This window comes from Corapipo altera, unplaced genomic scaffold, assembly GCF_003945725.1.
Source record: "Corapipo altera isolate COAL_440 unplaced genomic scaffold, ASM394572v1 61411, whole genome shotgun sequence".
NCBI lineage: Eukaryota > Metazoa > Chordata > Aves > Passeriformes > Pipridae > Corapipo > Corapipo altera.
The window spans coordinates 29,772,821-29,894,882 of record NW_020884875.1 but is presented as its reverse complement, the minus strand read 5'-3'; the positions used below and the strand labels follow the sequence as shown (position 1 = coordinate 29,894,882).

Sequence of the window (122,062 nt, the reverse complement as noted above, 5' to 3'; positions counted from 1 at the left end):
TCCTTTTGATATCCCAATAGCAACCTTCCAACATCCCAGAACACTACTGTTTATCATGGAATTTTTAGTGATCCTCTGGTAATTTTCTCTTCGTGATTTTCCCAACTGAACTGAATTATATTTTTCAGGACAAATCTTAAGAGCTATTGTATGAAATGCTTCACTAAAGTCTTTACATACAATCATATGATACACTTCTTTGCATTATTGAATTCTGTACTTGCTAATGCACACCTTTCCTGTGTTTTTTTTTCATGCCAATTGTCCATCTGTGACTAATTATCCACTACAAACTAGAGATTAAAAAACCCGCTGTCCTGATAAATTTCAAAAATGGCCTCAAAAGGACAACATAAGTCAAATGAAAGTAGGTAATTTCCTTTTCTTAAAGACTGAACACATGAAATAATTCTCATTTAATGTCACATAGCTATCTTTCTGTGCAACCACCTAGTTATACACTGGACCTCAGGCTCACCCATACTGTGACCACAGATGAGGTTACATTAAAAAGTGAAAGAAGACAGGGTTAGATGGGATATTGGAAAGGAATTCTTGGCTGTGAGGGTGGTGAGGCCCTGGTACAGGTTGTCCAGAGAAGCTGTGGCTGCCTCATCTCTGGAAGTGTCTAAGGACAGATTGGATGGAGCTTGGAGCTTGCAGGGATAGTGGTAGGTGTCCCTGTCCATCGAAGGGGGGTGGAATGGGATGATGATCTTTAAGGTGTTGTTTTAAGAGACCGCAGAGAAAAAAAAGACTCCCGGTTAATTTAGTGTAGAGATAAGATAAAGAGAGTAGGTCCTTTAATCTCAGGCCTGACGCCTGGGGAATACACGTGACCCTCATGCCCATGTCCAGGAGGTTCCACAATTTAAGGTATTATCCCAACCAATCCCAGATCTATCCACCCCCCAGATCCTCCCCCTGCCACATCCCTCTGGAAATTGAGTTAGGGGCTCTGGGACCCCCTCCTCCCCATCTTCGTCTTTGTCACAGCACATCCAGTCCTTGATGCTCCTCCAAAGTTCTGGGTTTTGAAGGATGCTTTGACTCTGATGTATCTTGCTGTTCAAGCCAGGTTGCAAATGTTCTTAAACAGAAAGAAGGCCTACCTTGAGGGAAGTCTGAACAAGATAAGGAATTTAGAGGGATTGATAAGGAATGGGGTAACTACTATGTTAAGGGTAAGGGATATAATACAGCTACATTAAAATCTACGTTCACTACATAACTACTTCTAAAATCTACAAAAGTTAAAAGCCAAAAAGCTCTTAGGCATCAGTGTCTCTTCCAAACCAAACCTGGTTATATAGCTACCTCTGGAAAACAGCTCCTTCTCTGCTGCAGGTTTTTCACCGAGTCTGGCATTAATAACCACCATTAGATTTCATAAACAAATCAGAAATATCCATACAATTATTGATGGCTTCCTGCATGCTGAGTAAGGTGAAATATAACCTTTCAAAGGAAATAATAACTGGTATCTTCAAGAATGGGCTGGCCAGGGCATAGTAGGGAACAGATCTGCCAAAAGATATAAATGGACTGAAGGTCACAACAAATATGACTTGTATTTTAAACCTATAATTCTTCAGGTTTCTTCTCAACATGTAGGTGACTGTCTTTATCCATGTCTCTGAGTAGAAACAAAGAAGAAATCCTTATTATTATTTTACTGATTTTTTTCTCCAAGCATTTCCAAAGAGCATTTCATTGAATGTACTGAGCATCAATACAACAGAAAGTGACCAACGTTTTCTGGATTGCCATGTTCAGTTTTGAGCTCTTTGGCTCCCTGGAGGTAATTAATCACTAGCAGTGTCTCACTGTGATGTGCCTGAAATTCATGAGGATTCATCACCAAGGTGATATTGCCACTGTGAAAACACCCTGGGAGATACTGCATAAATTCATTTTTTAAATTCCAAAGGGAATAAATGTGGCTTCTAGCCACACAGTTCAGGTGGCTAGATGTTTAAAAGCTATTATTTTCCATCATTAGTAATCCCCAGGGCTAGAGCATTCAGCTGTGAAGACTCTTTTGTACTTGCAGTGACACAAGGTCATCATAAAGAGATTATTTCCTGTGGTGCTTAGCTGGAATATCTTTCACCAGATGACCTCCATGGTTACAGTTCCCCATGTCTTTATCACCAGGAAAACAAACATAAAACAAACAAAATAATCCAGGCCCAAAGTCCCGTGTCTTCACAGAACACTGAATGTCAAGAGTTTAAACTTCTCCAAAAGTTTCTGAATTTGCATTCTTCAAAAGCCGCTTGCAGATATTCAGTATAATGTATTTATCAACCCACGTGAACTACTTCAGCAGATATAAAGAAATTGCCAATTATGTACCAACTTACAAGTTCATTTCACATTAGTCTGTGATTTATACCATGTAGCTTCCGTGGGATGGCAGAATAGAAGGAAAAAAATTATGAGATTCAAGCTTTAAAATGTATTATGAAAGGGACCAAAATAATAGTAGTTAAAAGACGACTTTAAAAATATCTTCCAGTCCCTATGAAAAGAAAAATTGAGAGATAAAAAGAAGTATAACTGTAGTCTTTTATTTTAAAGTTGATTGCCCCTTGTTTACATTCTCCTCCAAAACCCAACATATTCACTCTTTATTCTCATGACAGCTAACAGTAAAAGGACAGGAAAGTTGATATTATTATTGCTTATTGTTCAGATAATTGCAATGTCTTGACAATTCAGAGTTTTCAGAATTTCAGGGTTTTTTTCTGTAAGAATACAATAGTTGTGAAAAGCAATGCTTTTGTTATCCTGGTGAAATCTGAAAATGCACAGCTGTAAAGCATAAAGAGAATACTGTTAATAACACCAATTATTAACTTGCCCATGTCAATGTGACCAACAATGTTGTTCTTTTGAAATCTCACATTTCCCATATATCTTGTCCTTCACAAACTTGTTTACCATAGAAAGTTGCCAGGAACACAATCCATTACTCCCCTCATTTATTCCAGATTTTGCCATTTTTGTATACGTTTTTGTTTTATCTCCCACACAAGCAGCAATTACACTATATCATATTAAATTCTGTTAAACTGTTAACATCAACTGTGGCAAAAAAAAAAAACCAAACAACACATTAGCAGAGGCCACTGGTAAAATCTTAGAGGCTATAAAATGTGTATGCGTATATGAAAAAGTGAATGTATTGTGGAATATTTCTACTGGAATATTTGTCTTGCTGTATTTGGGATCTGATAAAACACTAGAACAAATCCCCTATCTTTGTTAATAAGGACTTTTAAACATTAGTAGATATTTTCTGCTACTACATTCCTTCTCCCTGAGCTTCTATGTTATCTGTTTATCTTTGGCCAGACATTTAAAATTTTCAGGCTAAAGGGATATAATACATAATTTTAAATGTCTATGACCAAACCAGTGGATACGGATTTCAGTCTGTTTTCCACTGCAACACAAAAAGAAACACAAGATACCATTATTTATAAGCACTTCAAATAGGGTATGTATTCACAACATACATCCTCTGCAAGCAAATTTCTGAGCTGACAAATGCCTCAGTCTTTTGGTGGTCAACAACACAGGAATAAATTCCACTCAACTCTTGCGCATAGGAGAATATCCTTAATTTTCCAATGCTCTTTGGAGCACTCAAGATCCTTAGGAAGAAAACCTACCCCTTATAAATATATTTAATTTTTTTTCCTCAAGGAGGAATATGAAGGAAAAGATCCTTTTCACTTACATGGTGTCATTAAATAAAAATATACATGACTTATCTTCTACAAATTACTATATGCAAAACATGCAATAGCAATTTCGAATTATTAAGATTAAGATTAAGATTAATTACTAGGACTTGATAACAAAATAGGAAACATGACCTTAAAAAGTTGCCTGTAGGCATTAGTATTTTCCATTTTCCAGCAAATCATAACAATAAAAATATTAATTACATCTTAATTTTTTTTTAAATAAACAAATACCAGAATGGACAGCAGGGAGGTTGGAACATGTTCTTTAAGGCCCCTCCCAACCCAAACCATTCTGTGATTCTATGATTCTGTAAGAAACAAAGTTGCTGGGACTTTGCCAAGTAATTCCATTCTTCTATAGAAATAAAAGGAATAATTTTGCATTATGGGGCGTTTCCCACAAGTTCAGGAATCACTCTGTTACTGCTGGTTGGTAACTAGTGTGGTTTTGAAGCTCAGTTACCTCAGCAGATCCAAGTGTCTTCACAGAATGTGTACCTTTCACAGAGGTGCATCTTAGAGAAGTTGTGCAGAAAATTCTGTAAGTCCAGCTTGGGGGGGTAAAGTTTGAATTAAACATAATTATACCCCTCTAGGCACAGAGGTATCAGCTACAACTTCCTGAGGCAATAATTAACATTAAATTAATGCATAATAAAAGTTCATTTTTATTAATGAATAGCACATTAAGCAGGCATTAATATTACATTAATTTTAGATTTTAAAAATCAGATAATATAAAACTTAAGAATGTGACCTCTCCTTTATTTCTTTACAGAGGTCTGTGCGACCTTAAAAAAAAAAGCATTTGAGGAAGAGGAATTATTATGTTCCAAGGAGATTATAACTGACCATTCCAAGATAAAAGCCAAGAATCACGGATAGACACTGAAAGAATAGTAGTGTAGTTAATGATAAAAAGCATTTTTTCTAGTAATTTTTGGTAAAATTTGTTTTCTGAAAATCATGGAAAATCAAGGTGATTTGAGAAACCTCCAAAACCACTAAGGAGTTTGCTATATGGTAATGGGCAATAGTACAATAAAAATTCAGCCCAGTAGTTTAATGGATTAATGATAGAGCTCAGCAATCACTTTTAGAAAAAAATTGTGGATTTATCCTCTGGAAGAATAAAATGTGGCTTAATGCAGTTGCGTGTCTTGGCTCATCAATAGCAGTACAGGGGAGCAGAGGATCCAACTGACTGACCAATAAGGACCATGGAAAGAAGGACAAAGAAAACTATAAATGCACTCAGCATCCTCAGCAATGTTTATGAAAGAAAAAATATTAAAAAAGGAAAAAAAAGATAGAAAAGTAAAAAGATAACAAAAGATATCAAAAAAAGCAACAGCAACTGTGAAGTAGCAAATAATATATCAATGAATTTGGATCACCTGGTGGTTCACACAGTGTGCCTTATGTCTCATCCAAAGGCAAGAAATGTCTTCAGGAACAACGTGACCTTGCAGCAAACCTGTGGGTCCTGTTACCTGTAGAGCACAGCCATTATTCTGGAAGCCCAGAGGGGCAAACAGTGCCTAGCCTGATGAATAAGCAAGGAAAACAAAAATTGTGTGAGAAGGAAAAAATTTTTTTAGCTCCGTGTGTGACTATGTGTTCGAATCAGCCTTGCTGCAAAAACATATGATTGGGAAAATGATTGAATAGTCTGGAAACGATTGAGATAATTGCAACATGGAAAGCACAGTTTGAATGGGCTTGCTGCTAAATGGTGTTTAAATGAAGGCTTAAAAGAGGCTTGATGATAGTTCGAATTTAAAAAAGTGAAAAGTATATTTTTGAAAGAGAAGGACCCAGAAGCCTACTCTAAAAGAGTATTCCATTGGTGAAAAAAGGAAAATAGACAAATACAAGAAGGAGAAAGGGGCAATGATGAATTTATAGTATTTAAGTACTTGGAAATATGGAAATGTTGAAAATATAGAAATGTTACCATTCTTTCACAAATATACCTATTCAGAATATTTCTGCAGATTTCTGAAATGCTGATTGCAGTGTAAATAATAAATGTGCGTAATTAAGATAGTCCAACCTGCTCTTAGCTCTGCAAAGACACACATGAGCCATTTGGCAAGGCAATACCACAATATGAACTGGAATAAGGGTTTCAAATGTGGGGTTTGTTATGTAGCTTTTGAAAAAACAAGCCACAATTGTAAGCCCATATAAAGCTGCTGTTGGAAGTTTTTCATAGCCATGAAATGGGTTAGAAGTTCCTCTGACCTTCTTGAGATTTGATCTTGGAAATACACATAATTTTAAAATCAGGACATGGGACTTCTACTCTCTGATAAGTTATTCCAAAGTACTCTACTTAAGCTCTGTTTTACAGTTGCCAAACACCAAATCTATTTGAGTCAGACGAAATTTGCCCTGTATGACTTCTGTACTGAAGTTGAGGAGATTCTTACAGAAAGGTTTTTAGTGCAGTCAACCAAAAAGAAACATAATTGGTTTGTAAATAACCACTTTTTTTATGAACTATAGCGTGACATGACCAGGTTGCACCCCCATCACATGCAGAAGAATTTGAAATACACAATGCTGTAGCATCTCACAGTTCACCTCATTTACTAGATTTTTGAAGTGCAATTTTATGTTCCTTTATTATAGCTGGTAAACATAGTTCTTTACAAAAAAAAAAAAGAAAGAAAAAAAGAAAAATAGAATAGAAAAATAAAAAAACATATATGAGCTATATGAATGCTGGCATCACTCAGCATCCACTGAAGTCAATAACATTTCCAGTGGGAGTAGCCTAAGGCCAGTACTTAGTGCTTTCAAAAACTTTCTTCTCAACTACATGTCTTTTCCTATTTTTTTTTAATTAACCATATTTAACCATGTCCTATGCAAGTTGGTTTCTTTTTCCTCTGAAAAGTCAACACAATAAAGGTACAGAGAAAATTGCACTGCATTCTAAAACATATTTTGTACTGTTTACCTTAGTATGACAGCTGAGATTTTTAGGCTTAGCCAAAAAAAGAAAAAGCATGAAAGCAGGAGCTCTTTTTCTTACAACTATCAATTGTATGGAATATGTAAACTCTACAAAAATACCTTCTAAGCTACTAGAAAATAACCTCAATATAACTTCTCCTACAAGAGACCACTTGTTTAAATTCGATGTTTTGATATATTTTATGCAAATAAAATATGGTGGCGTAATTTTCTTTATTTGTAATCAAACCTCATGCTCACAACAGCCACATAAGTAATCAGGAAAAAATTACAGGCAATTTTTTGAGGGGTATGAATGCAATAATGTGTTCCTTTATCACACAGAAATATCCTTCTTCCCACCACCAATTCCCAAACCCAAAAAAACACTTCAAAACTCTCAATACATAAACAAAGCAGCTAAAATAATGTTAATTGAACTAGCAATCATAAAATTAACTACTGGGGGAGACAGACTGTGTGGATTCCACTTCCATATTCCAGTATGCCCAGTACATTTAAAAGCAGGACTTATATGAGTATTTAAGAAGCTAAAAAGTAAGAATGAATAAATCAACACTTTTTATTAAGTTTAAGTACCAGGACAGACAAGGAAGCAACTACTACTGAGATGTTTCACTAAAAATTTTTCTCCTGGGAACTAAGACAATATCTTCATCAAACCAAAATTTAAATAATTTTGAGGGGTTTCTCTTGGTGAATGAGAGAAAGAATATACACAAAAAAAAGAAAAATTATTGTGGGACATGCATGCAACCCCGACAAGGATTTCTAGGAGTTGAGAGTTTTCCTTGAAGTTAAGCCATAAAACATGAAATCAATAAAGAATTGTTAAGTACTGATCGTGTACTGAATTCACCAACTGGACAAAAGCTTCATTGCATCACAGAATACATGTGGGACCTTAGCTAAGACCAGGTACACTATAATGTTTCCATTACCTTAGGACTATTTGGTTACAGGAAAAGATAATAGCACAGTACACCTGAGGTTGGAGAGAGTAGAAACTGAAAAGCAGCAAAACTACACCAGTGAAAGTGATGTTGGCCGCCCATGGGGACGACTACAGGATCCCACCGATGGAAACAGTTTCAGAAATTATTTACTTGAAAAAAATTAGTTTTCAGTTATCTTTCTGATAATACCTTTTCAATTTTATAAGAAATAACATATTGTTATCAAAATATGTATATATTTATCCATATGTATTTAGTTATCCACCCTTGGTTACAGGCACCAAACAGTAATATAATTGAAGCCATTTTAAGCTATTTCTGAGCTTTAAATGGTTGAAATATGCTGAGTTTAGATGAATAACAAACTGATTTTCTAATGGTTGCAGCCCATGTGTTACTAAAACCACAGTAAATTCTGTATTTTATTTAGAAGGCTGTGTTGTGAGGTATTCTTCCAACGTCTCCAGGGAGTTGGTCAATCACACTGTGGGAATATGAGGACACTCAGGTGCCAATTCATCACTCCTTCATGCTCCCAGAAAACGTTCCAGTTCTGAGCTACTTGATATCGAACCATTTAGTCCTGCCCCTGCCCCCTCCCTACTGCTGGTTTCCAGCAGTAGAATCCCAATCTGACACAGGTAACTTCATAACAGGTGAGCATGTCCTTGCAGTTCTGCCCTTCATAGTTAAGAAAATGTTATAACTTGAATCAAAATACACTTTTGTGGATGTGGTGCAGTCTCCGGAGGCTGATGAGTTGGGAAGAGTCATGGAAACACTCATGGAGACATCATTTACAGTGGTCCATGTGCAGTGCCTCACACCTGGAGGACTCCAGAAGTCAGAAGGCATTTTAAGAGGCAACATTATTAAGGTATTTTATTGTTGTACTGTAGCAGGAACACCTTGCCAAGACGTACTTTCCCCAAAGCTCTCTTACATGCCAAAATCCTCAGCTGTCAAAATCTAAAGGTTTTCATTTGAAACCTGGTGCAATTTTATTATTTATGTGTTATTGACACAAACTTCTGCACCATCTCACTCTCATACCTGGGAGCCCTAAGTGGACTCAGTTTAGCTTAAAAATAAATTTATAAAATGAGTTAATAATAAAAGATTGCTACAAAACAAAATCACATCATAAGTCATGTGGTAATAGTATAGTAGTCAAAAAAAGTAGTCCATTTTCCAGCTGCACCTGATCCCATGGAATCCAGTCATCCAAATATCTTTCATGCCTAATCCTCTGTGGTCTTAATCATGACCTCTGAAGCATTTTTAAACTCAATTCAACCTCAGACTCAAACCATGTAATAGTGCCATGTAGTGGCACCCACTGGCACTCAGACACCAATTTCAAGTTTGCCACAGTGTGGTTAACACCTATTTTCTCCTACTGTTTAGGGTCTTCCTCTTCCCCCTCTGTACTCTTCCCCTCCCTCCTTTTTCTCTCTTCTGTCCAAAAATGAAAAGGGGAGGGGAAGAGGTAGAAGGTGGAACTGTTTCATTTAATCATCACCATGTCAGGGGAAAAGAAGCAGCATCTCCTTCCTACGAAAAATATAGAGTTATTCTTTGATTACAGACTGAAATCTCATAACTTTTTTGCCGTGAGGCATGAAACTTATTCTGTCAAAAGAATAGAAACTTTAGTTACTAAATATTTATTTCAGTGGCAATGTTCTGTGAAGCTTCGGCAGCTCAGATTGAGTGCTGCTCCCAGGCCTTTTCCTCTTTATTGATCACATTAACACTTTTAACACTCTGCCTCTGTAAATGGTCACCAGGGACCATCTATTCAATGCCTTTGCATTGAGCAGCATTATGTTTGCACATGTATAAATCAGATGAACTGTCTTTATTCAGCTGGGCTCACAGACCCTTGAATGAACTCTCCAGGCAAAAGTGGTTTTTTTCTGCCTTTCCCAGAGCAATTTTAAAATCTCCCTAGGACCTGTTGAATATCTTGTTTCAGGCCTATCAAGAAATTAAAAGAAAGGATGTAGATCACATCTCCTGGGGGGAAAAAAGTTGTGCTCAACACAGTTGCTTACCAGGAAATATGTCCTTCTTTTAAAAGGAGGTAGATGAAATACTTTCAACAGAAGGAAATTTTATGGAGCAAAGTCATTTCACACACATATCAGTAAGGACGAAAAAGTTTAAGGAAGATGGGAAAGACAGATTTCCTTAGTCTGCCTTAAGGTGTGAGTTTCTCATGGTCAGATTTAGCATGAACTGTGAGCAAAATTGTTGCATGAACCACAGCAAAGCCTCAACCCTGGCTTTCCTGTGTATACGACCTGTGTCCTAACCACCAGTGTGTAAAGACTCAGAATAATTTTGAACAAATGCCACCAGAAATGTACTTGTCCATCAAAAATGGACTTTTGAGACAAGTTGGACCTGATTGGATTTTTTAATAAGAAAGTTGGCAAAGTTTACACATGGTTGTCTTGGATCACCTCAGGGCCCACAGGATGGCACTGTGCCACAGAAGATGCAATCACTCTGAAGATGCTAAAATTAATGTTGGATAGTACAATTTAGTCACTTCTCTTTATAAAGGGAATAATTGCCATTTTACATATCAAAGAGAAAGAATTGTTTTCTTGAGTGATAATGCTTTTACCTTCCTTTTAGTGCTCATGCATTGGGTTGAATGTAATAACTTTTTGTCACCTAATGCGATAAAAAATGTTGTTCAATATGATAGACCACTTTCTATTCATTGTTCTTGGCAAGGAATATTTAAAATAAAACAATAGGGACTTAAAGCTGTGAGAGAAATACATACACAAAATAAATTTTAAAAAGTGTCACAAGGCTGGGCAATAGTTTGAAACTCTAGTAAATTAAGTGGTTTGTACAGAAGTCAGGATTTTGTGCTCAAAAGGCTGGCCTACAAATTGTACGGGTTAAAGACATGTTATAAAAACACTTATTCCTATAATAGCCAACAGCCAACTCAACCCATTTCTTTATTTCCCTATAAATGCGATTTCCAAGATCTGGTTTTTGTCACAAAGCAGAGCAAAACAAAACTATCTAGAACCTGTTCAGATAAATTAAACATCATGATAAGAGGGAGTTCTGAACCTTCCTTGAGAAAGTCCTCATGAATTTAATATGCCCATATAATCTCTGCACAAATGTGCTGCTGCTTTCATGAAGACTAAATACCTCAGGAAATGCTTGGGATGCTGCTCTCCAATATGTGTTATCATGACTGGCCCCTATCAAGATTATTCTCCTTGAAACTTTCAAAGCAGCTTCTTCATCATTTTACAGACCACGCATATGGGCGTATTTGGAACATCAAATGCAATTCAAGTCACTTCCAGTCAAAAAAAAGGTCAGCTTCAGTTGGGCCTGTATAGAACAGGACTACCAGAAGGATAACAGGAATGTACAAATATCCTTGTGGGAATAACGAAAGTACATTTGAAACCCAAAACCTAAAGGAAATATGATTAATCACTTACAGAAAGTGGATATAAACTGAGAATGATTGCTTTCCTTATCAATCTGTCTTTATCTTAACCCAAAAGTTTTCTCACTTTTAACATTGCAATTCTCTCCCCCATCCCAGCACGGGGGAGTGAGGGAGTGACTGAGTTACCTTCTAGTGTTAAATCACAACAAACAGAAAAGTGACACAGAAATTTAGGTACAGATTTTAGAAAGGGCAAGAAACCTACACTTCAAGAAAATGGTTTGATAAATTCATGTGCAGAAGTGACAGTAGTAAATACATTCTGCACCTTTAAACGTAACCATAATATTACTTGTAAGGTATTCACCATTAAATTTTCACATTATAGGTTCCTGATAACTGTCTTTAGGATCATGGAACAATTTTCTCTTTTCAATGACAAATTCTAAGAATTTTTCACTAGCAAGACCATACCTAGACTTTGGTTGTATCTTTGGATGTGCTACTGCAATTCCCCAGTTTGAGAAGCTTTCTCCTGTTTCACTCCCGTGCCTCATTTATGCACTGAGAATTATTCTGTTCAACAACTTTTGGGATCAGGAAGAAATTCCCAATATTAGAATACACCATTTTGGACATTTCTGTCTTGCTCTGCAGTTTGTTTCCTCTCCCTCTCCTAGTATTGCCTTGTATTTTTAAGGCCTTCAGACTTTATCATTTGCTATTTTTACATAGTGTATGGTTTGAGGATGTTTGTGGCAGAAAGAATGTTCTTTAAAAGCATTGCAATTTTATTTTTGACTTTATTACCAATAAATTAATGCCTGCAGTAATGAGGAATGTGAGTTGGTGCCTTTACATTACATTCCTCTTTGGAAAAAGCCATAACTTACTTTAACTTTTCTGTAACACTGTTCCTCACAAGACCCCTGAGATTCCTCAGGTACAACCTCTGTGGGCTAAGCAGGCCAATTTACTCACGTGTATGCTTTCCATTCCTTCCTTTAAATCCAATCAGGCTTTTTCCTCACCCAGTTTTATGTTTATTTCCCAGGTGCTCCCTCTTGTTATTAATGCCAGGGAGGAGTCCCAGCCATGAACTATCATTACAGAGCTCAGAGCTAATCAAACACCAAACAAAAAAGGCATCCTGAAAAGCAGAAATTACTGTAACTTTCTATCTAGAGTTTTATCACAAACTTCTGTTCATCTGTGAACATCAGCAAAAATTTGAGAAAAAAACAAGTGTTCATTTGCTACCACTTGGCCATAAATCTCTACCACCTGTAGGAGAGCATTCCCCTTCAAAATTCATAAGACACAACAAATTCACCTTTAAAAACCAACTCTGCATTCCACTTTGGTGTAGAGTTTTCTAAAAATCTTGGAAAAAGGAAGTTTCCATAGACAGAAATGCAAAAGTCCAGATCATGTCTATGTGGAGAGTCCTCAGGTCACTCTTAGACACTTCATATCTTTTATAAAGACCTTTCTTTATGCAGCAGGAACAATGATCTCTCTCCTATTAACCTGAAACCCAAAGTTAGTGGTGCCTAATGAGGCCATAATTAATTAATCTAGTGAATATTTATGAACCAGGAGGCTAAATAAGAAAGTTACAAGCAAAAAGCAAACTGCTGCAAAACAACAAGTAGCTGAATTTCTTAACTACAGGGGAGTTGTTCAGCTTCTTCCACCTCCATCTGTTATCCTCCCTTCACGACCTCCAAGAGATCTCCTCTTTTTTCCCCTTTTCTTTTATTCTATTAAGCAAAAATTGTTAACAAGACTCCATACTCCATACCATGAAAAACAAACACATCTTTTTCTTTTTTTTTTTTTTTGCTGATGAGTCTGCAGGGTGGGTTCCTCTATTTTTTCCATGGTATTTTAATCTTCATTTCCCACCTTGTTTGTTCTCTGCTTTTCTCTCCATTGAGCTTGTTGCCCCAAATTTTAAAGCTGTGAGCATCTGATTATATTTTACTGGGTTTGTCATGGGGAAATCCAAGAAAAATGGGTTTGTGTGGATACTTTAACTTCTTTCCCAAAAGCAATTTGCATCTGGAGGGCCTTGCCTTTGCCACAGTAGGAACCACACTCTTGTTTTACATCATCTCATAGCTATTCACTCCTGACCTCCCATCCACAGTAGCCAAGGTTGAATGGAAGCTCCCTCTCTTTGTGCTGCTGATTAACTGGGAGGGGTAAGAAAACAGAGATCTATCCATTTGCATAAAATGGAGGTGATAAATACAAGACAATAAAATTTAGGTTATTCTCAGAACTCCATCACATGGAGTAGGATTTAATTCCCTTTTCAGTGAAAACAGCCCAATTGCTATGTGAGAATCTAATCAGGATTATATCCCTAATTACAGATCTAGCTGGGACAAGTTACATTCAAAATTTTGTAATGGCAAAAAAAAAAAAAAAGTAATTCAGTTAAAAAATCAAGAGTAAAATCAAGAGTTTGTTGTTAGGATCATAATAGCCTAATCAAAGACCTGTTATTTGTCCAGATCTAATTATTATAGATAAGAAATGGGATAAAAAAGTAAAAAAAAAAATAAATAGTAATTAAAAAAAAAACAATAATAACCCTCAATAAAAACAATACAGTTAAAATTTTATACACGTTTCTAGATTCCACCTCTTTTCCCAGCTGTTTGCTCATATTTTCACCACTTCCCGGAGTCCTGAAATGAGATCTTCAGTCTGGCAAGGAGCACAGCAAATTGTCAGCATCCCAGTCCTTCACTTGGAGCAGATTCAAGATGGTGAGACTTTCTTTTTCCTTACTCTAGGATCTGGTTTGGGGTTATTTTATATTTGTATATGTGCTTTGGTCTTTCTTCATTAGTATGTAAGTCACATTACATCCAGATTTACAATACACATGGGGACTTTCTCAAAATAAATAGTTGTTCTTTGTTCACTTGTTACCCCAAAAAAGCTGACTTTACCTGGTCTGCACTTGTTTAACTGATGACTGATGAATTGTTTAAACCCATAAGCTCTCCAGTGTGCCTGTGCCCATGACTGCTCCTCTGCTTCACATCCCCATTTCTCAAGAGCTCTACAATCATATCAGGGCTGTATTTCTCTAAACCACATCACCATTCAGTCAAAAGTATTTCATTCTACAGAGAATAATGGCCTGTTACAGTTACCTACATAAACACTCTGGTTGTATTACACAAAGACTTTACAAAACTAAAATAAATTAGGTATAGCCATTTATAGAAAAATTACTGATGCAGCCAAACCATGAAAAAACAAAGCTCCAGGCAGTCCAGGAAAGGTTCAGGCAAGATTAGCCTAAGAAGCCTCAGTCTTGAGGCCTTGCAATAGATAGACCACTTCATTTTTCAAGGCTACCAGTCTTGTACTGCCTCCAGCACTGCATCAATTTCTCTGCAAAATGCATATACTGTTGTGAAGCTGGTGAATGTGTAGATAATGACAGCTTATCTCATAAATTCTACTATTTGTAAGGAAAACATATCATGAGAAGTCTAACCTTTATTTTGAAAAAGTGTTTAGTTAATTGCATTGCAAAGAATCACCTCTGCATTTTGACTGAAAGTGGAGAACAAGGGGTAAGACACAGTCACAACCAGGAACTAATGAATCAGACTGCCAGAGCTCAGGGAAAATTTGGACAATGCTCTCAGGCACATGATGGGATAGCTGGAGTGGCCTGTGCAGGGCCAGGAGTTGGACTCAATGATCCTTGTAGGTCCCTTCCAACTACAGATATTCTGTGATTCTATGGGACACAAATATGCTGCAACCGGGAGTCTTTGTGAATTTGAGGTTCCCTTGCAAAGCAAGAATCTTTCGGCAAATATGGTTGCAGCTCTTGCTTTTTGTTTTACCTGACCTTGACAAAGCAGTAGATACTTTTGCACTAAAGGTAAAAGAAAATCCCACTTGTTCCAAGAATGAAAGATTAAACACACAGTGTAATGTGTGTTTAATGAAAGATTCTCCTTGCCGTGAGCAAGATTAAAGAAATGACATAAAGTGAATTTTTTTTCAGAATTTAAGATCTAAAACCAAAATCCTGAAGACACAGCTCATCTCTAATTATCTCAAAGAAACCTAATGTTGGCCAGATTGGAAATCATTAAAATGCAATAAACACACAGCCTTAATTAGGCTGCAGATCTTGAGCATCTTCTTCAGTCTCACCTGTCACTCGGGGCAATGTGTCCTCCCAGGTGACGTAGAAGAAAACCCTAATAATGAAGAGGACTTTCCAAGTGAAACTGAGATGAATTTTGCTATCAGACTTGTCTGGAAGAGAGTATCATAATGATGAAATAAAATAGTGGATTTTGAGCTTCCCAAAATTTTGCAGTCAACATTTTTATAAATGCCACCATTTATGACTTTTCATTTTGAAACCCTTGTTTTTTACTGAAAGCTGAACAAAGTGGTGAATAAAAGATTGTATAACCCAAAAAGAAAACTACATACCTCTTTCTATTCAAGAAAATATTAATATTTCAGGTTGAACTAATTTATTAATTTTTGTTACTTAATTCACCAAAAAGCTGGAAAAAGACTGTTTTATTTTTCTGGTATTAAAATTGTATCAAGTTTTAAACCCATTCACAAAATCTAAAAAGCTTATTATTGCTTTTTGATGTTTTCTCAAGTAACAAACCACATGTTCTACTTGCTGTTTCCCCTTGTTCCCATGTTTCATCTATATTTTTTTTTCTCTGCAGTGATGTGATTACAAATAAATCTGATGTGCTAGCGAAGTTAATTGCCTAAAGTCTTACAAGCTCAGATGATTCCATGTATATTCACCAATCTGTGCATTAAGAGTAGCATTTACATGGTATTAATGCATCGTCTACTGATGATAGAGTGATAACACAGTATGGGCAACACCATATTTTGGAAATATGCCTCTGTATCAGCAGCTAATGTTACATCAGACCGATTTACATTAGCAGAAGGCTAGCAAATTCAAATAGTAATCAAATTAACTATCAAGCCCATGGGTCATGGGCAAAACCGTTGTGGTGTGTTTACACTTAGTAGAGGCCTTGGTGAGTGAAGTAGTTCATTAAAGACAGACTCCATCCTAAGTGGGAGGCTCCAACATGGAGAGATGATGCCAGATGGATGTGGCTCATTACAGGAACTTGGTCCTATCTCTAACAAGCTTGAATCCATCCTGTCATCTCTTGGGCACACAAGTAGAGTGGAGGCAGGAATCCTAGCCAAGTACGGCTGGCTAATAAGGTATGTAATTGCCTTGTTTCTTTGCGTTTGCTTTCCAAAATCTAGCAACTATGTTGTTTACTTTGCCTTTTAGTAGTTTAAAATTAATTTTGCTTCTCATCAGAACCTCGTGTTGTGTTCAGAGTGATTTAACTGAAGGCAAAGCATAGACCCTTGGCTAGCGGTGCCTCTCACATGTTCTGGTACCCAGTGTCTAGGCATCACTCTACTAAGCTGCAAGGGCCTGATACAAGGTGCTGCCCATCAGTCTTCAACAGTACAGAGGAGAGGAAACCCCCTTTATGAAATACTGTAGCCTGCAACAGACAAGGAAGCTAAGCTTATCAGTTTGGCCTGGCTCTCCTGCCAAGTCCAAGTTGTCTCCTCCCCACTCCCGCTCTCCCCAAGCGAGGAAAAAAAAACAAATCACAGGAAAAAAGCTGAAAGAAGTTTGAATGAAACAGGATTATACCAAATATATATATATATTACATATATTTACAATTATATATACAATTTGTATATATTATACACAACGGGGAGTCCCCGAGGGGGAAAAAGGTTAAAGAGGGGGGAAGAAGGGATAAAAGAACTAAAAGCAAATATCCTCCTAATATACCCATTACTATAGAGCTGTGGACGGCAGGAGTTCAGAAACAAACACAGATGATCAGTATGATCAGTGATGTCCAATTTATTATTTAAATGAATTAACTTTTATACAGTTTAGTTTGTTCCGGGTAAATGCTTACAAGAAGGTGATTGGATAGCTCAGTCTGTGCACACGTATCATGCTTTCAGTTTATTGGATCTGAAGCTCTGTCCACGTGGCCTAAGATCATACTTTGCATGCAAAGTCCCTTCTATTGATCTGCCCTTAGGGATTTTCCAAGATCTTGCAGGTGTACCTTTATCTCCGGCTTCTCAAGGCTTTCTTACTATAAACATACTATTTTCTCAAACCTTATAACTAAACACACAGCTAACGAATATAAACATTGCACAGTTTCACACAGCCTGTAAGTATAAACATCACAGCTTGCAGCTTCTAAAGTAATGTCAAGCAAGGCCTACAAAATGCAGGAAAAATTGTTCAGTCTTGCTCTCCCAACACAGAGCTAGTGAATAAATACAAAAACCAAATTAAATACTTCCCTGAACAGGACAGTAGAACTGTGTGAGGCAGCAGCCAATTCCCCCATGCCTCCCAGAGAGACTGGAGATAACAGCAGGTCTGAGCAGCAGGCCCTGGCCTATACAAGCAAAGACCATCTGCGGAGAGTCGTCTTCAGCCACCAGAAGAGAGAAGAGACCGAACTCTCTTATCTGCGCCTTTTGATATGTTGTCTTATGGAAAGGAATGATATGGAATACTTCCTTAGATCTCTGACCCCATTGCTAAGGAAGGCCTAAAAAAATCCAAAAAAACAACCCACTGCACTAAGTTTTCATGTTCAAATATCAGTTTATGGCAATCACCCTGTCATATTCCTGTGTTCTGAGAGTCACCTGTTCCATAGAATCACAGAATGGTTTGGGTAGACAGGGATTTGGGAACGGGGACAGCCGACCCCAACTGACCACAGGGATACTCCATATGGCTCCATGCTCAGCACATAGAGCTTGGGAGGAAGGAGGAAGGGATGCTTGTCTTCCCAAGTCATTGTTCCATGTGACAGAGACCAACTTTTCTGGGACGGCTGAACACCTATCTGACCATGGAAAGTGGGGAAGGGATTCTTTGCTTTTCTTGCTTGTACAAACAGCTTTTGTTCTACCTATCAAGCTGTCCTTATCTCAACCCATAAGTTTTATCACTTTTACCTTTTTCTCCTCCATCTCACTGTGGGGAGTGAGCAAGAGGCTGCAGGGAGCTTGGCTGCCTTCTGGGGTTAAACCACAACATAGTTCCAACCTCCCTGCCATGGGTAGGGATGTTTCTTCTGAAGCACATCTGGTTAAGAAGAGGATGTGGTGGCGCATTCCCTTTCCCGCTCTTGATCTGCACCATGATTTCAGAACTGCTCGTTAGGCTCAGCTTTGCGAAACAGCATCTGGGCTGAGCTCCTCTCGAGCTTATTCAAAACACTGTTCCCAGGAACTTGATGCCTTAAGCCCCCATTAGTTTTCATTTTTTTAATTTTTGTAAGCTTTATAAGTTTTAAAAGTAGATTTTAAAAGCAGCAGCCCTCACTCCCTTTCCCTGTAGTACAAGTAGTTTAAACATTCCTTAACCCTCTTACCCCATTCTATGCTTTCCATATCAAATCTATCCCCAAATTCAGTGGCAACGTATAGTCTCTTGTCAAGGCAAGGCCTATACTGTTTAGAGAACACTCATATTTAGGCCTGAATAACAGAACAGAGTCAAGAACTAGGTGACTGTGTACCCTTTGTGCTCTGAAGTTGATGAGAATGATGAAGAGGTGGTCCCGAAATACACCCCAGACTCAGTTCTAAGGGGGTGGACCCGGGGTGGACCAGAGCAAAGGCTACAGGGTGGACACACTTGGGATTGGACAGATACCATTACAAAATGTAACGTCTCAGGCACAGCTGCGCATGTGTCTTGTAACATCTATTGCCTTGGCACAATTAAACCCTTTCCTTATCTCACCCCTAATTAACTGCTCCTGAGGGTTTTTTTCTTTAGCACCAGCTGAGCAGGCATCAAACTGGGGCTGTTTAATGAGCTCCTGTTTTTTAACGAACATCCTTGGAAAGTTATTTTTCTTGCCTGAATAACAACCCAAGTGGAATAACAGTTTTTGTTATTGAACTTTCAAAGACAGTCACTGACCTGAATTGAGGCCAGGATGGAAAATTCTTATGATTAAAGCCCACTCTTGTGACCCTATAAACAGGGGTCAGAAATGAGACCTTTGAGTTCTCCTGGAGGACCTGGCAACAACAGTGACACCTCAAGGCTTAACTCTTCACCTGCTGAGAAGGTCCAAAGGCACCAGTGAGTCCTTCACTGAATTCAAGAGCAATTTTTCAGAGGTATATACCTTGTATACACCTTTAGGTCTGTGAGACTGCAAGTGTGATTATGCCATAGCAAATGTACAATGAATGTCACTCTCCTGGATTCTTAAGTACTTCAGATTTGTTAAGTCAGACCTGCAAGTAAGTCACCATTGTGCTGTAGTAAATTTTGTATGAATCCCTTGTGAAATTGTTTAACTTAAGCTATTGATTAAGTGCTCTTAAGTACTGTCAAACCTTTAGGCTACACTGTTGTACAAATCCTAGGCTCAGTTTAGCAAGGAGGGTCTACTCTGAACCTTGTGATTCAACAGGAGTGTCATATTCCTTTTTATCCTCGCTCTTTCTGCCCTTACCCTTTTCTCCCTCCCAGCCTCCACATAGATAATTTTTGTTTGATTTTGTGTTTAGATTGATTGATTTTAGGTTTCTGCTTGCTGTTTCTCTGTGTGCTTTAACCGCCTAGTAAGTAACAGAATGAACCTTGTCAGTGAACTTAGTCATGCTCTCACTTTTATATTAAACCCACTTTTGCCAATATGTTTGATTCTTTAGCTGACCTTAAAAGACCCTTATTTGCAACAACTTCTCTGCTCAGTACTGAAGGAGAGGACTCAGTCACTTGGGATTTCCCTCTAGGCAGAATCATAGACTAGTAGAATAGTTTAGGTTAAAAGGGACCTTAAAGATCATCTAATTCCCACTATACGTTGGAAGAAGCCACCTAAAAATTATATGTGGTAACACTCGGCAACTGAATCCTTTTTTGGAACATTTTTTTTGTAATTTAACATACAATATCTACCCTTCTCAGAAGCAGAGAGGTAAAGGGTGGGCACTGCTAGGAATTAAATTTTAATGTTTTTGGGGGGAAGCAAAAGGACACCAAATATCACTACTTTGCCAGAAAGTAGAAGGGTAGCAGAGCACACATGCACATCCAAGCTGGTTAAATGTTTTTCTCAATTAACAATAACTTTTTAAGTACCAATTATGTATCAGACTACATAGCTGCAACAAAAAACTGAGAGAAATCCTTCTGCCTTCAAGCTTTACTCTGACTCTACAGTAATTGTTCTTCTTTGCACTTTTCATTGTACCAACTACCATTTGCTAAACACACTCCAGCCACTCCACTAAAATCAGGACCTTGTTAACTGAGGACAGTAGATTCACTCTAGTGTTGAAATGGTTAATATGACAAGAAAAAGCAAAAAAAAAAAAAAATCTGATTTGGCTGAGAGCTGTGAAGCAAAGCAAGCAGAATTATTGTCATTTAAATTTTATATCCCATTGGAACAACTATTTAGTGCAGAATCTGCTTCAGACATAGGGATCATTAGAGTCTAGTTAAAAATAATTATGGGAAGAACTGAGAGCAAAACTAATTCCTGGAGACAGAGTATATATTATTGTAGCCAATGCACTGATAAATATGAATCTGATAATCTTATGATTAAAATGTGCTCAAGCGGACTCTGGTAAAATAAACTGCAACAGATTTAAAGAAAATTTAGATGTAGAAAAATGTAAAAGTGAAAAAGGCTTTTCACAAATAAATGCCCCAATAGAAGACCAAATGAATGCATCGGCACTAGGAGCTTACATGAAATCACTTTGGCCGCTGTGTCCTGATTTCTACAAGTGCTGTGATTCTCCACATTTTTTCCTTACTTTCTTTATAGTTTTTTCCTTTTTTTCTTTTTTTCTTTTTTTTTCCTCTGAGGAAAAAGAGAAACTCTGACACAACTTTAGCTAAGCTATTTCGGAGTAATATTAAAGATCTGACTTAGGCTGACAAATGACCTCCCTGTAGGGATCTCTTTCTCTGCACAAAATTTACCATTGAAAAATATTGTAATCAGACACGGTGGTGATTCTATTGGAATAAGCTTATTCATTCCTGTTGGCTGTCAAGCAAGTTTCTGCATGAACCATTTATCAAAAAATCAATAGGAGGCTTTTGAACATCATTTTTCCTGAAAATGTACAGAAATACCTAAGCTTCATAAATGTATTGATGTGTGTCCCTGTGTGTTGGGGTGAGTGAAATGAAACTGTGGCTGGACAATGAAAAATGATAAGAAGCTCTAAAGTTCCCTTAGATGAGATCCCTGTGTAGCAAGGAAATCCTAGGAAAAACTTTCCATTAAGGAGAGACAGGTCTGTGGAGATTTCCCAAAGCAAAGAAACAAATAAATGAGCAAAATTACTTCCTGAAATGTGAAATATAAGATAACTGTGGTGACAAAAAATGAATAAAAAATACTCCAGGAGTTTCTAAAACTCAGATTCATCCAGAGAAAAGAGGACTCCTCATCATGTCCTAGTCTTACTGGATTCTCTGTTTGAGCAGCTGCTAAAGACCAGGGTCAAGACAAGGGATATGTAAGAGACTTTTGTTCTAATGTGTTAGACTTATTAAATGTTTTATGTATAAGACAATAAAGGAGAATTTGTGTAATTTAAATATATGTTAACAAAGTCTAGTTGTGTAGACAGAAATAAGCAAAAAAAAAAAATTAGCATTCATAGTATATATATGTAGATACATTTGCTCCATGAGACTCTGAGATATTCAAAAAGGCACCTGGAATCAAAAGTTCCTATCATTTTCTTTAAGCTGCCACCACTCTTCAGCTGCCCAGAGCTGACATTTCAAAGATCACAGGAATCTGTGCTGATTCCTACAGCTTGGTTCTGCAACCATGACAGGTTTTTTAACCCCAGCCCACAGAAGGACTTTGGCAACAGGGCTGTTTTGACAATACTGATTGTTAATTATTGTTTAGGTTTACCAAAAAATCTCTTTGATAAAAGCAGATGGGAGTACATCAAATAAATACCCTTAAATGGGCAGTGGTGCCATCTATGCATTAAAAAATGGTGATTTAACACAAACATGCAAACTAGGTGTGCAAAGAAAGAAAGGAGATCTCATCACATTCCTTTCTAATGGTGTGTAGGGAAAGGCTCTCCATTTCCAGGCACTTGGTAGTGGGACAAAGTTTCACAGGAGACCTCACCTTGGGCAAATTATGCATTTTGCCTGAATTTGAGGTTCTGTCAGAGTTTCAAAGAAAGCAGTGGAGAGATATGCATCCCACTATTCTCACCTTGTATGCTGAGTTCTTTTCCATCCGTGGATGATAAATGATCACAGACATTTCATTCGGTTTGCTGGTTGAGAACTGTGAAATGTGGTGTGTCAATAAGAGAGAGAACATTTCTGAAATGACACAGATTCAGATCTGCTTAAGTATTTGGAGAACTTAAAAAGTTCTCTGATATCAGCAACTTTATTATTTTCTAAGTTCTAACTATTACATATGAATGTGGATTGGATGGACAGATGGAGAAAAAGACAGCTGTCATCCCTATATAAGATTATAAGAGATAAAGGTAGGTCAAAATAAAGTTATGATGTTGCAAGGAGGAGTGCTGAAACAAAAAAGGAGTAGCATGATCTATCTGTACTAGATGGCAGAATAAAGCCATTTGTTTCAGCATGACTGATAAAAAGACAAGGAATCACACAGATGAAAACTAAAAAGCAAGTTAATGGAGGTTCAGGAAACATTTTTCAGGCAAGGAATCTTAGTACTCCAGCTTGCATTCAGGAGCAAATTGTGAGACAAGAAGATATGTAGTAATTCAAGAAAGAGATATGTCATGCTGTTATGCTGATTACTGGCTAGATTTACGATATAAACTTCACAAATTAGAGTATATAGAGTGGAGAGGCGGAATAAATATTCTTTCTAAAACTTAATCACTTTCTAACACGGAAAAGCTACAAGGTGATTCTACAGAGACCAAAAAAGTAATCTGCAAAAGCATTACTTTTTTTTTTTTAACTTTATTTATTTGAAGAATAAGCTTAATAAGAGGAAATTGCGGTATTCAAATCCATTTGAGACCACAAAACATAGTATTAGCAGAATAAATTACTCTCCTATTCAAGCTGCCAAAAGCAATTTAGTCTGTATGTAGAAACAAAATCACAAGATTAAATCAATATGTTTTCCTCATGTTTGTGGAGAAAAGATAATTTATTAGAATAGCAGGTCCCATCTGTACTAATGTACCATTCAGTATCTGACATCATCTCTTCATCTCTGAAATGAACACCAGCTCATAATATTCACTTACACACCTTTTAATTACTTCACTTTGTAGCCAGAGAATGGAAGGCTAACTCATTAACCTTCTTTGTCTTTCAAGAAGGTGGGGTTTTTTCTCTTAATGTTTATGCCTATTTGCAGTTATTCACACAGGCTGCAGAGGTATCTATTAGCAAACCTGGTCAGCTGCAAGTTCTCTTTCAATGATTAATATATTCAGCAATCTGTTCATCCTGATTCAGATCCATACTCTGGTTTTATCAGTAAATATAATTTCTACAGATTATTTTTTCCTGTTTCTAGGTGTGAAGCAGTTTTTGCAAATGCTAAAACTGTTCTACAGGTTGCTTTGTTGATGGCAGAAGATTAAGAAAGGACCTGATAAACAACAATACAAAACAATTATTTAAAACTGAGACATTCCACTTGTATCAAGCATTTTTCTTGACTTATGAGCAATGACTCCTTTTTAATGCTTTGTTAGTGCCTTCCTAGGGCAGAAGCATCAATGTGCCAAGAAGAAAAGAGAAACAGATTTTCTGGATCATTGTGCAATTTTTCAAAGTCAGCATTACAGGACTAGATAAAGATAAAGAAACCTGAATTAGAGAAGAATCATCAGAAAGCAATATTCTATTATGCTCAGGAAGTTTAGTTTATTTTCCTTTAAGAAGACATAGAAAAAGAAGAGAACCTTAAGGTATAAATTTCTCTAGAAATTTAAGACATCTTTGCAGGTTGAAGATGCACTAAGTTTAGTTGTATCTTGGATGTGAAAAAAAAAGAGAGAATCAGAATTTTTGTCATACTCCCCCACCCCCAAAAAGAAAAGTCCACGGTCATTGAGAGGCAGCCACAGAGGACTGTGACTGCATCCAGTTTTGGCAAGTAGCCGAGATAAGTACAAGAGAACAATTCTGCACCTCAAAGGAAGCTTTAAGTGATAACAGGTTAAAACCTTCTCTATCTAATCAGTTATTTAGATACTACTAATTACCCGGGTTATTGCCTAGCTCAACACCTATAATCTGAAGGTTCGAAATTTTATAAAGTACAAAGGGTCATTTCATACTCAGATCAGTGATTTTTATGTGCTTGCAGGTTGCACAAATAGACTCCAAGGAAAGCTTGCAAGTTTACAACTTCTAAACCTTAAAAAGGGGCTACACAATAAATATCTAAATTGCATGTTTATGAAATCACAGTTTCATATTTTAAGAAAGCTTCAAGCAGAGGAAAACAGCCTGAAGCCAGGAATGTGGCAATTAAAGTGTGTGGTAGAAATGTTAATTGGAAGTTCTTATGCAGGAGGGCAGAAGGAAACTACCTAAGTGAACTGCCATAAGGCCAAACCAGTAATTCTGCATTAGTCTTTCCACCTGCCTCTTTGACACCCATCTGCACCTTGTGTATGGTCCCATCTGCTGTACCTCTACATCTGCTCATGCACCTGAGCAAGTCTGGCATATGGGATCTCCTTGCTCTGAAAAAAACAGTCCTTTTCTTATTTATCCCAAAATAAACTTTGCTGACTGCTAATTCCATGGCCTAGCTTGCCACATGATGGTACAAGAAGTTGGACAGGTGTAGAAATTAAAGACCTTGGAAAAAAAAGAAGAAATTGTTTATGTTGATTCTCATATTACTTCTGCAAAACAGAGCCTAAGAAATGAGGAAGCCGAACTCTCATTGGGAGAGAATAAATACTTTTGTCATTTCATTCCAGTGTGGAGAAACAGCTGGAGACTGAGAGCACCAGTATCAACAATGACATTTAATAAAAGCAGTGGAAAGATTTGGGTTGGGAACTGGTGGTGTAAGAGAGCCCTGGGGCTGTTTGCAGGAACTTATCAGCCACCCTCACAAGACAGGTGAGGTTGTGGACCAAGGTAAGACAGAAAGGTAAGACTAATAGTGGTCTCTGTTGTTTTAATATCAGCAACATTCTTCCATTTTTTATCAAAGGTTTTTCACAGAAAATTCAGGGAGGTAAAGACTGGCGTTTTCTGGAAGCAGTAAAAGTTTAAGGGACGATCCACCAGTGATGACAAAGACTCAAGAATAAAAAGGTAACAAAAGCTTCCAGGATAAGATTTGAACACAAACTCCTAAATATCTGGAGATCTTAATGTTCCCAGGTGATTGTGTTATCATCACACAGGCTTAGGGTAGTGTAACCCCAGGGACTCTTGAAAGGATGCAGGAGTGAATCAGCCTTAAAGCCTGAGCCTCTCAAAAAGGATGGGCCTAATACCCTGCACTTTAGGCTCTGTATTTTATTGTTGCTATGAGGAAATTTACCATTTTCCATCATCCCAGTACCATATGCAATCAAATATTAATGATTAAAATTGGTGTTCTGTATTATTCACAGCAGGCAGCAATACCTATCACAATGCCAGTAGCAGTAAAAACGAACCACAAGGAAAACTAAATCTCTTATAATATTTTCAGGGTAAAAGTAAAATTCAGACCATGTAAGATAGCAGAAAGTCCAGGAAAATCCAATGGGGTGTTACCAAGCCATAGAGAGCTCAAGAGAAAGCCGACAAGGATGCAACTCGTTAACTTGATGCCCTTCGAGAACCAGGAAAAAAATTCTGTTCCACAACCAGCTCAGAAATAAAAACTAATCCCCAAATTAATGCTAAGGACAATGGAGAAAGAATCAACCAGGACAGCACAGTGGCATATTCCAGGAGGTGGGAATGTTAACAAATACAGCAGGACCCAGTCCAAGTTGGTTTTACTAGACTGTCAGACTCTTATTCCAACTGTGGCCATGTAGTATGTGGAGATCACAGAGGCTTATGATGTAACTCATTTCAAACTTTTGGCTGATGAACTTTGATTTAATTGGCTGCAAGTTATACCAAAGGACCTTTCTGCAGTAGCCTGTAGTGAGATTCCACTCACTGCAATAACTGCTGTGACCTTATCCCTAGTCACAAAGGAAATTCATATTCTGTAATGCCTCTTTGAATCAAAGTGTCAGGATTTAAAAGTTTTGCATCCTGTAGGGAGGGTTAAAAAGGTAGAACTAAGTAATGACACTCCACTAGTATTTGTTTATAAAGGTTGTACCATGTATCATTCCCTTGATTATTTCTAGATTCAAAAGCTTTGCTCAAAACCCTTGACACAGGGCTTCTTTTCCTTGGGGATATCACAGATATTCTCTACTTGTGTTTAATTTTTTTTTTTTCCTATATCCAAATGGGAATCTCATCTCTCCTTTCACAGGTGCACATGCTTCTACCTGTGTTCTGGCTCTGCTTTCCACATTATCATTCACCAAGGAATAATTTAGTAATCTAGAAAAACAGCTAAAAACTTTCTTCTTGAATGTGAATGTGATTTCTTCATCAGTCTGATTATGATGGGGAATTTTCCCTGCTCCTCCCATTTTTGGTTTATTTATTTATTTGTTACTTATTCATCATCATCACTAGGCTTCACAAATGAAGATTTGGGAAGGGCTCTACCCACGTTTGTTACAAGCACACTGGAGTCTAAAAGGGTCAATATGAGATAGACAGGTCCTGTTGCAAAAGGCACAGCAGAAGGACTACTTAGGTGGTATATTCTGCAAGACACGGTTCTTTCTGTGTTGTCTTTTCTCCTCAAGGGTGATCCTGTGTGCATTCTCAAAGGAAGCAGCAGCGTTATAGATAGTGTGTCTCCAGGTCTCCTGACTGGAGGCCAGAGTAAACCAGTTATGTTGATCAATATGGCCAAGGCTGAGTTGTCGTTTCAGGGAGTCCTTGTATCTCCTCTTCGGGGCTCCTTTCTTGTGGCAGCTGGTGGCAAGTTCGCCATAGAGCACAATCTTAAGGAGGTAGTGGTCCTTCATGCTTGAGACGTGCCCTGCCCAATGCAGCTCTGATCTCAGCAACATGGCCTCAATACTCGTAACTGCTGCCTGTTCAAGAACAGATGTATTGGTCACATAATCTGACCAGTGGATGTTTAGGATTGTACAGAGACAGCGTTGATGGAAGCGTTCTAGGAGTCACAGGTGGTGGAGGTAAATGACCCAGGATTTGGATCCATATAAAAGAGTAGACAGTACAATGGCTCTGTAAACACTGATCTTTGTACTTTTCTTCAAGTGTTTATTTTGCCAAACTCTTCTATGGAGTTTTCTGAAGGCACTATATGCCTTTGCTAACCTGTTGTCTATCTCTCCATCAATCTTACCATCCGAGGAGATGAGGCTACCTAGGTAATTAAACTGCTGGACTGATTTGAGCCCTGATTGGTCAATGGTGATATGGGGATGATGGAAGACTTCCTGAGGTACAGGTTGATAGAGAACTTCTGTCTTCTTCAAACTGACTTCCAGCCCAAAAAGCGCAGCAATCTCTGCAAAGCAGGATGTTAAATGCTGCAGAGCTGCTTCTGTGTGGGCGACGAGAGCATCGTCATCAGCATAAAGCAGCTCACGGACAAGATGATTTAAGGTCTTAGTGTGGGCCTTCAGTTGCCTTAGGTTGAATAGGTTTCCGTCACTACAATATCGAATGTAGATACCATCTTGACCAGCGAGGTCTGACGTGGCCCTTTGGAGCATCATGCTGAAAAAGATTGTGAATAGAGCTGGTGCAAGAACGGAGCCTTGTTTCACACCATTGGTTATTAGAAAGGGTTCAGAAAGTGCATCACCATATCTGACTTGGCCATGCTGATCCTCATGGAGTGAGATGATCATTTTAAGGAACCTAGGGGGACATCCTAAACGTTCCAAAATCTGCCATAGACCTTTTCTGCTCACAGTATCGAAAGCCTTGGTGAGATCAACAAGCTAAAGCATGTTAATAGGTGAAAGTGCTCTCAAAGACAGAGTCAGAATTCAAAATTGCATCCACAAAGAAGTTCTTCAAAATCCAGGAAGGAATTCAGCCTGGCAGAGGACCCTGAATTCACAAACCAAATGGGGGTTATGCAACCACCATGAGTCAAAGCGGTAAAAAAAGTCCTGGGGGTTGGCAGAGCACCAATTTAAAATTACGTTATATATTAACACTGCATTGATTTACAGAAGATACAGAAAACAATTACTCTGCTCTACAGTCATTAGCAAGCTTTCAGAGGGAATGTCGGCTGTTGTATCATGCATTAAAGGTAATGCCTTAAGGTCCATCTGTTTTTTTGATTTTTCTAATTTTTATAAGCTCTACAAGAAGTTATACAGTAGAAGTAGATTTAGAAGCAGCAGCATTTCATTCCCTTTCCCTTAGCACAGAAATTCTCCAACTCTATTACCCCATCCTATGCTCTTCATATCAATTCTGCCCCCTGAATTCCAGTAGAAATGTTGTCTCTCTTTAAGATAGGCCTATTCTGTTTAGGGAACACTTGTACCTTGGCCTAAACCACAGAGTACAGTCAAACTTTGGGTAACTATGTGCTCCCTGTACCATGAAGAAGATGAAGACTGATGAAGAGAGGGTCTCGAAAAGCCCCCAGCCCCAATTCCCAGGGGGCGGGTGCAACAGACAGATAACATACAAATGCCAAAATTATGTTTTGGCATTGTTTCTGCCTGTCAAAAACTTCCTACCAAAAATTCTGTGTCAGTTTTCCACCAGAAGTTCTCACCAAGATTTTCCCACTGGAGTTTTCCAGCCAAAGGATCCTGGTATTGTTCATGGTTATCATATCTCTGCGAACATCTGAATAGAGCTACGTGCCAAGAAACCATACACAACCTCCTTTGAATACTATAAAAGATGAAGAGAAATTTGGGAAGAGCAGGGGAAAGAGGAGTTGGAGAGAGAGTTGGCTATAGCAGCTAAGGATCTTTCCCTCACCTCGCCCTCACCTTTTCTTCTGCCACCGTAAGCTGCCTGCCGTCACCAGAGACTGGACTTCTGCGTCTTGAAGTGGACTGAGACCCACCGTGCTACCCACGTGAGTTTCTCCACCCTGACCATATTTCTGAGGGTCGAGAAGTGTAGACCTAGACCTCCGCACAGCCTGGGGCTGCCCGGCATGAGCGAGGTCCACAGCCTGGCTGGATTCCAGAGAACTAAGACCCCCTGCAGCTAAAGAGATAACATCTAAGGCAGTAGAGAATGGAGGAAAAAAAGGTAGAAAACTGTTTCTCTCTCTCTCCCCCCACCCCCCACCCTACAGACCAGCTCGGATGAAAAGGTAGTTTTTGGTGGTATCTTTTTCTCTGCTTCTAAAAGTAATCTTAGCATTTTCCAACCTTTTCTTATTTTTTTTCCTCTTTCTCTTTGCATCTCTTAGCAATTAATAAAAACAGTTTTGGTATCAACAGATAACTTGTATGAGTTTTAATTTTGCTCAAGGGGATGTTTGAATCTAAAAGTTCTTTCTGTAATATTTAAGCAGATCTTAACAGCGGGATGGGGGTGGATCAAGGCAAAAGCCACAGGGAGGGAAAACCTCGGATTGGACAGACAATATTATAAATTGTAACATCTGTACAGGGGGAGGCGCACACGTCTTGTAATCTTATGCCTAGGCACAAATTAAAACACTTTCCTTATCTCACCTTCAAAACTAATTTGCCTTGGAGTTTTTTCTCCCTGAATTTTCTTTTAGGCATCAAAGGAGAGGCAGACACATCTCAGAACATGAACCACTACACTGTGGCGGGGAAATACCTGTCTGAGGAGGCTTAAATAACTTTAGCTAATCTCAGTGCATGGGAATAGGCTGTATGCCTCCTTGAACTCCTTCTCAGCCCTTTATAGACTTGAAATTACACACTGTAAATTTAAAAAGACTAAAGGCGGAAAGAAATGTCCTTACAAAACAGTGTTTTAGCCATGGTTCCACTGCTTCAGAATCAAGCCTTGGCAGCTGCATCTTGTGGTGTTGGGTTTTAACCTTTAAACCCTATGTGGTTCCAGAGGTGGCAAACTAAGGGACTGCCTCCTTCTCCCTCACGCTCCACATCTATAATTCATATCAGTGGAGATACTTCAAAGAAAATTAAAAGTATCTACAGACTGTCTTCAACTCTAGTCAGAGAGCGCTCATGCCTTAATGCTTTAGGTAAGATGCCAGTTTCTTCTGTTTCACCATTCGCTGGGGTGGGGTAGGTTCAAGGTTCGAGTGAATTTATTTTTCTTGCCTTCAGTGGGGACTCTGTGAGTTTTCTGACTGCTATGAAGAGGCTTTTTATGACTACAGTGGCTGAAGCATGTATTTATTTGGTGTTGGGAGAATTCCTTTTGCCAGGTATGTATAGCTGAGTTCTAGAGGAGCACAGTTTATCACATAAAATCTGAATAAACACACACTAAAAGTGTTTTGGTGTTCTGCACTAACTGAATTTTGCTGCATGTTCTTTAAGGAGACCCCTGACACTGAAGTATGTTTGGTCAGCCTTGGAGAACAGTATGAGAACAAATCCATTACTGATTAAGAGCTATACATATAGTCTTTGATAATGAAGGTCATACAGGTTTTTTAAAAAAAGAGAAAGCTCAAACCATGGGGGGAAATTGACCTCACCTTAGAAAAATAATTTTAAAAAGGCCTAAATCAGGCTCAAACAGTTATTTCAGAAACGTCATTTTTACCAATTTATTTCCTTTTTACTTAAGCTGAAATAAGAGCCTGGTTATTTAAATATCAACAAGAATGAGTGTTATTCCAGGCCATAATTCTCATCTTGATGCAGAAGACTTAATCATTCAATCATAATGATAAGTGCCCATTAGCTGCTGCAAAAATCACACCACACACCAGAAAAGTGTGTGACCTTCATATGCAGTTTGAATGAATTTATTCTGATCAGCTTTAATCAACTATCAAATTAATTCATAATGTTTAGAGTAGTATTACTGAGCTCCTGGAAACAAAGTTCACTGGACAATGTCACATAGTCACTGACTTCTGAAACATAATGAAAACTAAAGTACTAGGAAATACAGTTATAACAGGGATGGAAGTTGACAGTTTCCTCAGCAAAAAAAAAAAAAAAAAAAAAAAAAAAACAAAAATAAAAAAATCCCCTTTTTTTTTGGAAGCAAAATTTTTGCTTAAAAAAAAAAAAAAAAAAAAAAAAAAAAGGCACAAACATACAAATCTCCTCTTTATTATCTGGAGCAAGATTTTGGCTTGAAATTCAATGCCAGAGGCTGTCTGTTTTTTGCTTTATGTTCCTCTCAGCCTGCAGGGTGCACCATGGAGAAGCTTCATGTTTACATTCCCAGAGCAGGTAACACAGCTGAGTTTATCAGACAGCAGAGGTTAGTGAAGGAGGATGCTTAGTCCTGATACAATTCATCACAACCAGGGCAAGAAATGTCTAAGAAAGGTATGAAGAGCCCCCTTATGTAAGAGGTGATGCAAAACTCCTTTTCCATGTAACTTGGTCTGCTGAACTGTAGGTTCATTTAAATCTGCAAGCTTAATCGTTCCATGTAGGAAGAGGAGTGGTGACACATCAGGAAATCTTTCAGAAATAATGTGTCAAAGGACGTCCTTGGGATAATGTTACCTTCTTACATTTTCTGAATGCTGCTATTCAAGAAACTGCTCGAGTATCTTGCCTATTTGTTCCAGGAAAGCAAAAATGAATACTGTTTCATTGGATCACACTCATTTTCTGGGTTTAGCCAGAATTCTTTTTTTGCCTTTTTTTTTTTTTCCTTTTTGGTGCAGCACAATATTTTAGCCCTAATCCAGCCCATCACCTCACAGAGCTGATTTTTCCAAGGTTACCTTTGAGGTTCCTCAGTGGCTGAGTGGATTGTTAAAGTAGGACTGCCATGCTGTGCATCACAGGGTAGGAAGTTTTATCTATAGCGCAACATGGTCAGCAAGCTCCAGCTTTTCCCATAGACTGGAAACTCAGGAACACTGTCAAGATATGACATTTTTTGTCACATTTACCTTTGCAATGTCAGTTCACGCCCAGATTTGAGCACAGGCAAAAGAATGGGTTTTTGTTGGAGTTTTTCCTCATTTTTCCTCTGCTTGATGTGAAGGTACAGATTCATATACACAGCTACATGCCATTTGGAGATGAAATATTTTTCATCAACCCGAAAAGCAGGAAGTTTCTGGAAAGTGTCATAATTTTTCAAATCTGTCAATAGAGAGCACAGTACATCTGATATAAGACCTCACCTTGTGCGTTTGTCACGATGAAAACAGCAACAGGTCCTCAGGGGACCTTCTTGGTATGTTCAGGTCCCCGTTGCCCAGGGATGAATTAGTGCATTTAAAGGAGAGAACAGAGGCTGCTTTCTGAGGTTTAGGCCTTACTTTGTTCTTGGCCACAGCTCAGCTCACAGAAAGCATCATTCACATGCACAGACACTCACAGGCACAGGTTTATGATTAATCCCACAGTAGTGTGCTCATACCTCTGCAACCAAAATGGCCCCTTTGTGGAACCTGATGAATTCAAACAAGGCAACAGTATATTCAGGGCAGGGGTTTTTTTGACTACTGGGTAAAAAGTTCAAATCCAGCTCCAAACTGAAGGATGACTCAAGTTTCATGTTTGGACTTTCTGAAAATTTTCTCTAAAGTGTGAGAGAGTACAGTGTACAGGAAAAAGTGATTACTGGAGATGAGAAGGTAAAGAAGGAGCACATCCAAGAATTCTTAATGCATTTGTACTTCTTTTCATAATAGCACATGAAATGTCACTTGAGCTCAGCATGTAATTGTTCTTTACCTCCCCTATGTCTTGTGGTAACATTCCCTTTAGCACTTCACTTTTGTTATTTCTAAGCTTAAAATGTACCACCACCAGTAATTGCCTAAAATTTGGTGCAGATATCATATGGCACTATACAGATTTATTATGGTGAAATGACAAATTGGAATTAAAAGCTCTAGGGTAGCCCTAAATCAAGGCTGCAGTATTTCTTCTCTGAGCACCAGGCACAGAGCGCGGAGGAACTTCCCAGCCACTGTCAGTGCTGATCTGCACGAGGTTGCTTTTCCCACCCCTGGCCTGGGCCTGACCACAGTGCATTTAAGCTGTTGGTAAATTTCCTGGCCCCACCCCAAACCTCTTCTTTCCCTCCTTCTGGATGGGAGTTGTTCTGCCCTGGATACAACAGGACTACTCCCTGGACATCCTAAATCCCTGCTCTGTGGAGCAAGGTTTGTTACTTCTCATCCTGCAACCCTGGACAATCAGCTCAAAGATATCTGAGACTCAGAGACATCACAGTGGAACTCACTGATGGAGGAACTAAGAGTAAGACAACTGTGATAGTTTTACTGTGTGAAGCTTGTTATTGATGAGTTCAGCATCCAAACCCTGTAGAGTTTGGAAATGTTTAGTGTTTGTTCTTGACAGCTGAAAACAGTTACTGTAGTGTGGTTGCCATGATTTGCACTCCTCCTACAAACAACCGTGGATTTATACACCATTATACATCTTTAATTACGACGCTGAAGGGAAATGGATTATACAAGTATTTCAATGAATATACACATCTTCACCAATCATTTTCATATTGTGAACTCTGCTAAGATAATTATTGTTGTGATTAATAAGCTGCTAACTTAAGACCAGAGGTGTCAGTTCTTGAAAGAAAAAGAACAAAACAATGACAGTGACAATTCACACTTTGCATACATTTATGAATATATTAATTGACTCAGAAAGTATAAATCAGAAAAGAAGTGGAGAAGTAGAAAGAAGGCTAGACAATGATGGCCCCGGATGGTGTATGAAATACACTAAGAATCATGAAACATTATTCTTCAGTGTTGCAAAGGAATGACTAAATGCATAAATAGTTCTTTTAGTGTCAGTAGAAAGTTTGTAATTTAGGTGAAGCTGCAGCAGTTGCTGAAAGAGATTTTTGAATTAGGGCATAAGGATCTTTAGTCACAGAAAAAGTTATTGCTGAACATCAGTAACAAAGGCTTGTTCTGAGCCTCAATTTCTATCTCCTCTAAAAATAGCAGGTTGAATTTTATTTAGTTTCCCACAGAGCTTCTATACATTCAGGGCAATGCCATAGAGTGACATCAGTTTATTAATATCTGAGCACAAAGCAGTTCTGTCAGTTCAGCCTGTGCTTTCTGAGACAGGTAGACATTGACTTGTAATAGGCTGGCAGAAGAGTCAGATTCACTTCTCAGCAATCCCATTTCGTAACCAACTATGACAGCTCCAGTTTAGGGAGAAGACTGTAAGGATCACAGCCACGTTTTGCTGTTCTTTTTCACAGACAAGTTCTATTGAATTCAGGGGAAAGTTAGTACCTGGAAAGACTGTAGATCTCAATTCTCTTTGATTAATCTCTCACAAGCCAAACTAATCTCTGCTATAACAAGTGTATCCTTGTTCCCGTGTGGATATCCCACTGATTTTGCAGGATGCCTGTGTGTGAAAAGCTAGAATGTCTTAGCCTAAAATAACTGTGAACAACTTTACTTCTCACACTTTTTATTCTGGGACTCTCTGAAGGAAAAACCGTGTGCTTCTCTTAGGTGGTGATTCTGCACTGGTGGTGGTGGATTGGATTCCATGAGCTTCTGTGTCACTTCTCTCCAGGTTCAGCTGAGATGAAATGACAACAAAAAAGCTGGGATGTTGCTGTGTCTTTTTGATACTACCATACTGAGCTGGTGCTTGTGTGCTACTCATAGCAGGCAGGATGAAGCACTGGCCTTGTGGCCATCAGGGACATTGTTTTACACCTACAACCAGAGCTGACACTTGGCAATTCTAGAATCAGACCAGAAGAGGAAAGAGGGAAAAAAATCATCATATGAGGATTTTTTTCACAATATTTGTTAAATGCAGGTTAGCTTTCTGTCTGGTATAAAATCTGTAAAGTTATATTTACACTATAAATGTTTTATTAAAAGCACTCAGGATACTCCACTGATTTTAGTAATTTCTGGAGGACCATTATCCATAATTATCTGGATTCCTAAAAACACCAAGAGGCACACGAGAGGGTCTACAAAAGCTACATGCTGTTTAGCTACCTTTAAAGGACTTCCAGTAGGCACTAAGATAAAACTTCAGAAGCCTGAAGACCTTCGTGAGGGAGGTCACAACCTTAAAGTGATGCTGAAGCTTAATCTCCCCAGAAGCAGCAGGTGAAGATCAGAGGAGATCAAAGGTTGTAACTAAGTGACCAAGCATCTCAAGTTATTTACCTGAATTGTTTGTGATTTCTCGACTCTTTCACTCTGCAAAGAGACTTTTATTCTTTATCTGTTGAAGTTCTGGGTACTTGGGCTTTGTCGCAATTAAAGATCAATTCCTGTAGTTTCATTGATTTATTATTTTCAGCAATTTTCTTTATTTCAACTAGCAGATGTTGCAAACAACATTCCACTATTATACACATTGACTTGATTGACAATATCTTTTCCCTACCTATCAAAATACATTAAGGAAACATAAAAGAAAAAACATCACCTCTTTATCTCTGTGCATCTGCAGAAAGTTGAAAGAAAATGATGAATGGTAAAATGTGAGAGCAAAGGTTCCCAAAATGAAGGAAGTGGCATGAATATGTTCTGTATTTTAAATCAGAAATAACTACTCTGAATACATAAGTAATCAGACATCCATTTATATCCTGGTTAGGATCTGAAGCTTTATTAATTGCAGTGGAATCACACACAAAATGAAGACTTCCTCCAAAAAGCCAGTCTCATTCAAAGAAGAACTTGATGACAGTATTTTCCATATTAAAGTCCTGGCTACGGCTAAATCATCATGGATAAACATACATATATTTAAACAGAGAAAGGATACACTCTTTTAGTCTAAAAACTGAGCCACAGAAAAACCACCAGGCTGAATACTGATTATTCATATGAATCATTAGTCAAACAGAGGTGAGAATGAAAAAAATGTGAGTCACTATTTCTATTTATAATGTTCAGGTTTACGTGGCATTTCTAAAGGCCTTTTTGTCACACCCAATTGCTTCATGTTGGTAGAAATAGAGATGAAAACTAGATCAAAAGACAGTCTGTGTTGCTACTACTCACCTAGTAAACATCCAGTCCCCTTTTCCTTTCAGTCATTTTTTTTTTTTTTAAGCTAAGTAAATCTGTGCTGATTCCTGTGTTTTTACCATTTAGGTCATTACATGATTTCCACTGGAGGATGCACCAAAATGAAGACAAATACAAGATGGATATTCAGCAAATCTGGATGAAGCACTGAATGTCCCCTAATTCACTGAAAAAAAAAAAAAGAGTTCTACATTTTATCACATCATGAGACCACCTATAATTTATATGCTCTATAATATACATTTCATGAGACTATTTCATATTCAAGAGAAACATGTACTTCTTATGACGAGTTATACAGTGTGATCATTGCAGCAGTTAAGCTGTAGGAAAAGTGGATTAAAAATAACAGGCATGCTGCTAAGCCATATTAGCAATGAATATGGTTTTTAACTTGAATCTTAGAGAGGTGCAGTATTTCTTCCTTGTAATCCTGCCTGAAATTTGCAGAGGATGATTCATTCTCCACTCACCCATTTTTGCCATAGTCACTTTTTTTTTTTCCAATTACAAATCCCACATAGCTTATGCAGGAACTTGGGAGAATCTAGAAAACAAATCTGCACTATGAGGAAGACAGAAATAGTAGAAAAGTTGAGCTCACAATAACAACAAAACACTCATTAAGTGACAAGCCAGACCTCGACTGCATCTTCATTCACCCCTCTGACAGTGTGGATGTCTTTTAAAACAAAAAAGTGTGCATCACTGATGTCCTCAGCTGCAGCAAAAATTTTTCTATTTAACAAAACTCCTTTGAGTTTATGCTCAGTATCTGCCCTTAACAAAAGCAGTCTCAAAATGACCCTTCCACAGTTCTCATCTTGATAATTTTATTGTTTGCTACCCTCTGCTGGCTTTTTTTTCTTTGTCACATTAAACAGAAGCTGCTGATTTTCACTGTGTTAGCTGTTTGTGAGGTGACTAAAAAGGTTCATCAAATTATTTCAACTCCACCGGCATGGACAGGGATTTTCATCTAGATCATCAGTTTTTGGTGAAATTTCTAAAAGCCAAGAACTCTTGGGAATATATCTATTAAATTTGCTCAGCTCTCCTCTGCAGTGCATATTCATTGAGTCTGGTGCTTAAATACAGCAACTATGCCCATTTTTCTGATTTCTTGACTAAAACCACAAACCCCTCCACATATTTCCCCACCATTTCAATGAGAGCCCCAGGTGCCCTTGATCTCCACATTACTCTGAAATGTTTTTCTCATTCATAATTTGTATGGATCTTGGAGGGGGGGCAGGAAGGGGAAGTGGACATCTTATAGACAATAGTGGACATCTGCTAGAAAATCTTACAGCAAACAGACCTTTCAATGCAAAACTGCAAGGGGAAAATACAGTTTTTTTTGGAGGTGAGAATTATGAGAATTGAAAAGAGAGCTCGAATTCAACATTCCTCTGGAAGAAGAAAATGCCTTATAAGCGGAGGAGTACTTTTATGGACTCTTTAAGAATATGTGATTCAAGTTTTATGTTGTGTTTCATATTTTACTGTATAATTCCCCATATTCTGCGCTTTAAGTTCTTGTACTTTCCTTTATCCCTCATGGCCATGAACCCTGTTTTCCCATTGGTTAGTTTTTACTGCATTGCAGTGGTTTTCCCTTTATGGTTTCACCACACCCTTGTTCTGCATACTCTGCCCTTGCTCCTCCCCTGTTCCACCCTCATTCCAGCATGCTCTGCTCCTACCCTATAGAAGGCAGAAGCAATTTTCAATAAAGATTCTTTGGGCATTCTTCTCACCATCACCCTGAAGTGTGTAGACCCTCATTTTTCCCACCTCTGGCAAGTTTGCAGTTGCAAATACATCACACTTGAAATCACAGGTAAAATCATTTCTCTGCAGTATGTGGCTGTTCTCAGAAAATTGTGTTCAGTCCTGATGCTCTCATTGTCAAGAAGAGTTGTAAATTTGAGAGAGGTCAGAGCAAAGCCACTGATATGACTAAAGTGGGCTAGAGGCACTGATTTATGAAGGAAGATGAAAAGATTTAAATAAACATGGTCTGGCTGTGGAATGCTTTAAAGGCATCAAGATAACCATTAGCAAATAGCTGAAGGATATGAAAACTAAGCAGAGAAAAGAGATATCACAGGTAGCACAAAGGAGAACAGCGAAAAGGAATAAGATGAAAATTAAGAAAGGAAAAATCTAAGCCGCATGTCTGGATAAATTCCTGGAAGTAGAATGCATCACTCCATGGAGCACTCCCTTGGGTGTAATGGAAATCCTATGGGCTGAGACAAACAAAGTTGGAGAGATAAAACTGGAGTGTCTGTACAATGAGTTTAACCCTGTCTTTACAGAGAGGGAGGCCAAAATGTACAAACAGGTCTTTACCAACTCTAATATATCTGAATTACCACTGAGATAACTCAGCTGTTAATGCCATTCCATTGTGAATGAATCCTGCTTCTGACTTGCAGAAAAAGTGTGGAGTCTGTGAGCAGTGTGGCTTCAGACTGCAGAAGTTCATGGCAGATGGACCTGCCATGGGACAGACACACAGTCCTGGCTTGTTTAGATCTTTGAAGATCCCAGAGATTATCAGTCTTCACACAACCCGACTGACTTTTTAGGGCCAACAGTCATGGAGCAACTGTGGACAAACCGATGAAGACTTTAAATCTTCATGAGTAAAATCTTCAGGAGCAAAAGAGGATGTGCCTGGAACAAATCTCATGTAAGATAACTCCTCCTGTGGCCATTGAGAAAACCCGAGCTGGAAAGTTTCTACTGCTTCTTCTTCCATTTAATCCCAGTAAGGAGAGAAATGTAATCAGAGCATTTTCTGTTTGAGGGGCAGTCATAATTTTATGAAGGCTAAGCAGGAAAAAACCTTTCAGTTTTTGTCTTTTCAGCTGCAGTCACTGACATCTCTGGCTGCAACAGTTTTTATCCTTTTGGGAGGTTTCATGTGCTCCAAGGATGCAACTATAACCTGACGTGATAGATAGGCTGATGGTGCTGGGATTCCCGTGTCTGTGGAAGGGTAGGCAGTCCTCACAGCACCAAGATAAAGATTATTGTATAAACTGATGCCTGCTCATTCAAACAGGCCAAATCTCAGACCTTAATTTTATTTTTAAATTGTTCCACATTAAAAGAATAAGAGACTAATGAGAAAGACTTTTAAGGAGAGTTAATGTGTCTGATAAATAAAATTTCTGATTGATATTAATTATAATAAACTTTCTCAATTTGCATTTTTTTCTGAGACTGTTTCCCCAATTATATTACATGTGTATAACATCAGTTTTGGCAAATCCACTACAAAAACTTTCTTGTCTGAAACCCTTGTACCTGAAATTTCAGATAGAGAATACTTTTTGTTCCAAAATTCAACACTTTCTATTCCGTTTACTTTGGTTCACTTTAGCCCTTATCAATCCCCCTTTCTGTAACAAATCAAAGCTAATCTCTCCCTCAAACGCAGAGCTGTTGGAATAATATAGGCAGGATTAGAGACGAAGATGTATACAGTCATAGAATCACAGAAAGTTTTGGATTGAAGGGATCCTTAAAAATCATCTAGTCCAATACTCCCTGCTGTGAGCAGGAACACCTTCCACTAGTCCAGGTTGCTCCAAGCCCCATCCAACTGGCCTTGGACACTTCCAGGGATGGGGCAGCCATTTCCTGTGTGTCACCATCATCATCATTATAAAATTCATTCCTTATGTCCAACCCATATCTCCCCTATTTCAGTTTAAAACCATTACTCCTTGTCCTGTCACTATAAGCCCTGCTAAAATGTCTATTTCCATCTCTCTTATAAGCCCTTTTAGACACTGGAAGGGGCTCTAAAGTTACCTCAAAGCCTTCTCTTCTCCAGGCTGAACAATCCCAACTCTCCCAGCCTTTCCTCAAGCAGAGTTACTCCATCCCTCTGATCATCTTGGTGCCTCCTCTGGACTTACTCCAGCAGCTCCATGTCCTTGCTGTGCTAGGCCCCCAGACCTGGAGGCAGCTCTGCAGGTGAGGTCTCACCTGAGGAGGTAGAGAGGTAGAATTCCCCCCTCCCTTGATCTTTTGCCCTCACTGCTGGGGATGAGCCCAGGTTGGTTTTCTGGGCTGCAAGTGAGTGCTAATGGCTCATGCCCAAGTTTTCATTTGCCAGTGTCCCCAGTCCTCCTTGCCAAGGCTGTTTTCCATTCTTCCCCCAGCTTGTACTGGCTTTGGGGATTGCCCTGACCCAGGGGCAGGACCTTGCACTCAGAGTTTAAAGGTACAGGAAGATGAAGTCCTATTGGTCACTTCAATGGAAACAACGCACAAACCATTTGTGATTTTGGGGTCATGGGACTCAAACACTCAGATCTACGCAGAAGCATAACTCCATGTTTCCAGTTGTGGTATGTCCTTAGAAAAGCCTGACATCCATGAACTGCCTAAGTTCAGGTGTGCAGCCTGTTTCAGTGTGAGAATTTGAGAATTAATCTCCCAAATCCCAACTCCCTGATGGAGCCACTGGGTTTCCCTGTCTTCATAATGAAAGACTGTCTTGATGTGAGTCCCAAAATGTTCCTTTTTATGCATTATGACTGTCAAATTAAATTTTTATATCAATTATGTGAGATGAATCACAGTCTCCTGGGTACAGTGACCATTTGTGCTATGATCAGCTCAATGCCTACTCACTTTTTGACAGAGTATCTGTTTTGAAAGCAACACATTTCAAATGCAGAATCACAGAACCAAAGGGGAGAGGGGAAGATGGCAATCTGCCAATTGGATTTAAAGAAAAAAAAAATGAAAACCAACCCTTATCTGTTATGTACTGAAGTCATTATCTGTTTTACAGCTATAAAAAGTACATTAAAATGCTTCAGCGTGCTTATAGCAGGGTCAAGATTTGTTGGTGTCTGAGAGGCCAGCACAGAGCAGTCTAAGAGGTGTTTAGGTCAGGGTGAAATACGACACCCATGTTCCCATTCAGGAGCTGGTACCAGCTCTGGATGATTTGCCAAATGTGGATCTATTTGCAAGGTTTCGGTTTGACAGATAAATGGCTCATCCAAGATTTTTGAGTGCTAGGGCATCTAAGAGATTGCGCCATTTATGGTGCTTTCTGCAACCTAGAGGCATGTGCCATCTTTGCTGGCATTTTAACAAACTGAGTTTGCCTTGGGTTTCATCCAAGGCACACATCCATGGTACACATCTTCAAAGCAGAAACCAAGAAGAGAAAAGAAAAGAGAAAATGCAGAATACCACAAATTTCCCAGAAGTTATGAACAATGAAACTCTCCCAGAGTAAAAGGCAGAATAAAAAGATAATGAGATCATGCAAAAACCAACAAATTAATTAAAATTTTATATGTTCAGTATAGTTTAAGTTTTAAACTTTTAGTCTTGGTGCATATAAGTTCACAAAATCTACTCCCCCACAGACTGGTCAGATTCCCAGTCATTTAAGCCACCTGCCTCCTAAATCTAACACCATGATGCAAGGTGGGAAGCTTTGAAAAACATGAAGAACCATTTAGATTAGAAAGTACAATTCAACACTTAGTGGAAACCTACAACAAAGTATTTGAATATGCATATAGAGTATATGTTGCTATAGTGCAACGTGTGCATGAAATGAAGATTTCTTTATATTCCTAAAAGGAACTGGCTTGGTAATAAGAAAAAGATGACATTTGTAATGACACACGGTCATTTGCCATCATGTTGGGGCATCGATCTCTTGCTGAAAGAGCAAATTATCAACTTCAAAGGACAGCTTTGTTTTGATATTTTTTTAATTAAAAATTTCAAAGTAGTAATGAGGATTAGGCTTACTTCCTAAACTTTCTGTCAAGAACAACCCAGTGAGGGCTTTTTTTAATCTCTGCTTTCATTTGGAGTTACTGGTAGATGACCGGTAAATAAACTCAAGCATCAGCTCCCAGGAAAAATTACATCGAGTCCAGTGTATTAAATACCTCAGTTACACAAACAGAGTTAGGAAAAAAAGGGAGAAAAAAACTTCTCAGTCATGATCTTGGGTTTTATTTTAGGGGCTTATGACCCCTGTTCAGTGCCATACGAACCACCAAAGCCCTCTGAGTCCTATCATCCAATCAGAATTTTTATCTGTCTCATTGTCCCTCCACCCAGACCATCACGGTCCAGCTTGGATGTGAGAACAGCGACAGTGCAAGGCCCTTTTCCCAGCCCAGGCACAGGACACCCACTGCTCTCTGCCCCTCCTCAGCCCAGTTATTTCTTCCCAGAAGGCCCTCAGGTGGGTCAGGTTTGATTTACCCTCTATAAATCCACACTGACAGCTCCAAGTGACCCTTTTCCATATGCCCAGAGATATGTTCCACAGCTTTCCCGTGGACTGAGACAAGGCTGATCAGCACAGTTTCACACATCATCCTTACTGCTCTTTTGGAAGACAGAGGCAATATGTGCTTCTCTTTGGTTGCTGGGGACATCCTTGGATCTCCATGACTTCCCAGAGGCTCCTCATATCTCTCCCTGCACAGACACTGGTCTACTCCCAGCGCCCTTGGATGCAGCCCATCACATCCCACTGGCCCAGGGTGAGGTTGTCTCAGCCACCCTACCTCAATGCTCACCCAGTGCTGGTTATTTCTCTCCTTGACCCACCTCTCCAAGCGCAGAGGCTTGGTTGGGGAGAACTGAGGCAAAGGCAGGGTCTGACACTGTCTTTGTGGATGGCCAGGTGCATCAAATCCATGTCTCTCCAGTTTGGAGACAGGTTGCCCAGGGAGGTTGTTGATACCCCAACCCTGCCACTGTTCTAACCCAAGCTGGGTAAGGCCTTGAGCAACCTGGTCTAGTGGGAGGTGCCCCTGCCCATGGCAGGTGTAACTGGGACTAGATGATCTTTAAGGTCCCTTCTAACCCCTTAAAATTCTATGATTCTATTAATCTGGGATTTAATACCTCTGCCTTCTGTGCATGTTGTCATATTAAATCAATTAACATCTTAATCACAGCATCAATAACCAAGCTACAGAACAAATGAGACTGCAGCATGTTTATTTCTCCCACAGAAACAGAAGTTAATAATAATTAAATATTTTTTAATTAAGGAAACTGATTTGGGGATGGAGGTGTGTTAGTCTCATTATTGGAAATAGAGTAACAGTACAAAGATACCCACTAAAACCACTAAATGGAGACTATATAGATCTGAATAAATTCTGAACAATTCTTATCTTCAGTTTACTGTATCTTGCGTCATTTGGGATGTTATTCCTTAACTAGTGCCCTTGTATATTTGTCACATGCTCACTGAGCTGCAAGTGTGGAGCAAAGCTGCCTGAGCCTGACAGGAACTATGGAATTGGTGAGCACCAAAGGCACTGCTTCATGTACGCCTGAAATAATTCTATTAACCTCTCATTTCAGAACAGCTGATACTTGGCCTGGCTGAGTGAGCCAAGACTATTTCTGAACTGAGTTCAGTGATATTCTTATAAAGCAACAGCTGGGTTGCTGTAAGACAAGCTGAGCAATCAGCCAGTTCTGACCAAAATTTAAAGCCATGCTCATCAGTACATCTGGAGCAAGAATCTCTGATATGCTGGAGTTGGAAACTTTCAAAGTTTAGAGAATATTGGCCTTTCTATTCAGGTCGTGATTGAATAATGAGCAGGGGAGTCTTGAAAAGAAGATTCCATTGTTACTAATACCACCACCACAACTAACTACTACTACTACTACAACTAAAACTACTACTGCTAGTATTCATTACTTGTTACTTAGATTTCCTGGATCAAGAGCAAGCTTTAGGTTTCCGCTCAAGTGAGGTGATATAATATCACCTTTTTCTAGTCACTGGCATTTTGGGACAGTTCATCTACTTTGTATGTTACTTTTTTTTTCATTGATTCAATTTTAATTTTTTTTTTTTTTTTACTTTGAAATAGTCCTGAAGTTGCCTTTCCACTCTCATTTCTTTTCCTCCACTGTAACACTTAAACCCTACTTATTTGCAATGTCCCCGTTATAAATTTAAAACAACACTTTTTCATGGAGAATAAGCCTTCATATCTGTAGAAGCTTAATTACTTCATTTTATGTCACTTGACTGACTTTTTTGAATATATTTTTTTTATGCTGTAAACAAATTCAAACTTGGGGCTAGCAGTACTCTTAATGTCATCCTGGCATGACAAATTCAAAGTTATTGAATTTGTTGCAACTGACAGCATGATACCACATTTGCCATGATGTGTCAGCACTACCTTATCTGCCTAATAGAGCTTCTGATCTTCAGATTACAGCAGTAGCTTCTTGCTATTTATACAACTGCCTTCCATGCACAGCCTACCATGTACAATCCAATAAACATTTATAAATACTAATTCCACTTTTCCTTTGTTAAGGGCACAAAACTGCTTGCTCAAAACACAGAAAGGCACAAATAACTTGTCTCAAGATGATTGCTTGATGCTGATTTCTATAGTCATTTTGAAACATCAGAGGAACATTTTGCGGCCCGCACTTGCCATTTGTTCTGTAAACTGGTGTGTTCTTGTCCCTCCCTGACCTCCTCTCTCCCCCTAGATCTTTATCTGTTATCTTCATTAGGATCTCTTTGGTTTCTAACAGCACTGGCAAGAAAAGATACACTGCTGCTGCTCTATGAGGTCTTTAAGGAGTATCAAGTACATTGTCAAGGCAGAAAGACAAACTGGGAAGTCTTCCATGTGTTTTCACTTGGGAAACCGAGGACAACGAGGGACTCCAGGGGCACACCAGCCAGTCACTGAAAACCACCAGACTGGGACAAACAGCAGATGTAAACGTCTTCTCCCCTTCTACTCCTCGAAGGTATGTGCAGGGAAAGGAATCTGTGTGAGATGAAGTGTTCCAGAACTATAAACAGCACTGGATGTCTGGCCTTTGGTTCCTCCTGCAGTGAAGATGGAGCAAGTCCAAAACTACAACCAGCTGAGGTTGACCAGTTTCCAAGGGGTGTGCAGTTTCCATCTCTAATCCTTGGCAGTATCTACTGGGTTGGCACAGGTGCACAAATTTCAGGGAGAGAACAAAGTTCTCCCTGGCCGAATGAAAAATGCTCATGATTTTAGGTAGTCATCCCCACCATAATGGGATGCTCCCAAATGATAAGAAGGAAAAAGTTCACACTTTTCCTCTCTGTATTGATCACCGATGACTTACAAATTTAGCTTTTGTCCTCAATATGTAAGGACACAATTCTGCTACACGTGTTCTCTGTGAAATTATTGCTCAGAAAGAATCCCAGACTGAAATATTTAGTGCCTTTAATGACTAATTCTTGATAATATGGGTAGGACTAGATCATCTTAAAGGCCTTTTCCAACCTGAACGATTCTATGACTCTGTCCTGTGAATTTTCCAAAGAATTAACTGTGTATAGAAACATATCTCTAAGTGTGATGCAGAAAGTCTGAGCACAGAATAGTCTTTGCTCAAATCAGTCCATCAAGTTCCTTGCCAATATTCCTGGTAACCTGCTAACAATAAAACATATATTAAGTAATAGACTAAGAAATATAATAAGTTATAGACTAAGAAATAGCCCCACAACAAGCACTCAGTAATAGGTACCATGGCAAACTAATGCACCATACACCTAAATACTGAAAGACTCAGCCTTGTTATGGCTGAGGATGGATAATCCTCACAAGTATTCTGAAAAGCAGTATAAATATTTCTCATTATCTCTAGGTTTGACATCACTTTTTAACAGTGCAACAGCCTTACTAAGCTGAATCTCCCTTGGTTTTTTTCTGAGACACCCACCATTACAAAAACAGCAGGAGGGAACTGTGTTTCCTGTAAGTCTAAACCCTGTGTACAGAGTTAACAGGAAACAAGAGACAGCAAAGAGATTTAGTATAAAGGGAGATGGTTCTTTCCTTTTCATGTGGACCACAGTGTTGTCAGCCAAACATCAGATCATCCTGATTTCCCTGCTCCAGAGTATATTAAGACATTTACCAAGAAAAATCTCTTCTTTTATTTTAGGCACCTATCAGCTGCTTCAGTTTGCATTAATGTATTTCCTGTGTGCTTTATAAAAGCTTCTTATCAAATTATCTTTCTTCTTGGGGAAAAAAAAAAGAAAAAGAGAAGACTAGCCCGTGAGCAGACACCATGTTGGAGAACTCCAGGGTGTTTGTCATCTTTTCATGTCACTGAGTATCCTTCGGTTCTCCTGCAAGAGAAGGACAGAGTCTGAGCTCTCTGCATTGCTCCATCTTTTGAGGTTTTTACGCTATGGCCACAATTGCTCTACACATTCAATAACGCAATTTTTTTTCCTTTGTTTCAAGCTTTCTTAATAAGAAAAATTCTCTGACATCTCAAATAATGTGGTTTGTGCTTGAATCTTTATTTAAGACAGGATGACTTTAATATATAGATTTTCTTTCTTTCACTTTTATTTATGATAGGGCTATGAGAGTTAATACTTGTTCAAGCTTTAAGTACTATTTTTATGTAGTGAAAACAGAGGTATAAATAAAAATAAAACCAGCTGTCATTTCTCACCTTAAAACCACAAAAAAAAAGGGTAGTCATCAAATACCAGGCTTCTGTACCTATAAAATACCTGTATTCCCAGACATTCTGGAATTCCTGAAGCATTAAGCACAGGAATAAAGACAATGCATCTATACATGTAACAGTAACAGTATTGTTACTGTTTTCAGTATTGTTCCATGCAGTTTTCCTAATATAACCCACTGCCTTCTTTGCTTCTTTGACCACCACTGCACATTGAGCAGATGTTCTCATTGAGCTTTCTCCAGTGAGGCTCAGGTCTTCCTCCAGAGTCATTATAGCTAATTTATAACCCATCAAGGTATATGAAAAATTCAGATGGTTCCTCCCAGTGTTAAGAGGTCTTCCAGAAGCAATGCCTTTGGAATTCATCTGAGAACAGAACTGACATTATCTGATATTTCAGTGCCACATTGCCAGCAGCTGTTTAATATTTTCATATATGCCATTTGCCCTCACTAGAACATTAGGCTTACACTTTTCTGGTCTAATTACATAGGCTTATGTTTTGATCTTTTAATATTTCAAGGTAGTCATTCTCCCATAGGATCTGTTCTATTACTAAACTGATGTCACTTCAGTACCTTCCTACAGAGAGAAACTAAAACTGAGACATTTAAAGTGCTGTAAAAAATTCTGAAGTACTTTCAAAGAAAGAAACCAAAGTACTTAGTTTCTGGCAAATCACAGATACACTGAAGTCTAGCTATCAAGAAAAATATTGGAAACTATAGCACGAGCCACATGAGGTCATGTAGGGTTCTTCTAAATTAATGAAGGCAAAAGGGGTATTTGTGAAGTAAACAGTCATCTCCATGAGAATAATTGTCTCAGTTTAACAAGACAGAAGGGTTTGCTAAGGATGGCGGGATATGAGGAAAACGAAACTCCTCCCTCTAAGCAATTGTAACTCTGAAATTAAGAGGCTCCAGTGGAAAAGGTGTGGAAAAGAAAAATAACAGCTCTCTACAAAAGAATCTATGTGTATAGGTAACACAGCAAAAGAAAACAACAGTCCCGCTCCCAGACTCCCACCGAAACCGCTTCCGTCCTTTTCGCCTTCCGGCGCAGTTTCTGACCGCGGCCAGCAGGGGGCGCTGCTGGGCCCTGGCCCCGCGCCGGTGGGGCCCGGCGGGGGCGGCGGTCGGGCGGGCCCCACGGAGGGGGGAAGGGGAAGGGACAAGGGGGAGGGCGATTCCTCCTAGGCACTCACTCTCTTAAAGCTCTGGCTGGAACTCCCCTTCCTAGTCAACGGGTGTAAACTGCCACTGGCACGGAGAAGGAGGAGTTGGGGGGAAGAACAGCCCTTCCCCTCAAAAGTTCCTCTGCAGATTGGTACCGGCTTTGCCGATGAAATCCGAGGCAGGTCCGGGCCGTGGGCAGAACAGGGCGTGAGGGAACAGAGGCGAGCCGGGGCCAAAAGCAGCTAGGTGAGTTGGCCAAAAGCAGGATGACCCGCAGAGCTCTTGCTCTTCACACACACCCTCCCTGAGTCCGGCACAAAAGTGAAGTCCCCTCCCCAGAGGAAGGAAAAAAAATAAGAAATAAAAAATAAAAACAAAAGCTCACCTCCCCCTACAGTTTACTGAAGCCATCAGCTTGGAATGTGGGCCTTTTGTGTGTGTGCTCGCTCTAGCCATCTCCTCCCGCCGGCAGCCTCTCCAGCAGCCCCTCTGCTCTCATCTTTCTTTCACAGTGGTAAAGGGGAAAAAAAAATTCCAAGCAGCGTTTTGTTTTTTTTTTCTTTAAAACAAGAAAACCTATGGCAATGATGAAAGAAGGATTCCCAGGAATGGTTTTGGGAGAGCTGATGAGCTTGCGTAACAAAAAATCCAGAGTCTGGGAGATGGGAGATGACAGGCAGGCTCCTAGCAGAGCTCAGCAGGTTGGAAGAGGATTTCTGGGCTGAATTTGTCATATTTTGTGTAATGGGGAAAGAGGTCAAGGTTGGTGCTCAGTGAAAGCTGAAGAAGTGCATAGTGTCCAGTTAAAAAATATGGCCTCAATTCACTGGGTTTCCACTCCCCATAACCACTCAACGTTAGTCTAGTGGCTGATGCTTTCAGGTTTAAAACAACTCATTTTCCTTCTGTGACTGTGAGAGAAAAACCACTGGAGCTCTGTCCTTCTTGTCGTATCCATTCCATGGATAATAATTAAACATAAATGATTAAACATCCGCCAGAAAAACACCAGCATTCAGATGTTTCACCCAAATACTGGGTGAGTCAGGCAAGTTTTCTATCTTTTAGTGACAACCACTAAAACTGGAAAATGGAGTCAGATTCACACCTGGCTCTGTGCTGTGTGCATGGGTGCAACTGGTTTTATCAATGCACTGTGATTGTTCTGACACTGTAATGCTCCTCTTTTCCATGAAATACTTTAGCAGTTGGTGAGAACAGACATGTGACTTGTGTCTGCTGTGGTGAGAACACTTGTCTGAGAGGTGTGAAAGCTTAATTATTTATTCAAAGCAGTAGGGCTTCATGGGAGACCTGAGAAGATTTTTCTCCCTCCTCTCCCCTTTCTCTCCAAAGCACATTACAGATATTCATCAGGGAAATACAGATTCACATCCTTCAGAGAATAAGAGAACTCCATCTGAACAGTTCCTGTAACCCAGCAGCACTCAGATTATAAATGACACCTCCACCTGATGACTTTAACCCACATTTCCTTCTTATTTTTGTAAGAAATATTTGCACTCCATAAGGTTGTTTTGAGAATACGGAGCTTTTTTCTCCAAGAAAAAAATGTGACAGATTATGTCTTCATTTACCATGACTTGTTTTTTGCTCTCATACCCATATAAGAAGTCAAGTTTAACCCTACCACTACTCATTCTCCTTCTACCCTCTCCTGTTAAACTAGCAGAACTGTCTGCAGTTTTATTAATCACAATTAAAATCTGCTAAAATATATAGAATTTACAATCAAAAATAATTTTTAAGGATAGAAAAAAAGACACTTTGTAAACTCCATGTTATCTACATGAAGCAGATGAACAACAGGGAGCAAGCAGTGGTTGTTCTGAATTCAACTGTGAAAGTATGGGGGGGGGAAGTGGACCCAGAGTTTTTGCAATCCAAGTAACTGCAAAGAATAATTTTAGGATCTGCAGAAAAAGTCATGGAGGATGCCTGTGAAAAGCCTTAACCTATGCAAACATTAAACACCATTTTTAATGGCAATATGCAATACATACTCCTTCTATTCAATTTGTACACAAAATGTTAGTAAAGTGGCAGCATGTGCAGAGGGAGAAGGGAAAAGGGGGGTAACTTCAGCACTGTATCAATTATTTGGTAACCTCTAAAGGGAACAAAAGAGAGAAGAGGAAATGGTAGAAAAATCTCTCTGACTGATAGTGAAGTGCATCATGTTTGTTGCTCATTAGTTTTTCTCATCATGCCCTCCAGGCTGAACCTAAGACAGCACCCAAACTTGGAAAAGCCTCAAACATTATTGTCTAAAATTTGCTATCTGACATAAAGCGGGAGCTTAACTGCAGCTTTGAATTTCTAGGAGTATTTCAGGCACTTGTTGTTAGAGGGAGATGATGTCCACCCACACAGATACCCATGCCAGTGATGGACATGTAGCACTGTCTCAGAACACTCTTCTTCAGATGTTGGAAGAAGTTTAATTACAGAGTTCCCTCCTAACCATTATTACCTCCATAACTGCACAGAGAGCTTTTTGCTGGTTAACATGATCAGCTCAACTAACAATGAGTCCTCAGAAGGTGCAGCTGAATGAGCTTCCCACCACACTGCAGGGTGGCTGCATCTTCACATCCATCCACGAGCTCACAAAAGCAGCACTTAATTTCGCTTACTTCAAACTCTTGCTTCCCCTCGAATTTTTCACAATGCATCAGTTCCCTCAGAGTTCACTTTGCCGATGCCCCTCCAAAGAAGGCCATGGGACTGAAGTGGAACAGACAATTCTACTTAAGATTAAGCATTTCTCACCATTCACCAGGTAAAGTCACCTTCAAACAGCTTATCTCTTAAGAAAATAGCACACCTGTTAGGAAGTGTATGTTGGCTTTCAGCTGTAGCACCCAGCCCTCTTTTGATCTTTCCTTTTTTAAATCAAGTCGTTCTTAATTTCTTACCTATAGACCACAAATTTCTCATAATACATAGTCCAGACCAGATAATTTCAGTAGGACAGGCATTTTCTGATATATAGAGGTATTAGATATTGTGTTTTCTTAGCTAAGGTGTCAATTTGGTAGATTTTTTAAAGTGCATTTAAGGCCATGCTTTGGAACTTTTATTCAGACTGAGTTTCTCATTCTGTGAAAGCACTAAGTTCATTTTCTTGTGAAATAATTTTTTCAGAATGTGAACCTGTGTACCCAGCAAAAAGGGTAGATTTCATTAAAAAAAAAAAAAGGAATACCCATCTAATCTTAGCAACGCTATACCAATTGCTGGTTTTGCCTTGAAAGAGTGGAAAACAAATTTACAACATTTTATTTCCTTGGATACTTAAAAATGACAACAGCAGTTTGCCCAATACCTTAAAAAAAACCCATCATATGAAGAGGGGACATTTTATTCAAGATTAGATGGTAAAGGCAAGTTCCAAATCAATACTGTAGGTCCACAAATAAAACACAGGTTAAAAGTAGGCAGCTAAATTCAAGACCAGATGCTCTAGGCGCCAGATTCTACCTTCTCATATCACCCTTCTCAAGCCAACACCCTCATTATGACTTTCTACTGCCTAATTTAAGTAGCCTGAGGGATCCCCTTTTGGATCACTTCGTAGAACTTACCATTAAATCTATAAAGGGTGCATTTTACTCGTTGTGTATTCTCAGGTTTCTGCCTGGCAGAAGAAACAGCTGCCTCTCTCTTTACTGTGAATCAGCATCAAATTGTGCACACATAGGTGCACTTTCCTGTATATTCAGTGTTATAACTTTCTAAGCACACTGTACAAGAAGTTAAGTGGTTTCAGAAATACAAACTTGTTTTTAATGAAGAAATAATTAGATAAATCTGCAGAACACTCAAACATTTTAGATTACCAGGTTTTTTCACTGCTTGGGATCTGATCTGCCCATAAAATTCAATAATCCTGCTGCACACAGTACCTCATAAACACCTCTTTTTTAAACAGCATAATTTTCTGGTTCTCTTAAAATGGAAATTAATAAAGGACTTCATTAGTAACCTAGGATTTTTTTCTTTTTTTCATTTTTTCCTTTGTAGTTCTTAATATTGGAAAGCTGCCACCAAGATCAGCAAGTATTCTGCCTAAGGGAGGCAGGAGAACTTTATTTTATTTTATTTTATTTTTATATTAAAGGAATGTGTAGCATATAAAATTCAATATCCAGAAACCTCTTTCTTTCAAACTGAGTTTCTATCCAGTGAATTGCACAGATGCCTTAATCTACATGGCTCAAAGTTTGCTGACATGAAAAAATAAGTAATATTTAAAGTATTCACAAAATACTTAGAATAGTAAGAGTTTACTGTGACTATGAAATTTTTTCACTGCTGGAAAGAATTCACAAATTGCTTCAGTGATGTTTTCTTGTTGTAAAGGCACCCACAGAAAATGTTGAAAGGACTGAAAAACCAACTGTTTAATCTCTGTTGGTATTATCCAATAATATCAAGCACAAAGAATTGGACAAAAATATACATATGATAGAATATTAGATTCCTGAAAAATAGTATATGACACAGCAAAGAGCTAAAAAAGTTTCTTTTAAAGACTATGACATGTTTCACAGAACATTGGTGAGGACAGAAATACTGTCAGATTTAAAAAAACACACGCACGTAGCAATTATTTTTAAAAGTACAAATGAAACAAAAATAAAAAATGCCTTTTAAGGTATTTGAGGAAGGTATTTAGGTAGGAAAACATCACTTTGATTATTCACTGCACTTCCTGACATAAGGCAGTAAAAGACCAACTTTTTTTGTTTGTTTGTTTTGGTAGGGTTTTTTTAAAATCTAAGCAGTTATTACAGCTTATTCTGACTGGTCAGCTAAGCCAGTTATTTGGCTGCTGCTTTTGGTGAATGGTTAGTGGTGAAGCTTGAAAGGAGCAAAGGCTCTGAAGATAGGAAACCCTTTCCAAATACCTCTTTATAGATCAGAGGAAGGGTCTGTGTCTGGAGTTGTGAAGGGATATATTCTGAACTTCTATTTTAGTTTGAATCCTCCACAAATGACAGAACCCCCTCTATTCATTCTGTCTTTTGGCCAGCAAGTCTTCATCGCATTTTTTTTATTATTTTACCATTTTTCATGTGTTTACTGCTGCTTCCCTTCTTCTAGATTTTCTACAGAGCAGTAATGGATCCTTTAAATCAGATAAATCCTCATCTTGCTAAGAATATATTTGCATTTGTTGCAAAAGTATGAGGAAAGCTGGGCTAAACCGAAAGGCTTTTACTGTGCAGGGCTCAACTTTAGGTAATGTAGCACAGCTCTCTACTATAAAACTTCAGCATTCCAAAAACATTTGGTTCCCCTCATATGAATGGTTTCATAGATTATAACTCAGAATTTATGCAGGTCAAGTTAATTTCAACCCCAGTGAATAGGATTTTTTCTCCCATCCAAATTGTTTTTCTTAAATAACCATCCTCATTTAAAAAAGGAAAAATTCTTTGAATCTGGTCTCTTTAAGATTCTGTTTCTAACTACATTCAGAAGACATATTTCCATATGAAAAGGTAATCGTTTTCTTATTATATTGATTTTCTACTTACAGTAACTGCAAAGATTTTCAGTCTTCCTAAAAAGAAGGATCAAAGTCAACATATTTTTTATAACCTGATTAATATTTTCCACACTGAATCATTCAAGAAATGAAAAATAACACTCTATAACATTTAAAATCATAGTGAGAATACACTCCAATGTACAAGTGCTGCACTTCAAAATATTTAAAATTATTGAGTTCTTGGCAGCCGTAGCTTACATGTGTATATGTTTAATGTATTTACACTGACAGAGATTCCACTTCAAAATACTCTACCAGATAGGAATCAAAAGATGGTATCATAAATTATTTGCTGCATCTTGGCAAAAGTTAGACAAGCTTTTGTTCCCTGTGGCAATTTTTCCAAAGAATAAGTAAACAGGAAATGAGAATAACTACATCCAGATTTCTGTCTTGCATTGGTAGGTACAGCTGTGCTGATGAAGCTCTGCAAAGAGGACTGGCAAAATTATCTGTGTGGGCATATACATCCTGAAATAATAAGTATTAATTCTACCACTTTTAGAAAATACTATGAAAGCCACACATACAGGTAAAAAAAATACTGCCATCAAAAAAGGAGCATTCTATTACAACAGAACAGAAGGACAGAAACCTTCCTGCAGAAGACGATTTAATAGACTCAAAAGACAAAGTGACTCCTTTCTTTTTAGAGAACCATGCAATCCATAACTTTCCAACAGCAGCACAAATAAGTTCCACAAGCTGCTGTGCATGACAGCAGACATGGAATTACCAGAAAGGCTCAACAAGTCACTGCTACAGCACTACCCCCAAAATGCCCCAATCAGTTCTTTAAAACAGATATGTGGCTCTCACATTCTTCTCTTTCACCAGCTCATGACAATCCATCAGACTGTTTGGAGAAAATATTCCTTTGTATCTAGGACACAAAAACATTAGTAGACGTCAAGACAATTGTCAAAAGAAGAGCCCTTTAAATGATGCAAATGGCAAAACCTCTCAAATTCGTTTATCTCTCATAAAATACTTTTGAAATAATAACACCTCTTATTTTAGCCATTTAAGCAGTGCTTAAATAAGGAAGTGATATCAGTGCTTTGCATGGTTATTAAAAGATACCCTAGCTATAATTGAAGCCAGAGAACTACAATCAAGATGATACTTATTAAAATAAACAAATGAGATTTGATAGAATATTAATTTAAGCCTAAATACCAACAATGTCATGCTGTCAGCAAATGAAACATATTAACTGAAAACTGTTGCATTTGATTTAAGGCCCTATCATGCAAAATGAGAAAAGAGGTCACCCTGGACCTTCAGGGAATCTGTTCTTACAGAAATTTTAATTTCGTTCACAACCCCTGTGAAGGGAAGATAATGAACTACCTTGCTCGGAGATGTGAGAGGTGTACCAGTCACACAGCGACAGCATTACAGTTCATATTAGCTCATCTACCTATGGAAAATATTAAGCTAAAAGTGCAGTGATGATTGGGACTAAATAGTATGTTCCTTTACTCATACTGGAAATCCTATTTCAGTGGAAATGCTCATCTGAGCAAGTATTAATAATTTTCCTTTTCCCTGAATAAGTGCTATACCATACCATTCTCCTGTTTCAGTCAGATGCAGAAGGAATGGGTTTTGTGTATTTTAAGTGTAATAAAATAGCTCCTTACAGAGCATGAAAGCTGTAAAATAAGGTAGGGTGAGCCATACACTCTTTAAAAGACTCTCTGGATCAGTTGCTGACAGCAACTTGTAAGTGGAGAGCCTTTTGGATGCAGTTTGGATACCAAAAATATTCACCCATCCAAACCTTGTACTGCATCTGAAAACCCAGGCCATGACGTGCAAACAAAAAGTGTGTGACACAGTTTCAGTCACACACATTTCTAGGCCAGTTGGCCTCAGAGCGTGACCAAGAAGCCTGAAGGCTCTGCCTCTGGACATCAGCTGGTCTTTTACCCTGGTGTCCACCATCTGCTTGACAGCCAAGTTGCTCTGGCTACTGGCTCCTGTATGGACTCTGTGATCCAAACTCCTCCAAAGCTAAAATTCTTGGAGCCACTACTATTTTAATTCAACTTCCCGCTATGTTCCCACATAATTCAGAACAGGTCCCAGCACAAGTCAGGGCTAACCATCAGTTACCCAAGGTCACTGGAATGGTCTCTACCTCCAAAACATATACTTTGAAATGTGCCATTGTGAAGCTGGGCTGCCTCTTTTTTATATTGGTACAATTAGCTGATTGGAAGTTGCACGGAGGTTGCACAGAGGACATTTTGAAGACTAGCCAAAATCTTTTCTTCAGCCCTTCGATGCTGCTTGGGAGGACTAATAGGCAAGCAAAGAAACCTATTGCTAGTGGCTTAGATGGCCTGGTGGTAATAAAAAGTGTCTTCTCCTGTATGAATAGTTTGAGAGATGACAGCACAGTCAGGAATTGTGCCTCAGTTTAGCAATGTTTTGTTGGTAACGGTTCAACACTCAATAAAATCTGCCTTAGGTTTCCATGTGAGAAGGCCACTTCTCAGGCTCACTTTTTCTGGTTTTGAGAACTCCACAATGGCCTGAAATCATCTCTTTCATGAAAATACCAAAGATCAGTCATGTTCCTACTTACCGAAAAGTGTTATCTAGTTTGTGTGGAAGAGTACCTGACGTGAGAGATTCATCACACAGAGAGAAATCACTGACTTTCCAACAGCCACAGTGGACATTCATTGACTATTTCTGAGGATCAATTGACACTGGAGTCATATGTATTATTTTAACAAATGAGAGCAGTAAAAGCAAATCAAGTCATATATAGGAAATGATGATTTTTCCTTTCGGCTTAATGGCCATCTGAAAAAAATCAGCATTTAAGATGACTAAGTTGGTAGTTTGGCTTTAAAAGTATCTTATCCACTGCTGAACTTGCAGTTCAAAGATTACCTTCAGTATTTTCCTTATAATTTCCTAAGGCATATTTCAAGGGTTGGGTTGGGGTGTTTTTCTATCTAATGGAGTAAAACTGCTTATTTCTGGGGTGTGCAGTGCAGGAACACTTGTGGCACCAGTGAGATCTGCAGAAGGCATAGTGTAAGTGCAAAGTATTTTGATAACTTGCACGCTGGCGGCAGAAAGTTTCCTGCTTCTGCTTATTAATGACACTACGAAGTCTTATTTCTTGTCTTCCTACTTTTCTTCCTGTCAGAGACTAAAATGGTTAATGATTTATGCATTCTAGGAGACTTTTGCAGGCTTTTGACTTGCATTATACCTCTGATGAGCAATCGAGTCCCTCCCTCCCTACCTCCAGTGCTGAAGGTGTGAAGCCCTGAAAAGGCAAGAGGCCGAGTTCCAGGCTTGGACTGTTGATACCTCTGATAAGCCATCGGGCCCCTCCCTCCCTTCAGTGCTGCAGGTGTGAAGCCCTGAAAAGGCAAGAAGAAAACAACTCCCCGCCTCAGGGAAGGTGTAAAAGCATGCTGAGGGTATATAAACTGACTAGTGACTTTGGGATTTAGGGGTTTTTCCTTCTCCCCCACTACCTGCACATCAAGGCATGGCCCGTGACACTGACCATGAAAATAATAACTCATAACTTCTTGGAGTGTGGGGGCTTCCCTCCTTCACCCCCGCCAGATCAAGGCCACCACTTCAACTGACAGACATGGAAGCTGCAACTACTAAGTTTCATTGCTGGACCCCGTGGGCGGTGACTATATACATCTGTCCACTCTCAGCTTTTCTTTCCCTTACTCTCTCTTACTCTTATCCTGCCTTTCTCTCCCCTATGCATTTTCTTCGCCCCCCCCAAAGGTTGTCTCTATGTCACATTGTTATATGACAGCACCCAAAATTCTAGCATACCTATTGATGCAAAATTGTCCCCTATGCATTTTCTCCCCCCACCAAAGGTTATCTCTATGCCACATTGTTATATGACAACACCCAAACTGCTAGCATGCCTGTTGATACAGAATTGTTAAAATAAACCTTGCCAGTATATGTTTTCAGACACCAATTATTCATTGTCGTTTCATTCTAATCCACCCCAAGGGAATTATTGATAAAAACCTGGGTTACTCCCCTCCCTTTTTCTGGGGCGGGTCATAATACTTCCCTCTTTGCTTCTTTATCCCACTCTACTTCTGTCCCACCAGCTCATTTTCAGAGTCTATATGGAAAACAGAAACATAATTAAGAACAAAACTTACAGAGCTTACAGAAGATGAGAAAAGAAAAAACAACCCACTTTTGTTCTGGTATGTGGAAGAGGCACAACTACTTGTGAGATACAGTATTAACAGCAAAAGGATTCTCAGAGAACCTTGGACATGGCCCAGTAAGTCAAATCAAATTTCAAGGCAAGGATAACGTAGTTCAGAAGAAAAAAATCAATTAATATTCTGGAGAGAAATGTGTAAAGATTGTGTGATGAAGTGCTAAGTCAAAAGTGCATTTATATGAAAATTATTCTCCTGATACAATCAGTCAAAATGAAGACCATCCAAATTTTGCAGAGCCGATACATCCACCTCCAGAGAAAGTGGTGCTTTTTTTTTTTTTTTTGGTGTTCCATTTCTTAAGTGGTAGAAATGAGAATGTTGTAAAAAGGAAAAGGTTATGTAGCCAGGAGTATTAAACAGCTATGACTGCCTCACTGAAACCTGACAACTAGTCTGAATAAAACAGCTTCGTAGTGTAAAAAGCCCAACTTGTAAAAAGAAAGAGAAAACACTGTAGACTGAGAATCTATAAATAATCTCAAATGGAAAGCTGGCATTCAGCTGGCATAAAATAATTTCCTTTATTTTCAGTCAGCTTGGAAAAGTAGTGAGGGGGTTATTATGTATATTTTTAGTGGATGTTCCTTGATTTTTCACTGTATTTGTATTTATCTTCAGTGGATTTGGGGTTTTTTGCAGTAAAAAATTTGCATGAGTGTGTAGGCATTGTTTGGTTTGCTTGGTTAGTTTTGGGGTTTTGTTGGTTTTTTTTGTTTGTTGGTTTGGTTTTGGGGTTTTTTGGGGGTTTTTTGTTTGTTTGTTTGTTTTTTTTAAGAGTATGTTCTGCTGGTTTTTTCCTGTAGATTTCTGTAGCTTGGTACCAGTGAGTCATCAGCATCCATCCTACTGAATTTTTCCAAGTGGAGGAAGTACACAATGCACATTTTTCATCTTATTATTAGCTTTCACCTTACGTCTTCTTCCTCACTGGGATCAGGTGTGCTTCATTTCTGCTGCCAAGCTGAGTCCTTCTCTTTTTCTAGATTCAGAGTGAGCAACTCCCTGCTAATAAAAGTCATGGTGAGCAGCCACAAACAGAACTGAGGCATTGTCTGAGGTGCCTTTGGGACCAGTGTCACTTAGCAGATCCATTACTGATCTGGAAGATACATGTAAGAAGAATGATAGCGAAATTTGAAGAAGACTGGAAATAAAAGAGCACTAAGAACCAAAAAGTTGTACAAGAAGAATGGACTATGCATTTCTCATAGGCCAGTAATCTTCTTGCAGAAAGATGTCTGTGGCACTGTTTCCTAACACCTGATTTTTTGGCAAATCCTAAATGGACTACATTGCAACAGTGAGGAACCCTAAATTTTATATGTTATGTATGTTTGTTGTTTTAAACCCTTCTCTCCCTCCAAAAAAACCCCAGACAGGCACCAACTACTGAGATTTGAAAATTTCTAAGAAGGATTTCAGGATGGCATGACTTTTACGAACTTTAAAAGAAAGAACGGAACAACCCGAAATCCAGCAAGTGATAAACCTGTTAAAAACAAAACCCTGAAACTATTCCTCTCTTGCTTTTTAGGTTTATCAGGAAGACTGTGTTTTAGCTGCTGTTTTCCCAGTATCCTTATCCTCAAATCCTGGAAAATAGCCAATTTTAAGTGGCACCAGTGGGAATTTTCAAATTCCTTTCTACAGCAGACCAATGCAACATGAATCACTACTTTCACTTTTGCAGAAAATGCCATCTTTGCATCCATGTTAAAAACTGAAAATTCAAAATCTTTCATACAATGATACTGAATGTTCTTTTTTTTTTTTTTTTGGGTTGTTGCCATGGTTTGAGGTGCCAGGATTATAATCAGCAGGCCTATGAAGTTGCTCATCATGACAGTGTTCCCAGGTAAAAGCAAAACCTAATATCCATTCATCTTGTCTGACCTGGGTTTAAGCAAACAGCTTTCATTCTGCAGTGTTTCATGGTCAGATACCAGGAGGGGAAAAATATTAAAGTCTAAACTGTGCTTGGAAGAAAGGCAATAAACATGCTTGATCACTATTATATATAATGGTTACTGAGTGCTTCCCAGGGATGATTGATGTGCATGGAGCAGTGGTCTGCATGTGGAGCAGCTCTTCAGCTGGAGTTAAACTGCGCATCTCTCTAAAACCCTCCACAGGATTGATACAGAAACACCGCTATCAAGATATGCAGATTAGGCCCCCAAATCTGACAGAACCATATGAAATCACTTTTTTTTTTTTAACCTTTGTTGAAGGCCAATCAGGCAAGTTGCAGTGCACTAGCTCATACTGTGCTGTGCAGAGGTTCTGATTTTAACCCAAAATTCCTGCAGAATCGTGTCTGTCTCATCAAACAAAACTCACAATTAGCATTATGCTTGTTTCAAACCTACATCTTTGCTCAACAGAATGACAACATTTCACTATGACTTAATACATGGAAACACACTTAGTACCCCAAAACAATGTTCATCTTGCTCAGCATCTTGCTCAGCAATATTCAGTCTTGGGAGCCTGAAGGATGACTATGGAAAAAGCTTCCATTCATATATCCTCTTGGTATCCAGGAACCAGCAGCTCAACACTTTCCAGTAACTAGTCTTCAAACCACGATAAGGTTCCAGAATTAATTTTAAGATACACCAGAAGGCTTTATGATAAGATTCTTATGATGTTTCATCCTCTTAGTTTACCTGCACCTGACATATAACTGGAAAAGAAAAAAAAAATGAAACCCCCGAACTGTAAAAAATTTATGAGAACCCAAAACTGTGGAAAAAAGTACAATAAGAACCCACACAGGTTCACTTTGTGGGACATTTTTGTTGTTTCTTTGGGTTTACTATGTCTAATAAACCAAAAATAGGGCCCCTAAACCAAAGATAGGGCTCCTAAAAGACTCCAACCCCACAGCACAGGGCGTTTGTGTAGAAGAGCTGGGAGTCTCTCAGCTCAAACCCGCTACACATAAAACAAATAAACAACCTGAAGGAAAGAGGGATGGGGAAATAAACACCAAAAAAAAAACGACGGCAGGTGGAAAAACTCGGCGAAATGCCCGTTTCGGGTCACTTTCGCACCGCTGCCGGTGCGGGGGGCGGGTCCAGCTTTTCCCAGCGGCATCCCCGGGTATACCACCATGACTGAGAGGGATAGAGGAGGGAGAAGGGCCCAGAATAGGGGAACAGATGGGGCCACCGGTCTCCTCTATATCCCCAGTGTCCTCTCAACGCTGTGCTGAGGTGCTGAGGTACCGCGCCCCGCATCCCTCCCGCGTCCCCCCCCCCCCGCCTCATCCTCCCCGCCCGCGGGGCCCCGCCGGCTCCTCCTGACGCCGGGGGTGTGTTTTTTCTCGCCGTGCCCCATCAAAGCCCCCTCTGTTATTGAAATATGAGGCCATTTCCTTCCCGGCGGGGAGGGAGCGAACCGACGGGGTGGGCCGGGCACCGCCGCCCCGAAGAAACGTCCCTTTGTGAGGGGCGGGAGGGGCCGGTGCCGCCCCACCCGGAGGCTCAGGTGCACCCCCCGAGCTCTGGCGCCGGCTCCGAGGGGTGTGGGCAACTCTCCACCGACCGCCGGAGTACCCCAGCACGGAAGGATGCAATCCGGGAATGGGCACCCAGCCCAAAAATCCTCTCCGTGACCACCTGTACTTCGCTGTTTTACACTGGGGAAATGCATTGCACGTCTTTTTCTTTTTCTTTTTTTTTTTTTTTTTACTTTTATTGATAGCCACAAACTCTGATATTTCTTTCTCTCAGGCACTCAGTATTCTCTACTCCCCATTCTCCTGTTTTTTTTCACAATTTTGTGTGATTCACACAAGTGCATTACAGAAGGAAATAATAGGTTAAACTTAAATGAAAGTGCTTGGTTTAATATGGAATATATCAACAGAGATGATATTTTTGGGACTGTCCTGTGCAGGGTCATGATCCCTGTGGGTCCGTTCCAGCTCAGGATATTCCACGATTCCAGGCAGAGGCCTGTTTATTTGCTTGGGGCTTGTTTTGTTTGTGTTTTATTTTTCCTTCCAGTGGGATGTGCTGTGAAGTAGCCGCTGAGACACAGCAGTGGTGACCCCTGCTCAGTGACACCGCCGAAACTGACGTCCCTTCAAATGTGCTTTTGCACCAAGATGTGTCAGGCTCTGGCATTTCCTGATCGAGGAGGACTGATGGGCTGCAGCCTCTTTTTGATGGTGCAGGCTGAGAGTTTGACACCCACAATGATAAAAGCTTAGCAGGGTCCAGACTAAAAAATTATGCTGGAGAGTTGCAGTGGGTGTGACACAGTTACATTCTTCTGTTTGGGGGGGGGGGAGGATAAAATTAATCCACAAGACTAAATTGCCTGGGCTACCTGTGTTTTTTAATCTAGCAGATTTAAGAGGTTAAGAATTCCACATACATTTCCTACTGTTTGGAAATGAGGCATCGAGAACCCTATTTTTTTCAAGTGAAGGAAAGTGACATGTGCTTTAAATAAAAACATTATTTGAGCCCAAATTTGCCAACCTGTAGTACATCATTAAGGTCTGGCCTTTTTTTCCCCCTTTTCCTTTCAACTATTGTTGTTTGATTTGGGATTTGGTTTTTGGTCAGTTGCTTTTTTTAAATAAGACACATTTATAGGTACAACAGTGTCAGCACCTTTTGCCTACAGTTGTAAGAGGGGAGACTCAATCCTCATGCTTTTCATTCCATGGCATTTAGGGAGCTAAAGCCACATAATGCATGGGGTTTAGCAGACTTTTTTGGGGTTGTGTGTCTCATGATGTGAAATGGACACCAATCCAGAAATTTTTGATGCTGGAGCAACACTTTGTCCTTAGGTGGTGCTCAGAAATTGCATAAAGACTCAGAGCCAACAGTTGCCCGACATTAGGAAGTCATGTCAGTACCCTGAGCAAGGTGTGGTCTGTATTTGGGGTGTAACAAGAGAAGCTGGTTTTGTTTCCTGGATTAATAATTCAATTGGAAATTGGGGATAAAAGAAAAACAGACTGGGATCCTGTTGGGTCCAGCTGTTTCCTCCCCTCTGCACACTCCCTTCATACATCACTTTCTCCCTATCTGAAACCAAGTTTCCACCTTCAAAGTTAATGCGGGGTGGAGAGGGTGTGAATAAGGAGCGGGGGCAGGGAATGAGCAGAGGCAAGTGGTCAGAAGTATCATGTTTCTCATGGTGTCACACACCCTAAATCCCTAAATTCAATGGTCCCTTCATGAGGAACACTACCAACTTCCTTTTTTTTTCTTCCTTTTTAATTCCTTCCTCCTCCCCACCCTTTTTTTATGTGTGGGGTTTTTTTGGGGTTTTTTTGTTGTTGTTGTTGTTGGTTTTTTTTTTTTTTAGCCCCATGTAGTTTTTAACTCGGGAATTGTGTGCATACTGAGAAGCTTTTTTAGGTGTGGATCTAGGAGGGCTGGACCTAAGGGGTGAGGACAGGGATCTGGAGGGAGAGGGCAGCGTGGTGGGGCGGGGGTGGCTGAGTGTGGGTTTGTGAAAGAGAGGGAAACGGCATGTGTGGGTTTATTTTTTCCTCCCATTCCTGGGTTCTGAAGGAAGCACATTGAGCTGTAATTAAGAGATCTTGGAGGCGTACTTAACTCATGACGTGTTGCTTTTCTTTTCCTCTCGGTGAGAAAGTGGCTCTCTCTTCCCTGAATCAGATCCTCTGCCACCCAGAGCCACAAAGAGACACTCGGGACATAGACACACACACGCATACACTGACTTAAGGTGAGCTCCAAAAACTTTCTCCGCACTTCGCTGCCCTCCGTCCCAAACTGCTGGAGAGTTCTGAGAGCATCTCAAGTCGGGAGCTCTGCGCAAGGTAAAAAAAATCAACAAACTAACCAAACTTTTGGAAAAGTTTGTTACTCCTTTGCTTCTCTAAGTCGGATGGGGATCCAGTGAGCAGAGCCCGTGGCTTCAACTGCAGGGCTGCACTGGAGGGATTTTTGAACGATCTGATTTGGCAGCTGAGGCGGGGGGGCGATGGTGAAAGACGGATTGAAACTGGGTACCTTCAGTGTCTTTGACTTTAAGCGCTCTGCATTACCAAAGGAGAGATCAAATTGCAACTGCAGGTTCCGGCTGAAAGACAAAAGCTGTGTACCTTTTTTTTTTTTTTTCTTACGTATTTCTCCATCCATTCAGGTGCTTTTAGAAGTTTTCAGGATGTAGGAAAAAGAGGATGGTAGACTGAACAAACATTTCACAGCCTGGAAGCAGGTCTGCACAAAGTACTGCCCATCCCGTTCGAATAAGAAGATTTTGATAAGATGTGATATGTTGCATGCTGATGTCATGTTTGGCTATTTACTGTCAGAGAAAGCCTGAATAACATTTGGCACAGGTTTCTGTACTATCTCCACTTACCAAGAAAGTTTGATGCTGCAGCATTTAACATGTAGCTGCGCATTAGCTGATCCATGGCTGTGGGAATTGTATCATTTTACTGTTTGTTTGGGTTTGGGGGTCAAACACATATAAAGTTGTCATTCTAAATGTTTGTCATGGCAAAAATACTCGCGTGGCAGGTATATATAGAAAGGGCGGGAAAGCATTTGTGTGTTTGAATCAAGGAGATTTATTGCTATTTGTATGTAATTAGTGAGGGTTTAATTACTGCTGGGATCTTCCAGGGCAGAAAGTGCTGCCATGTAAATGGCTGTGTGATGTCATGTAAATGATATAACATCTCCAGGAGGCTCTGGGAACCTAGCAATGTGTCCAAGAGAATCATGTGGGTAATTAACAGCAATGAGTTCATATTAATGGCTACCAAGGCTGTTTTAGTGCCTAAATGTGGAAAGCAGCAATCTGGGAAGGGTCCTGTTTTGTTAGGGAAATATTGCTAGAAATATTTATGATGTGGTAGCTGAGAACACAGATGCAGTGAGACTGTGTAACTATGATACACACCCTCTTCATAACACAGTATCTAGAGGCAGGTTATTTTCAGCACATGGAGAAATTTATCATAAGCAGGAAAATTATCCCCAGCTCCTGTGAAGAGGGAACCAGGAGTCTGTAGCCTCGTGTTGAGGTATGTCATACAGGATGCTAAATCTTTGTGCTGCGCAGAGACAGCTCATGCTTCCTTGGATTTTCATATCCAGTGAAGCCTATAAAGCATAGCTAAGTCAAGTTTCTCTGGGTGTGTTATCTGAGAATCTAACCCTTGTATATTTAGGGGTATTACATTTGGTGTCAAGGTAAAGGGAAGAACACATAATGTAGAAAGGAACAGAAAGAAAGTGGGGGGAAAATATCAATTTGTGATACTTTTCAATGCAGCGGTTAGAGCAAAGTAGGGACAGAAGTGTAGAGAACAGCTTTTTCAAGTTAAACAAAAATAAAAGTCAGTGTAATAATCAAGACATTGCCAGTCTGCACTGAAATTGTGCCAAAAGGCCTGTCTTCCTAATGAGAATCCTGAATGTATAGGCAGATTCCACTAAGAAAGACCAAAAAAGCCCTGTGTCATTATGAAGAAAAGTATTATCCACAGAAATGTCCTCTTCAGAGAATTACACTGACAGTGTAAATCACAGCAAAGCATCCTTTCACTATAAACATAGCAGGTTCAGTTTCCCCTCAGCTTCAGTGAGCATGGTTAAAACAACCTACTAAAAAAAATCAACCAATCAACCAAAAACAAAACAAAACAAAACAAAACCTAAAGTTTTGAGGCAGGGGGAGAAGAGGTTTCAGAACCTCTTGAGGTGGAGTGGAGTGTTTTCTGTTGCATGGTGGAGTGCATTTTATTTTTAAAGTTTGTAATAATGATAAGAAGAGCTTTTTCTACTGCAGGTCCCCAGCGTTTCTGATTTTATACTCATATGTGACTAAAAGTAATATTTTTACCCACTATTGATTACAACCTGGAGCCAAAAGAACTATTATCAATACTAAATGAAGTTGTTCAACTTCCCTGCCCCTCAGTAAAAGCCTGGAAATAATATGGACCACTCTTTAAAAAGTGTTTTTAGGATCTTCAAATGAAGAGAGACTTTGCAATTGCTTATATTTAAAAATATTAAAGGTTTTCCAATTCACTGCAAGGATTAAAGTGTGATTAACATTTTCTTCTTTTCATTTGCCTTTTCACTGAAGCAGTACTTAAACTATCTTTGGAAGTTGAAGTATTTTGCATTTCTGTTTCGTTGTATACCTGACAGTGTATTTCATTGCTTAAAACTCTATGGAAATTAAAATTTTTTTGGGGAAAAAAAAAGTTATTTTCATATGACAAACTGCTTCTGTTGGTTGTGAGGAAGTATTAGACATTCCGTCTCTGCTGTTATTAACTGTAGCATACAGTGCTGCACTTGAAAAGGGAGCTTGTAACTTGTAGGTAACAAAATGTTCTTTGGGGGAAAAAAAATAAAAAAACCTGAATATACTTAGGATTTCAATCAATCGTGTTTAAGGAAGATTAGAGGAAACAGCTGGCTAAACAAATATTAGGTGTAGAGTAGTTGCAGTGGTATAAATTAATAATGCAGTTCTTTATCTGCTGTATGAATGGGAGGTTTTGTGGAGATAAGGCGATTTAACACGGTCACCACATGCCACCTAGTGGATATTGACGAGTCTTTTGGCAGATTTTTCTATTATTCACATCTGTAACTAATTCAGGTGCTATTTAACTGTAAATGATTAGTTTTATTCGGGTTTACTATTAAAAAAATATCAACTGGGTTTTTTGTTTTCTGGGTTTTGTTTTAATAGATTTTTACGGGAGGTTATTTCTGCTTTTTAAGTGCCCATTAGACCAGACAAAATCAGTTCATCTTTTATTTATAATTTGCCACTAACATCTATTTCCAAAGACTTGTTAAATCACTCAGTGACAAATATCCACAACTTAACAGTTGGTTAGATGTACTGAGCTGTTGCTGCAAAAGTGGAAGGACATCTGTACAAATATTTTGTCAGCAGAAGTTTTGTTCAGCAGTCAGGATTTCAAAGCTCCTTCCAGAAAAAACTCTTTTATTACTTAGGATGTGCTTTTGTTACCCCCACTTTTGTTTTGTCCCTGAATATTTTGTCAATGATAACCATGGATAAAGAAAATGTTGTATTATTTCTGATGGCTTATAAAAGGTCATAAACCCTTATATAAAATCTTTTTCCCCACCTGCCATTTATCTCCACCTCCTTCAGACATTGCACACACTCACAGCTTAGACTGTCCTTTCTCTTTACTAGGGAAAGGAAAATTGCCTTTTTTTTTTTTTCCCCCACTGGATTGTTTATTCGCTGGTGGATGTTCAGGTGCTGTCATTTCTTATATCTCTAAAAAGGATCCCATCAAATTACAAAGTTTTACACAGGCAAACATGCATTTGGACATACTTTGTGATCAGATTTATGCTATGTGACCAGCTTACATGCTTCTATTTCCTAAGCTTTTTTAAAATGTCACCATCACCACAGCTTCCACTGCAGTTATACCCTGGGTAGCCAAAGTAGGAGATGAATCCATGGTTGTGACATCACATTTTTCAAGTAGGTGCCACAATGGCTACTGAAGCAAAGAAATACTAAAATACATGTCAAATTCAAGCTTCCTGTGCTTTGCTTTCCCCTGATTTTCATCATTGAACAGATTTTCATCATTGAACAGTCAAATGGCAACATTACACTTAGCAGAACAAACAGTTTCTATGTCCTGCTCATCCTCTTAGCTTTGAAAGCATTTCTTTTTTTCTTTTAATTAGGACAACAGAATTGATGTCTTAAGCAGTATCAATAGCTGTAAAAACAAATATTTAACACATGCATTAAGAAGTCACATAGCAGTTACCTGCACTGATTCTCTGAAAACTTTTCTCAAGGTTTACGCATGACGTTACCATAGGAGGTTGTTAACACGAGGCACAAGGTATCAGCTAAAGTGAGGGAAATCTACTTTTCCATTAATCAGGCAAAGTTTATGAATTAAAGTCTGAGAAGGTAAAATACTATAGCAGCAAATGGGCTAATTGGCTGGATTCTCTGCTTCATGGGTGACTTACCTGTCTTTTTAGCTCTGATACTGTGAATCACAAGAGGTGCTAACACAGAGATGCAAACTGTGTTAATGAGAGTCTTTGCAAGGCCTCAGATTCTCTCCTAGGACAAATTATCCCAGTGGTGTCACTGGCACACAACGTCACTACCACTTCCTAGAGCAGGGCACATCAGGGCAAAATCTGCATCCTTAATTGTCTGTCATAATAGAAATAAAATCATGAGGCCAGAAAAATGTCCCTGGACATATATAACTCTTGCTTTGAAAAATGTCATTTTGGCATTTGTCTAATGGCAGGAGACCATTATCTTGAGAGAGCTTTCCATTAATAATATCTCCTAATTGCCTTAAAATGCTTGCAGTCTAAAGGAACATATGGGCAACCAAGACGAGTTAGACTGGAAATGTGTCTGATAGAAATGTAAGTGGTAGAAGACAAGCTACTCCAGTGTAGAAAGAGGAAAAAGTGAGAATCATGGAATGGTTTGGGTTGGAAGGGGCCTTAAAGGTTATCAAGATCCAACCTCTGTGTCAAGGAGTTACTTAGATATAGTTCAGATTTGGGTTTGATCAATTATGTTCTGTGTTTTTGGGAGTGGATATATTAAGTTTGGGGAGTTTTTGGCTTTTTTTTCTTTTTATTTTTTCTGCATGTCATATATTAATTTGCACTGCTTATGTCATGATATCTGGTAACTCATCATCTAAATTGTATCAATAAGTACTAGTGAATTATATCATGAGATATACTTACATCTATTGTGATTAACATTTTTTTATGTCCTGAATTCCTTTCCTGCATTAATGCCTACACATACGCAGAAGTGGCAGTCTCTGTGCATCTGTGGGTATCTATAAGTACTGCATTTTAATGTAGGTTCAGCTCTGATCAAATCAGACAATAAGTCTCACTACACTGTGAGATTCTGATCCAGGTAAACAATATATAAGCAACTTTACTAACACCAGTAATTCAGTGAAATCAATAGAAACTCAAACAGGCCTCGGTGAATAAAACTATTTATCTATTTGCATCCATAATATCACATGTCTGATCAAAAAGCAATGCATAAAGCTCCTAACCTGCAAATCTCTTTAGCTTTATAGATATAGATGACTCAGTGATGTCAATAGAGCATTAAGTGCACATTCACTAAGAACAGAGGAATCAAGACCTGCCCCTATGGAATCTCTAGGCAGAAGTAGGTGATTAATGTAAGAAAAAAACCAACATTAATTGCTAAAATAGCTTCCCAAACTCTCCAGTCAAAACTGAATGACTACCTATCTATTCATTAACATTTGGGAAAATACATACTACAGTCCAAAATATTTATGTGGTTGTTGTTATTTTCTTTCCCATAAATATATTTTCAAGCAAAAAAAAGAAACCCATCCCTGAGTTACATAAAAATAATACAGCCTGGAAATAGGAAAAGCACCTTGAAAAATGTGAAAACATTGTAGTGTTGGGCCTAACCAAGAGAACTATATCATAGAAAGATATTGTTGCAGTAGGTATGGTGGTTCTTTTACTGAAATTGCAGTGATACATGTGGTGCAACTATAACAGACCATAACAGTGCCACCACTCTCTGACCACACTGCTTGTGGCTTAAGGTAATTTTTTTAACACCCAAAGTGATGTACATGCAGCAGTGAAGGTCTGCATTTTTAATTTCTTGCATAATCTGAAAGATTTATCTGCATGTTGTTATTTTCAGACTATGTTTCCAGATTTCCAAATGTCTGAAGCAAAATGTGAAGTCTTACTGAGTGTTTGTAACTTGTTTCTCTAATGGCTTTGATTATACAGACATAAAATGGGTGGGGCAAAGAGTGACAGATTTTATTAGCAAGTCTTGCAAGCAGGTACATTTTTTTTGTTTAGTTTGGTTATTTTGTTCAGATGTTGTTGAATATATTCTTTGATTGGTTTCATTGGAACAGATTTTCACTGGTGCAGTTTAAATACAGTTGGACTTGATGATCTTAAAGGTGTTTTCCAACCTGAATAATTCTAAGAATGTATTAATGCAGTGACTGTGTATTTGTCTGGTTGTGGATGTTGTGGTGTGCCTGGTCACAGGTATCATGCCATGTTGCTGTGATGTACTTTCGGGATTTAATGGTCATCTCTGTGAGCCAAGAACCAAGGAGAGACAGTAAAAGTGTTGATATATCAAAGGGTTTCTAGATTTTGCCCAGCTGAAAGAGTGAAGGGATAGAACAGTAATTCAGCAATTATAGATGCAATCAATGTAGCCAATGAATGGGTTTTTCCTTCCCGTTTCCAGGCATTTCACTCTGTTTTCCCCCATGGGCAGGCTGAGAGAAGCAGCCTCCATATCTGGTTTTATCTGCTTTTTGATGTAAGTTCAGCTCTGATCAAATCAGACAGTAAGAAAAACTTTTAAATCCGGTAGGCCATTCTCCAGCAGGATGGGAGAATAATAGTGGCAACTTTAACATCTTCATAAACAAGCCAGGGAGATATGGTCTTGATTAAAGTAGTGTGACGTGTTTTCAAAACTGATTAGGAAACAAATAGCTCACTGTGAAAACAGAAGCTCATTTTAAATAGGATTTTGCCAGGACTAGTCAGCATTGATACTCTCAAGGTTTTCATTAGTAACTTGGATAAGTGAATAGAAAGTATGCATAGGTTTTTAGAAAATGCAGAGTAGGAAGGGACTTTGAAGTTAAAATTTTTTTGCCAGACTAGAGAAAAAAATGGGGAAAAAAGTTTAAAAAACCAGAATGTGGTAAACTGAGGCAGAAATAAAACAACCCACAAAGATGTTTTGGCATCTAAAGAAGCAGAAGAGTGTTTAACAAAATCTGAAGAGGTTAATGACAGTTCACAGTTTGTGGGTCAAGACAGTAACACTTCCTTCTTGAGATTCAAATATGTTATCTCTGCAGACACAGTTCAGTCCAGTCTGACTTCAAAACTCACCTGGGTGCACGGAACTTGGCAATTACTTATTTTCAATCATGTACTGCAAATCTGAGACAGAAGCAGCATCCTTGCCTATGCATATCACTGTTCTGAGGGATAGCTGATAAAAACTTTAGATTTACTGTTTCTCAAGACGCATCAAGCAGCAAAAAATATGCGGAGAGTTGTGAGATAACTTCACTTGAATAGAACTTAGCCAAGGAATAACAGGCATCTGTCAGAAAATTAAACTACCACACTTATGGAAAAGTGTCAAGAGAAAGCACAGACATTTATTTCCAGACCAGGAGACATAGATCTTGTAAGGGTGACCTATATTTGGTGCATCTGATGATTGATGGAGATTCTGTTGTTTTATCTGAGGAATGCTGATTCAGGACTGCACCATTACTGAATTACTGCAATCTGTTTGTTTCCTGACATTGTACTGGGGAAATGTACTTTATTTCTAGCTGGTTATGTGTTTCTTCAAAACTGTATTTATTTCTGTGACTTGTAGTTTGCAAAATAATCATGTCAGAAAACAACCCTCTTTCTGCAATGATATTCATTGACTCTTTATTATTACTTCAGAAACTGCTATGGAACTATGATTTATATGTTTTATGGCTTTTTAAAATATATATATGTATATTAGTACTAACTGTCCTGTTTATATTGAGTTTCCCACATAAAAGGAAACCAAAATCATATAGATATAAGTGTAGAAATGGTGACCACATGTTGAAGGGCAAGAGCTCACCCTATAAACATCCAAAGAGAGGGAGGTAGGTGTCTCTAATGTGAAAGCACACCATCTTTTAAGTTTCTTTGATACCAAATAGCCAATTTAGCATATTTTTTATATCAGGCTTGAATATTCCCTAAACTGTCACCCCAAGTCGTCAGAAATCCAGAGTCTTGGTTCAGTAAATCTTAGCTCTCTGTTTATGCCACCCAATTAAATGTTTTCAAGTTCAGTTTAAATGTGCAAATAAGTATGAGCAAAAGGAAAATTAAACACTCTGCTTGTCAACAGATGTAACTTTTTATTCTCATGTTTTTAGGATGCATGTTGTCATTTTATAAAATCGTGAAAAAGGCAATTCTGATTCTCTGTGGGTACATAAACTCTTCCCAGACATGGTACAATAGAGCACACAGGAAATACCTGTGGGTTTACCTCAAGGAGAATTTGGTTCACACTCCTCTGTCATGGAAGCTTAAATATGGCAGATGGCCTAGAAAGCATAACAGTCTACTCTTACAATTCCCACAACATTTTTTGGGTTTGTTTTATTAGGTCATCAGTTTTGAAGTCATAATTTTAGATAACAGTCTTGACTCCCAGTAAGAAAATCTTTTGACCTTTGTGCTTATAATTGAAAGCTTGAATATGTGAACTGCAGAGGCAAGTTAGAGAGAATAAAGAAGAAAAAAGGAGAAGATATTATGGAATTATGCCAAACCGCCAGTCTAGCATCATTTCCTGTTGCCTTTTGAGCAAAAAGGAAGAAGAGCAAAAATACTGGGAAATAAGGAGTGAAGTTAAACTAAATTGCACTAATTGCTTTTCCTCACACAAGAATAGAGAGTAGGAAGCTCCACTCTTCTGTGCAGGGTAACTACTACTGTAAAATGTTGAACAGGCCTCCTAGAACTGTATTTAGCTGAAGGAAGCAAAGAAAGACAGCATACAGAAAACATGAGACTCATTTACACTGTGTTTTTCAATTGAGTCTTCAATTTCCTATCATGCAGCCCTTAATTGCTCTTGGCTTTGACCTTTAATGCAATTCTCCAGCACTAAACTGATCAGCATCTCTAGATTGACTCAGGAAGCTGTGGCTGCATCATGGTTGATTCAGTGCTAGAAGAGCCTTTTGAAGCGCAATCTTTCATTTCAAAATGACCTCAGATATATCCAAATAGTGCATTGCTTGGACAGTGAGGAATGAGCCAAGAAATTTGCCTATGATGCTGACCTTTGCATTACTCTTTCTCAAATAAAATCACAGTAGAGGATAGCCAAAGGTCCACAGGCACAAAATAGACCATTACCAACAAGTTAGTGTTTGTTGTATACATGTGATACAGTTTATCATTTCATTGCTGCAGGAATTCTGGAATTCTCGTGACTACAAGTCAGGCAACTCTATTGAAAAGCTGAAGACCAGCATCTCACTACTTTTATCTCCCTGCCACTCAAACTGATGACTTCTCAGTTCATAATGGAGTGCCCACAGAGGACTTCCAGGGAATCACTATTGCCATCTTAGTTCCTTTCTGTTTCAAGGGGAGAATTCTGGTTGCTGTATTAGCAGAGAATGCAGCACAACATCGATTTGAGGTTGAGGCACCTGAAAACAAATAATAATTGTTATCTTTTAATTATGTATTACTTGCAACAGGGAAGAAAGCATTGCTGAGCAGTTACAACATTTTACTGTAAAGATATTTCGCTGTGGATTATAATGAAGTCCAGAGGAACTGCATGAAGAGTCCATCTCAATCACTGACCATTGCTCAGTTGATACAATATCACTATTTTTATGCAAACTCAGAGTTCCAATAGGATTTATGAGTTTTACTGAATCACAGCAAGCCAGTCATTGAGCCCAGAGCAACAATTCCACTAGAAGCTGGAATAATTCTCAGCACTCATATTGATTTGGGGCTGCCATTGTCCACAGTACTTCAAATAGTGATTATTCCAAATACAGAAGAGATGTTAAAGACTGCGAGAAAGTAAATGTGATTAAAATAAAATAATCTAGGCTGCTGAGAGTACTGGGAATTCTGAAGGTTAAAAAAAAAAAAAAGGAAAAGTTATTAATTTGCCCCAGAAACTTTCCAACTCACTTCTAGAAAAAAAAAAATACAAAAAACTACACAGAGAAGATGTAGAAATAACAATAAAACCTACAAAAAATGCCTACAGCTTGTCACTTATAAACGGCACATTTTAGCGTTCAAAGGTAAAACTAGAAAAATACATATAGTAATAGAAATTATATATGGAAATTTATGCAACTTTTTTCAATGCAATGGAACCCCTGATATTCATCTCATTTAAGATACATTGAATGTCAATACCATGCATTTACTTTACAAAGATATAAATATCTGCACAAGTAAAAGGCAAATAAAAATCTGGTCAAAAAGTTTTGAGCAATGAGGTTATTGTTCTATCTGAAGAAGACAAAAAAAGACAGCTCTGGCCCATGCTTTGTTGAAAATAGTCATACAACTTTCTATTATTTATTCTTCCAAAGGTTAATACAGCAGCCTGAAAAATGTTAAATAATTACAGTGAAGGTTGTCAATGCTAATGTCTTCTGACCATTGACTCAGACGCCAATAACATTCATTTTGATTTCTTAACTTCATTTTCCTTTTAAAGTATCTCTAGCTTCTGAAATTGTTAATTTATAATTTTGTAGACATAATTGCAATACTTTTAGGTACATTTATTCAGAACAGGTAAAATTATTCCATATATTGGCCAACAACATCATCTAGCCTGTCAATGTGTCTTGTAGCACATCCCCTCTCCTTGAGTTGGATGGATTGCCACTGCTTGTAAAGGGTTCAGTTACCAGAACACATGATCTCCTCTGCACCAACGCATTGGAAAGTGGCTAGTCCAAGACAAAGAAAAAAAATTCAAGACCAAGCCAAACCTGGAAAGCCACTGCATTGGAAATATACTTCACATCATCACCCATGTCAACTCTTCATTTCCCTCTTATTCAGCCCAGTCAGTGCAATGCCTCTCGTATTTATTTCATAAGGACTATGGGGGCCAGGGCGCCATTTTTCACACCGTTAATTGCACCCCCAAGTTACTTTGGTATTAGTACACTATGCTCACGTTTTAAACTACTTATTGCATAAAGAAGATACTAGGGATTTTAGATAATCTAGTGTATTCAAGGGTTTAGCAAGAGTACATTTCTGACTTTGGAGTTTCTGTTGGAGGAAAGCCAGGGTGAACTTGGACATACAGCTGGAAAAGATACTTTCAGAATCATAATGTCTGTCTGATCTTAACCTTGTTGTGGGCAGATGTGGCAATGGTCTTTAGGGTCCTTTCCAATCCAAACCATCCTATGTGTGATTCTATGATTCTCTCTACCTGTTCACTGTAGTTCATGTAGGGGGACTGAGTGATTTTGCAAAAGCTATTACCCATGAAAGTGTTAACGGTGTTGTATTTAAACAGCAATTGCTACACTTCTGACACTATACTTATCTTCTTTGAAACAATAGGTTCTGTGGGCTTCCCTGAGGGAAGCTTTTCCAGGCATAACATTGTAGGTTCCTCCAGGGACCACAGAGGTTCTTTCCACAAGCTTATATTAAGCAGGTTTTCTTCAGAACCATGAAAATAATTTGTAGTTCTTGCAAGTCACCTCTCATCCCTACCTCTTAATTAGCTTTACAGAGATAGCAACTAGCATGAAGCTATTTGATACAAGTGGATGTGAATTTAAAATTCTACATATATTTATATTTTTTTAATAAAAACACGTTCAACAGTTTCGAAGCAAGGAGAAATCTTATGGGTGTTTCTTGTACACATCCGTTGTGCAGAGAATTCTGCCTGTGCCAATATGTACAGATGGTAACAGACTCAGTTTGCAGTGTCTGTGCAGTGACTGTGTCCTGTACACTGCTGAGAGGTATTGCACAGTCACCATGAGACTCAAGCAACAGATCAGCAAGGAACACTTTGACAGAAAGCATTTTCAGGTCAGGGTGTTTTCTCAGCTACCCTGCACTGCTGAAAATGTTTCTCAGATTTATAGCATAACACTGCAGTAAGATGTGGATGTGTCTTCTGGAATTAATAACTTTGCTTCAGTGACCGAGAAGTAGAGATGATGTTGTTTAACCAATCCTCTTGCCTGCTAAAAATCAAATATTTATCTTTGATAGTACCCACTACTCTGTTTTGCCAGTGCCAAAAAGTTGAGTCACTTTTTCTTTTTTCTGATGGCCAGCAAAAGGAAAAGTGGGCCTGCACAGTTACTATTGTCTTTTTCTTTATCCTTGTAAAACATTGAGAACCAGAATTCTCAAATGCCTTCATATGCTTCAGAAAGGTTTACCTTAATTTTGTTGGGGTTTGAGTTTTTTCCCTGGTTGTTTTTTGTTTGTGGGTTGTTGTTTTGGTTTTTTTGGGGTGGGGAGTTTGGGGGAGAATTTCTTGTATTTTGGTCTGGAATTTTGGGGGGGAATTTTTTTTATATTTTTCAATTTTGTTAATTTCTTTTTCATAGGTTTTTGGGGGGGTGTTTTTTCAGGTAGTAGCATTGTCCTAGGTGTTCTAGAACATTTAGAGGATCTATTTCTAGATACCCTAGAGAACACTAGATAGTTAGATTTTATCCTTTTATGTTCTGACCATACAAACACAAGGAAGGGGAATTTTGAAGCTGGAGGTGAACACACAGGTGGAAAGATAGTAGAAAAAGTTTAAAACTTTTCACTGAGGAAATGAAATCTTCTGAGGAAAGGTAAAAAAATATCACTTTTTTATCAGTTGACTGAGAAAGTCCAGGTGCTTAGAAGATTGAAATGAGCACAGAGAGGTTGGATACTGGATCATAGTCCTGGGAGTTCTTTCTTCCTGAGATTTACTGCTTGTTATGCCATGGCACAGCAGGGAGCTGCAGGATGTCCTCCCTGAGCAGCAAGTGAGACCTTTCACTGCAAACACATCTTTTATCCCTAGACTGAATAAAAAGACAGAAAATAGTTTCTTACAGGATTTGATTTGAGGATAAATAAATGGTAAATAAATGTTAAAATTTATGAAGAATTATAAAGAAAGAAATCAGCTGAAGTCCAAATATCACTTCTGAAATCAGAGCACACAAGGAAAGTCTGTGTTGTAGTCCAGGTGCTGCTATTTATAGCTTATACATTCAGAGTTTACACTAGAAATGAGTTTAAAATGGAAAATATTTCGAGTTATGAGTGTGCCAGTACCTTTTTTCCAACAAAATCTAATTTGAGACATTTAAACAGAGGTGTTTGTAGCAGATGACTAGTGGGAAGCACTTTTTTTTCTTCTTTTCTCATGACCAATTTGAAATCCTTCAGAAAATATGTGTGCCAGCCCTTTTATAGTAATAATGAGGGGGATTTCTTGGCTTTTAAATAGCATCTGACTTTAGAACCTTTGATATCCCAGTTGCAAAATAGAGGTCACCCACTAACTCACACAGTAACTGTGAGGAACTGCTCACAGACACTGCATTCTAGTTTTGGTTTTCTCCTTTTGCTGTCAAGGGATGTGACCTGTTGCAACCATTTAGACCATACCTAGAACTGAAGTGCCAACCAGATCCTCAGCCAAAAACTGTTCACCTCAGCTCCTCGCCCCCATTCCTGGAGAAAAAAAAAACAAACAAACGTGTTTTGTTGCTGCAATTTCTGTCCCCTTCCCATGGAAGAGAAGGTATCATATTCCTTTAATTGATTTTCACTGCAACACATCTTAGAAGCTGTGACTCCCTGAGACTAAAATGCCTCTGGTATCTAACGGCAGGAATTGTGTTCCTCTTGACACCGACAAAGATCAAAGATAAATGCCTCGAGTTAGTCTAGAAGTGCAAGGCAAATGGTCCTCACTCTACATTTATGTAAAGCAGATCCATGACTATACCTCAAAAGCTGTGAAGTGTAAATTTCAGATTAAAACAGCAGGGTTCAAAAGCATTAGTTCTGTATAGTGTAGTCTCTTAGTGGCATGTTGGAGGTGCAAAATTTATCTTCATTAAATGCAGGGTTTATATGAATGCTTTTATGTCTATATCAGATTTAATTAGAGCACTGACCTGATTTTTAGGAAGAGACTTCTACTGTCTACAGCCTTTTCAGGGAGACTGGGTTATTAAAGATCTCATCTATTATATTTATTTTTCTCAGATTATTTCATTTTGATGCTCAAGAAACTGCTTTTTAAACAGTATAAATTCCTCAAATTAACCAAAAGAAAAGGGTGTTTTCAAAGATTGCTATCATGTGACAGCCAATGAAAACATATTTTTTAATGTGCTAATGTCAGTGACATTTTCTTTACTACTTTTTACTGTATTAGCAGCTATGGCCCCTAAAATGAGAAACTTCTCCCTTTGGATGTGTGGTTCCTGTGAGAATGTTAAAATAGCTGTTCTACATGAATAACCCATTTTAGAAACAGATTAACCACCAAATAAGTATGAAGGAGGGGTGGGCATGGAGTTTGCATCTGGGATCTGCTCATGCCCATCCTGTGAGATTCCATTCCCAGAAAACAGTAAGTTAATATTTTGTGAATATTAATTTTTTTAATGTCTTGAGGATTCAAGAGATAAAAAGAGAGACAAATTGTTTCATTGAAGGTTTCATGTTCAGTAATTTCTCTCCTTGTCTCGAATAGACATCTCTGGAAAGAGGATGACAAAATTTCTGCAAGATAGGTAGTCTTATCAGCTTTTACTGGTGCAACCATGTCAACCAAAAACACATCTTGCTTTGTCAGAGTGTGTTCAACAGTCAGAGTTTGAATAATGGTCATCCACATATATGTATATATACATATATACAGACATATATATAAAAATATGTGTGTATATATACACAAATAGCAATGTATATGTGCAGTGGAGCACATTAGAAGGGTTTCAGCTTTTTTTCTGTTATATCTTAGGCAGAGCATCTGCTCTCCAGTTCACATTAGTAGCATCCACTGCTGCAGTAAATACCCCATTGTGGCCAAAATAGATGCAAGTTCCTGGACTGGTTCAAGCAAACCAGCTTGGCAGGTTTTTCTCCAAGACAGCCATGGGTGCAGGAGAGCAGGACTTAGAGTCTATAGTTGCTCCACAGGTCATTGATACCATGGCACAAGTGCAAAAACCCTGTGCTTTTTATAATAAGACCTCACTTTCCTCACCAGCTGCTACCAATTATGCTCTGGGAGGCTTTTTTCCCCCCTCTTACAGCTATACCTACACTAGGACTGACCTGTCAGCATTGTTCTACCCATCTAACTAAATCAATAAACCTTCTTTAGTGTAGATTAAACTTAATTAGGGATTAGCATAGCTCCCAGTCTCTTGTTTGGCAGCCCTCAGGCTGAGAGGTGGAGCTCTGCTAGGGTTAGTTTATGGAGGCCTCCACAGGGATAGGTTTGAGAATTTGGGACTCTTTTTCTTTTAACTTCTGCTATTTCCCTCTTTAAAAACCCTGCCCTGGCAAAACAGCCTGGAGAACAGCATTTATACTGTGAGCCTTGACATTTGGATGTAAGTGGATCTGTGCATTTGGCCTCTGAAAAAGAAATGAAACTGAGCTGACCCCACAAGATTTAAACTCCTGGTAAGTGAGAGATCCTAGAATAGTGTCCTACGCCCTGTGTGCTCTGCATTTTGTATAGCTCAGGAAATTTCTACATGTCACCGAGATGAAAGCTGGCTTAAGTAGAAGCCAATAACTCAATTTATTTGATAATTTATAGTCCCAGTCGAAAATCACAATCCTAACTTCAAAAAGCAGTAAGGAAATGTTAAACCTTGCTGATGCGCAGATCCCTCATGGTCTGACAAATACTTAGGGTAGATGATGCCGCATATGGTGGAGAAAAATTACAACTCTTCCATAGTTCAGTCTGTGTAACATCTGAGAAGAAATAAGCAGAAATATCAACTTTCCAAGGCAAACCTCAGTAGATCTTCCTGTTCTCTTTTCTTCCCTGTGGGGCAGTGAAGGCTTAGCAGCAGCAATCCCTGCTATTAGCACACCAAAGGGAAAAACAATCCTTTTTCCATTATCAGCACTTTGGGGCAGGGAATGTCCCCTCAGACAGTTTTGGAGATACCCTGTTTCCCCTACTTTTCAGTCCTTCACCACAGGCCAGTTTTAATGCCCCTATTTTCAGTCAGTGAAGCTTATTATGGAAATTTTCCAGTTGTCTCTGGGATACATACTTTTGTGAAAGTATCAGTGAAGATTTAGTGACTGAAAAAAAAGAGCTTGAGAAGGGCCAAACTGTGTCAAGGTAAAAGTTTGCCTTGCCCTGTGTCCAGTGATCACCTGCACTAATTGCTCAGGAAAAGAATATATCTTTAAAAATAAAAAGTGAAAATGGGCAGAAAGAGTGTAAAACTATCTTGTGTTTCCAGTACCTTTGTAAGAGATCCCTGTCTGTGGTATAGGACTGTTCCCACCACCCTCCAGAGTGTGTCAGGAGTCCTTGTTTTAGCAGCACAGCTTCACCTCATGGTTGAGGGTGTGAATTGGGTGACACTGTCTGGAGGGTGTTCAAAGGTGCTATTGAAATAATGTCTGTGGGGCTGAAATACCCTGCATAATCCCGAGGACATTAAAGCAACAAAAAACCCCTGCTTTTATTCTGGATGACTGTAGAATTGCTGATCCCTGTAATTAACTTGGTTGGGTGGAATACTGAAAAAAGTAGTTGAATCCTATTCATTTAAATTGACATCTTTGAAACCCCATTGATTTTCAGCCTACCAGTGTTGTGGGCATTCTTATTCTTGACTAAGCAAGGATATGGCCTTGTCTGGCTTAAATGTATCCATACAATCTCCTTGTTAACTGAGCTTTCCAATTCAGAGATTATCAAGAAAACCTGTTGGGTTCTTTTTCTGAAATCTACACAGGTTTACTTTATTTGAAAGAAAAGACCATAAGCCAGCAGATATTGCTGGTAGCCAAAAATAAGTCTTAAAACAGTTCAATTAACAATTACATGGGGTTTTTTTTTACATTATCTTCTGTTTCATGTCATATACCTATGAATTAAAACCAATCCTTAGACTTTGGTTTTCTCAGTCTCTATATTAGTATGTACTAAACTCAACTATCTCCTGTCTGTGGCTTTCCATACATTCTTTTTCTTAATGTATACGTTATTTTTCTGATGCAGAATGTAAGTATTTTCTAGGTATAGGACTTCGGTCACATCTTCCTACATCTGAATATATCTGAACTTAAAATACAGCATACTTTTGTTATTGTCCTTGGTGCACTAAACTACACAACTAAACTGCACACTCTGCAAGCTCCTTTGCTTACACAGCCTAAGAGAGTTTTGTTAACCATGATATGCTGCATCATGATTTTATCAAGCAGTTGCAAATTATTGAGTTGATCTTAATTCTCTGTTTTACATTTTCTGAAATTTCCTCAAGCCCTTGTGCTTTTTCATTATGAGGGCATTAAAACAGGGAAAAGTGTTTGGAGGACCTCCTGCGTTCTTTTTCATGTTTTGTCTTTGATTTACAAGTATGTGTTAAAATTATCTTCATTTTCACAACTTAACATCTCAAATAACTCTCAGTGGTCCAGAGTGGGGATGGAACTACCATTTTGCATGCTTTCTACCACACCCTTGGAATGTGAGGGCTGACTTCTTCCCATTTTGCACATAACCACTGCAGCAGACAGAGAGAAACCTTCTGTATGACTAAGCATTTCAAGATACAGACCATTAAGTCAGCCACATGTATCTCTATTTCATTTGCAGATATTTAATGACCTGTATCAGGCAGAACAGTGTTGCTATTAGAGCATGGAGTCCATTTAGGAAATTACTGGAGTCGGATAATTGTCAGAGTATTAAAAGCTGCTTTGAGGTGTCTCTTGTAAGAAGTCCCAGTGATGAGAAAGGTGCTTTGCTGGCAGTGCTGAGTGTTACTGGGAGCATTTTGGTAGCTGTATGTGGATCAATAGAAAGCCCCATCCAATTGTATTGGATCATATCATTAATAGCAGGAACCAGGAGAGTCTGCGCCTGTCATAACAGCGAAGGAAAAAATTCTGCTTGAGATAAGAATCGATTAACCCACTTACATTAAGGCTTTTGCCAAAAATTAGGTATCAAGAACAAAAAGAAAGGGATCCCCTGTGTCATAATCTAGTCCTCTCCTATCCACGTTCCACTTCACCCCAGGTAGTTTTTCAGAGAGCAAACAAGTTATGATTTAAAACTAGCTGTTTTCCTTCCTCCATGCTAAAATGTGATTTAAAACTTGCTATGTTTTTTTCCGTCATACTAAAATGTCTTCATGGAGGCTGTGACATTTTTCTACAGTCTGAACTTATTTACAGCCCCACTAGTTCTGTTCCCAAATCTTAGCTGAAATGTTCTTTTCCTCCTCTGGCATTTACTCTGATGTATTTATAGAGAGCAACCATATTCCTCCTCAGCTGTATTTTACCAGACTAACCAAGACAAGCTCTTTTGGTCTGTTTTTGTAAAATGGGTTTTTGTTTTCTCTGTCCCAACAAACCCTTGCCTGGATGTGTCATATTCTGAGCTACTCCCTTCTGATCCCAGGGGACCAGGGATGTGGGCAGAATGCCTGAAGATGTTGCCAGTGACATGGAGTGGGAAAAGAGATTGACAAGGTGATGGAGATATACAGTAGTCAACCCAGCTCTTCGTTGCACCCTGGCAGCCCTGTTGCCAAAATTTCCATTTTCTGTTGCAGTCTTTCTGGAGACCATCAACCCAACCATCCACTTATTTCATGATTCCCTTCCTTGAACTCATCTGGTGATGCTCTGAGGTATAAATTTTGAGGTTTAGCACAACTGTGCCATCCACATTTTTTAAAAGTCTTTGTCTCTTTTTATAATAGTCTCTTCCTTCTCTATCCTAAATAATAATTTCCCATTTTGCCTCTTCCTCTTGAATCCAATAAATGTCTTTTTCTGGTTCTGTTGCTGTTAGATTCCTTAGTTCAAAGTGCAGCACTGCAATCAGTGTAAGTCAATATCTGCAACTGGTAGATATGCAGTCTGGACCTTTGAATGCAATTTTTGGCACCTTTTTACATCTGACTGATCAAGGGTGTCATGCAAGTCTCTGTTATCATTACTGCAAACCAGAAAACAATATTTTATTTGCTTTTAATAAATGATCGAGTGCATTTTTGAACTCAAAACAAAAAGTGGTTTTCAGACAATAGTTTGAATTTGTTGTATTCTCACTATTGTTGGTTGTTTTGAAAATCAAAACCAAATCAAACAATCATCATCATCATCATCATCATGGCTAGGCTTCGCAAACAAAGATTTGGGAAGGCTTTATCCACATTTGTTACAGGCTCGTTGGTGACTTATGAGGCCAATATGTGACAGACATGTCCGATCGCAAAAAGCACAGCAGAAAGACTCCTTAGATGGTGCATTCTGCAAGGCACAGTTCTTCCTGTGTTGCCTTTTCCCCTCGAGAGTGATCCTGCGTGTGTTCTCAAAGGCATCCGCAGCGTTATAGATGGTGTGTCTCCAGGCCTCCTGATTTGAGGCCAGAGTAGACCAGTTATGGTGATCAATATGGCCAAGGCTGAGATGTTGTTTCAGGGAGTCCTTGAATCTTTTCTTCGGGGCTCCTCTCTTGCGGCAGCCAGTGGCAAGTTCACCATAAAGCAAGATCTTAGGGAGGCGGTGGTCCTTCATCCTGGAGACGTGCCCTGCCCATCGCAGCTGTGTTCTCATCAGTATGGTCTCTACACTTGTGACTGCTGCTTGCTCAAGAACAGATGTATTGGTCACATAATCTGACCAGTGGATGTTTAAGATTGTACGGAGGCAGCATTGATGGAAGCGTTCTGGGAGACGCAGGTGGTGGCGGTAGATGACCCATGATTCGGAACCATACGGGAGAGTAGACAGCACTATGGCTCTGTAAACACTGATCTTGGTACTTTTCTTCAAGTGTTTATTTTGCCAAACTCTTCTATGGAGTTTTCTGAAGGCACTATATGCCTTAGCTAACCTGTTGTCTATCTCCCCGTCAATCTTACCATCTGAGGAGATGAGGCTACCTAGGTAATTAAACGGCTGGACTGATTTGAGCTCTGATTGGCCAATGGTGATGTGGGGATGATGGGGGACTTCCTGAGGTGCAGGCTGATGGAGGACCTCTGTTTTCTTTCCAGCCCAAAGAGCTCAGCAGCATCTGCAAAGCAGGATGTTAAACACTGCAGAGCTGCTTCTGTGTGGGTGACAAGGACAGCGTCATCAGCGTAAAGCAGCTCCCGAACAAGATGGTTTAGGGTCTTGGTGTGGGCCTTCAAACGCCTTAGATTAAATAGGCTTCCATCAGTATGATATCGAATGTAGATACCGTCCTGATCATCGAGGTCTGCTGTGGCCCTTTGGAGCATCATGCTAAAAAAGATTGTGAATAAGGTAGGAGCGAGAACGCAGCCTTGTTTCACACCATTCTTAATTAAAAAGGGCTCAGAAAGTGTGTTGCCATACCTGACTTGGCCGTGCTGATCCTCATGAAGTGAGATGATCATTTTAAGGAACTTGGGGGGACAACCTAAACGTTCCAAAATCTGCCGTAGACCTTTTCTGCTCACAGTATCAAAAGCCTTGGTGAGGTCAACAAAGGTTACATAAAGAAAGCCTTGGTGAGGTCAACAAAGGTTACATAAAGAAATCAAGCAAAAAGGGTATGCATAAGACTGAAGTGACATTGTTTAGTTTCATTAAAGTTTGAAAGGGTTGCCTGTATTTAGAAAGATTTTTTTTTTTTACAAATGCACACAATCTTAAAAAAGTTCATGTGTTCTCAATAGAATTCAACTAATGAGATGTTAACTAAACAATGGTATGACTCATCTGTTTTTCCAGTGTTCTTAGGCTTAAGATACTGCAATGAAAAGATATTTAAGAGAAATGGGAGGAAATGTGGTACAAGTAGATATCTGCATGTTTATCTGTGTGTATAGATGTGGACAGCCATCACAGGGAGCTTCAGAATATGAAAATGTGTGCTGTTTTTTAGTGATGGCCTTACGAAGAAGTCCCCTTCTGATCTAGACACTGACATATCTCATTACAGCAGTGTGGCAACTCCTTTCAATTGTAAATATATTCATTTCCACAGTACCCTTTGAGCAACAGAAAATACAGTCATGATGTCACTGACAGTGAGCTTAGAAATAGAAAACCAACCCTTTCCACCACTTCCACATTCCCTTCAAGGTCCTACACAAGGGGTAGAGGGGGCAGAGTTGAACCCATGTCCCACAAAGTCTGAACTCACAGCATGACCTCTAGACCTTCCCCTTCTTTAGAATAACTGATCTCAGTAGCAAGTATGTTTTGGCATTGATTGCAGATAAATTCAGTTAAAGTATTGCAGAAAGAATTGTGCTTTTACAAGTGATCTCCATATGGCTTTGATCTGGCTACACCTGCAGCCAATTCTTTGTGACGAAATATCCAAAGAAAACTTATGTATCATTGCAGTAGGATGCAGATGTTTGATGAAAACAGTGCTGTTGTAAAATTAAAGTGTTTACCTTCTTAGAGACAATGATTCAACAGAGAGTTGCACTGGCAACGTGGAACAGCAATTTAAAAATATGCAGAACATTATATCTCTGCTATTATTTCTTGAGGGAACTGAGTAGCTTGTTAAAACTCATTCTCAATGAGATTAAAAGGGCAATTCTCAGACGACAAAAAAAAAAAAAGAGGGAGGACAGGACCAGGTTCTCATGGCTGGCTGGGCAAGGAGTCCTGTTTTATGCTTTGCGCCAGGATCCATGACAAAAATGTTATACTTCCAGTAATTCCTTACAGCAGGCTGGCACCAGCTCTCACTCAGAAAGGCTAGCAGTGCATCTGTTCTCTCCCGGAGTGGCATCCTTAAAGGATATGAAAGCACTGTTAATGTTTTTAATTTTAATTTTTATATTGCTGGTACAGTCCGCTTAGCTGGTAAAAAGGAATGAGAAATCCATCAAATTTGATGTGGGACAGTCAGAATGGAGATATTGCACCTCCCCCTGATAAAACAAATCTCATCTGACCCATTCCATAGCTCATATTGTTATCATTTCATGGACTGTTTCCTAGCATTACCATTCCTATAACTTTAAAAATATTTCCTGAGTAAAACGTCTAAAGACTAAATTTTAAGGGGCAATTAGATAATTTGGTTTGAATGACTTATCAAAAAGCTTGAATAAGTTTAAAAACCAGCTGCCTACAGTGACATGGAATTTCTACACTGAGTATCAGTAGGTGATTTTCCTAACTTCTCTTGAATTCATTCTTTTTTTACCATATTTGCAGAAAAGAAACTTTTCTTTGTCCCTATAGGAAGGGTTGTGTTTGAGGCTGATTTTGTTTTTCATGTGCAATAACAGATTTTCTGCCGAGTTTGTGCACGTACTTGATAGAAATTGGAGGAGACTTAGATTGTGTAGATGCATCTTTTAGGTATGCTTCAAAACATCATATTTTAAGTGGCTGAGAGCATGGAAGGTCTCTTGGGGGAGACATGACTTGAGTTGTAGGAAGGATGAGCAACCATTCACCACAGAGAATTATGAAATAAGTTTTCTAGGTAAAAAACCTGTTTCTTGTCATCCTTGACGCTGCATCTGATAGAGTTTAGAGGCAACAAATGTAGTACTGTTTTGGTGCTTAGTAACAGAAATGTCGTAGAGCCTCTCTGCCCAAATGTCCCAGCCTGAATTAATTAAATGTGAAAATGATCCTAATTAAATAAATGTCAAAAAGCCAACTCACTTGGGTTGGCTTTGGGTAAATTCTTTGCTTTTTCTCTGTACACAAAAACCTCAAAAATTCTGTCTGACTGATTTAAAATGGTGCTTAGATTGGACTAAACATTCAGTTAAGAGCATGAAATCTAGCACTACAAGTTTAGATACAGAAGGTAGTTCAAATTCTCAAAAACAGGAAAAAGAAGAAGAAGAAGATACAGTAAGCAAGTTAAAAAAACAGATTTTAAGAATCTGCCCAATTATATAAGCTATATGAGATTTATTTTTTCAATTATCTAAAGAAGACAGGCATCCAGCTTTCGTTTACCTTTGGTAGAGTGACAGAACACTAGAAATTTAAAATGTTTGTGTCCCTGTAGAAATCCAAGGATCACAAAAACAATGGGTAGAACTGGAAGCATCAATAAGGGTGAAAGTTAAAGCAGAAAAAAACCCTGGTAGAACTTTCCCAAAGTGGGTGGTCTTGCAGAAATTATGCAGGGCATTGGGAAATATAACTCTCACCAAGAAAGCATCTTGAAGAAGAGGTTTAGGTGATAGAAATGGACCCAGAAAGCAGCAAAGGCCTGATGAAAAGCCAGTTTTGTAAATATGACCAAAAGGCAAGAAAAACAAAAGAGGGAGATCAAGTTATATAGTTCATTATTTAAAAAAAAAAAAAAATCAAAACCAAACAAGTAAATAAACAAAACTCCAACAAAACTAAGAAAGAAAACTACTCCAAGAACTGAGTAGTCAGTAGTCCATCAGGGAGTCCTTACAGCACATTTTCTGTACTCCTGTTTGTATCCAACCTAGAGTACCAAATTTTCTACTCTTTAGTCCTAAAGCCAGACCACATGACCTTGGCTATACCCTATGAATAAAGTCAAAAGTACTGTTACCCCCCTGCATCTGGAATAAATTTCATATCTAATGCAAGGTAGACACTTCAAAAACCATAAAGACATTTTCTTTCTCTCTACAAGCAATTTATCAGCACTGAGCTGTTCTGCCCTGGGTTAGAGAACTACTCTGACAACCTGCTCTCCAGACAGCAGCTATCTGGACTTTGGATGGCCTCAAGTCTCACACAGCCTCACAAATTTCCAAATTACCTTAACTAATGAAGTGTCATGGGAGGAGCCTTTGGAAAGCCAGCTATAAGTAATTCTAATAGAGAATGCAAACATGATCATTCTCATGCTACCAGATGTTCTTTCTTCTTGCTGTAGCATCAGCAAAATTTCCTATGTGGGAACCCTTCAGCTTACGGACCAGCCTGCTAGATCTGTCTTGCCTTAATTCCATCAGGCTGGGAGACTCTTTCACCAAGAAAAACTTGTTTTCCTAGCAAAATGAGTGAAAAACAGAACCCAGAGTAGATGGTGTAAGGGCAATTGTGACAAGAAGTGTATTTTCTTTTGATTTTGTGAACTGAGGTCTCAAGTCTGTAGCTGGAACTGAGTATTTTACTTTTGTCTTTGGAGAATGGAAGATCTTTGAAGGAGAAAGGAGTAGTTACTCAAAGACAAAAATTATTAGACAAAAGGTATCCTGGGTCAGTTAAACACACACCTACCTTCCAATGACCACATTGGTTAGATATAAACTGACCTTAACAATAGCTTGGACTCCTAGTGAAAAGTAAATGTTTCACTTACAGACACAATAACTTAAGTGTCCACTATCTGTAGCCAAATTCCATTCTTATGGTTTGACTCAGCTGCCTCAAAACCCAGGTGTTTATTCTTTTCTCTAAAGTATGATCTTTAAGAGACTTGGGACAGACCAGAAATCTGTTTGATCAGCTAGATTGAAGTATTTTTCTCCAACTTCCCAACTTTAGAAAAGGCTTTTTAAGAGAGTGAGTACTGCCTAGACTGGTCCTCCTCCCATTGTTATCTACCATCAGTGTCTAAAGGTGAGAGACCCTTCATTACTGCAGCTGTCTCCATCTCCCTGAAAGTACACGTATTTTATTTCATTAGTATTAATTTCTCTCTGCTTAATGCCAGTTCTCAGACGGATCAGAGCTCCACAGAGAGTGGGCCTGAAAAGGCTTATATTATACAGTAGGTTTGTGCATGGATGTGAATAGCCCAAAGATTTGAGGGCTGTTTCAACCTCAAATTATCAAAAGTGATTTTACTGATTCTGTTGCTTGGTTTAGATATCATTTTGCTCCCTGCCTTTGCTGGCTTTATGAGTTAGATAAAATCCATTCTGTGACAGTGTCAGTAGCTGGAACATAGGAGGTGATGATTGTACCACCATATCCTCTTATGCCATTGTGAATTCAGGCAGTGAAAAATCCTTTCTTCTCAGGGGAACAAGCATCACATATATTAATATATTAGTATGTGATATAAGACAAAATTAATTTGTGTAAACAAAGGCATTCCACAACAAAGGCTATTAACTACTACCAGAGAGAGAATTATGAGTTAGGTGGACATTGTCTTCACACAGTGCATTCTCTCATATTCTGTAGCCAGAGTGCAGTTGCAGGAGTAAATAAGAAATATTTTATTAAGAACGGACATTGGTATGTAATGCTATTTTTCAGTATTCTGCCTTTCAGAGAAATGCCTGTCCTTATGCAGTTGAATTACCTCATGGCATTCTGTTAATTTTTGGAACGTTATGTTAAATAATATTTAACATAAACACAAACATTGGTGTTTTACAACCTTTTAGTTTTGCCAGTAGTAGATGAATTATGACTGGGTAAGTGTGACAAAATGGTAGTTAATGTCGAAATTTCAAATTGTGTCCGAGAATGGAGAGTTCTTGAGAATTTAAACACTGAAGGTACAGTGACCTTGAACACTTCCCTGAGCCTTGAAGTCTCCCTTTAAAAAGCACTTCTCAACTTCTATGTGTCCCTGTCCACAGAGACAGGAGATTCATAAACTGCAGTAATTGAAACTAGTGCGAATTTCTTGAGTATGACTAATCATTACCATTTCTTACAAAAAAAAAAAAAAAATCACTTACTTCCAGCCAAGATTTTATTAATTTTAATATGGAAACATCCACACCTATCATGTCTCCCCTGAGGTCTTCCCAGACTGCTGCAGAAATGGAGCTTTGGATAGAACTGAGGATGTGAATTCCTCTGGCTAATTGCTTTTTGGATAACCCACAAAACACCAGGGGTCAGATTCTTGGCCTAGTAAAGTGTCTCTGGCTTGATGCCATGGCTCCCATTGTGGGGAATCCCAGGAGAAAAGTGGTACAAGGTTGTAACTCACATCAGATACACATATTTTCTCAGCTGCTGTTGCACTTGGCATAATCTGTGCCTATTAACAAATCTAAAGCACCACCATCTTGGGTATATTGCTCCAGAAAAACCACAGAATCAAATGTGTCAGTCTGTAACCGTAAAGTTGATTTTGTCCATGTCTGTGGCATGAATTGTATAAAACTGTCCAGCTGCATCTGGGATATTTGAGGAAAAGGAAAAACAGATCTTCAAGTCATCACTGACCTGCCTCTCATTCTGCCTGTGTGATGCTGTCACATAAACTCTGTAGAGTAACAGGGTATTTGCTTGAAGGTACAGGTAAATATCACTGAAAGGTATATCCTGCTGCCCTCAGTGCATCACACTCAACCTGAAACTATTTGTTCTGACAATCACCCCGTTAATGAGCAGTTAAAGCTCTCCCAGGGCAGTTCTGCAGAGCCCCTGTGGGCTTTGCTCCTACTGGCTGGGCCCAGGAGAGAAAGAATTAAGATAGGTAAATTAGATAGATATTAATCAACAGCCAAAAAACATAGACCTCAAACCCAAAGCATTTTTCACTCTTGGAGGAAATACATGTGTGGCTGGTATGGGGTTTGTGAGTGACAGAGCAGTGTGTCTTTACCCCAGCATGTTCTGCCCTCCCAAGCAGCCAGGCCAGCAGTCCCCTAGTGCAGGAGGAACACCCAACTGCCTTTGTGCGACCCTTCAGACAGCCCAGGCTCGTTCTGGTGTGCTCTAGAGGGAGCCACATATGTCCTTGCTTTCCAGAATGGAGGTCACCATGCTCTCAAGCTTTCCAGGAAAGAGGGAGTGGCCTTAAGTTACTGAGCGTGGACTACCTGGAAAACAGTGTGCAGGCAGCACTTGTGCTGCCTCTAGACACTCCACAGAAAGGATTAAGGGATGCTGAATTGGCTTTGATCTCCCTCTCAAACTGGTTTTGAAGAAATGGAAGGGCAGGCAAGTAACAGGCATGTTCTGATATGAAAAAAATGGCAATGACATTTCTGCATTTCAGTCTGTAGTAAGGGTTGGTTCATATCACAGTATTTGGATCTAGGCTTGAAACAATTCACTGCTTGTATCTGTCTGGGGACAGGGACTGTTTGTGAAGCTCACACCTTGAACCCGGTTTTGGCTGAGTACCCTGCGAATTTTATGTGTTTCTAAATCTGATAGAGAAAAGGGGGGGGGGGGGGAAATTATCTCTGCATTAGAAAGTATGTTAATAATGCTGCCATTATCTGATGATTGGGGGGAAAAAACCCCTAGTCTCTTGAAAGGCAAACTTGGGAAATAGCTCTCTTTTATTTCAAGAAATAAGAGTAATGAAACGTATAGCTATAAAACACGCAGCAGTCCAAACCCTCTACATAAAACCAATCTCTTGTATTTTATGCCTCCTTTTCTATATCAGGTCTTCATTTGCCTAATTACTTCTCAGAGGCTGGCAGAGATTTTCCCTGCAGCGCTGAGCTCTGCTGACTGCAGAGACCCTACCTGGCACGCTAAGTTCATGCGTCAGCATTCTAGGTAGAAATGAATGAGAAATCAATCAGGGCAACTGCAGTGGCAGCATATACAACACTAACCTAATCCAACTTCGCGCATGGTTTCAAACATTTCATTGTGTAATTTAGACATCTTTTAACATGGTAAATGGATCTGAAATAAAATGGGTCTTTCTAGTCAGCCTAATAAATGTTTTGTCATCTTTACTACTTAGCTCAAGCAACCTTGCCACCCTGACAGATAAGTTAAATTGCAGCCTTGATTGAAATGCCAAATCCTACAAGAAGGTTGTTTTAATCTTGAAAGTCTATCACCAGCAAATTGCATCATGCAGTGGATATAGATACAGTGATACAGCTTTGATTGTTTTAATTGTATGTTCAGACCAGGTCTAGAGTAGGTCTGGAAAAGCAAAAGTACACCAGAACCTGTTTTGCAACACAGATACTGCTCAGGTATGGTCTTGCAAGGAGTTTGATTTAGGAATATTTGTCTGTGCGCTCTCATTTTTTCATGCTGTATTTCTGCACAGGCAGAGTTAAATATGGATTGCCAGTTTCATTTGATTAAAGTCCACAATAAAAAGTCTAACCTTCACACCCAAAAAATTAGCAAATGTTCTAACCTTCTTAGCTGAGTGGGTTAAATACGTTACGAACCCTCATAAGATCACTGCTCTAACAAGTTGTGCAGTGCAACACTGTAAAGGTTTCCAAAAATTCACAAGCCTCCCCTTATGTGATGCCCTTACAGTGAAGAAGATTCTTTTGCCTTTAAAGATGAAGAATCTACTTTTTCTGGTGCTGATTTCTGTCTGCTGGGCTGAACCTCATCCTGACAAGTCCAGTCTGGAGCATGAAAGAGTTGTTCACATTCAAGGTAAGGAAACACATGAGAAAATACCAGTATCTTCATGTTGTTGAGGGAGACAGAATAATATGCTTAATGATTCATAATTTATTAATTTTTTATGCTACCACACTGTTTTTTAAGTGTTATTATTGCTGATGACCAAACCTTTTCTTTTCTGGTTCTGTTGCATTATTTTTACTTCTAAGGAAAGTAACAAAAATGAAAATTGCACTGTTTGATAGCACTTAGTCAAAACCTTGCAAATATTAGTGAGTAATGTACAGCATGATTTAAGACAGGCAAAAAGCATGCATCCTAAAGTAACAAGCAACTGCAGTGGGTTGAAATACTTCAGTTTATTGTGAAGTAGATTTGATTTTAAGAGATCTGCCATACATAGTTCTTTGCAGTACAGAAATTTATTACTGCGTATTATTTAAAAAGGCTCAGCACATTTGGGATCATATTTTCACAATTTAAACCAGAAAAAAAAAAAAGAAACTTACCCCGATAGAAATGCGCCTTTCCTCATACCTTTAATTCACACTAAATATTATCCTGGCCTCCTGCACAATCCTGTTTGGTTCATGTTTGAATCCCAGAGCTTATAGCTGTGGCAGGATTTGAGTCTGCAGCAAAATGCAGCTGTTTTTTAAAGTCCCAGCTTCAGTCATTGAGGGTCATCCTCTATAAGAAAAAATAGGGGGGTTATTCTGTTAGGACAGGCAGAATGAATAGGATTTTCCTGCTTTCACTCCTGTGTTTCTTGGGGCTGGTTTAAATAAATTCTGCAAAATTAAGAAGCACAGAATTATTGTTCCCCCCACTCCCTCTCTCTTCAAAATTTGATTCTTTCTCTCAACAGCTGGCAAATTTTGTTATTCGAGTGTTTGTGGAAATATGAATTACCAAGGTCGAGCAGGTTACTGGGGAAGGCTGAGCATTTAAAAGTTCACAGGAGAGTCATAGAAGTTAAAGCTACCCTGCACTTATTAAAACAAGCACTGGGATTGTCAAGGTCAAACAAGGAATAAAAAGGAGCTGCCTTCCCTCTGAGTAAACTCTCAGGATGAAGGTCAAATGAATGTGTTAAATCAAAATGAAGACATACAACTGTTGTGAGATGATGAACATTTGATCCCCAGGGCAAATTTCAAATTAGACATCAATCTCTAATAAACATACATTTTGCCTTTCCTTTGTATAATGCAGCTTCTCTTCTCTGAGCTTTATCGCTTTTGGAGGGTTAACTTAGTGGACTAGTCACTAGTTCAGTGTAATTCACAAGTCATACATTCACTTATCAGCAACTCTTCAGCATGTGCAAGTGCCAAATAGTTCAAAACTGACAGAAGTTTCAAGATGGACCTTTCTCCCGGTCCAGGGAAACTCACCTGTACCTCAAGAGTTTCTTCTTACAAGGAAAGCCAGATAAAGCCTTAAATCTGGGCTCTACCATAAGCTTTGTACATCTTCGAGTTCAGGCTCTGAAATACACAGACCACAAATCAGAGAGAATAAATCTACTTGAGACTTGCCATTTTCACATGTAATTTTTGTTATTCCTCTCTGCATTATGGAATTCCATCAGGGTTGGGATTCCTCCCTCCCCAAAGCTCCATAAACACAATATTCTACACCTGGAAATGGGCTGGAGATCAGGGAACACTGTGGAACATGTGTTGTAGCTTCATATAAAAGGTATTTTTTTATCACATTAACAAGTCTGGCATCCCTCTCCTCATCTGAAATCCAAGAGATGTGTAGCTAGTCTCCTCCTGGATTGCATGCCTGGGAATACCTTGGAATTACAAAAGGTGTGGGTGAATGTTGTGTAGTTAATTCTTAGATAGAAATGAAAGAGATTTCCAGAGGCAGTGAAGGAAACCCTCTTATATTCCCCATTCTTTACCTCATGTAATCTCCTGCAGGCTAAGTTTAATTTCATAAAAAAGGTTGATTCAGATCTCCTGACTGCACCCTGCTTTCCTGGTATGAAAAATACTATCCTAATTCTCCGTGTTTATTGTATGGCCTTATGCTTCCCCTACTGTTGTTCTTTAGCTTCAAATAACACTTTGTCTTCTTTGATGTTCACTTTAAAATATTAATAACACCATATCCTCACAGCTATCATTTGAGTATACTTTTTCAAATTCTTCTCTAAGTGTATAACCTCCAGATTACAATTATAATTTGATATTGTAACCTGAAAATGTTAGCAGTTCATCTCTACACTGGTTCTTATTCAAATTCCTATTCCTTGGGTGCACCCAGCCAGGATTTTATTCCAAATAAAATCTTGGCTGCCTGTAGTATTTTTGTTTTCCACATAACAATGCATTGTTCTTCAGACCTTGGATCAAATTTGCATTCTTCCCACCTGCACTGCAATGCTGGTTAGTAATCTCTTGTGATAAACAGTATTTAGCAGTCAATGTCCCTCACTGTCACTTGCAACTAACAAGTAGAAGCTTTATATCAACAAGTCTTCATACTGGGGCTTAAAAATCTAGACTATACATTTAGTGTTAAATGTTATCATACTTTTTTCACCCTTCTTTCTTCGGACTTTCTAAATATCCACTCCCTTCCCTTCAGTGTTGTTTAATTTGCTATGTGAAAATTTAATTAATTCAATAGTCACGATTATTTTTTAAGGTAAAATTAGTGGAAATATTAAAGACTCAGATATTATACAGGAGACAGTCCACTGGCCTTTTTCATGTATTGTCCATTATCACCCTGAGCTACAGGCAATTGATATATTACATTTCCCTGGACTTATACATTTATTTTTATTATATAGCTGATATCAAACTAGTCTGACACCCCTTGGTAAGTATCTACTGCGTTTTATCCCTCTTTCTAGTACTTTGTGTCTGTTCTTCAACAATTTCCCTTCAAAGATTGTTCTAAGGCCCTGTATGCTGTTAAGGTTGGTCTAATCAGATTGTTAATGGTTGAATTACTTTTCTTACATGTATTTGTTATTTTACTGCCATGTAGAAATATATGGTACTGTCTTAAAGTGACAGATGAGGTCATACCTCTACCACCAGGTCTACTTACCCTAATCTGCTGCCCCTCCATTACTGTTAAAAACTCCTTCCATCTCTCTCAAACTTAGCATTTGTGAGTCAGAACAAACTCTTTCATAGACTGTATTGTTTTGCCTCCCAGCTTTTCACAATATTCCTTTCAGCTCATTTCCTCTTGCCCAATTGCTTTGTTTCTATCTTCTTCTTCTTTGGTTTTATTCCAATACTGAGAACAAAGTTTATAAAAATATCTTAAGGTGCATTTTATCTCACCTGTGACTTTATTTTCCTTGCTGAAACCAGTGGTGGATTTCATGGTTTTGGTCAGGCTGCTCTGTTATCCCAGGCTGCCTGACCATATCCCCTTCCTTTGGTAGTTTGTCTGCATAAAAAAATCATTCTAGTTTCACTTTTTTAGATAAAAAAGTGAGAGTAATGAATTTAAAGAAGATGTGTTGTCCCTCTCACCCCAGAAAAACTCTGTGTGCCTTAGAGGGATGCCAGTTCCACTCTTCAGAAAAAGTCATAATTATAAATGAAGAAATCGTTCGGTGAATGAAAAAATGGGATTAAAGTATCCCCTAGCTACTTAAACGCCCACAACAAGAAAACACTCTCTAAGCATATCAGTGCAATTAGAGACTCATATTTTCTTTTGAAGACAAGATTTTTGAAGACAAGATTTTTGAAGAACTCTATGACCTTTGAGAGAGGACAACTCTTCCCAGTGCTCACTTTGTGTATCTCCCTAAACTATTCATGGTGCCACTTGCTGACCAATTACCCAAAGAGGCAGAATACCCTTCACAGATAAGAGCATTCCTTCTGTGTGTAGCTGCTCTGCAACATAAGCAAAGTTGACCAAGACATTGCACTAATTGCTAAGTTAATTACCTGAGGTGAGCCAGAGCCTAGAAATTACTCCAGTTTTTTCAGGTTTTAGAAATACAACAAGAAAGGGCGGCAACGAGAACACAAAGTTTGGTTTGAGAAGGATCACCATTTAAAATTTTAGCTTTTCTCTGGATATGAGACATTTGTATTATGCAGCATTTCTTTACCTTTGAGATACAAGAATGCATCCCTTTGCCTATCAAGACCTCTGCAAACACCAAAAAAATGTGCCCACGTGGAATGGATGGAAAACTTTCTAATACTGCCGTATTGAAACAAACAATCCCAAAACACACACATACACACACAAACAAAAAGGTAAATCAATTAATCAATAAAAAAGGAAAAATAATTGATCAACTTGTTCTGCATTATAATGAGCCCACTTCCCTTTTTACAAAACAGATCAGCACCAACAGAGAGAAGGAAGCTTCATAGACTTTCTAGACTAGCCAAAAAAAAAAAAAAAGATAAGATATTAAATGCACTATTGAAATGACCTCTTACACTAATTCTTGTCTTCCCAAGTTTTATGCTTTTCCACTTTCCTTTAGGCTTCCTTCCTTTGGCCCAGATTTCTGCATTTTTCCTTTTTTCAATTATTTTATCTGTCACTTATTTCCATTTTCTTGGCTTTATCTTTTCCACTTAAAATTTCTTCGTAGTTTTGTTGCCATTCAGGACAGTTTAGGTAACACCATGATCCATTGTGCTTTCTCTTCTTGTAACTGAGCTGCTCCTTTGACATCCACACATCATGTTTTACTCTGCCGATTGTGGTCTGTTGCACCAGCAGGTGACAGAAATGACAGTAAAGAGCAGCCTCACCTCCTATTTTCATAGCGCTTTTATTAAAGGCATTCAGGATTGCATGTTCAGGATCAGACCTTAGGCAATAAGTATCAGGATATTTGGGTTGTAAAATATTATTACGGCAGCAAAACTGTTTACATGAAGCATAAATTTAAATTATTAATTTACCTTTATTTGTTATATATATAATTTAAAGTTAATTAAAGAACTGGAAAAGCTCCTCAGCGTTTATGCGTAATATTTTGGTTTTGTCTGTCTTAGTGCCACCCCTGAAGATTTACTCCTGTTCAGAGATATTATCATGATTTCTGTTCTGTTCTGCTCTATGAGCCCTGATCTTCACGAAATTTATCTATACTAAAGCAAAATATACTTAAATTTTATTAGAGGCAATAATTTAGAGGAGCTGAAGTTTGTTATTTCCCTGATGGGTTTATGTGCTCTTAGGTCTCCCAGAAACATAAACTTGAGTTAATATGGCCTCTTTAACAGCTCCCCCCAACTTGTTACTCAAACTGAGTAGGTGGAATCTGTTAAAAAATGTTTTATCTCAATCTTGTAATGTCTTTGTTATAAAGACAGATTTCTTCTCCACCATTTATAAAACAACTATTTTTAGCTGTACTATTATTTGGAAACTGAAGTTTTTAACTAAGATTTATCTAATATCTCTCTTACCAATTAAACTTAAAAGGAATGTGTAGGGAGTATTCTGTCCTGTCAGATTAGAGGTAAGAATATGGGATTTGGAGCCTGGTTTGTTTTTTTTTTTTCTCATGGTACAATCAAAATGACATTAATCCTTGAGCCAAAAAAACCCAACTTTTACTAGTTTTACAGATGATATACAAAAGTTCTTACTTTTTTTTTTCCCAAAAACAACAGTAAAAAGTTAGTTAGTTAAAACACAGATAGAAAAAATGTGTGAGAAATATGTGGAAAAAAGTGTGTATAATTCTTCCTCATGTTCTTCCCTCAGGATTCTCTGAATAATAGATCCATATACAACAATATCAATAATGAGCTTTCTGTAGATATTCTAGCCAGTGGGAATTATTGTTATCACATAATTTATGGCAGTTACATAAGCATGATAGGATCACAAGATGCCAGTGCTATGGGAAGAGTGAGGATATTTTAGCATGAGAGTTATGCTCAAGACCCTGGTAACACCACAGGAAAGCAAGAAACAACTCTGTGTTTATTTAAAGTAGAATGGCAAACAATATTATCAACCTAAGGGCTTGCTAACAGTGGGAACCTTTAGGCAATACATTATCTGACAAAACACATCTATGATGTGACCTTATGATTTTTTTCCCTGTAAAAATGCGTGTCTTGTTCTCTACTACCACTTTTTAAGTTGTTCCGTTAAAATGTGGGAATAATCAAGTTTCGTAGCCAGGTCAGCATAAGCCTGTGGACATTACTGGTGGATAAAGTGAATAAGGTTATTTTCCAAGGGTTGTGGTGTGACCCATTCCCTCTGCCCCACACTGTGTTCTTGGCCTTACAAACCTGGATCACTATTCTTCTTGAGTACAGAAGCCAGTTAAGAGGGAAAAATTAAAAAGGAAAAAAGAAGAAAACCGCACAGCAAAGAAAAACCCAAAACCAAACCAAAACCAACCCACTAAAACAATAACAAAAAAGCCTGGCATAACCCAAAAGTCACTACTGAAAAGACAAAAAAAAATATCTTAAAATGTGTCCAGCACTAAAATTTGGAACTAAACCAATAACCCAAGGAAATAGAAAGGGAGAGGATAGAATGGATGGACAGTTTGCTGCTGCAGTGCCTCATTACTTAAGGCTGTAAGATACCCTTTCACCTACAGTATATACCTGTTTGATTTGGCACCACTGAGTTACAGCAAAGGAAGTTTTAAGTACATTTTCATCTGTGGGACACAGTTTTTTCCTGGGAAAGCAGCTCCCAGAGTTACGTGTTATCCTGCGCAGCTGGACATCTTCTACAAGGACAAGCTCTCGTTTAGCTGGCTTGGCTGTATCTGCATTATGCTGCCTTTGTCATCCATCTAATTGCACCACAAGAATTAACTAAAGGCCACAGCCTTTAGTTTCCACAGGAGTGGAAAAAATACAGCAAATTAGTCACCGGTGGTGCCTAGTCCTGTTTTAACAGCTTAGTTATTACCTGTCTTACAATGCAAAATATGCCTGGAAGGGCGAAAGCCCCACCTGGGAAACATTTCTCATCCTGCTTCTGCCCTTGGAGCTGAGACCAGAGCCAATCACCAGGCTGTTGCCACCTCTGGTTCCCAAGAGAAGGAGCAGCTGGAAGTTTCATAGGACCGTTTGTCCACCCTCTGAGGCTCTGAAGTGGCCAACCCAGTGATCTGCCTTGTCTCCAGCAAGGATCCAAACCATCCTGTTGCAGACAGCTCCTCTTAAAGAGGTTAAAACCTCTTTAATTTGGGGTTTTCAGAGCTTACAGTTGTTTGGCCATTTACCTTATAAATTCTCTGATGCTACTTCTAGGGAAAAAGAACTGTTATCTTCCTCAAGTGACATGCTAGACTCTGTGACAACACTCACGTGTCCCATGCCTTTCCTTCTTGTTGTCTTTGTTTAGATATTCCTGACATTTAGAAGCAAAGATAATTTTATTCAGGAGGCAGAGACTTGTCAGAAACACCATGAGGAAATCAGTCAGGGAGCTACTCTGACAACCCTTCAAAAAAGTGTTAACTCCATCTTCCATGACCAGATCACAACAAATCAGTTCTCATTGTATTAAGGATCCCAGGAAGTAGGAGTCATTACTCATTTGAGCTGACTTTCACAGCAGTAAGCCAGAGAGCTGCATCCAGAGTGCTAAACATATTGTAAATTAAAATATTCTGGTTTGCTCTGTTTTTGGTTTGTTGTGATTTGATGTTTTGTTTTTTTTTAATTCATCAACTCCAGGAAAAGCGAGACCATTCTTTTTACCACGCCCCCAAAAATGTGCAGTTAGGTCAATTTGGCCCTGCTTCTGACTGGCTACTGGACAATAAAGACCTCTTGGCCTCTTGCCAAACCCCAGTCATCTCATTTTTAATCCTGAATCCCTGCTGTCTGCGTATCCTCTAGCCCAAACAGAAACTATGCATCATTCCCCAGTCTGATATTTTCTTTGCCTCGAAAGCCAGAGATTCTTCCTCACCTCCTACATCTGGGAGCAGCAGCAATATAATTTTCTGCCAGAAGGGCACATCATCTCATTTTGTGTAAAAAAGAACTGGCTTTTAGAACACTCGAGGGTGTGGGCATATTTCAAGCGTTGCATCTCCCTTGGAGTCTCCAGGGACTTGAGAGATGATCTGCAACGAGAAAAACCAGGTTTTTCTCTTCTTTCCCAGGTTGTCATCAGGTAATGGCTGCTGCAAAGGGCCAGAAGAGCTGGGAAGCAGCCAGGAGGGGGAAACACCACCCCATTAGTATGCTGACGCTGGTATCAGAGATGACAGTGCTCTAGGCAGATCTCCATGCCTTGCTGGCAGAGGAGAGCTGTTGTTAGAAAGACAGAGCATTAGCAGCCTGAGTCAGACTCTCCCTCCTGCTAATATGTATTAACTTGACCATTCCAGTATGAAAGACCCAACATAGTTGAGCTCTTATTCAGATTTCTCAGTAATAAGCACCCCAAAGCATAACATTTCTCCTCCCAAGGTGTACAGGAGTCTGTGGAATGTCTTTGTCCCCAAGAAAACAGGAAAATTCACAGAAAATCTGTGCTGGCTGTCTTCACTTTCCTCCTTCTCCTCCTCCTGTGGAAACTTGGTAACACTTTCCATGGTGCCTTGCCTCACCTCTCTCCTTGAATGCTTTCCTTTGAAAGGGGAAAGATGGGTTACTGGAGCAGTCCTAAGCCTCTAGGAAGAAAGGCAGTGGGAAAGAACACCAGTTATACGTGGCTGCAGGGGATCTGCTCTGCAGCAATGATATTTCGCTAGGCAAGGAAGGCCACTCGTCCTGGTAAAACACCTTTAGTGCTCCAGCTTGTTCATTCTTGAGGAAGCTGGGCCTTGTCCCACACAGGCAATAGAAATGCTCCTGACACAGCACCTCTTGACAAGAGCTATACCTTTGGCATACCTGCTTTTCCTTAAGCAGGTGCACATTTGGACACAGAAAGATTGTCTTTGCAATTATCACTCCTGAATGTGTTTGTATAACCATAAAATACTGCATTACCCTGGTGTCCCCTCTACTACTTGGTGTAGTTAGTGTGGACAGGGAGTGAAATCCATCTGAGGCTGCAATTTAGGTGAATATATTATTCAGCTGCAGACCTGTCAACAAGGCTCAGAAGCCTGGGACTGTCTGGAGATACTTATGAGCTACAGATCTGAACATCTCCCTTTACCCCCTGCAGCTGTGGACACACCAGAGACTCCTGCAGTGCTGTGGGCAGACAACTGACAGGGTGGGATACTCATCACCTAAACTTTGTCTGTCAGCCCATCTCCATCCTAGTCCTTCCCTCCTTCAGTCATCCACGTGTCCCTGGCGGATGATATTTTTTATACATTTCTGTGGTTTTGTCTGGCCAATCCATATTCATGCCCAGGGATGCCAGCAGAAAATTGCTGCTGGCCTTCACAGGATCATCCTCTCAGCAGCCTCTGCTTCTGGGAGCTTATCCCAAATGGTTTTTCCTGAATTTAGAGAGAGCCAGACTGAACGTCAGAGCCGGGAATCACATTTCTAAGCAGTTATAGTTACTTGCTGAACACACATGGGGGATTGCAAAGTCTTTCTTCACAACCTGTTAACGCAGACTGTTTCCCCAGTGAGTGGGTGGTTTCAGTCAATGTCTCAGTGGTCGAGGGCAGCAACACCAACAGAATCACTGAGCTTGCTGAATCAGTTTTGCAAACTTTGCATGAGTTGAAAGGCAAGAGTTACCAAAAGTTCCCACTTTTGGACACATCTGCTGACTACCACATGAAATCTGCATTTCCCAGAGTTTTCCCTGTAAAAACCCCAGAGACTCAGGATTGGAAGGGAGCACCTGCTCCAGCTGACTGTCATAAGTATAATAATTTCACAGAGCAACATTGCTGTAGTGACCCAGTAGGGAGAAGAAAAGCAGGAAGTCTGGGATGAGGAGAAGAGCCAGACAGTTAAATACAGGTTTGAGTGAAAAGTGAGATCAAAATATCAGAGATAAAATAGTGATGAGTAGGAAGGAGATCAGAAAAAACAGATGAGGAAAAACCAAGTTGAGATGATGAAGAAAGTGGGCAACAGAGGATCAGATTTTACATCTGAAGATAAACTGAACTTCCTTACTCTGGTCAGAAGAGGAACTCATGCTCAAAAGTTAGAATAAAATACAAATAGAAAATGTCTAAAATATTTATTTAAGAATTATGCTGACACTTTTCATCAATATAGATAGTGTTGTTTGGTACTGTGATGGTTTTTCTGATTTGTGAGTGGGATTCACTGCATCCTAGACTGTGAGGAGGTTTATATGCTGTTGCCTGAATAAGCTGAGTCCATGGAGAAAAATTAAATAATGAAAATAAATATACAGCATTGAGACACAGCTCTTGAACAACACACAGGAAAACATGGAAAGTTTGTGTGGAGCCTTTTATGGATGATGACATTCATCTATCAGCTATACAACTCTGTAAATATATTTACACAACTCCATCTTCATGACTGTGAGGTGTATAGGATGGCCTCTGCCTGTGTGGGGTGGGCACAGATATATTTGCAGCTAAGTAAATAATTATTTACAACTAGTTTACCCACACTCCTACTGCAAAGGTAGAAAATTACTCCAGACCTAATGACCCTGCAGACCTAATATATAACATAGCTGATGATTGTTATGGCATTGATCACAGCCATTTTGTAAAAGGAAAACTAATGCTTGGGGGGGGATGTTTTCCCTTGTTCTTCTCCTTGAATCCCAGCAGAAAATGGACCCCGTCTACTTGTGGTAGCAGAACAAGCCAAAATCTTCTCTCATCGGGGTGGCAATATCACACTGCCATGTAAATTCTACCATGAACACACATCAACAGCTGGCTCAGAAGCCCACAAAATCCGGGTCAAGTGGACCAAACTCACCTATGATTACCTCAAGGAACTGGATGTTTTTGTGGCCATGGGGCACCACAGGAAGAGCTACGGGAGCTACCACGGGAGAGTGTTCCTGAGGGAGAGCAGTGAGAATGATGCCTCTCTTGTAATCACAAACATAATGCTGGAGGACTACGGGAGGTACAAGTGTGAGGTGATTGAGGGACTGGAGGATGACACGGCAGTGGTGACTCTGAATCTGGAAGGTAGGTACCACCTGAGTTATACCCTACGTCAGATTTATGCTGTGTTAAATACCTGATTTATTATGTTTTTTTTCTGCTTGTACTGCTGATATTGTATTATCAGTGATAACAGCAAGTTGAGGAGCAGAATTCATTATGCTCTGGGGAATCTTGGCCTGACAGCCCATGACAACAATCATAAATTAGAAGTACATTAGAGCTGCTCTAACTTATGCAAGTCTACAGCATATTCAGCTTCCAGTGAGACTTTTTGTAAGAGGAGCCAAAAAAGAATGAGCAAACATAGTGTGAAGAACTCCATGTGTTTTTAATTTTCTCCTGTCATTTTGTAGAAATCACTGGATCTTTTTACCTAGGCAAAATTACATTAAATTTTCCCCTAATGGCAATTTTACAAAACTTCAGGACATTTTAAATTATCAAGCAAATACAAATCTTTCTTGCAAAGATGAAAAAGTAGTTATCCAGAGACAATGGTTTTGGCTTTTTCCATCCTTGCACTGATGCAAAATAGATCTGTATTGTCTGTCAAGACAACTCCTACTTGTAGTCTCTAGGCATTTCCCTCAGCAATATTCTTGAAAACAGTAGAGCACAAATCATTTGAAAAATCAGGGAAATAGGTTCAAAGAGGACCAAAAATTCAACTTGCCTTCCTTCTTGTGAAATTCAGATAAGTGTTATGAGTTTCAATGTATATAAATGACCTTTTTTTTCCCCAAAGCACTGCACTGAACACAGGAGTAAACTACAAGTTTCATGAAGACACATCACTTATACTTACCTTGCCAGAGGGATCCTTATAGAAAAGGAAAGGAGAGCTTGGTACAAATGCTAGTGCACACACAAGAAATCTGTATCTGAAAGGCAATATTTGATTGATTCTAGAATAAGAAAGAAATGAGGAATCTTTTCTTTACTGCATAGAGTAAGGCCAGTGAAAAAAAAGGGAGACTTTCTACCCTTTTTACTGGTGGTGTTTTGTAATACAGCACCAACCCATTGGATACAAGGTCAGGGTCCCTCCTCCGAAATAAGAAATTCATAAGGATAGGAGGAATGATATTTCTTCAGCCAAGTATGTCCCAATCTACACTCAAAGGAAAATTTATGTATTTTAACTAGTGTCCGGCTAACACAAGATTTAAAAGATTTTTGTCAAAAAAATTTTTGGGAAAGACATACGACTGTTCCTTTCTGACGTTATGGAGTGATGTTTCTTACACTGACAGGAACATCTCCTTTGCAAAACCTCATGGTAAAACTTAACCTTTCAAGTGAGAAAAGAGCAGGGAGAGTGTCAGTCCTGCTTATGTCAACTAAATCCAGTGATTCTGGGTCTATAGTACACTGCAGTTTCCTAATAAAATGGTGAGTATTAAAATGTACTAATGTTACAATGGATATATATATAACTGATGGAATATATCCCTCTGTTTGCATGGCATTGTGCTTATTTTTTTAACTCATCTGCACCTTTACATAGTACTGGCATCAAATACATTAATTTAATGTATTTGAGCAAATTTGAACAAAAATTAAAATATATATCATCCCATTCCAACATTCTATGTCTGCTGTAAATGATTAGGTTAATCTCACAGTGGAAGAATTTACATCAATAGCCTGATGTCCTGAGGTGGTGGCCTTAAGGATGTTAATTGACAGCAACACAATGCCATTTACATACGGGAATGCCCACTAGCAGTTCAGAGCAGCTGATGACTCCCATGTGAGGTCCCTGTACAAGCAGCACAGCTTTGGCTTGGTGGAAGCATGTTCATGTATCAATATGAGGATTGTTGACCTCTACCTCAATGGACCTTTTTTCTTCTCCCACTGTTTTGGTGCTTTATTCTTAGTAGACTTGAAGGCCTTCTGGGATTGTCATTAAATTAACTGTACATAATAGCTAGGTACATTTAGCTTTGAAAAAATGTTGGAATTGGATCCAATCTGTGTTTGTTACATTTTTGTTGTATGTTTTCTTCACTGTTATTTAATGCAGAATACAGAATTTCCTCCTCCCCCCCACTTCTGAGGCAGTGCTGCCTACCAGCAAAACCTCAGAACTAGAATTCACTGCAGTTTTACACAACCAGTATCTTTAAGAACAATTCAGTCATGTCTCGATTATCATCTTGTTTGTAGCCTGAAGTACAAGGACTGATCTAAGTGCAGGAGGGTTGGGCTGGGCCCAAGAGCTGCAAGTGTCAAGTACTGCAGAAAGCAGAACATTCTCTGTATTGACCTCCTCACCAAAGCCATTTTCTCTCTGAAATGGTCTTACTCCTCTCCGGCACATAAAAAAATGGATCATGAGTTTTACACTCTCTGTTAAATATTCTGAAAGTCAAATACTTCACAAATTAAAAGGTCTCCAAGGGCAGGCATTCCTGTCAAGAGTCATAAGGAAAGAAAGAATTCTCAGCTTACATTAAATTTCATTTATGATGATGTTTTACTGTCCTACACTAAATTTTCTTTATGTTAATGCTTTTCTGGTTTACTTTCTTGCAAATACTTGGCACTGTAATGAATCTCACTACATCAGAGTGGTATGTTTGACTTCCCAGGCACATGAAAGCTCCAGCACTGGCTCTCAGGTGTATTCCTCAGGCACAGGTTGAGTGTATTATTCCTTCATGAGAGGTGACAAAGAAAGCGGTACAAAGCTAAACTGCCAAAGGCAAATTTTTATTCTGTTAAACATTTTTTAATAGTTTCTGTCTTCAGAGAGAGGTGATTGAACACACTAAGATTGTAATACAGGTTATAAAATAATTATTTTTTACATCCAACACTGACAGAAATATGAAGATCTAGAAAGAGCCTTCTAAACCTCTGTAGAAAGCATATTCTAGATAGAAGTTAACTCTTTGTGTAGCTCTCCATGAACCAAAAACCATCAGCATTTATGATCTTGCTTAGAAGTATTTTAGCCTTTATATCCAAGGGAGAAAAAAAAACAGGCATTCCTTTCAAAACCAGGCTTTGTAGTTTGAAATAGCTCAAACAAATCCATAAGCTTCATATAAACAAATTTTTACAAACTGTCAAAACAGTAATTTTCTAAAGTAGTCATTTGGTCTTCAGGTCACTAAAGCAAAGTGGAATTCAAAGCTGAAGCCAATATAAAACCAACTCCATGCTCTCAAGAACAGGAAAAATCAGATTTAGCCTAATACTGTATTTTTTCTTCTGTGTGTTGCTGTTACATTCATACACAAAAAACATTCTCTGGGGGATAATATGTTCTACTCTGTTGAAAAACTGGTTTTATGGGACACACTTTGTTGATCCCTAGAACAGAGCAAAAACTCTTGCAAAAACCAGCTGGGGGTAAGTCATGACAGACTGACAGTAATTTCTTCTGTGACAGGGTAACAAGTCCTTGCAGACACAGCTGTGTTTGCACATGCTGTGGGATATGGTCCTTGAAAGATACAGGAGAAATAAAACTTCAAAAAATTATCGGGAAATGATGACCCAAAAGGAAAATGCTGAAAAAATTAGGGTTAATATTAGCCCAAGAAGAGCAAGGGAAGACACCAGTCTTCAAATTTTGATAAAGGCTGTAGAAACATAAGGGAATAATATGCCTTAGGCCAGACGAGTCTAGTTCCAATGCTTTTATACGTCAGAAATTAGCAACCTCACTGACAGCGTGGTTATGGGATGCTGTGGGCCTCAGGGACAGTATTTCAACCCTCAGTTTTGTTTTTAGGGAGATTGATACCTGCTGACAGCTGGCAGCCCACCCTGTAGCTGAGTAATCAGACATCTGACAGCCCTGACAGGCAAGAAAATGGAGACAGATTCTCTGTGAAAATGAGGGACTTAATAGTTTTTACAGAATTTTAGGAATCCAGTATGGAAAAATTTTGCCATCGAGTGTATGATCCTGCCAGCATAAACCTGTACCCTACAGTAAAGTATATAGCAAACCCTACTGTTACCCCTTGTTTACACTGGCTACAAGAAAACTTACTTTTCTGTTCAGGTTAGAACTCAAGGAAGCCCATTTCTTTACCCTGGCTGTGGAAATACCTTTCCCCCTCCCCCCTCATATGGGTCAACAGAAATTTGTGTTATTTTGTCCTGCATGTCAGTACTCTTAAAACTGCTAATTATATGTGGTGTTTGCTTAATAGACACCTATAAATTGTTACAGGAGTTGAGCTTTCTAACGTCCTTGCACTGACAGTGTGCCTGAAGCAACTGAGTAATTGCACCAAACTTTAGGGGTTACCTGCATAGAAGACTCTGAAATTCAAGTGACTTACAGAGGACACACAAATATGTTACCCAAAAACCACGGTAGCTGGAGCAAAGTTGTAGGTTTGTGCACTTGAATGTAAGGCATTCATGGAAATACAGGTATTCCTACGGGGAGGATAAGCTGTACATCCAATTTTTATGTTCTGATTTGGTTGAAATCCTAATTTCCACTACAATATTCATTTTCTGAACTACAGTTGCTTTGTCACAGGTGCCTCCAGCAAGCCTCACCTATCCCTCCTCTTTCACTAACAGATTTATTCTCCTTTGAGTTGATGTGTCTCATGTTCTTCCTGTTTCCTTTTGGAGTTAAGGAAGTCTTTCCCTAGAGGTAGGACCCATTCTAGAGCACAATCGGTTTGGGAGAGAAGCCCATACTTTAGATTACCATCCCCACTCAGACTCCACATGTCACTCAGCTGCTTCCTTAGGGCAGGGAGAGGAATCACAAAGGTCAGGTTAAAGCTCCTCAGCTCCCTCTTCCCACGAACTAACCAGATTTTAACCTTCTGGTGCTGGAAGTTTTTGTCTTCCTCCATTTTTCAAACTGAGTTTGTTAGCATTTGGGCATGAGTGTTTTGTCTAGTTGCAGAACAAAGGGCTGGAGTCAGGAATTCAGATTCAGTCTGTACTTTAGGGAACAGTAACAAGTTGTGGAACAGCTTCTGTCCATTCAGGAACAGGTGGGATGGATTATCCCTTGATGGGTTTGCAAGATCCAAGACTGAACAAGGCGCCCTGTAGTTGACAAAAGTTCAGCACTGATAAAGTGTAAGGAAGGGAAGACAAACAGTAAGATCTAACTATGAATTTCAGCTAGGTTTCATAGGGGAATGAAAGGGAAAAAAAAATTAACAAAAAAGGCAAGATCATGCAAAGCTGCAGAAAACACACACACAGTCAATTTTCCTCTGCAAAATTGCCCATGGCCACCCCCAGCTGTAGGGTGAAATTAATGCTAATCAGTTGCAGGCTTGTACTGCAGATGAACTCGAACAAAAAATGGGCTTCTATGCTGTCTGCTCAAATATAACCCAAAGCTAATATTACAGTGTAGTGCATATTTATGTTATGAAAACATCACATCCCAAACTGTCAAACCTAGATTTGTAACACATTTATATACATGCTTAACCCCTTTTAAAAAGTTGTTTGGGAAACCTTAAGGAATCCAATCTGTTAAAATAGTTTTCAATTAATTCTTGCTCAGTTATTAGAAGTATGCAAGCTTATATCTTGATTAAAAATTACCCACCTCTGCTGATTTTAGGGGTTTTTTTTTTACATGTATATGCAAATCAGACACATGTACTGTACAAGGAATTGGTTGTCTGGGGAAATGTAGTTCTGGAAAAATAATAAGTACTGGATTTCTAATAAAGTATTAAAGCTTTTACTCCTATGACATTTGCTAAATTTTTATTATAGCCAGTGATATTTCTATCTACTAGCACTGAGGAAGAGTGAATAATTTTTTTTATAGAGATGAAGGAAAAACAGAGGTCCAGAAAAATATGGAACATCTTCAGCTTCTTGTTTTTGAAGCTACAGTTGACACATGTGTTGTGTTACATTACATTCGTGCTTTACAGCTCAGAACAGCCCATAACTGAAATGTCCTTTAACAAAGGATTTACAAAAGGAAAAGGCTGAAGCAGACTATTTAGCTAATTGCTGAAGGAGAGGAAAATATTGTTTATTATTACCCTGCCAAGTTTACATTTGTATGCTTCATTTTCTTGGACCAAGTCCCTGAGGTTTAGCAATAACATAGATTTTTATCAAAAATAACACTTCTTGGACAATAGAGGGGTGAGGGAGAGAAGAAAAAGAAAGAGGACTTTAAGATATTGGTGGAATAGACACAGAGATGGGTTTGAAGGTCTGGAAAGAAGAGTGGCTTCACCCCATGGTGAAAACCCTGTATGACCACAGTGTAATTTCTCTGTCCTACTCCTCACTACCCCAAGGACAAGGAAGATGTCATAGGCATGAGGATTCAGCAGCAGGGAGAAAGCAAAAATAAAGATGAATGTTTATACCAGTGTAAAGTTTTTGGCTCATGTGTTACCTTGTCTTCAGTCCTTCTACATCCTACAGCACTTAGTTCTACATAGAGGTTTGAGGATAAGCAATTCTGAGCTGGATCTTCTCTGATACCATTTTATTTTGGTGTATTATGAGATTGGGCTAAAGCCAACTGTAAAATTTAAATCTGGGTTAAGTTTCTAAACACCGTCAAAGATTACGGTGGTATGATCCAAACCTTTGTTTCAAGTCTTTCTCTTGTCTTTTATCAAAGCCACCTGGGGAGGTAGTTCCTCAGTGTTTCCTGAAACATCTTTCCAAGAAGTAATGTTTAACTTCAGATCTTTTTTCTAAAACAAGCAGAAAATATACTGTAGAAAATCTGTCAGATAAGAGCAATGTCTGTGATTAGATGTTACTTCCAAAGCAATTCTAAAGCATTTCCCATGTCTTCTTGGATGTCCTCTGTTGTGAGAAGGTCTCTCCACCATGTCTGTCTGAAATGGCTCAGCAATAATGAGCATCAGAAAGGGCTCTGGGATGGCCTGTGGCTGGTCCTCCAGGATGGAAGGAAGCATTTGTCAGGTCCACAAGCAAACAAAAGACAACTGTCTTGAAAGTCTCAGGAAATATTCACAAGGGCACATGCCAAGAACAGAACACAGCACTCTTTTATGTAGATCAAAACATTTCATTTTAATGTCTATGAGTAAAAAGAAATAATTCATAGAAATAGTTCAACAATTTCTTTTTTATTTTTATTTTTAAATGACTACTAGGAAATCCCCAAATCCCATTTAAAAAAAATTAAAATTAAAAGTATAATGATAAAAAAGTAGAACAAGGCTAGGGTTTAATTGATTTTTTTTAAATGAAACTTTTATCTTGCAAGGGATAAACTGGAATTTTCTGACAAAAAAAGAAATGTAGTTGCAAAATTCCATCCTGCTCTGCTCCTCTTTAAGAACTGTGAGAACACGAGGGTGAGATTACTGTGTGACAGCAAAGCTGGGGATGGGAGCAGTGTCCAGGCCTGGCACAGTTCCCACTGGGAAAGGGATGGGGTTGTGGGGAGATGAACCAGCTAGGTGAGGCAGCATCCCTATTCCCTTCCCAAACCCAATGCTAATGTGCTGCTGACAGAGTGTTTTCCCCTAGCAATCACTACAGTCCTGACACACATCATGGAGTTTAACCTTTAATTTCTCCTTCTGGTGGCTGTAAAACCTGTTTCCTCTTTCAGTGCCTAGTGATGCTCCCTCCTTCCCCCCACTACAGGTGTGGTGTTCCCTTACTCCCCACGGCTGGGGCGGTACAACCTGAATTTCTATGAGGCTCAGCGGGCGTGTATGGAGCAGGACTCTGTCATTGCCTCCTTTGACCAGCTCTATGACGCTTGGAGGTCGGGGCTGGACTGGTGCAATGCTGGCTGGCTTAGCGATGGATCTGTGCAGTACCCCATCACCAAGCCCCGGGAGCCCTGTGGAGGGAAGAACACAGTGCCTGGGGTCAGGAATTACGGGTTCTGGGACAAGGAAAAAAGCCGATACGACGTTTTCTGCTTCACTTCCAACTTCAACGGTAAGAGCTTTCTTCACCCCCACCTCACAAATGACTCTTTCTGTGCTTAGGCAAGAAAGTCTGCTGGCAGAGAGTGGTATTTGATTTGTCAGAGTTTATATTGGGCTTGGAAGATATTGCTGTTGAATTTATGGGGACACATGTGCAGAGTAAAGTCCTCTTTGCCCCGTACTCACGTAGGTCGTTTTTATAACTCAAGACTTGTACTGGCAGGAGTGCCTAATATTTCCACTTTCACCTCATTAAAATTTATATGTACCCTTTCAATGTTGATAAGTGCCCAGTTTAATTCAGTTAAAGTGATGAAGAAACCTGCAGTTCATTAATTCAACTTTCCTGTTGAGTTCAATTACAATTCAACTCATATTGCTTAAATATATCCTCAAAAAATTCTAACCATCACTTCATCTGTACTGCACTGTCAGGCAGCTCCTGCTCATGTACTAGGTCTAATATGACTAATACTTCTTATCAGAAAACCTATTTCTAGCTTTATTCCTTAATAATTTAGGTTCTTAATCTTAGCATTCACTTTTGCTCTGAGGTTGGACTGCTGTAAACCTTATTTTAACAACTGCAAGCTTCTTTTGCTGTTAGTAGATGTTACTTTATGTATGAAACGAAATTAAATGGTTCGCTCTCAGCTTGCTATCATTTCAGATTTTATCTAGTGGCTGGAAAGGATTTAGAGAGCGTTGCTATAACTGAGAGCAAGGGTGCAAGCGCACATGCATAAGGAGTCTACAATCCTCTGCAGCATCCTACTTGTGGATAATTCCTGCACAAATTTGTATATGTTTGGCTTGCAGCCCACCCGGACCATGGCACATGGCTTTTTTTTTTGTTTATGCACAGATTGCTTATCCACAGTGAAGTAGTTTTGTCCTAGAGCATAGCAAAAAATAAACATAAGCCTTGCTTTCAGAAGATATGCTCTAGTGCTAAGTCTGCTCCACTCTTTCTCTCAAAAAAAAAGAAAATCCTGAAGCAAACAATATTAAATTAGGCTGGAAGTGATCTGAAACAAAAGTTTAGCTGATTTTTATCATGCTGCATCATTCCATGAGATACTTGCTCTGTTTTTTCTTCCTTCATTTATCCAAGGTGAAATCCTACATGAACTCATCTCTTATATACAGATTTAACCCTGTGGTATAGAAATAACTAAAGAATATAATAATCAGGGAAAAATAATTAAAATACGCTGGCTGCACTGTTTATAAAGCTTGTGACTACTGCTCACCACCCTTTTACACACTAGAAGCTGGACAGTGCCTCTTAAGGAAAGAGAAGTATAATTTCTGGGGGAAAAAAAAAAAAAGAAGTACTGACATAAATATTGCCTGTGCAATGACACAACAAGGAGAGAGAAAGAGGGAGAAGGAGGAATGAAGTGAGGATAAGGTATAAGACAGGAGGACAATCAAAAACAAGACACTGAAATGAATTTCAACCTTGATAAGTTTGTTAGACTGACGTGCAAGACAGAACACTACATAGCAATAGGGTGAGATAGCTCTTCCCCTCTCTTTCTCTTCCTCTTTCTCTCCTTCTATCTCTTTATATGTATATATATATATATATATATATATATATATATATATTTGCGTGTGTGTGTGTGTGTGTGTGTATGTGTTCCCCACAACTCAATGCCATGCCAGTCTCTCAAGAAATCAGCAGAAAATCTGGACTTCTGCTTCTCTCAGCATCCATTTCCTTAACTTACCATATCACATTGTCTTCACACATCCCTGCTATACTCTCCACTATTCATGTCCCAAGCTCACCTCAGCACCTAAAGTTAACCCAGCCACGCTCCGAAAAACCCCAGCTCTCTATTTTCAGCTCAGCACTTTGAATAGCTTAAACATGTGTTTAATGGCATATGTTGCCTTTCTCAGTGTAAAGAGAAAAGCTGTATAATAACCCATTTTGCCACTGGGTTGGAATTGCCAGTTTTCAAAAATAGTGGCTACAGGCAAAAAAAGCTATTTCTGCAATACCCAATATTGATTCTCACAGCTCAGGAGCAGCCAAAGAAAATGAGAATTATTCAGAAGACCCTGCATTCTCAGCAGTGGCAGTGACTGCTGGACTCTCCTGAATGTATGAAACAGAGGAGCCTTCAGCTTTATATAAGGGAGCTGGGAAAATCCCAAGGTCCCTAGGATCAGGGAAGTGTAAGGTGAGCTCAAAAAAAGTGTTAATTGTGAGAGCTTCTATAAAAAAAAAAAAAAAAAACAGTCCAGTGAGGTTTAGATTTCTGTTAACTGGGTTCTTTTTAGGGAAAGAAATCCCCCAAAAACCTTATGATGTCAGGGATCATTAAAAAAAAAATAAATAAAAAAGAAGGGTTCCATTCTAAATAATTCAGCAGTAAAACTAAAAAAATCTTTGTCTGAAATGCATACAAAGCTTGTTTTTTACCTGAAGAAGGAAGGTAAAAAAGAAAATCTATATTTAGCCATTAAGATAATAAAATGAAACTGTAGTCATCAATGCAATGAATTCAAATTCAGGCTCAGCATTTTCACGCTGGAGCTGTTGGATCCCCTCTGTGATGAGCTGGATACACAAAAACAGACTGGTTAAAAAGTTTCACCATTAATGAAAAATTCTACTTGCATTTCTGTTACCTGCACAGGGAAATTGTTTGAGCAAAACTTGTTTACAATATAATATAAAATTATATTTTTATTTTATAATATTACCCTCTACAGTGTCTTTTCTTAAACTAAGGCAAATGCAATACCTGTACATTTTTTTTCTTCCTGTATAATTTATTTATACTCAAATTTTTCTGTTGTTTCATAGAAGATTCATTCATGTTCTCTGCCCAAAACCAGGAAAATGTTTCACACCCTTTCTATCTAGTAGTACCAGCAATTTGCCAGTTTATAAGAATATTTAGAGATATGTTTCACCAAACAATGCAAAGAATAACATTTAGACTAATGTTATTTATGAAATCCATCAAAATATTGTGAAATAACATGATTTTTTTTCTGCCTGCATTGGATGGCAATGTTCCCCCATCTGTTTTTACATACCTTTTATTAATAAAGGCTGTTGAAAATGAATATACACAGCTGGGAAGTATCTAACTTAACTGTGAAAATTCCAAAATTGGAACTCTCAAATTCCAAACTGGAATTTCTTGGTGTCTGAGGACTCAGCTCTGCTCCCTTACAGCCAGTTTCTCCTTCACTTGTCCTTCACAGTGAGAGCCACTTTAGTTCATGTTGCCTTTAGGAAAGCTGAAGGTTCCTGACAACCTACCATGGTCCAAGGTTTTGCCAGGGCTGCAGACAACCCTAATTTATTTTCTTGCCTTATCCCAAAGAATGGGGGTGCTCCCCTTCCATGCAGTTTGGGGGAATAAATGCAGATGAATCCTTTTGTTACAGTCTTCTCCAGAAAGCCTAAAAGGCATAGGAAAAGCAAAATATAATGGAAGAGCTGAGTGGTTATTCCTTGTTTAGTTTCAAAGGGCATCTGAAGGAGAACAGCTGGATTTTTTGAAGGAAAAACTGTGAGACTATTTTGCACTGAAAAGTGCTAAATGAGCTAAATGAAAACATATTTATCAACTCCTCTCTAATTAAGCACTTTCAAAGAAAGAAAACATAAGGTACAAGTAGAGATTGCATCACACTTTCTGCTCATTAACCTGTATTTTGTTATATACTTTGCACACAGAAACATGGTTCATAATTGATCGTCCATCAGCTCTAGGAGATCCAAGTAAAAATCTCATGTTGACAAAGAATACAAGGAATAAATTTTAGGGATTATGTTAAAAGCACCTGTTTATTACAGTAATTCATGCTAAACACCTCTGCCATTTAAATGGGAAAAGGTGTGGGAAGTCCTACCTGAATAATTCTCATTTGACCATTGCAGAGTGTTTTATCACTGGGAACATGTAGCCTTTGTTCCATAAAAGAGAAACAAACCCAAAATAAAATTACATACCCTTTGTTAGAAGTGGATGCTTCTGAGTTGGTATTGGAGCACTTAATAAAATAATATTCCCACATATTTAATTCAAAACCAGCTGTCTGAGATGAGCACTGGATATCAAAATACTTATCAGGTCTTAACCTTGATTCTTATTTTCATAAGAAAAACTGACTAATAAATCTCTCAATTTAGAACTGAGCTTGGAGAAATTTCCAAGGATGGATCATCCCTCAAAATCCCACAGTAACAAGGATGTGGGGTATTTAGGTCACTTGCTGGTGTTTGCCTCTTTAAGCTGTTCTGCTACATGCAAAAAGCTTAAAATAGCTATTTTAGTGGTTTTGAGGGATGCCTCTGCCCCATGAGTTGGTTGTGAGAAGAAAAAACAAGCAATCCCATCCTCTGTTGGAGTGACCCAACTATGAGGTATTAATGAGAGAGAGAGATGCAGCTAATTCCTCCCTCTCCTTCCACAGCAATTAATAGATACTAAGATTGAACAGTTAGGAGCTCTTCTCACTGGTTGTCAGGAGGAAAACTGCAAATCTGTATGGAGTTTATTAAAGGAGTAATCTGGATACACATTGCACTCTTGTAGGGTTTGCTATTAAATTTCTCTTATTTAATAAAGGGGCAGAGTATTAGAGTTTTGTTTTTGGTGTCGTATATCAAAAGCCTGACCTCGCTGCAAATCCCTAGGAAATTACATTCCATGGACGTATGGTTTGAAGAGGAACTAAGTAAGCTAGGTGAAGTTTACATACTATCAGTCCAGATCCCTCTTCCCCGAAGTCTGAAATTCTGTTTGTTTTGGGGAAACCTCTTAATAGCATATCAGTAACAGTTTTCCACTTAATATTCTTTTTACCTCATAAATGCTCTCAACTTGCCGAGATGGAGTTGAGAAAGTGTTTTACAAAGGGATAGATTATCTGTTCTCAATAGTTTTCTGTAGAAATACTGTAGATATTGTCTCTGACAGCAATGAAATTTTTTTAAAGTTTCTCCTCTGCCACAGCTGCAATGTAAATACCTTTTGTTAAAGTGTTCTTGTCTTGGTATACAATTTCCAACCCTTAGACAAAGTTAATTTCATTGTCTTTGTATTGTCATCTGACCGGACTTTTTTTCACTTAGGAAAAAAAAGACGACCTGTGTGTTTTTTACAGGAATCTGAAGCTTACACAACTCTTAGCTTGCTCACCACTTTTTTTGTCACTAAGAAGTGATTTCAAACTGAGCAGAGTTTTGTGCATTTGCCTGGTTTTTACATACAGAAAAAGGATCTTGTTCTGGAGTACATTCTTAATTAAGAAGTAGAGAGTGTGCTCTGGAATTAGAAGATCCCCACATGAATAAAATCCTTCTTTTTTTCATCTAACTTGCCTCTTCAGGAACAGATTGAAAAGTAGTGAATTTATGTGGAAATTATTATGCCTTCAAAAAACCCCACTATTCCTCTGCAATCCACTTTGCGTCAAATCAGTGATAATAAATAACCCCAAGTATAATCAATGAAATGCTTACAATGAGTGTTTATTGCCTTGATAAATGAAATCAATATCATTACTGCTTATGGATTAGTATGGGAGACTTCCTTCTTGAGCTTTATTTGCTGGTATATATTTTCATTACCTTGAGACAGAGGCACGTTTTCCTTATCAGCACTATCAGTTCCGTGCTGTGTTAGAGTGAACATGTACCCTTTGGTGCTTAAAGAGAAACAGAACTGCAGAACTGCTCATGAAATCTTTCAACAGCCATGATTTTGCTCTAGCACAGGTTCAAACTCTCCTTCTGAGAAGCTATTCAATACCCTGGCCTTTTTAAAGAAAAAAAAATTGTGCTTGTTTTTAGTCAGAAACAAGGTCACCACCCTGTCAGAGAGCAAACGATGTGTTGCCTCCAGCCACCCACCCTCGAAAGCTACCAAAGGATGAATCTTGCTGCCAAGAGGAAAACTCACAAGTTTTTTTGCTATTTTAAACTATTGCTGGGATCATAACATAGACCTGCACTGCTTTGGGTATTTCTGATTTACCTCTCTGACAGTAAAATACAGCTGTAGGAGATCAGCTCTCCCTGAAAGCTACAGGGTTCTTCAGATGCTTCACTGCATTGTCATTGTCATCATGTTAGTAAATGCATCTGGTACCATAAAGTTAAATGAAGAGCAGGGTCCCTCTGCCAAATCTTGCCATCCTTCTTCCCTGATATTTTTCTTCCTGTTTTTCTACCTCTGAGGATGAAAATTAGAGAATCAGAGAATGGTTTGGGTCAGAAGGGACCTTAAAGCTCATCCTCCGCCATGGGCAGGGCCAATTCCTACTAGACCAGGTCACTCAGAACCCCATCCAACCTGGTCTTGAACACTTCCAGGGATGGACAGTTCAGTTACCACGGGGCACAAGTACAGGTGGGGATCCCATGCTTCAATATCAGCAGAAATAAACATAGTCTACTTTTTTTTTTTCAAATGGTCTGTTTTCTGTACCTAGGTTGGGTTTTTTTGCTTTTGTTTTTTTTTACTCCTGGTACTTATCAATTCACCATAAAAAAAAAATCACAACATTTTTAACAGTGCAGAATCCAAACAGCACAGTCCAAAATCAAGCACTGTTTGACATGATTCTTCAGTGGAACATCTTCACTTCTCCTCAAAACTCACCACTGCATTATCAACATCACTGTACTCTAGAATTGTTGCCTAAAATCAGCTCTTAAAGAGACCTCCAAGACCCAGTTTGTGAGTTTTAGAAGTCAGGCTTTCTTTATTTCGGTGTACTGGCTGCACTGGCAATCATTTTGCCAAATTCATGTATCTCAACTACAGCTGATATGTCAGCATTACATGATTATTTATTTTTGTTCCCCACATTCCTGTTACATATTCATGACATTTCCCAACACTTATTAGCATATATACACTTATAGGGTCTCTGAGGGGCTTCATCGAGGGTTTCTGGTGGCTGTTTCTGTCCGGAACCCCCAAAATTCTAAGTTTGGGGGCCAATATTAAGTTCTTAGACCAATTCTTAAGTTCTAAGAGTAAATTAACTCTTAAGTTCTAAGACAGATTTATCTTCTTTAAGACAATACCCTTGGTTGTAGAGCAACTTGGTGATGCTTGGCTGCTTTGGTTCCCTTCTTCATTGTGTCTTTACTTTGCTTGGCTGGTTTCTTTAAATCACTTGTCTCTGCTATACATAATTTTCCATGGCACATTCTGTTGCAAAAAACATTGGTTCTTGTTACGTCTCTAAACCCAGATATCAGAATCATTGAGTCGTTGACTCATTAACTCATTAAGACTCATTGAGATCGCCAAACCCAACCTTCACACTGCCAACAGCTCCAATAATGCCTTAAGATTATTAAGATTTTTAGCATATAGGTTTTTAATATAGTTGTATTATAGTTTCTAACACTTTAAAATAGCGGTTAATAGCTTCTAAACCCCTTTTCTCAAGCTTTGTGCCAAATTCTCAAAATTCTTCAAGTTTTTGTTTAACATTCTTTTCAAGGAAAAAGATTTTAAAGAGTACAACTTGTCTGGGAACGGACATGTACCTAGAAGGACATAATGAGATATCATTGTAGTTAAACCAACCTAGAAGGCCTGGAAAGCTTGGAGAAGATCCAAAGAAGACTGAAGAGGATGATGGTGGAGAAGGAAGGGGTCTTGAGACCTCCAGCTTTATTCTAGGGAGGGGCAGACCTGAGGGAGGTTCTAGGGGCAGACGATTCTCGGATTAGATGTATCCATTAGATACGATAATTAATTAGTGTTATAAAATTGTAGAAGCCCTGTGCTGTATCGTGGCATTATCTCTTTCCCTTCTTCCCCCCTGCCAGGCCGTTTTTACTACCTGATCCACCCGATCAAGCTGACGTATGATGAGGCGGTGCAGGCATGCCTGAAGGACGGGGCCCAGATCGCCAAGGTGGGGCAGATCTTCGCTGCCTGGAAGCTGCTGGGGTATGACCGGTGTGATGCGGGTTGGCTGGCAGATGGCAGTGTGCGCTACCCCATCTCCCGGCCCCGCAAGCGCTGCAGCCCCAGCGAGGCTGCTGTGCGCTTCGTGGGCTTCCCTGACAAGAAGCACAAGCTGTACGGGGTCTACTGCTTCAGGGCCTACAACTGAGAGATATAAAAACGCCTAGAGCATGCAAAAGTCTTTAAAAAGTCATCAGGAAAGTGTTTGAAAGATTTTTCTTTTTCAGTATGAACTCATGCAAGTTTGCCAAAACTGTGATAAACTTCTTTTACTTACTGTAAAGAGTCGTTTTCATAAACCCAATAATCCGTTTGGTTATTTAGTTTGTTTTTTTGTTTTGTTTTGGTTTTTTTTTTTGTTTTGTTTTTTGTTTGTTTGTTGATTTTTTTTAATTTTAGTGGTTTTGTAAAATTATCATTCCATAGATATTTTAAATTAATATAATTTAACAGAAGCTCTAGGTAAGGAACTTTTAAATTCAAATTCTTTACAGCTATGTCATCCCAACAAAATTTCTTTTTTTTTTTTTTGTGAATGGGGCATGCAATAGAGCTTGAACAATTGCTAGGGCACAATTATGGAGTGTAAGGCTACTCAAAGCAGAAGCTTTTAAAAGCACAGATTTTACATATTTGTACCAGTTTGAGAAACACTGCAAATTGATTATATCAGGAATTTTAATGTAAGATAATCTTTCTGTTAAAGGGGATCAGTGAGGTTTTGCAAAGAAACCTCACAAAAATATATGTTAGAAAATAACTGTTTTCACTGGTTCACATGGGAAAAACAGAGAGTATAACAAAAGCAGCTAAAACAGTCCACCAAAACAGGACTAGTTTTACAATTTAAGATCTTGCCTTTCTGAAAAATAAGCTCGTGGTCCCATACATAGGAAGAAGCACAATTAGTTCTCCTGAACATTTCAATTGTGGTTTTTTTGTGTATAAATAAATGAGTGAATAATAACTAATGAGAAAACCCTGTTTTCTTCTTAACTTCAATTAAAGATGCCTGAGAAGTGTTGTATTACCTTTGAGTAGCTTTACTGAGCTATTTTTAAACTCTTAAAGGCCATTTGCTAAGTAGCATAATAGCATTTACTCAGGGCAGTTGTATAAATGAACTGCTGGACAGAGAAATTGTAAACTTTAGCAGCTTGGTTTTACATTAGCCTTTGAAATGTTATTGTCTTAATGGAAGCACATTACAATATTTAATATTTCTTAGTTATTTACATGTCATGAGAAATAAAAATTAGAAAACAAATATTTAAGTCTGAAACTAAGACTATCAAATAAAACCTGAAACCAGACATCAAGATTTAGAAGAGAAACACTTCATTTTCTCACATCTAATTTCTATCTAAAGAGTACATTTGTTTTTTAAACTACCAATGAAAAATAAAAATAGTATTACTAGTCCTGAATTATTTAGTTAGTCCTCCTTAGAGTTAATGAAAAATAAAACTATTGAAATGCTTCTTTTCACTAAATCTGCAGTAGTGGAAGATGTTTACCTATATCTACCAGTGTCAGAGATAAACACTCACTGTACATGGTGCCTAGGATTTTCAGAGCTGCCTAAAGTACTAGGTCCTCCCTAAATACCAGTTTGAGGGAATTTGGATTTCTAATGCAAACCTATTTTTCAATGCAGCAATTCTTGGTGCTCAACTTCAGATACCTTAATGCAACCAGTTTTTCAGAGAGCAGGTGCTCAAAGCTTTCTGAAAATTTACTCCACTTACGGTGTCTCAAGCTGGATATCAAAAAAAAAAAAAAAGAAAAGACACCACTGACTGAAAGTATCTTGGTCTTGGGTAAATCTCTTAAGCAGTTTTTGATGTTCTCTATCCAGTATTGGTTCTACCACTTAAAAATGGAGAACTCTTTTTCCTACTCTATGCTTGCTGACTGTAAAGATTTCAGAGGACCAATGTTTGTATTCACACAAAGTTTTATAGCTGCCCATTGTTTCCATAATTAAATGAGAATATAATGGTATTTATCCAAGTAGGACACAATCTGTATGCTGTCGTGAATGGTTTGGTGTAGTTATTTTCCCATGGATGTGAGCAAATAAATCTCTTTCCCAGAGTAGTTGTGGTCCTGTTTTAACACTCTGTGAACAAACCAGGAGCAACATATGGAAAGGGGCCATAGAGCAAGAGACACTTTATTGGAGTTCATTCCCATCAAGCTCAGAGGCAAATTTCCATCCTTCTGAGGACATTTGCATCCTCTGTGGATATTTCCTCACATTGCACAGATGGAGCAATTTCCGTGCCAAACTCCCAATTTTTGTAATCCACTAGGAATTGGATTGCCTTGAAACACTGTCCTTTAGCTATAGATAGAGATTTACGATAGGTTAAGACCCCCAAACCATGTAATCTTTTTTTGAACAGCCATTTTTTAAATTGGTGTCCACTTCACACATTTTCTCAGGCCATTCAGAACCTTTTCTGAACCCTTTAGGGAAACAAATGGAAGTGGAAAGAGAAATGTCGAATATCCAACAAGTATATTGAATGGGATTTGCAGGAGTGGACTATGGCCATGAGGAATACATGTTATTCCCACATCCAACCTTCAGAGAATTGGAAAAAAGACACCGATTATTTCATAGTTCTTTTCTGAAGCTTGGACAGGAAGGTTGTGGGATGGGAAAAGCTGTAGGGAATGTCCCAGTAGTTACCCCAGCTAGATCCAGAGTTCCTGTAAAGAAGGGAGCCTTCTGCAGCTGGCTCTATCCTCCCCAAAGCCCTGCTGGGTCTGGAGGAGGCTGCATGGTTTACTTATTGCACAGAGGTGAAGAGACCCTCATGAATTTTTTTTTTTCTTATTTTTTTACCTCTCCAGGGAAAACTCTTGCAGGGTTTTTCACCCAGACACATCTTCTTTTTTTTTTTTTTTTTTAGCAGGACTGGGGATATTATTTTGCCTGCATTAAAAAAAAAAAAAAAAAAAAAAAAAAAAAAAAAAAAAAAA

The 122,062-nt window shown here is 38.8% G+C and overlaps 1 protein-coding gene across 1 annotated transcript; it reads left to right on the top strand.

The window, feature by feature from the left end:
• Positions 1-63,556: 63,556 nt before the first annotated feature.
• HAPLN1 (hyaluronan and proteoglycan link protein 1) lies at positions 63,557-119,410 on the top strand. The gene is made up of 5 exons (XM_027634971.1): positions 63,557-63,859; positions 92,064-92,189; positions 102,850-103,221; positions 110,809-111,111; positions 118,930-119,410. Exons 2-5 carry the CDS (start codon positions 92,090-92,092, stop codon positions 119,217-119,219), a joined length of 1,065 nt encoding a protein of 354 aa, XP_027490772.1. The 5' UTR covers positions 63,557-63,859; positions 92,064-92,089; the 3' UTR covers positions 119,220-119,410.
• The last annotated feature ends 2,652 nt before the right edge of the window (positions 119,411-122,062 follow it).

Excerpts from the sequence above, each read along its gene's own strand:
- HAPLN1 (XM_027634971.1), top strand. The coding sequence starts at position 92,090 with ATGAAGAATCTACTTTTTCTGGTGCTGATTTCTGTCTGCTGGGCTGAA. Across the intron at positions 103,222-110,808 it reads GGTGACTCTGAATCTGGAAG|GTGTGGTGTTCCCTTACTCC; the intron begins GTAGGTACCACC and ends CCCCCACTACAG. Across the intron at positions 111,112-118,929 it reads CTTCACTTCCAACTTCAACG|GCCGTTTTTACTACCTGATC; the intron begins GTAAGAGCTTTC and ends CCCCCCTGCCAG.